The 144,179-nt window shown below is 42.8% G+C and overlaps 6 protein-coding genes across 9 annotated transcripts; 1 reads left to right on the forward strand and 5 right to left on the reverse strand.

Annotated features, from left to right (window-relative positions):
* Positions 1-5,936: 5,936 nt before the first annotated feature.
* Positions 5,937-59,321, reverse strand: LOC310861373 (protein NLRC3-like; the record flags this gene model as incomplete). Its single annotated transcript, XM_083768794.1, has 13 exons — positions 5,937-6,526; positions 8,792-8,841; positions 9,494-9,622; positions 13,304-13,446; positions 14,576-14,647; positions 16,543-16,571; positions 17,621-17,690; positions 19,876-19,979; positions 33,584-33,705; positions 35,677-37,552; positions 39,411-39,423; positions 51,814-51,892; positions 59,197-59,321. Coding segments are annotated over 13 exons (3,369 nt in total), but the record flags the coding sequence as incomplete, so codon positions are not given.
* Positions 59,322-76,927: 17,606 nt separating this feature from the next.
* LOC310862402 (solute carrier family 52, riboflavin transporter, member 3-A-like) lies at positions 76,928-84,785 on the reverse strand (the record flags this gene model as incomplete). The annotated part of the gene is made up of 6 exons (XM_083770297.1): positions 76,928-77,511; positions 78,079-78,202; positions 80,332-80,600; positions 81,699-81,890; positions 82,658-82,967; positions 84,556-84,785. 6 exons carry the CDS (start codon positions 84,783-84,785, stop codon positions 77,299-77,301), a joined length of 1,338 nt encoding a protein of 445 aa, XP_083626423.1. The 3' UTR covers positions 76,928-77,298.
* An 11,083-nt stretch (positions 84,786-95,868) lies between these two features.
* On the reverse strand, positions 95,869-117,825 carry LOC310861032 (uncharacterized protein). Of its 2 annotated transcripts, none has more exons than XM_083768290.1 (2): positions 117,729-117,825; positions 95,869-96,470 (listed from the first exon to the last, which is right to left on the reverse strand). In XM_083768290.1, the coding sequence occupies exon 2, from the start codon at positions 96,451-96,453 to the stop codon at positions 95,962-95,964; it is 492 nt and encodes a 163-aa protein (XP_083624416.1). In that variant the 5' UTR covers positions 96,454-96,470; positions 117,729-117,825; the 3' UTR covers positions 95,869-95,961. The 2 variants fall into 2 exon arrangements, with proteins under 2 accessions (XP_083624416.1, XP_083624417.1); XM_083768291.1 differs by lacking the exon at positions 117,729-117,825 and adding an exon at positions 97,084-97,111.
* LOC310861165 (equilibrative nucleoside transporter 1-like) lies at positions 101,277-102,747 on the reverse strand (the record flags this gene model as incomplete). The annotated part of the gene is made up of 1 exon (XM_083768505.1): positions 101,277-102,747. Exon 1 carries the CDS (start codon positions 102,570-102,572, stop codon positions 101,277-101,279), a length of 1,296 nt encoding a protein of 431 aa, XP_083624631.1. The 5' UTR covers positions 102,573-102,747.
* Positions 108,940-116,285, forward strand: LOC310861031 (disks large-associated protein 5-like). The gene has a single exon (XM_083768289.1). It carries the CDS (start codon positions 114,842-114,844, stop codon positions 116,267-116,269), a length of 1,428 nt encoding a protein of 475 aa, XP_083624415.1. The 5' UTR covers positions 108,940-114,841; the 3' UTR covers positions 116,270-116,285.
* On the reverse strand, positions 117,780-141,327 carry LOC310861028 (CDK5 and ABL1 enzyme substrate 2-like). Of its 3 annotated transcripts, XM_083768284.1 has the most exons (9): positions 140,372-141,326; positions 139,414-139,506; positions 130,386-130,466; positions 129,772-129,874; positions 127,314-127,494; positions 126,031-126,128; positions 124,769-124,875; positions 121,975-122,179; positions 117,780-117,938 (listed from the first exon to the last, which is right to left on the reverse strand). In XM_083768284.1, exons 1-9 carry the CDS (start codon positions 141,049-141,051, stop codon positions 117,798-117,800), a joined length of 1,689 nt encoding a protein of 562 aa, XP_083624410.1. In that variant the 5' UTR covers positions 141,052-141,326; the 3' UTR covers positions 117,780-117,797. The 3 variants fall into 3 exon arrangements, with proteins under 3 accessions (XP_083624410.1, XP_083624412.1, XP_083624411.1); XM_083768286.1 differs by lacking the exon at positions 139,414-139,506 and having other exon boundaries at positions 140,372-141,327; XM_083768285.1 differs by lacking the exon at positions 130,386-130,466 and having other exon boundaries at positions 140,372-141,323.
* Positions 141,328-144,179: the final 2,852 nt, after the last annotated feature.

Genomic DNA, 144,179 nt, shown 5'->3' on the forward strand with positions numbered 1-144,179 from the left:
ACACTATGCTTGTACACTACGCTATATAAATGCACCATTTACCATTTATACAACAAAAATGATGTGTCAAACCATGTGACTTCCATTGGAAATGCATTGGGGCAAGATGTAAACAAACCCTTTCATACATCTAGCATGCATCAATGTTGTATGCTAGATCGAAAGGTGTGAGTGAAGCCTAAACTTGCACAAAAAAATAGCACTTACCCTACCTTTGATGTTTTATTTGATACATAATAAAAATAAAAATAATAATAATAATTCCCTAGAGGGGCTTCTTGTGAAAACAATTAGGTTAAAAACGTAAGGTATAGTGATATAAAACAATGAATGAGTTTCATGTGTTGTTTTACTGGATGCCTGAGTGGGTCAAAATCTAATCATACAGAAGTATACTTGCACCATCTAGTGGTGTAATACATGTACAACAGACAGATGACACTGTGTGTGTGTGTGTGTGTGTGTGTGTGTGTGTGTGTGTGTGTATGTGTGTGTGTGTGTGTGTGTGTGCGTGTGTGCGTGCGTGCGTGTGCGTGCGTGTGTGTGTGTGTGCGTGCGTGCGTGCGTGCGTGTGTGTGTGTCACGTCAAACTTCTCTGGACTCTTCAACCCAGTGCCTTAGATATAGACATATTCATATATTATATATATATATATATATATAGGCCTATATATATATATATATATATATATTATATGTGTGTAGCCTTAGACAATACCGTAACTCTTCTATTAGATGGCTCTGCTTCAACCACACCATCTGCAGTACAGGTACAGGTCTATTAGCTGTCAAAAAGATGTATAGATGTCTCTGCATGTATTATCACAGCCAGATCACAGCTATCACATGAGCGGGTGAGGGCTGCTGTGTGAAACGAAACCATAAGTCACAAAGGGAAAAAGGGATATTTCACAATAAACATTAAACAAGTAAAAACTAAATGAAATAAGTAACCAAAACACACATTGGATTAGCAATTTAGAATGTCCTTCCATTAGAGGGTATGCGAATGCTAGAAATGGACCCATTTGGTTCCATTTATACACTTTCTTATATAGGCCTACCGTAGTTACTTCGTATTGATGGACGGAAAACAGCATGGGCATTTTTTTTAGTAGAGAGCCCCTCTGGTGGAGGCTTAGCCTCTAGTTCTGTTCTTTAGCTACATAGAAATGTCTATTTGTATATGTCTCTAAATGTTTGTATGTCTTTAAATGTTTTGATGAATTGAACAATGTGGACCCTGTTGTAAACAAGTGTAATGCTTAATTGGGTCGTCCACTCACAGTTGACAGTCTTTGTATTGAGTTTGTGCTTAAAATGTACTGTAAATTCTACAAACTGTTAATAAATATTTCAATCAATCAAAAAACCCTACACCCCCCCCCCCCCCCCCCGCCACCTCTAAACAAGCCAAATTGACTGACTTCAATGTAAACCAAGATTCATTAGCCCCCCCTCTAAATAGCCAGCTGGGTAGCGGAGGGTGTGGTGTTGTAGAGGAGGTTTCCCCGGACATGTGCATATGTCACACAGTACTAGTCGATACATAGAAGGGATTTTTGTCCAGCGTCCACTTTAGTCTGGAAATGTGAAGTTCTTTTTACCTCTGACCTCATGCCAAATATTTTTTTACACCTCAGCTTGCATTCTGTGTGCACAGTCTGTGTTTTGCTGGTGAATAATTAGATGGCTTTTATTTTATTTAAGGCAGTGATTACTGTTATCGGTGTGATTGGCAATTAATGAATTGTGTGTATTTAAATGTTCTAAACACAGAGTTAAAAATGTCATCCGCTCTTCAAACAGTTCCACATGGATTCAGATGAAGCTCAGTGAAGCTGTTGAAATAACTTTGAGGACTTTAAGGACCAATAGAATTCTATTAATTATTTGTAATGGTTTAATTCCTGAAGGTCATAGTTCAGTTACAGTTTTGTGTAAGGGTCCATTTGGTTCCATGTGTATTGTGTTACACTCAGAGTTACAGACCTGTAAGGTTATATTATATTAAGGTTTTTTTTTTTTTTTTTAAAGCAAGTAAATAATTAGCCTACATGTATTCCAAGTTCCACATTCCAAAAACATAATTTCATGCATGCAATACATAAATGTAAGAAGTTTAAGAAGCTTAGGCTAAAACGAACGCAAGAGAACGTTTGATAAGAAAGAAGGAGATGAAAATAGCAGATCTACAAGCCACTCAGTAGGCGTTCCCGCATAACTTCTGGGTATGATGATGATGTCATACGCATACCCTCTATTCTGTTCAGGGGAACCTTCAGCCAAAAATAGCAGATCTACAAGCTGTAGGATAACTATGTTTGGCTACATTTGGTGTAGACAGAAAAGAAGCGGTCCAAGTACAGAGACAACTAGTACAGAGACAACTCAGGTCCAGTTTAGTAAGTCTAGAGGGTTTAAGAGTTTAAATAACAAGCTGTATTATAGTGTATATATGAATTAATTTTAACAACCTGTATTCTATCTACTATATATTTATATACATGAATGTATTTTAACAACCTGTATTCTACTATATGTTTATTTGTATATGAATGTATTTTAACAACCTATACGCTACTATATGTTTATATGTATATGAATGTATTTTAACAACCTGTATTCTACTATATGTTTATTTGTATATGAATGTATTTTAACAACCTGTTTCTACTATATGTTTATATATGAATGTAATTTAACAACCTGTATTCTATGTTTATATATGTTTATATGAATGTATTTCAACAACCTGCATTCTATGTTTATATATGAGCTGTTTGAACTGATGTTGAAGGATGTGTCATTGATTGATTCCATCAATTGGTTCATTAATGACATGTCTTTTACTTTACGAATAAGGAACAAAGTGTGTCTCCTATCAGTTCAATAACGGACATGTCTTTACTTTACGAATAAGGAACAAAGTGTGTCTCCTATCAGTTCAATAACGGACATGTCTTTTACTTTACGAATAAGGAACAAAGTGTGTCTCCTATCAGTTCAATAACGGACATGTCTTTTAGTTTACAAATAACAAAGTGTGTCTTATTGTTGTTTCCAAACAAGGGACGGTTCCTTATTCCTTATTCAGTTGGCGACCCAATATATGGCTATTTACGTATACAATAAATTACCAAATTGACCCAAAAGTACAAATGAAACAAAGGATTTCATTGCTTACGGTATTGAAAGAAGTCCATTAGGCCATTGGTTCCCAACCTTTTCATACTGAAGTACCACCTCAGAAAATGTTTGGCTCTCCAAGTACCACCATAATAACTGATGTTAGATGTTAGGACAATTAATGGGAACTGACCCATGAGTAAAAACAAAACAAAGGTGGATTTCATTGCTTACAGGAATGAAAGAATTCCATTAGTTTATGCCAGGTGAGTCCAGTGCAACGCGCCTCAGAAATCAACGGGAAGTGTTGGAGAAATAGAATCAATATCCGGTCAGTGCGTTCAGTGTCTGTTTCTCGCTTCAAATGTATTCAGAAACATTCTCGAGAGAAATGTTTAGCTGTAAATGACATTGTTTGTTTATACATGAAATAATAACGTGTGTTCCGATTGGATCCAACGTAGTTCTTATTGTGGACATGTTGTCACACTATGAATATTAATACACAGGAACAACGACAGACTGTCAACAAATAGCGGTGCACGATTATGAAATCATGCCCGATATCCGATTATTTGCAGGGTCATATCTGCCGAGACCGATTGTGACTGATCATACAACCACAATGGAAACAAGCCTAGGCCCTATAGGTGCTTGGCCCAAAGCCTGTTAATAAAGTATTAAAGCAATCAATAAATAGCCTATACTCTTTTCCAAGTGTCTGTTTTCACAACTGAATGACTGAATGAGATGAGTACACAAATTAAATGTAGAAAAATGTAAAGTTTATTTTTACTTCAGATTTTACATCATATTTCATGTGGCTTTTGTTCTAGACTAGTGGCCGATTCCGATTCATGCTACCGATTAATCGTGCATCCCTATCAACAATCAATGTATTAAACAATTATGACTTCTACACATGATCATACAATAACATGTGAAGAATGAGAATGATATCAAATGAATATTCAATGAAACACAATAATGGAACGAGTGAGGAAATTATGATCTAATAATGAATCAATGAATACACTGATTGATTTGAGTTAATTAACAACACATTTAGTAGATGTGTGAATCCAGAGTGATTGACATGAAGTCTAGTCAACAACATGATCACAGCAGTAGGAGAGCAGACGTTAAGTCTAGTCAACCATTTCTCATGATTCTGAAATCATTGCAAGAATTTGTTTTACACGTTTGTTACGACACATTTACAAACACATTGAAATCATTACAAGCATTTGTTTTAGAAAACTTTCTTGTGAACACCGCACTTTGACTTTGAGCGTTACCGGCTTAAATCGACATCATAAAAAAGTAGAGAGGTCGCCCACACCAAGAAACAAATTCAAGCTGGTTTAATTCTCTATTTCATGGGGACAAACGTTTGGGCTAACAGCCTTCTTCAGTGTGAGGAGTTGTGGGAGTCAAGTCTCTTTTGAAGGAGTGGTGACGTTGTGCAGGTGCACACCATCACTAATTATCACCTCACAGTCACACCCAAGGTGTGATTACAGACGGGATAGATACAAGATATCAGTATCTATTAACAATGTCAATACATTTGCCCAATATATAGAAATATCAAATATACAAATATACAAATATTATACAAAGATTAAACACTAATGAAAGTGGCTGAGGACATCGGGCATTACTGCCGGTTACAGTCATTAGAGGAAAACGATTACTGTTTGTTCGGGACCTCCTTGGACTCCCATTCCTTTGTCCAAGCTGATTGGACGGTGAAGTCAGCTGGTGGAGGGTTGGTCTAGATGGAAGTGGAGCAGTGGGGGGTGTAGATGTCTGCATGGTAGATGACTGAAGACAGGGACTGTGTTCCTCCACCTCACAGCTGCCTTTGATACCGTCTGGCACAAACACCTCACAGTGAAACTCACAAAGACCTCACAGTGAAAGTCACAAATCTGCTGACCAACCGGAGGTTCAGAGTTCACCTCGGACAGAACACAGGCACACAGAGAACACAGACAAATGGAGTGCCGCAGGGTCCAACCCTATTCAACCTCTACGCAAAACGACCTACAATCCACCAAATCCTGCAAATTAATCTGTGCAGACGACATCTGTTTGGCATTCCAAACCACCAGAACTTGACCCACTGGAACAGGTGCTCACTGAAGACCTTTACAAACTGGACCAGTTCTGCAAAAAGCCCAGCTTCCAGTGTATTCCATCTCCACAATGCTAAAGCTGCCAGAGAACTGAACATCCATCTGAGTGGACTCAAGATAAAGCTGTCAGAGAACTGAACATCCATCTGAGTGGACTCAAGATAAAGCTGTCAGAGAACTGAACATCCAACTGAGTGGACTCAAGATAAAGCTGCCTCTAATCCAACCCACCTCGGTGTGACCCTCGACAGAATCCTGTCCTCCAAGGAACACCTAAAAGGGAACGGGACAGTGAAGGTGAAGTCCAGAAACAACCTGCTCTGCTGCAGCCTCCACACTGAGCTCTGCTGCAGCCTCCACACTGAGCTCTGCTGCAGCCTCCACACTGAGCTCTGCTGCAGCCTCCACACTGAGCTCTGCTGCAGCCTCCACACTGAGCTCTGCTGCAGCCTCCACACTGAGCTCTGCTGCAGCCTCCACACTGAGCTCTGCTGCAGCCTCCAAACTGAGCTATGCTGCAGCCTCCACACTGAGCACCAGCAGTTACTCAAAGGATGCTTCAAAAGGTCAAAAACTCTCCCTGTCTACCAGGTCAAAGACTATCCCCATCTACCAGGTCAAAGGTCAAAGACTCCCCATCTACCAGGTCAAAGGTCAAAGACCATGGCGACCTGATGATGTCACCCTCACATAGAGCCTCTATCTCTGCTCACACAGACGCACTGAGGGGGAGGAGGAGGAATAGGACCATAACCAGAACCCAGCATAGAGACGTTGAGTGGGCCTGGTCTGGAAGGTGTACAGGTGTCTCAGTGAGTCAGAGCACACTGTGTAGAAGGACAGAATCCCAGCGGGACGGTCCACATACACTGATACTCTGTTGGAGCCTCTAGAGGCAGAGACAGGGAGGACAGTCTGCTGTCCGTTGTGTCTGACAGAGTACCTGGAACCATCATCACCTTCACAGTCCAGAATCCAGGACTTGTCATTCCGTCCAAGCTTACAGTCAGCACCATATCCTTTCCTGCTGATTGTTCCGTCAGCTACTCCTATATGAACCCCTCCACTGCACTCTACCTCCCAGGAACAGCGTCCAGTCACACTCTGTGTACTCAGAACCTGATACAGGACATCAAACCTGTCGGGGTGATCAGGAGGATCCTGACCCCCTGACCCCCGTGTGACCTTCCTGTTGTCCTCAGACAGAGAGAGGTCTCTGTGTGCTGTGTTTGTGTCCAGTGTGAGACGCTGGAAATCTGATGAGAAAACAACACAGGAGACATTAAATACATCATTCACTGACTGACACACACACACAAATGCACATGCACGGTCGGACCCTTGCGCACGCGCACACACACACACACACACACACACACACACACACACACACACACACACACACACACACACACACACACACACACACACACACACACACACACACACACACACACACACACACACAGTTGCACACACACACACACACACACACACACACACACACACACACACACATGCAGGGTTGCACACACGCACAGTCACACACACACACGTGCGCAGTCACACACACACACACACACACACACATGCGCGGTCACACACATATGCGCGGTCACACACATTCACAGTCACACACACACAGTCGCAGTCACACACACACACACACACTCACAGTCACATCCACACATGCGCGGTCACACACACACACACGCACCGTCACACACACACTCACAGTCACACACACAGTCGCAGTCACACACACACATGTGCGGTCACACACACACTCACAGTCACACACATGTGCGGTCACACACGTGCACACAGTCGCGGTCACACACACATGCGCGGTCACACACCCACACACGCACGGTCACACACACACACATGCGCGGACTGTGTACGTGTCTGTCTCTATTTGTACGTGTCTGTCTCTATGTGTACGTGTCTGTCTCTATGTGTACGTGTCTGTCTCTATGTGTACGTGTCTGTATATGTGTACGTGTCTGTCTCTCTGTGTACATGTCTGTCTCTATGTGTACGTGTCTGTCTCTATGTGTACGTATCTGTCTCTCTGTGTACGTGTCTGTCTCTATGTGTACGTGTCTGTCTCTATGTGTACGTGTCTGTCTCTATGTGTACGTGTCTGTCTCTCTGTGTACGTGTCTGTCTCTATGTGTACGTGTCTGTCTCTATGTGTACGTGTCTGTCTCTATGTGTACGTGTCTGTCTCTCTGTGTACGTGTCTGTCTCTCTGTGTACGTGTCTGTCTCTATGTGTACGTGTCTGTCTCTATGTGTACGTGTCTGTCTCTATGTGTACGTGTCTGTCTCTATGTGTATGTTTCTGTCTCTATGTGTACGTGTCTGTCTCTCTGTGTACGTGTCTGTCTCTCTGTGTACGTGTCTGTCTCTATGTGTACGTGTCTGTCTAGCGTACTTGTCTGTCTCTATGTGTACGTGTCTGTCTCTATGTGTACGTGTCTGTCTCTATGTGTACGTGTCTGTCTCTATGTGTACGTGTCTGTCTGTGTACGTGTCTGTCTCTATGTGTACGTGTCTGTCTCTATGTGTACGTGTCTGTCTCTCTGTGTACGTGTCTGTCTCTATGTGTACATGTCTTTCTCTATGTGTACGTTTCTGTCTCTGTGCACGTGTCTGTCTCTCTGTGTACGTGTCTGTCTCTATGTGTACGTGTCTGTCTCTATGTGTACGTGTCTGTCTCTATGTGTACGTTTCTGTCTCTATGTGTATGTTTCTGTCTCTCTGTGTACGTGTCTGTCTCTCTGTGTTCGTGTCTGTCTCTATGTGTACGTGTCTGTCTCTCGATGTACGTGTCTGTCTCTCTGTGTACGTGTCTGTCTCTATGTGTACGTGTCTGTCTCTCTGTCCGAGCACGGAAAGCTGCAACGCGGTAACTCTGTCATTTCTCAACCATTTCGGACGCGCAAAGGCTTGCCAGAACCGTCCCGGCCCCCTGGGTACGTTCCTGGGGGTCTGGATGTTCCGGGGACCCCCACACGGTAACTCTGTCATTTTCAAAGTACAGCATAGAGCACAGCCCACTACAATACAGTACAGAGCAGTAACTATACCAATAAATGTATAGTTGCACCGCTCAGTTCACACAAGTGTGATATTTATTTCCAGTTGTCTCGTATGGTGTCAAATGGAGCGTGGAACAATGCAAATGATCAACACGGAGAACACTTGTGACTTTCTAACAAAAACGAGACACACCTGTGATCCGCACACATCACGGCTCTGCACCACCTTTCATGCATCGCACGTCAAAATTGAACTCATGCCAAATATAGACGAAATACATGTTATTTACGACCAGGTTAGTGAATGAGGCCCATTGTTTCTGTCAAACCACATGACCTCATCTTGGTGGTGTTAAGGACCAGGCCAAGAGAACAGAGTAGAGAGCACAAGAGTTTTCAGGACAACATCAACCAAGTATACAACAGTGTATAAAATTTTAACGTGTGATGTTGACACAGACAGACAGATACTCACGTTTTGAAATGAGTGTAGAATTAAACCCATCTTCTCCTCCATGTTTCACTCTGTAGGAAGTAGAACAACAATGCATCAATGTCTGACTGTCTAACACAACGTCTCCACTAGCTGACACTACAGTGTTTCACTCTGTAGGAAGTAGAACAACAATGCATCAATGTCTGACTGTCTAACACAACGTCTCCACTAGTTGACACTACAGTGTTTCACTCTGTAGGAAGTAGAACAACAATGCATCAATGTCTGACTGTCTAACACAACGTCTCCACTAGCTGACACTACAGTGTTTCACTCTGTAGGAAGTAGAACATCAATGCATCAATGTCTGACTGTCTAACACAACGTCTCCACTAGTTGACACTACAGTGTTTCTCCTATCATTATCTTGGCCCTGCAGCTCATCCAGACATACTCACTGCTGCCCAGTTTGGATCTCATCACCTCCTCAGACTCCACCTTAACCCCTATAGCACTCCATTCTCCTTTTATACCTTCTTGATGCAACTTTACTATGCACATATATCTTGGATATGTCTTGTTCTTAATTTAGATTATTTTTGTTGTTTAGAGTACACATTTTTAGAGTTTCTTTGAGGCACTGCATTGTTCTCTCTGCATGCATGACGTTGTGTCAGAGTGAATACACTGTAAAGGGAAACATTGCACTGTCCAACATGGACACAGCCCAAGTCTACTCACTTGCAGTTCTCCAGGACTGAATCATTCACCACGTTGAGGCTCAGGTCCAACTCTCTTAGGGAGGGATTAGAGCTTACAGCTGAGGCCAGAGCTTCACAGCATCTCTCTGACAAGAAGCACTGAGCAAGTCTAAAACACCAGATGGAAACATACATGAATGAATGAATGAATGAATGAATGAATGAATGAATGACACATTTATAATATGCATTATTCCTGGATTTAAAACCTGCCTAAATGACTCTCTTGTCCCACTTAGAGTGCCTTCACACCTGGATGTTTTAGTTCCATTAAAACAAACCCTGAACCCCCAACATAATCCTATTTGAACTGGGAACCCCCAAAATACTTATATATTGAACTGGGAGCCCCCAAAAGACTTATATATTGAACTGGGACCCCCCACCCTTAGAAGCACTTGGAATTGTAGGCATTAAATTAAAGGTGTAGTGACATAGCCTTTTGTGCATTTTATTTTGAAGTTTCAGCCTCAGATGGCAGGATCTTAGTTTCTGAACCAATCAGAGCGTTGCATCCCTCCAGGCTATGACAGAGAGACCTGCAGCAAAGCTAGGGGGTTATCTCTAACCTGTACACATGACCATATACATTATGTTAGCGTGATGATTACGTTTAAAACGAGTCTGGATGTCATCGTGAATGAGATTAAAAACGGATGATTTCTGTAATCAGTAGCAGCTGTGTTTGGACGGACGCGCAGGAATGGGACTCAAACGGGTGAGCTTCATTTTTATTGGCTTTCATTGATGTGTATCTCTACATGTCATCAGTCATCACGCAGCACGTTTCAGTTTTAAGTAAGTAATTACATTTTTATGGACTTGATTTGAAAACAAACACAAATGAGAATGAGAAAGTAAAATGAGAAAAGTAGCCTATACATTTGCCTTAAAGGGATATTACCCGTTCAATATCAAGCTTATTAATACAGTCTCACCACAGCATTCATATTATTCACATAATCAGTGTTGGGCATCGTTACTTTCTAAAGTAACGTCGTTAGGTTACTAGATTACTGCCCATGAAAATAATCCCTTACCGTTACAGATTACCTTCTGAGAAAAGTAACAAGTTAGATTATTTTCCGTTATTTTCCGTTACCAGACAATTAAAACCCATTTTTAATGCTTGCGCAGGTTGTTTACATTGTAGGCTATTTATATTAGGCTACTGCCTACCGTCATTGCGCCGCATTATTACGGCCCTAATTAACTCTATGGTTAAAAACGAGAATGATACACACCATGAACTGACCATAGACAATATCCCCTTTACAGCTCTCTCTTTATTAACGAATATAATTCGCTACAATCGCCAGTCTATACACGTAGGACTGGACAGAAAGGCTGTTGCGCTGCGCTCCAACCAGCCAACAGCGCACACAGATGCCCTCTCCACGGCGCGCACCGCGGCACATGAACAACACCACCACCACCACCGTGGACCCACGTATGAACTAGATAGTTTATAAGAAATGGCACGGCGGCCATCCTTGCAGGCAGTGACAGACAGTAACGGAATGAGAATCCTGTAACCTGTTATTTTTTTTTTTGGGGGGGGGGGGCATTGATGATGAATGTTACTATTAAACTTAAACAATTCATAGTAGGCTACTCACCTAATGACGCAGCCACGGAGGATCTACCATGTATAACGTAATTCCAAAGTGTTTAGCCTACATTGTTTAAGTCAAAGACGCATGCGGTTTTTACTTTGGCTTAAAGCATGTTGTTATTATTATTCCGCATAGAGTATATTCCACCACCACCACCGGCACTGTCATAGTAGCTGGCTACAACCGAAACAACTTCCTCTTCCTCTTCAAAATAAAAGCTTTTTAAATCTTGCACACAAAATGAACAGGGACACATTATAGTAAGGGACTGATCGTTATTTATCAAAGGTTGGTATGGTGCAAAAAAGGGGGGGGGTCATTAAACTATTTTTTGAGCCTGAGGGGGGGATATGTTTTCTTTTATTTTGGCTTGGGGGAGGTTGTACAACTTTATTTTGCTGAATTTTGTATTTAAAAAAATGTTTAGATTATTTTGTTTTTCATAGTGTTTTACTCCTATCTATATAAAGTTTACCCTGTGTGGCGAGTGTACTTGGTATCTTCCATGTGTGCGCAACTGCACATGCAAATAGAACAGATCTACAAGCTAACAACGCGTTGCTTGGTGGCGCGTTGTTAGCTTGTAGATCTGTTCTACCAGCAAAGGTCTGACTCAGTAACTGACGTAACCACTTCAGTTCAAAACAAGGTGGCGCGAGATAGATTGATTCTGCGCCGTTCATGTCTCATGACATTTCCAGTAGAATAATGCAAGCGGAAAAAAATTGAAGTTATGAACCACGGTGTTTGCACTGAAAAGAGCGAGTGTTGTCGGTGTCAGAGAGGAGGAAGATGTGGAAAGCAGACTGGCAGCACCAGCGCTGCTGCTGGTGTTTCGGTTTCACCCAGCGCCGCTTCACCGAGTCAGGAGAATGTCAGACTGAGATGATAATAATAATAATGTCGCGGCTGAGGTCGTGGATGACGTAACGATATAACCTTAGAAGGCTTCTTACAAGTTACTGTTGGTGACTCAAGTTGCTTGTGAACGTCAAGTTCATCCAAATAGAAAGTAGAAAAACATCACAGAAACACCTTGCCTTTATGTTGATGGTATATGGAATATTTTGATGGAAGAGACGCAACCGTCTTTGGACAACGCATCGTCGACATGGTGGCGGAGAAAAGCACAGACGAGACAGACGCTCATTGATTTAAAAGGTAGGGCTGGCTGGTCGTGATGTGCATCTTTGCGCACTGTGCCCCTTGCAATGTTGGTGTGAGTCAGAGAATAGTACTTGGCCGGTGCCAATGATGTAGCCTACTCTTGTCTGCGTACTGGTTATATAGACTATAAAGAGTTAAACTATTCGGTGGTGCCTGGCTGGCTAAATGAGCCGAGCAGGCAGTTGATGCCACGCATGGTGTTGCGCAAATTGTGCTTTTCTCTGTGGAGTATGACGCTGTAGTATTATGGTATGCGACTGCGTGACATACATGTATTTATTTAGCATTCATTCATTTTCATCATCCTGGGCTTGGGCACAGAGGCGAGGGGTGCCCACTGCCTTGGCAGCTTAGCTAGAATTACTTTACGCACGAGGCTCACCTCAAAAATAGCCAATCTAAGATCACAAATTTGCGTCGCGTCATCAGCGTGTTGTTGTGAGCTTATAGGTCTGCATATGCTATTTTGGAGCATATTTAAATATTTAGTTGGAAGAATGCAATGGTATATCAGTGTTGAGTGTTGACCATAATGTAATGACAGATATGGAACCAAATGAACCCCAGACGGCCGCCGCCTAATAAACGATCAGCGTTTACTTTATGCTGCTATACTGTTGGTGTGAATATAAAATGAATATAGTCTATGGTGTTTGGGGGGGGGGGGGGTCATATATATTCTTCCAGTCCCTGAGGGGGGGTCCCGAAAAAATATTTGGAGGCTGGGGGGGGGATGAGGAAAAATAAAAAAATTAAATCACATCTGCACCACCCCCCCCTGGTGGATAAATAACGATCAGTCCCTAACGGGACTACTGTTTTGGAAAAGTAACTAAGTAACTAACTACTAAATTGCAAAACTAACTAGTTAGTTTATTCCGTTACCAATAAAAGTAGTCCCTTACATAACGCCGTTATTAATAGCGCCGTTACACCCAACACTGCACATAATACAGTACATAATAAAACAGAAGTGATCAAAATAAATGTGGATTAATGTATCTTACTTTAGAACTTCCAGTCTACAGTGTGGGCTCTTCAGTGAAGCACAGAGTCCTGAGTCCTGCAGGTCGTTTTCACTGAGGTCCAATTCTCTCAAATGGGAAGGATTAGAGCTGAGAGCTGAAGACACAGCTTCAACGTCTGTCTTTCTGAGTTTACAGCCAGCAAGTCTGTGAATGCAGATTAAATAAGAGAAATCAAAACAAATTATACCTAAATACTCATATCTGAACTTGGGAGACCCCTACCTGACAAGTACTTGGAATTATAGGCATTACTTTCAGTTTCACTGATACATATTATGAAAATCGCCAAACTACAAGCTCACAATGCCTCACAGTGAGCTTGTAGATCAGCTATTTTCACAATGTTTGCGACTTTCTTCTGTAATATTTGACAATTTGGTTTTAAAAATGTTTTAAAAGTAATTTAATTGTACCTTAAATCCTAAACCACACCAAAGGGTCGGGTCGGGACAAAACCTTTTCATTCTTTTTGTTTTTACATCAACCACACCAATGCAACTCAATGAGTTTCATTGGTGTGGTTTATCTTAAAAAAAACACTTTGTCCCGACCCAACCCTTTGGTGTGGTTTGGGCTTTAGAAATGTACAGATACTCTGTATACTGTACACTTATACTGTTGGTTTGTCTACTGTTCAGTGAGAAAACAATGCTGCACATTAAGCTAATCCTCTGGGGACCCCCTTGGGGGTCCAGACCCTCAGTTTGGGAACCACATACCTAGACTAATATAATGATCATTGATTAGTACAGTAGGTAGATGCAGACTATTGATTATGTATTAATGCGTACCATGGTAAAGCTCAATAACTGTGGCGTAGCTACAAGGGGTTGAATGTCGAAAATAGCCGATCTGCAAGCTCACAAGTGTTGTGTCCTCGCCGCGCTGTGATTCAATTCAGTTCAATTTTATTAAAGTGTCGACTCACAATAAGTTGTCTCAAGACACTTTACATGTAGAGCAGAGAACCAACATAGATCCCACCCTGAGCATTAAGACATTTGGAGACAGTGAGCTTGTAGATCAGCTATTTTCGGTGCGCAACCATGTTGTATGTCGAAGTAGCCTATACATTTGCCTTGAAGGGATATTACGCGTTCAATATCAAGCTTATTAATACATTCTCACCACAGCATTCATATTATATTCACATAATACAGTATATAATAAAACAGAAGTGATCAAAATAAATGTGGTAAATGTATCTTACTTTAGAACTTCCAGTCTACAGTGTGGGCTCTTCAGTGAAGCACAGAGTCCTGAGTCTTGCAGGTCGTTTTCACTGAGGTCCAATTCTCTCAAATGGGAAGGATTAGAGCTGAGAGCTGAAGACACAGCTTCAACGTCTGTCTTTCTGAGTTTACAGCCAGCAAGTCTGTGAATGCAGATTAAATAAGAGATTATCAAAACTAATTATACCCAATACCCTGACAAGCAAGAATTGTAGGCATTTCATTTAGTTTGACTCGGCTGCACAGATACATGTTGTGTTTGCGTCTTCCGTAATATTCGCCAATTTACCAAATTGGGTTTAAAAATGTTTTAAAAGTCATTAAATTGTACCTTTAGAAATGTGCAGATACTAGTCTGTATACACTTAAACTGTTACTGTTGAGTGAGAAACCACACTAGTTAAGCTAATCATCTGGGGACCCTCTTGGGGGTCCAGACCCTCAGTTTGGGAACCACAGGCCTAAACTAATATAATGATATTTGATTCGTACAGTAGGTAGTAAGCATGTGAATCTCGTCTCATCTTACGATTCGATACGCATCTCGATGCACTGCCAGCGATACATGGAATCTCCTGGCGATACGATGTGATTCACCCCTCTACCGATACGATGCGATGGCGATTCAATTCGGATTTATATTAAAGCTCTATTAATTTCCCAAAACATGTAAAAATGCATTACATTTAAATTCAAAGCAATTTATTGTTTTACTGTAGGTTAGTATTATAGCTCTGCATCTCAAACAACCCAACTTATAGAATTCTGTAAGTAAACAAAGGGTCTGCTCTCTGCTGGTTATTGTGGAATTGTTAGATTACTAATAATCATAGGCTATAGTATAATTATTATATCTCAAACGTCAATTTGAGGTTTTGAGTATAGAGGGTTCAAGAGATTAAAATGTAATATCGTTCATCAATAGAAAATAAACAAATAAACAAAACAATAATTACAGGTCACACTTGTAGTGCTGTCAAACAAGTCTATATGTCTAGTTTAATCTGCAACACAGTTTTATAATATAATTGCCTATGTATAGTGGGGGTCCCTGCTTGATCTCTCACTCTCAGCTAAGTGGTCCTTGGCTTGACCTGAAAAACATTGAAGACCCTGGCCTGCATGTATAATTAACGTTTTAAATACATAGCAGATGTACAAGCTCACAACGCGTCTCATCCACGCCCCGCTGTGAGCTTGTGGATCTGCAATTTTAGGCGTGCGACACCGTCTTGCTGCAGAATATAAATAAGGCTTCTATCCCAGAGAACAGCAGGGGAAAGCTGGACAGTGGAAAGTTGTGAAACGGTTGTAAACGACTTTAAATGCAAGCAGTACACCCTGCTGTGGCGTTGTTGTACACGTGTGTGCAGACTGCAGATGCTTTATTTAATTACAAATTGATGATCGCGACGCAGATTTGCGCCGGATAATCAGCAAGAACAGCTGTGTAGTGTGGATCATTACCAGCACGCAGCGCTACAGTGAAAAGTCAACTGATCGACGGACAAAGCTACTCGGACAGCTATTTTATAAAGCTAAAGGTGGTGCTTCTCTTGTTTAATGCATGGGGCTCACTTCTGTTAGTCGCGGGTGCTATTTATAGTCTGTTTGTTGTCTCACAGTCTCAACGTGTCTACTCTGCACCGTCGTACGGTAGCTTCTGTTCACTGACTGTGTGTGTGCTGCCTGCTGCGAGAGACCTTTTTTTCTCCTTCCTTTTCTGATGGTACGTTCAATGCGCCTCGGAAACACAGGATAGGGTGAAATTTACCATGAAATAAAGGTGCAACCATGGATTTTACCGATGCAAGCACTCCGCAAACGATGCAACGATATTTCACCCGTCAATTGTATCCGATACACAGTGAATGAACCGATGCACTCGCATCACGCACGTCTGTATCGATGTATCAATAGTATCGATTATTTTCCACATGCCTAGGTAGATGCAGGATATTGATTATGTGTTGATCTGTTGCGTACCTCGGTAAAGCTTGATAACTGTGGCGTAGCTACAACGGGTCGCACGTATAAAATAGACAATCTACAACAGGGTTCCCCAATTAGCGGCCCGCGGGCCATCTGCGGAGCGCCCCCTTGTGGCCCACGGAAGAATTTAAAAAGAAAATACATAAATTGGGGTCAGTAGCCTCTGCATGTCAAACTGGGGGTCGTTTTCAAATGGGGTCTTGCCCTGAACATTAATTTTAGGGCAAGACCTCGACCTTGCGCGTGCCGACTCGGCCCCCAGCCTGGTACGGTAGTCAAAATATGGCCCTTGAGGAAAATGTATTGGGGAACCCTGATCTACAAGCTCACAAGCGTTGCGTCCTCGACGCGTTGTGAGTTTGTACATCAGCTGTTTATGGTGTGTAATCCAGTTGTATGACGAAGTAGCTCAGAATTTGCCTTAAAGGATTGTCAAGGAATTTGGGGTTAAACATTTAAGAAGCACCTCAAGGCAGCTGGGAAACACAGCTGTGGTTTACTGTGTTTTCTTCCCTCTTGTTATAGCTTTGATTATCTGTTGTAAATCCTTATTGCCTTAGACCTGTGTTTTCTTCCCTCTTATTATAGCTCTGATTACCTGTTGTAAATCCTTATTGTCTTAGACTTTCTCATGAATGGGCAAGGGGTTGGACCTTCTCTTGATTATATCTACACTGTCTTTTCACATGTGTGGTGTGACACACGGCTGTGGGTTTCCATTACATGTCAATTGTGGATACATTGAATGTAAGTTGTGTGTTCTCCTTGATGGTACCTCAATAATAATTACTCAATCTTTAAAACGCTTCTTTGCCTCAATTGATTGTCTCCTTCTCTTTACTGACTGAGTTCCCGATACAGATTTCATGGACAGGATTATTACACTTTCAAACCTATTTGGGTACTTTTAACATCTACTCAGGCCCATAAACTTGGGTTACCTGCATGATATCAAGCTTATTAATATTCTCACCACAGCAATCATATTATATTCACATAATACAGTGCATAATAAACAGAAGTGATTACTTTAGAACTTCCACTCTACAGTGTGGGCTCTTCAGTGAAGCACAGAGTCCTGAGTCTTGCAGGTCGTTTTCACTGAGGTCCAATTCTCTCAAATGGGAAGGATTAGAGCTGAGAGCTGAAGACACAACTTCAACGTCTGTCTTTCTGAGTTTACAGCCAACAAGTCTGTAAATGCAGATTAAATAAGAGATTATAAAAACAAATGATACCTAGTTCACTGTCATTGAAGTTAACTAAAACATCTCCTATCTAGTTATCCAGAGATATAGACACCACTTGACAACACATTTTTATATCAAAGACTTCAACCAGCAGTTGAAGGAGTGAAATGAAGACTGAACAACAACATTGGATATTTACTGCCTAAACGTTGTAAAAGCTTTACAAACAAGCTGCTGGAAACCAGCATTCAGTCTCTATTTCTGTTCCCTGTCTCCTCAAGCTGGGCCACAGCTGTAGGCTTTACTGTTAGTTTGAATTGACCCCAATATTATAATATTGCATAACCTACAATATTATAACATTTCATAACCTACAATATTATAACATGCATCATGACCTACAATATTATAACATTTAATAACCTACAATATTATAACATTTCATAACCTACAATATTATAACATTCATAACCTACAATATTATAACATGTAATAACCTACAATAGTATAACATTTAATAACCTACAATATTATAACATTTAATAACCTACAATATTATAACATTTCATAACCTACAATATTATAACATTTAATAACCTACAATATTATAACATTTCATAACATACAATATTATAACATTTCATAATCTACAATATTATAACATTTCATAACCTACAGTATTATACCATTTCATAACCTACAATATTATAACATTTCATAACATACAATATTATAACATTTAATAACCTACAATATTATAACATTTAATAACCTACAATATTATAACATTTCATAACCTACAATATTATACCATTTCATAACCTACAATATTATAACATTTCATAACCTACACGATGTTATAAGTCCAGTGTTGTTTTTGGCAGCACATTTTGATTTTAATTTTAGTCATAGTCTCTTGAATAGCTTTCATTTAGTTTTAGTCGCATTTTAGTCACCTGAAATGTTTTAGTGTTTAGTCTTAAGTTTTAGTCGACTAAATCTACAGTTGATTTAGTCGACTAAAATGTATTGTGGCAGGCCTTGATGCCATCATAATGACAGATTTTTGCTGAAAATAGCCAATCGCAGCATTGTGAGCTTGTATAAGAATTATGAAAGAATTATCCTAAGTGGTACATTTTTCTTTTCTTTTTTGCTAACCCAAGAAAAGGAAATGAGCAGCTCCAAACGTTGCACAGATATAAGAAGTGTCTTATATTATTAATATTGATCCTTTTCACAAGCAACAACTGTTAACTTATGCTCCTTTAACGGAGTAATTAAAAGAACCGTGGTAGTTTAAATATCATTATTGAATCTGGAGCTTAGACAAACTATGTTGATTATAACTTAAGTTGTCCATGGATATTCAGCCATTATACAGCATTGATAATTTCATTCGCCAGCTACTACACTTAGGACAACATTATCTTTAAATTATTGCCAGGATGTGTGTTGTGCACCTTCATGCTAGACAGATGATGACACACACATGGTCCCTGGAGGATGGACCCTTCAGATCATATCACACACATGGTCCCTGGAGGATGGACCCTACAGATCATATCACACACATGGTCCCTGGAGGATGGACCCTACAGATCATATCACACACATGGTCCCTGGAGGATGGATCATATCACACACATGGTCCCTGGAGGATGGACCCTACAGATCATATCACACACATGGTCCCTGGAGGATGGACCCTACAGATTAAGTGACTCCATGGCCTTTCCCTCTAGGTCAACTTTGTACCACTTTCAAAAGCTTTGTCTGTTTTTTATATTACATTGCATCGAGGGACTCTCTTTGATAATTAACCAGACCTACAAGCTGTCAATGTGTTGCGATGCAAAGCATTGTATGCTTATAGATCTGTGAGTGACACCTTTCAACTTGTTCTACTGAGTGCTTTCACCACAGTGAAGCAGGTTTAACTTTGGGTATTTTGGCTGTCTTTTATGGTGTTAAAAGGGGTGTGGAACAATGCAGACAATACACACAATACCCACAATACCACACAATACCACTAATCACTATTTGAAATGCAAACCTTCATGCCAACCTTCATTTATAATTATAGTGTTAACTGTAATGGCAGATTGACTCTAGGATGTTTCACTTGACTACTAACCGAGCCTTTCTGCAGTTCCTCACAGCTGGGATCAGTCTTCTTCGCCCCTCCTCTGATGTGTTGTATTTGTCCAGGTCCAACTCTTCCAGAACCGCCTCTGACATCTGCAGCATGAGGGCCAGAGCTGAACACTGGGTCTCAGACAGTTTCTCTGTTCTGTTCTCTGACTTCAGGAACTGTTGGATCTCCTGATGTAATGAGTGGCCGTTCATCACCATCAGACAGTTTGGGAACCACAGACCTAGACTAATAGAATGATAATAGATTAGTACAGTAGTTAGATGCAGACTATTGATTATCTACCGTCTACTCGGAGTCGGGTTGTTTGCGAATGCAGCCCAAAGTTGGTGGTAAACTCCCTCTAAGGCTAAATTCCGGCACGAGACCGATAGCGGACAAGTACTGTGAGGGAAAGTTGAAAAGAACTTTGAAGAGAGAGTTCAACAGGGCGTGAAACCTTTACCATAACCGTACCATGGTAAAGCTCGATAACTGTGGCGTAGCCACAAGGGGTTGAACGTCGAAAATAGCCGATCTGCAAGCTCACAAGTGTTGTGTCCTCGCCGCGCTGTGATTCAATTCAGTAACATTTTATTAAAGTGACTCACAATAAGTTGTCTCAATACACTTTACTGTAGAGCAGAGAACCAACATACATCCCTCTGAGCATTAAGACATTTGGAGACAGTGAGCTTGTAGATCAGCTATTTTCGGTGCGCAACCACGTTGTATGTCGAAGTAGCCTATACATTTGCCTTAAAGGGATATTACACGTTCAATATCAAGCTTATTAATACATTCTCACCACAGCATTCATATTATATTCACATAATACAGTACATAATGAAACAGAAGTGATCAAAATAAATGTGGTAAATCTATCTTACTTTAGAACTTCCAGTCTACAGTGTGGGCTCTTCAGTGAAGCACAGAGTCCTGAGTCCTGCAGGTCGTTTTCACTGAGGTCCAATTCTCTCAAATGGGAAGGATTAGAGCTGAGAGCTGAAGACACATCTTCAACGTCTGTCTTTCTGAGTTTACAGCCAGCAAGTCTGTGAATGCAGATTAAATAAGAGATTATCAAAACAAATTATACCGAATACCCTGACAAGCAAGAATTGCAGGTATTTCATTTAGTTTGACTCGGCTGCACAGATACATGTTGTGTTTGAGTCTTCCGTAATATTCACCAGTTTACCAAATTGGTTTTAAAAATGTTTTAAAAGTCATTAAATTGTACCTTTAGAAATGTGCAGATACTAGTCTGTATACACTTAAACTGTTACTGTTGAGTGAGAAACCACACTAGTTAAGCTAATCATCTGGGGACCCCCTTGGGGGTCCAGACCATCAGTTTGGGAACCACATTCCTAGACTAATATAATATTTGATTGGTACAGTAGGTAGATGCAGGATATTGATTATGTGTTGATCTGTTGCGTACCTCAGTAAAGCTTGATAACTGTGGCGTAGCTACAACGGGTCGCACGTATAAAATAGACAATCTACGAGCTCACCAGAGTTGCGTCCTCGACGCGTTGTGATTCAATTCAGTTACATTTTATTAAAGTGTCGACTCACAACAAGTTGTCTCAAGACATTTTACATGTAGAGCAGAGAACCAACATAGATCCCACCCTGAGCATTAAGACATTTGGAGACAGTGAGCTTGTAGATCAGCTATTTTCGGTGCGCAACCACGTTATATGTCGAAGTAGCCTATACATTTGCCTTAAAGGGATATTACACGATCACTATCAAGCTTATTAATACATTCTCACCACAGCATTCATATTATATTCACATAATACAGTACATAATAAAACAGAAGTGATCAAAATAAATGTGGTAAATGTATCTTACTTTAGAACTTCCAGTCTACAGTGTGGGCTCTTCAGTGAAGCACAGAGTCCTGAGTCCTGCAGGTCGTTTTCACTGAGGTCCAATTCTCTCAATTGGGAAGGATTAGAGCTGAGAGCTGAAGACACAACTTCAACGTCTGTCTTTCTGAGTTTACAGCCAACAAGTCTGTGAATGCAGATTAAATAAGAGATTATAAAAACAAATGATTCCTAGTTCACTGTCATTGAAGTTAACTAAAACATCTCCTATCTAGTTATCCAGAGATATATCACCACTTGACAACACCGAATGACTGTACAGAGGAAGATAGACATTTTGATATCAAAGACTTCAACCAGCAGTTGAAGTTGAAGTTGAAGTCAGTGAAATGAAGACTGAACAACAACATTGCATATTTACTGCCTAAACGGTGTAAAAGCTTTACAAACAAGCTGCTGGAGACCAGCATTTAGTCTCTATTTCTGTTCCCTGTCTCCTCAAGCTGGGCCACAGCTGTAGGCTTTACTGTTTAGTTTTACTTCTCAACTCTGACAAAACGGAAGTTATCGTGATCGGCCCTAAGCCCCTAAGAGACAAGCTAGCCGATGAGAACTTTTCCCTAGATGGCATTACCGTGGCCTCCAAGGCCACTGTAAAGAATCTGGGAGTTACCTTTGATCAAGTTCAGTCAGACAACTCAAGGAGGATGTAATATATATATTTATTGAATATAAGATAATCAATGCAATATATTTATTATGGTTTGGCGATGTATTGGATCTGCTTTTTAGGTACTCAGGTCAAGCGCATCAGTCCCAACCATAGGGACTCTGAATCCCCCGTACCTAAACAGTAGATCCAAAACGACAGGTGGTAGCTGGGGTGGAGGTGGGTGAGCACTTGTATACAGCAGCACGGGTATACAGTATAGCAGCAGCAGAATTGAGCGCAGGTTGTATGACAGCAGCACGCTGATACAGCAGCAGTGTAAGCAAGCAAGAAGGCAGAGGAATGCAAACCTCTGGTTCAAGTAGCCGGTATGAGATGGGGTGAGTGTGTGATTGGCTGAGTGAATCATGTGGATGAGAGCGTGATGCTGCAGTGGCCCAATTAACAGCCGGCGCGCTGACTGAGGTTCCCTGACTGAACTTGCTCTGCGCATGTCTACGACAGGCGCAAATGCTCATATATGTCTTTCAAATCGCACATCAAACAAATCTCAAAGACTGCCTTTTTTCACCTGCGAAATATTGCAAAGGTTAGGCACATCTTATCCAAAAATGACGCAGAAAAACTTGTCCACGCATTTGTTACCTCAAGGCTGGACTACTGCAACTCGCTATTATCAGGCTGCCCAGGTAAGTCTCTGAAAAGCCTACAGCTAGTTCAAAATGCTGCGGCGCGTGTGCTGACAGGTACCAGAAGAAGAGACCATATCACTCCTTCACTGGCCTCCCTACACTGGCTCCCTGTCAAACACAGAATAGAGTTCAAAATTCTTCTTCTTACCTACAAAGCTCTCAATGGTCAGGCACCACAATATCTCAAAGATCTCATTGATCCCTACAAACCAAATAGAACACCAGTGCGTCTACAGTATGCAAAAATGCTTACTGTGCCAAAAATATCAAAAGTTACAATAGGAGGCAGGGCGTTTAGGTCCCAGGCACCTCAGCTGTGGAACCTTCTCCCGGCTTCGGTCCGTGGGGCTGACACACTCTGCACATTCAAGACTAGGTTGAAAACCTTTCTCTACGACAAAGCCTATAGCTAGGGTTGTCTCCAAGTCTAGCTGGATACCATAGTCGTACATTGTTGTGTGGGTCTGTCTCCCAGCAGTACTTGTAATATACACTATATAGGCTCCAGTAAGGCCTGCCACTAATCCAACATCCGGGGAATCTCTCCCCGGAGTCTCTTTTCGTCCTCCCCGTCGCAGTTCTGTGGACCTCTAATATTAACCCCCAACTGACTGCCGAGTGTGACCGTGGATCAGGCCTCTTCATGGAGCCCACCAGAAGTGTGACCTGGACCCGGCCTCACAGAGCTCGACCAGATGTGGACCAGATGTGGACCAGACCCCTCCACGGAGCCCACCTGTCTATTTCTGTCTATTTCTCTCTGTCTATCTCTCTCTCTCTCCCTCTACCCCCCCCCCCCCCCCGACACGGTCGAGGCAGATGGCCGCCCACCCCAGAGTCGGGTTCTGCCTGACGTTTTCTCCTCTCCTAAAGGGGAGTTTTTCGTTGCCATTGTCGCAAATTCGCAATATTGCTTGCTCTGGGTGGATCTTTGTTGGTTGTAAAGTGTCTTGAGACAACTCGTTGTGATTTGACACTATAATAAAAATTGAATTGAATTGAATTGAGTTTGAATTTACCCCATAATATTGCATAACCTACAATATTATAACATTTCATAACCTACAATATTATAACATTTCATAACCTACAATATTATAACATTTCGTTAGCCTCATAGGATAAATGCATAAGTCATTTTTTATGATTTTCGGATAATAAGGAAAAACACATTTTCTCGCAAGTATGTAAGAGTTTTTAATGCAGATTTTTACAATGGTTTCCTGAGGGGTTAACAAAATGTTTTTTACAAAAAGATAAACATGAGAGTCATTCCATAACAAAAAAAAGTGACTTAGGCCATTTTCAAGAAAATAATCTGTGACTTAGGCATTTTTTAATACATGTCTACTAAACACCTGGGGGTCTATTAGAGTAATGTTAACTCCATACTAAACACCTGGGGGTCTATTAGAGTGATGTTAACTCCATACTAAACACCTGGGGGTCTATTAGAGTGATGTTAACTCCATACTAAACACCTGGGGGTCTATTAGAGTGATGTTACCATACTAAACACCTGGGGGTCTATTAGAGTAATGTTAACTCCATACTAAACACCTGGGGGTCTATTAGAGTAATGTTAACTCCATACTAAACACCTGGGGGTCTATTAGAGTGATGTTAACTCCATACTAAACACCTGGGGGTCTATTAGAGTGATGTTAACTCCATACTAAACACCTGGGGGTCTATTAGAGTGATGTTAACTCCATACTAAACACCTGGGGGTCTATTAGAGTGATGTTAACTCCATACTAAACACCTGGGGGTCTATTAGAGTAATGTTAACTCCATACTAAACACCTGGGGGTCTGTTAGAGTAATGTTAACTCCATACAGAACACCTGGGGGTCTATTAGAGTGATGTTAACTCCATACTAAACACCTGGGGGTCTATTAGAGTAATGTTAACTCCATACTAAACACCTGGGGGTCTGTTAGAGTAATGTTAACTCCATACAGAACACCTGGGGGTCTATTAGAGTGATGTTAACTCCATACTAAACACCTGGGGGTCTATTAGAGTAATGTTAACTCCATACTAAACACCTGGGGGTCTATTAGAGTAATGTTAACTCCATACTAAACACCTGGGGGTCTGTTAGAGTAATGTTAACTCCATACAGAACACCTGGGGGTCTATTAGAGTGATGTTAACTCCATACTAAACACCTGGGGGTCTGTTAGAGTAATGTTAACTCCATACAGAACACCTGGGGGTATATTAGAGTGATGTTAACTCCATACTAAACACCTGGGGGTCTGTTAGAGTAATGTTAACTCCATACAGAACACCTGGGGGTCTATTAGAGTAATGTTAACTCCATACAGAACACCTGGGGGTCTATTAGAGTGATGTTAACTCCATACTAAACACCTGGGGGTCTATTAGAGTAATGTTAACTCCATACTAAACACCTGGGGGTCTGTTAGAGTAATGTTAACTCCATACAGAACACCTGGGGGTCTGTTAGAGTGATGTTAACTCCATACTAAACACCTGGGGGTCTATTAGAGTAATGTTAACTCCATACTAAACACCTTGGGGTCTGTTAGAGTAATGTTAACTCCATACAGAACACCTGGGGGTCTATTAGAGTGATGTTAACTCCATACTAAACACCTGGGGGTCTGTTAGAGTAATGTTAACTCCATACTAAACACCTGGGGGTCTGTTAGAGTAATGTTAACTCCATACAGAACACCTGGGGGTCTATTAGAGTGATGTTAACTCCATACTAAACACCTGGGGGTCTATTAGAGTGATGTTAACTCCATACTAAACACCTGGGGGTCTGTTAGAGTAATGTTAACTCCATACAGAACACCTGGGGGTCTATTAGAGTAATGTTAACTCCATACTAAACACCTGGGGGTCTGTTAGAGTAATGTTAACTCCATACTAAACACCTGGGGGTCTGTTAGAGTAATGTTAACTCCATACAGAACACCTGGGGGTCTATTAGAGTGATGTTAACTCCATACTAAACACCTGGGGGTCTATTAGAGTGATGTTAACTCCATACTAAACACCTGGGGGTCTATTAGAGTGATGTTAACTCCATACTAAACACCTGGGGGTCTATTAGAGTAATGTTAACTCCATACTAAACACCTGGGGGTCTATTAGAGTAATGTTAACTCCATACTAAACACCTGGGGGTCTGTTAGAGTAATGTTAACTCCATACTAAACACCTGGGGGTCTGTTAGAGTAATGTTAACTCCATACTAAACACCTGGGGGTCTATTAGAGTGATGTTAACTCCATACTAAACACCTGGGGGTCTGTTAGAGTAATGTTAACTCCATACTAAACACCTGGGGGTCTGTTAGAGTAATGTTAACTACATACTAAACACCTGGGGGTCTATTAGAGTGATGTTAACTCCATACTAAACACCTGGGGTCTATTAGAGTAATGTTAACTCCATACAGAACACCTGGGGGTCTATTAGAGTAATGTTAACTCCATACTAAACACCTGGGGGTCTATTAGAGTAATGTTAACTCCATACTAAACACCTGGGGGTCTGTTAGAGTAATGTTAACTCCATACTAAACACCTGGGGGTCTATTAGAGTAACTGTTGTTTGCTGTGTATGCAATGTAAAAATGCCCAAGTCACACAAAGTGAGTTAGGCGGCAACGTAAAAATGCTCAAATCACACAAGTGACTTAGGCAGATCATCATTTTTGAAGATTGTGAGCTTTGTGATTGGCTGAGGACATAGGCGATGATCCAGAACGATGCAGCAGCCCCAGGAGATCACCTGTATGCAGAAATCTCAATTTCGCCAAAAAATGACTTAGGCATTTATCCTATGAGGCTAACGATTTCATAATATCGTTAGCCTCATAGGATAAATGCCTAAGTCATTTTTTGGCGAAATTGAGATTTCTGCATACAGGTGATCTCCTGGGGCTGCTGCATCGTTCTGGATCATCGCCTATGTCCTCAGCCAATCACAAAGCTCACAATCTTCAAAAATGATGATCTGCCTAAGTCACTTGTGTGATTTGAGCATTTTTACGTTGCCGCCTAACTCACTTTGTGTGACTTGGGCATTTTTACATTGCATACACAGCAAACAACAGTTACTCTAATAGACCCCCAGGTGTTTAGTATGGAGTTAACATTACTCTAACAGACCCCCAGGTGTTTAGTATGGAGTTAACATTACTCTAATAGACCCCCAGGTGTTTAGTATGGAGTTAACATTACTCTAATAGACCCCCAGGTGTTCTGTATGGAGTTAACATTACTCTAATAGACCCCAGGTGTTTAGTATGGAGTTAACATCACTCTAATAGACCCCCAGGTGTTTAGTATGTAGTTAACATTACTCTAACAGACCCCCAGGTGTTTAGTATGGAGTTAACATTACTCTAACAGACCCCCAGGTGTTTAGTATGGAGTTAACATCACTCTAATAGACCCCCAGGTGTTTAGTATGGAGTTAACATTACTCTAACAGACCCCCAGGTGTTTAGTATGGAGTTAACATTACTCTAACAGACCCCCAGGTGTTTAGTATGGAGTTAACATTACTCTAATAGACCCCCAGGTGTTTAGTATGGAGTTAACATTACTCTAATAGACCCCCAGGTGTTTAGTATGGAGTTAACATCACTCTAATAGACCCCCAGGTGTTTAGTATGGAGTTAACATCACTCTAATAGACCCCCAGGTGTTTAGTATGGAGTTAACATCACTCTAATAGACCCCCAGGTGTTCTGTATGGAGTTAACATTACTCTAACAGACCCCCAGGTGTTTAGTATGGAGTTAACATTACTCTAACAGACCCCCAGGTGTTTAGTATGGAGTTAACATTACTCTAATAGACCCCCAGGTGTTCTGTATGGAGTTAACATTACTCTAACAGACCCCCAGGTGTTTAGTATGGAGTTAACATCACTCTAATAGACCCCCAGGTGTTTAGTATGGAGTTAACATCACTCTAATAGACCCCCAGGTGTTCTGTATGGAGTTAACATTACTCTAACAGACCCCCAGGTGTTTAGTATGGAGTTAACATTACTCTAACAGACCCCCAGGTGTTTAGTATGGAGTTAACATCACTCTAATAGACCCCCAGGTGTTCTGTATGGAGTTAACATTACTCTAACAGACCCCAAGGTGTTTAGTATGGAGTTAACATTACTCTAATAGACCCCCAGGTGTTTAGTATGGAGTTAACATCACTCTAACAGACCCCCAGGTGTTCTGTATGGAGTTAACATTACTCTAACAGACCCCCAGGTGTTTAGTATGGAGTTAACATTACTCTAATAGACCCCCAGGTGTTTAGTATGGAGTTAACATCACTCTAATAGACCCCCAGGTGTTCTGTATGGAGTTAACATTACTCTAATAGACCCCCAGGTGTTCTGTATGGAGTTAACATTACTCTAACAGACCCCCAGGTGTTTAGTATGGAGTTAACATCACTCTAATATACCCCCAGGTGTTCTGTATGGAGTTAACATTACTCTAACAGACCCCCAGGTGTTTAGTATGGAGTTAACATCACTCTAATAGACCCCCAGGTGTTCTGTATGGAGTTAACATTACTCTAACAGACCCCCAGGTGTTTAGTATGGAGTTAACATTACTCTAATAGACCCCCAGGTGTTTAGTATGGAGTTAACATTACTCTAATAGACCCCCAGGTGTTTAGTATGGAGTTAACATCACTCTAATAGACCCCCAGGTGTTCTGTATGGAGTTAACATTACTCTAACAGACCCCCAGGTGTTTAGTATGGAGTTAACATTACTCTAATAGACCCCCAGGTGTTTAGTATGGAGTTAACATCACTCTAATAGACCCTCAGGTGTTCTGTATGGAGTTAACATTACTCTAACAGACCCCCAGGTGTTTAGTATGGAGTTAACATTACTCTAATAGACCCCCAGGTGTTTAGTATGGAGTTAACATCACTCTAATAGACCCCCAGGTGTTTAGTATGGAGTTAACATCACTCTAATAGACCCCCAGGTGTTTAGTATGGAGTTAACATCACTCTAATAGACCCCCAGGTGTTTAGTATGGAGTTAACATCACTCTAATAGACCCCCAGGTGTTTAGTATGGAGTTAACATTACTCTAATAGACCCCCAGGTGTTTAGTATGGAGTTAACATTACTCTAATAGACCCCCAGGTGTTTAGTATGGTAACATCACTCTAATAGACCCCCAGGTGTTTAGTATGGAGTTAACATCACTCTAATAGACCCCCAGGTGTTTAGTATGGAGTTAACATCACTCTAATAGACCCCCAGGTGTTTAGTATGGAGTTAACATTACTCTAATAGACCCCCAGGTGTTTAGTATGGAGTTAACATCACTCTAATAGACCCCCAGGTGTTTAGTAGACATGTATTAAAAAATGCCTAAGTCACAGATTATTTTCTTGAAAATGGCCTAAGTCACTTTTTTTTGTTATGGAATGACTCTCATGTTTATCTTTTTGTAAAAAACATTTTGTTAACCCCTCAGGAAACCATTGTAAAAATCTGCATTAAAAACTCTTACATACTTGCGAGAAAATGTGTTTTTCCTTATTATCCGAAAATCATAAAAAATGACTTATGCATTTATCCTATGAGGCTAACGATATACAATATTATAAAATTTCATAACATACAATATTATAACATTTCATAACCTACAATATTATAACATTTCATAACATACACAATGTTATAAGTCCTGTCCAGTTTTGTTTTTGGCAGCACATTTTGATTTTAGTTTTTGTCATTTTAGTCACCTGGAATGTTTTAGTGTTTAGTCTAGTTTTAGACACCAGCTCAGTGGCCTTGTGGTTAGAGTGTCCGCCATGAGACTGGGAGGTCGGGGTTCGACCCCCGGCCGCGTCATACCAAAGACTCTAAAAATGGGACCCAGTGCCTCCCTGCTTGACACTCAGCATCAAGGGTTGGATTGGGGGTAAGTCCCTGCGACATACTAGCGTCATGTCCAGGGGGTGTTCTTGTACATCAAGCTGCCTCACGCTACTGAAACAGGAGATAGGCTCCTGCCCTATGGGCCTCATGGCTCGGCAAGGCTACTTACTTAATAGTTTTAGTCGACTAAATGTCATAAGATTTTAGTCGACTAAATCTACTGTTGATTTAGTCGACTAAAATGTATTGTGGCGGGCCTTGATGTCGTCATGACTGATTTTGGCTGAAAATAGTCGATCTACAAGCTCACAACAGGTCGCAGCATTGTGAGCTTGTTTAAGAATTATGAAAGAATTATCCAATGTGGTACATTTTTCTTTTCTTTTTTGTTAACCCAAGAAAAGGAAATGAGCAGCTCCAAACATTGCATCAAACATATGCAGATATAAGAAGTGTCTTATATTATTAATATTGATCCTTTTCACAAGCAACAACTGTTAACTTATGCTCCTTTACCGGAGTAATTAAAAGAACCGTGGCAGTTAAAATATCATTATTGAATCTGGAGCTTAGACAAACTATGTTGCTTATAAGTAGAGCTGGGACTCGATTAAAAAAAAAATCTAATTAATCAGAGGCTTTGCGATTAATTAATCTAGATTAATCACATTTTAATCGCATGTCATTATTTGACCGGAGAACAGTGAGAAAGCAATTTTTTCAAATGGATTTTGGTATACTAGTGAATCAATGAATAGTGAATACATAAGTTTAAGCAATAAAACATTGTTTTTGTAGTAATAGGGGTAATAATTCTTTATTGAATAATTGCACACAACTGTGCTGTAATCCACGCTACCATCGGATAGCCTTTTAAATCCTATTTCCAATCCACGGGGACAAGCAAAGTGATCTCAGCGGCTTCCCCCAGTCTGGTGAACTGTCTGCGGTTTCTGGTGGTGTTATTGTCTGAAGAGGACACGGACACTTGGTGCGCAGGTCCGTCTGAAAACTGTCCAGTGACAACGTTCCGTATTGAAAAAAATAGTGATTAAAATGTGTAATTTTTTTTAATGCATACATTTTTCTGTAGTTAATTAATCGTAATTAATTGCAATTAGTCCCGGCCCTACTTATAACTTAAGTTGTCCATGGATATTCAGCCATTATACAGCATTGATAATTTCATTCGCCAGCTACTACACTTAAGACAACATTATCTTTAAATTATTGCCAGGATGTGTGTTGTGCACCTTCATGCTAGACAGATGATGACACACACATGGTCCCTGGAGGATGGACCCTTCAGATCATATCACACACATGGTCCCTGGAGGATGGACCCTACAGATCATATCACACACATGGTCCCTGGAGGATGGACCTTACAGATCATATCACACACATGGTCCCTGGAGGATGGACCCTACAGATCATATCACACACATGGTCCCTGGAGGATGGACCCTACAGATTAAGTGACTCCATGGCCTTTCCCTCTAGGTCAACTTTGTACCACTGTTTTTTATATTACATCGCATCGAGGGACTCTCTTTGATAATTAACCAGACCTACAAGCTGTCAATGTGTTGCGATGCAAAGCACTGTATGCTTATAGATCTGTGAGTGACACCTTTCAACTTGTTCTACTGAGTGCTTTCACCACAGTGAAGCGGGTTTAACGTTGGGTATTTTGGCTGTCTTTTATGGTGTTAAAAGGGGTGTGGAACAATGCAGAACATTGCAGGCAATACACACAATACCCATAATACCACACAATACCACTAATCACTATTTGAAATGCAGACAACTTTTATGCCAACCTTCATTTATAATTATAGTGTTAACTGTAATGGCAGATTGACTCTAGGATGTTTCTATTCACTTGAACACTAACCGAGCCTTTCTGCAGTTCCTCACAGCTGGGACCAGTCTCCTTCGCCCCTCCTCTGATGTGTTGTATTTGTCCAGGTCCAACTCTTCCAGAACCTCCTCTGACATCTGCAGCATGACGGCCAGAGCTGAACACTGGGTCTCAGACAGTTTCTCTGTTCTGTTCTCTGACTTCAGGAACTGTTGGATCTTCTGATGTAGTGAGTGGTCGTTCATCTCCATCAGACAGTTTGGGAACCACAAACCTAGACTAATAGAGTGATAATAGATTAGTACAGTAGGTAGATGCAGACTATTGATTACGTATTAATGCGTACCACGGTAAAGCTCGATAACTGTGGCGTAGCTACAAGGGGTTGAACGTTGAAAATAGCCGATCTGCAAGCTCACAAGTGTTGTGTCCTCACCGCGCTGTGATTCAATTTAGTTCAATTTTATTAAAGTGTCGATTCACAACAAGTTGTCTCAAGACATTTTACATGTAGAGCAGAGAACCAACATAGATCCCACCCTGAGCATTAAGACATTTGGAGACAGTGAGCTTGTAGATCAGCTATTTTCGGTGCGCAACCACGTTGCCATGTCGAAGTAGCCTATACATTTGCCTTAAAGGGATATTACACGATCAATATCAAGCTTATTAATACATTCTCACAAAAGCATTCATATTATATTCACATAATACAGTACATAATAAAACAGAAGTGATCAAAATAAATGTGGTAAATGTATCTTACTTTAGAACTTCCAGTCTACAGTGTGGGCTCTTCAGTGAAGCACAGAGTCCTGAGTCCTGCAGGTCGTTTTCACTGAGGTCCAATTCTCTCAAATGGGAAGGATTAGAGCTGAGAGCTGAAGACACATCTTCAACGTCTGTCTTTCTGAGTTTACAGCCAGCAAGTCTGTGAATGCAGATTAAATAAGAGATTATCAAAACAAATTATACCGAATACCCTGACAAGCAAGAATTGTAGGTATTTCATTTAGTTTGACTCGGCTGCACAGATACATGTTGTGTTTGAGTCTTCCGTAATATTCGCCAATTTACCAAATTGGTTTAAAAAATGTTTTAAAAGTAATTAAATTGTACCTTTAGAAATGTGCAGATACTAGTCTGTATACACTTAAACTGTTACTGTTGAGTGAGAAACCACACTAGTTAAGCTAATCATCTGGGGACCCCCTTGGGGGTCCAGACCCTCAGTTTAGGAACCACAGACCTAGACTAATATAATGATATTTGATTCGTACAGTAGGTAGATGCATTATATTGATTATGTGTTGATCTGTTGCGTACCTCAGTAAAGCTTGATAACTGTGGCGTAGCTACAACGGGTCGCACGTATAAATTAGACAATCTACAAGCTCACCAGCATTGCGTCCTCGACGCGTTGTGAGTTTGTACATCAGCTGTTTAAGGTGTGTAATCCAGTTGTATGACGAAGTAGCTCAGAAGCTTATACATTTGCCTTAAAGGATTATTACACTTTCAAACCTATTTGGGTAATTTTAACATCTACTCAGGCCCATAAGCTTGGGTTACCTGCATGATATCAAGCTTATTAATATTCTCACCACAGCAATCAAATTATATTCACATAATACAGTGCATAATAAACAGAAGTGATTAAAATAAATGTGGTAAATATATCTTACTTTAGAACTTCCAGTCTACAGTGTGGGCTCTTCAGTGAAGCACAGAGTCCTGAGTCTTGCAGGTCGTTTTCACTGAGGTCCAATTCTCTCAAATGGGAAGGATTAGAGCTGAGAGCTGAAGACACAACTTCAACGTCTGTCTTTCTGAGTTTACAGCCAACAAGTCTGTAAATGCAGATTAAATAAGAGATTATAAAAACAAATGATACCTAGTTCACTGTCATTGAAGTTAACTAAAACATCTCCTATCTAGTTATCCAGAGATATAGACACCACTTGACAACACATTTTGATATCAAAGACTTCAACCAGCAGTTGAAGTGAGTGAAATGAAGACTGAACAACAACATTGGATATTTACTGCCTAAACGTTGTAAAAGCTTTACAAACAAGCTGCTGGAGACCAGCATTCAGTCTCTATTTCTGTTCCCTGTCTCCTCAAGCTGGGCCACAGCTGTAGGCTTTACTGTTAGTTTGAATTGACCCCAATATTGTAATATTGCATAACCTACAATAGTATAACATTTCATAACCTACAATATTATAACATGCATCATAACCTACAATATTATAACATTTTATAACCTACAATATTACAACATTTCATAACCTACAATATTATACCATTTCATAACCTACAATATTATAACATTTCATAAACTACACAATGTTATAAGTCCAGTGTTGTTTTTGGGACGCCGTGTCATTAGTCAGAAGGTTCATTGTTCCGAAATGACTATCCCTATCTCTATCTCTAACCCTAACCTAAACCTAACCGCAAGCACGGGATCAAACCTAAACCTAACCGCAAGCACGGGAGCAGTGCATGTTCGGACTAACGGGACTTCGGATCTATGGGCAGTTCCCGTTTTTGGCAGCATTGATTTTAGTTTTAGTCATAGTCTCTTGAATAGCTTTCATTTAGTTTTAGTCACATTTTAGTCACCTGGAATGTTTTAGTGTTTATTCTAGTTTTACTCGACTAAATGTCATAAGTTTTAGTCGACTAAATCTACAGTTGATTTAGTTGACTAAAATGTATTGTGGCGGGCCTTGATGCCGTCATAATGACAGATTTTTGCTGAAAATAGCCAATCGCAGCATTGTGAGCTTGTATAAGAATTATGAAAGAATTATCCAATGTGGTACATTTTTCTTTTCTTTTTTGCTAACCCAAGAAAAGGAAATGAGCAGCTCCAAACGTTGCATCAAACATATGCACAGATATAAGAAGTGTCTTATATTATTAATGATCCTTTTCACAAGCAACAACTGTTAACTTATGCTCCTTTAACGGAGTAATTAAAAGAACCATGGCAGTTCAAATATCATTATTGAATCTGGAGCTTAGACAAACTATGTTGCTTATAACTTAAGTTGTCTATGGATATTCAGCCATTATACAGCATTGATAATTCCATTCGCCAGCTACTACACTTAGGACAACATTATCTTTAAATTATTGCCAGGATGTGTGTTGTGCACCTTCATGTTAGACAGATGATGACACACACATGGTCCCTGGAGGATGGACCCTACAGATCATATCACACACATGGTCCCTGGAGGATGGACCCTACAGATCATATCACACACATGGTCGCTGGAGGATGGACCCTACAGATCATATCACACACATGGTCCCTGGAGGATGGACCCTACAGATCATATCACACACATGGTCCCTGGAGGATGGACCCTACAGATCATATCACACACATGGTCCCTGGAGGATGGACCCTACAGATCATATCACACACATGGTCCCTGGAGGATGGACCCTACAGATTAAGTGACTCCATGGCCTTTCCCTCTAGGTCAACTTTGTACCACTTTCAAAAGCTTTGGCTGTTTTTTATATTACTTCGCATCGAGGGACTCGCTTTGATAATTAACCAGACCTACAAGCTGTCAATGTGTTGCGATGCAAAGCATTGTATGCTCATAGATCTGTGAGTGACACCTTTGTGTTGTTAAAAGGGGTGTGGAACAATGCAGAACAATGCAGACAATACAGACAATACCAATAATCATTTGAAATGCAGACACCTTTTATGCCAACCTTCATTTATAATTATAGTGTTAACTGTAATGGCATATTGACTCTAGGATGTTTCTATTCACTTGACTACTAACCGAGCCTTTCTGCAGTTCCTCACAGCTGGGACCAGTCTCCTTCGCCCATCCTCTGATGTGTTGTATTTGTCCAGGTCCAACTCTTCCAGAACCTCCTCTGACATCTGCAGCATGACGGCCAGAGCTGAACACTGGATCTCAGAAAGTTTCTCTGTTCTGTTCGCTGACTTCAGGAACTGTTGGATCTCCTGATGTAGTGATTGGTCGTTCATCTCCACCAGACAGTGGAAGATGTTGATACGTCTGTCAGGAGAGACATCATCACGAGTTAACATCTCCTTCAGGTTCTGGGTGGCTTTCTGGATCTCCTCTGGACTTTCTTCCTTTACGTTCTTATTCTGACCCAGCAGACCTCCTAACAGACCCAGCAGACCGCCATACAGACTTTTCTTTGGCTCACCCAGCAGGCCTCCTAACAGACTTTGGTTGGACTCCAGTGAGAGGCCATGAAGGAACCGAACAAGTAGGTCCAGGTGGCCATTTTTACTCTTCAGGGATTTTTCCATAGCAGCTTTCAGGAAGTCGGAGAGGGAGCTCTTACCCCTGTATTTTTCATCTTCCAGGAATGTCTTCAGTACCTTCATGTTCTTCTCTGTGAAACAGTGGTACAGGTAGACTGCAGCCATCAACTCCTGGATGCTCAGATGAATAAAGCTGTAGACAGTTTTCTGAAACAGCACACACTCTCTCTTGAAGATATGCGTGCACACTCCTGAGTACAGCGAGGCGTCTTTCACATCAAGACCACACTCTTCCAGGTCTTCTTGGTAGAACATGATGCTACTTTTATCCAGGTGTTGAAACGCCATCATGCTCAGGTTCAGAAGAACTTTCCTGTCAGTCTCTGTGAGCTGCTGTTGAGTCCCCTTTTCTTTTGCTTTCTTTTTGACATCATGAGTCTCATCATACTTCTGCTTCTTCCTGTTTGTCTGAACCATCAGGAAGTGGCAGCACATCTCAGACAGGGTCTTGGGCAGCTGTCCAATGGTGGTGTGTGTCCTCAACATGTCCAGCAGAACGGTAGCAATGATCCAACAGAAGAGTGGGATGTAACACATGATGTAGAGGCTCCTCGATGTCTTCAAGTGTGAGAGAACTCTGTCGGCCAGCTTCTCTTCACTGAATCTCTTCTTGAAGTACTTCTCCTTCTGGGGGTCTGTGAACCCTCGCACTTCTGTCACCATGTCAACACATGCAGCAGGGATCCGATTGGCTGCTGCAGGTCTGGTGGTTATCCAGAGGAGGGCCGAGGGGAGCAGATTCCTCTTGATGAGGTTTGTCAACAGAGCATCCACCGATGATGTCACTGTGACATCAGAGATGATTTCCTTTTTGTCGAAGTGCAATGGAGACCTGCTTTCATCGAGGCCATCGAAGATGAAGCAAACTTTCCAGGCAGCGAGCTGCTCTGCTGTGACCTTCTTTAATGTTGGGTGAAAATCATGGATCAGGTTGAGAAGGCTGTACTGCTTATCTCTGACCAAGTTCAGCTCCCGGAATGAAAAGGGAACCACGAGATCTATATCTTGATTCTCCAAACCTCTTGCCCAGTCCAGAAGAAACTTGCACACAGAGAATGTTTTTCCAATGCCAGCGATGCCTTCGGTCAGAACACTTGTGCTGGGTGTCTTTCTGCCAGGGAGGAGGATCTTAAAGATTTTACTGCAGTTGATTGGTTCATGGAAGGTCTTCATGTTGGAAGCTGTTTTAAGCTGTATCACCTCATGTTGGCGATTAACCCCTTCACTCTCTCCCACTGAGATGTAGAGCTCTGAGTAGGTGCCGGTGACGGAGGTTCCAGACTCTTCCGTCATGTCGTCTTTCGCTTCATCAAAACTGTTGAGACTGTCCTTATAATCGTTCAAAATACTGACATCTGAAATGAGAAGAACATTTATGTTTTAAACATTGAGGTTAATTTATAACTTTACATGTATACAGCACACATTCATTATAATATAATGAATGTGTGCTGTATACATGTAAAGTTATAAATTGCATAGTTTCTGGAGGTATTTAATATAATATATTAAATACCTCCAGAAACGATGCAATTTATTCAGAAAAACAGGCAAAAGTAACAACACAAGATCAGTTGTTTTTGTCCAGCTGTTGAGTTGATAGTTGTTTAGCTTCATTATATGCACTTGGATATAATTGTTACAGACAATAATTATTTGAACATTTAGTCTATGATTTCAATTTATCAGCATGCATTTTCAATGAGTGCACATTCTTACTTTGTCCACCTGTGTTTTGACTGGGTGTCTTCAGTCCAGGTGTTGTTTGACTGGGTGTGGTGAGTCCAGATGTTCATTCCATATAAAAAAAAGACGAGCAAAGTGGGCAAGGATTATGAATTCGGTGGCATTTCACATTGCAAAACGATATGGAAAAATGCACTATAGGTTCATTCATTATAATAATTTCCTATAGAATGTGTGTGAGTGAGAAATATTCCATGTTATGTGCTTAATTTAAGGCATTTATGCTTCAGAAAAGAAAACCTTTGCTAGCCTTGGTGATAAGGTCATACAAAGAAAAAGTTGGTGCTACCTAATTTGTGGTGGCGCTACCAACTGAAAAGGTAGGTGGCACCAGTGCTACCTTTGAAAAAGTTAGTCTGGAGCCCTGATTGTAACAGTTATCTCCTTAAAGGCCCAATGTCACGCCCCTCGGGAGATAAGAACGGCTATCAAACAATGCTATCATGATGATGACGTGATAGTGCCGATTAACTTTCCCCATCGACTTCTATGCGGGCTCGCCGGGCTTGGTGACAGTAGTAGCATAGCAACATATGCTACTATTTTGGTGTCACATTTAGCTTCATACTGGGTGAAAGTCTCATTCAAAAAAAAAAATTGCTCGAAAATCTTAGTTACAATGACATTGAGTTGACGTGTTTTTTGTTTTAGGGTAACTGTTGCATAATCGCAATTCCACACTCGAGTCCCATGCCCCGGCCATCTAGCTCTCTCTCTCGCCCGCTGACATGCCCTCAACCACGGCTAAGTTCAGCCTGCTGCGGAGCCCTGCTCACAGGTTGAGTAGCGGCACTGCACCGGGCTAAAATGCATATCAGTCTTCAAATATCCTATGTACCACAACATTGTTCAAGTACGTGTGTTTATGCTTATTCATTATAATAATCAATATCGCTATGATGATTTATCGCCGCGCATGTAGTCTAGCCCGTCTCAGATGCCCCCTCTCACCACCGGGGCACTGAGCCTAGTCTTCTGGTCATGCAGGCTGCAGTGCTCATAGCACACACACAGCACACAGTGAACTGGGCATGTGTGTACACACACACACACACACACGCACACACACACACACACACGCACACACACACACACACACACACACACACACACACACACACACACAATCTTTTCGAGTTTTCACCTCCTCCATCATGCCCGAAGAGAGAGAGGCATTCTGAGGCCGCGGACAACCCGGGCTGTGTGTGTGTGTACACGTGTGTGTGTGTGTGTGTGTGTGTGAGTGAGAGAGAGAGAGAGAGAGAGAGAGAGAGAGAGAGAGAGAGAGAGAGAGAAAGAGAGAGAGAGAGAAAGAGAAAGAGAGCCCCCCTCCCCACTCGGCTCGGACAACCAGGCCGATAATTCATCATAGCGACATATTGATTATTACAATGAATACAAACAAACACACTATAGTTCACTTGAACAATGTTGTGGTAACTAACTACGGTATTACAGTGGGTGTACAGTCAGCCTGCGGCTGAGAGGGGAAGAAAGAAAGGGAAGAGAACAGTAGTCGCGCTGCAGGGCTCAGGGCTCTACTCAGAGCGGGCAGACAGGGTTGTTGGTGGCCGGGGGAACGTGGGACTCGAGTCCGAAATTTGCACTTGTGCTGCAGTTACCCTAAAAAACCCACGCCAACCTCAATTGCATTCTAACTAAGAGTTTTTTCAATTACATTTATAGCCAATATGACGCTAAATGTACAGTCAAAAAACGCTAGCCTGACGTAGTAGCCACTTGTTGCTAGCGCCGTAGCCCATCGCGAACGCTTTCAAACTGTTTTCAGTCAGACCACGTGATGTACTGTACCACCCATATTAATTTCGGGGAGTGGCATTGGACCTTTAACACATTCCGACCAGGATTAATGCATGTTTTTATGAGGGTACCTACCCTAGGGGACACGGGGAGACAATTTACAATTTAGGCATTTAGCAGACGCTCTTAATCCAGAGCGAGTTACATTAAGCAAGAACAAAAGCATGGGAATACATCACATAAAAGCATTTATCATGAAACATGCGTAAGCTAAGAAAGTAACAGTGGAATATCTATAAAGTAACAGTGGAATATCTATATAATGAAACTATACATACACTATACATATAAACTATACATATTTACTACTATGCTATACATAATGTACTATGGCGTGCTATGACTATATACAATGCAATTATAGTGCTGTCTACATAACATGCTATAAGTCTGTGTCAAATGCTATCTAAGTCAACAGAAATGCTATCTAAGGGGGTAGGGTAAGTGCTATGGGCCATGATGGAGTCTGAAAAGGTGGGTTTTCAGGCTACGGCGGAAGATTGGGAGTGATGCTGCAGTTCTGATGCATGCAGACCATGTGAGGGTACCTACCCTAGGGGACACAGGGAGAACATGTGAGGGTACCTACCCTAGGGGACACAGGGAGAACATGTGAAGGTACCTACCCTAGGGGACACAGGGAGAACATGTGAGGGTACCTACCCTAGGGGACACGGGGAGAACATGTGAGTGTACCTACCCTAGGGGACACGGGGAGAACATGTGAGGGTACCTACCCTAGGGGACACGGGGAGAACATGTGAGTGTACCTACCCTAGGGGACACGGGGAGAACATGTGAGTGTACCTACCCTAGGGGACACGGGGAGAACATGTGAGGGTACCTACCCTAGAGGACACGGGGAGAACATGTGAGGGTACCTACCCTAGGGGACACGGGGAGAACATGTGAGGGTACCTACCCTAGGGGACACGGGGAGAACATGTGAGGGTACCTACCCTAGGGGACACGGGGAGAACATGTGAGGGTACCTACCCTAGAGGACACGGGGAGAACATGTGAGGGTACCATACCCTAGTGGACACAGGGAGAACATGTGAGGGTACTGTGGGGTCTCGCTAGCGACACCCCGCGATGGTAAGTGCGTTGCCAGGGCAACCAGACACGCTGTCAGACAGAAGACGCCTCGGGCAGCTAGGCCCGCCCTCGTAGTAGGGAATGTCTACGTGACAAACCTCCTCCTCCGCCAGATTGAGACGATGGAACGACCACACCCAAATCAGCAATCGGCCACACCCGCAGTATAAAAGGAAGATTCAGTTCTGAGTCTGACAGCGGCTGGTTCACACACACGCTCATGGAGGCACGCACAGCAAATACCGTCGGGGGGTAAGAAGAAACACACACTTCCACCACCACCCATTCATGTATGTGTATATTCCTGCATGTGTTGACTGTCACTCTCCTCTCACCACAGGCTCTTAGGAACGGTCCAGGAAACGTCAGAGCGACGGAGAGTATCGGACTGTACGATTAAAACAATAAAGGAACAGGAGTTCCATTTTCACACATCTCGCTGTGGGAGGAAGGCAGCCCCGCCACAGCGACGGTGACGCTGAAACCTCTATAATAAGGTCGGAACGAAACCTGTTATTATTAATATTATATTGAGCACTGTCTGGCATACAGTCGCTCATTTGATTCGCCGAGAATGGCCTGAAGATTTATGCTCTATCGGAGCTGAACCCCCCGCTATCGGGAGAGAAGACCCGCTACAGTTAAAGATAAAGACCGATGACGTCACCCGAAGCAAGGGAACCCCGCCCCGTCTTATCGTGTTAAACAGAGCCCTCCAGTGAGGAGCGTGCTATCAGAGACTGTATATACTGAATTGAAATCTAATGCTCTGTTCTCATCCTCCTCCTCCAGGCTGAAGAAAACGCCTGTGGAACAGACATTTGTGTGGAATATAATTTGCCCAGAAACCTACGTGGGGTTTCTCCTTCTGCCTGTAAAATAATTTCCTTGTTGATGAAATAAAAAAGCCGTTGAAACTGCTGCAATTCCCTGTCCCGCCTGGTCCTTGGTCGCAGACATTACACAGTACCTACCCTAGGGGACACGGGGAGAACATATGAGGGTACCTACCCTAGGGGACACGGGGAGAACATGTGAGGGTACCTACCCTAGGGACACTGGGAGAAGATGTGAGGGTACCTACCCTAGGGGACACCGGGAGAACATGTAAGGGTACTATACCTTAGGGGACACTGGGAGAACATTTGAGGGTACCAACCCTATAGGGACACGGGGAGAACATGTGAGGGTACTATACCCTAGGGGACACGGGGAGAACATGTGAGGGTACTATACCCTAGGGGACACGGGGAGAACATGTAAGGGTACTATAGGGGAAACGGGGAGAACATGTGAGGGTACCTACCCTAGGGGACACGGGGAGAACATGTGAGAGTACCAACCCTAGGCGACACGGGGAGAACATGTGAGGGTACTATATCCTAGGGGAAACGGGGAGAACATACAAACTCCACACAGAAAGGCCCCTTCGCCAACCCCGACTCGGGCATGGGCATTGATGACGCAGGGGAGAGAACACGCCCCCAGCGCCCACAACGGGAATCGAACCCAGGATCTTCTAGATGTGAGGCGACAACACTACCGACTGTGCCACTGTCCCCCCTCTTGGTTTTATTTTTGATAAAGATTTTAAACTTAATAAACAAATCAGCTCCGTGGTTAAAACTCTCTTCTTCCAAATTCCAATCATCGCCACGGTCAAATCCTACCTCCCCCTAAAAACAGCTGGAGATGGTTATCCATGCTTTGATTTCATCAAGAATAGATTATTGCAACTCTTTGTATATTGGCATCGACCAGGCATCACTCAGGCGTTTACAGCTAGTGCAGAACACAGCTGCCCGCCATCTCACCATCAGTATAAAATATGTTATAGTGTATTGCATAAGGAGAAGACCCTGGAGCAGCACGGACATTTAGAGCCTTTTATTTAGGTGCTGAGTATACAAACGACTAACGTTGCGGTCTTCATCAGAGTCATGACTCTGATGAAGACCACAAGGTCGAAACATTAGTCGTTTGTATACTCAGCACCTAAATAAAAGGCTCTAAATGTCCGTGCTGCTCCAGTCTCTTCTCCTTATGCAACTCATGATGTCCTTGCACCTGTGAAGCACCAGATCAGCCGTTTCAGGCTTGAGGCGCGTTGGTAGACTCCCTTTATGTTATAGTGTATATTGTATAGTGTTATAGGGCCTGATTCTTCAACGCGTTTCCGCTAGCGTCACGTCAATATATCAGCGTAAAGGCATTTACGTGGATTTCCCACATTAATTTGGAATTCATAGAAATGACCGTGAACTTGACGCTCACTTAGGTTTGTCGGAAACTCCGCCAAATCCTCCGGGACCTCTTTAGGTGGCGGAGAAATCTACGCAAGCATACACTTGCGTATAGATTTATTCAGAAGGCTTTAGTCTTCATGCTGAATCAATAAATTGTTCCCAAATCTCAGATAAAATATGTAGGCATGTGTCCCCAACATATTGGTCGATCAGCACATAAAAAAATGATAGCCTATATATATATAAATATATATATAAAAGCCGAGTGCACTTGTATGCCTAAATGCATGCATTAGGATATTTCTATCATGCGCGATTGGGGCTGCTCACTCGGCAGCCTTCTACTCGAAGTGCAACGGTTGTGAGCTTGTAGATCGGCTCTCGTGGACTCGCGCTGCATGTTAAAAAACAAACTCACAATTATAATAAGAACATAGGCTTATCTGCATTCTGCACTGTACGAATCCAACATTGTTTAGTGTAGTAATGCCTGCAGTTGCAGTATACGGCAGGCCTATTGAAATTGTTTTGTTACGGAGCTCCTTGAGTCAGTTGACGGTCGGTGTGTGTGTGTGTGTGTGTGTGTGCAGGGTGTGTGTGTGTGTGGGGGGCAGACAGCAGCGTGCTGCCGATCCGATTCACATTGGAAAATGAATAGGGCTATATAGCCCTATATAAAAAATAGAAGACCACATTTATAGCCTAATGAATGGCATCAGCGTGTTTGAAAGCCAGCTCACCTCCACCCCTCCGCGCTTGTTCACAAACATGACGGACAGACTTTATAATAATGTATATTGATATTGATCACATGCATGGATGCTACACACAGAATAGTTTAACTCACTGGATAAACTCACTGGATTATAATTTCTTCAGACAAGAGGATCCCAGGCCTATAGGCCATTCACTTATGAATGTATAGGCTACTGTTCTTTATCGCGCAAACAGTGTCGAGGGCCCATGCCCCCCTCCCTCCCTCTCTCTCTCTCTCTCTCTCTCTCTCTCTCTCTCTCTAGCTCTCTCTCAAAAGACGACTTTTGCATTGACATATATCCGATATTTTAAATATCGGATATGTTTTACCTCTGCAAAGGTGTGAGTGAGCACCCGCCTTGGTCCCGAACTTAATTAAATAAATTATAATGATATTGCTTCAGCGGAGCACGCACCCGTTGTAAGCTTGGAAATCTTTCCTATTTCCTTTGGATTGAGGTCAGTACAGTAAGTTTGTACATATATAGTAGCCTACAGTGGTAATATACAATGGTGCAGTCTGCGGCTGCAAAGCCTTTTTTCTTTTTTTGACAGACGGATCTCAAACTGCTGTCTGCTGAGTCATGCTTGAAGCCTTTTATGGTGCGATATGGGGCGTGGATCTATGCAGATGAGGTTGTCGGGTGCTTTTCCGATCACTTTGCACCCGCTGCTTTCAGTATGACATACACCTGCGATACGCCTGCGTACCTGTGGTACACACCACTCTCTGAATAACACGTCATCTCAACGTAGCTTGATCGGACGGATAAATACGATATCTGTTTCCACCGTTACACTCTGGCGCATTTCGCTTTTGAAGAATCAGGACCATAGTGTATATCGTATAGTGTTACAGTGTTATAGTGTTGTATATATTTATAGGAGGGTTGACATACTGTGAATCAGGAGGTCCAGGTTCGTTACTGAAGTCAGGAGGATTTCCTCTAGACCTGTTACTCTTCACAGACAGAAGGCTGGGAGTTGGAGACTCTGCTCTGTGGTGGACACTTCTGGAATCATACAAACAGAAATAACAATACATAAACAACAGAGACAGTAAATAATACTACTTGAAAACATACTAAGTAAATAACAGACAGTAATTAGCATAACAGTAGCTTGTATTCCATGTAGTACAAACGGTGCAATGTAATGATTTGCCCAAGGAGATAAAGACAAGCCTCTCTAAACACTTAAAATTTAGGTCAGGATTGAGAAGGCGTTTTTAGAATCCTGAATGGGTCTGTTGAATTAAACAATTGTAACAGTTATCTCCTTAACACATTCGGACCAGGATTACTGCATGTTTTTGTGAGGGTACCTGCCCTAGGGGACACGGGGAGAACACGTGAGGGTACCTACCCTAGGGGACACGGGTAGAACACGTGAGGGTACCTACCCTAGGGGACACGGGGAGAACATGTGAGGGTACGTACCCTAGGGGACATGGGGAGAACATGTGAGGGTACCTACCCTAGGGGACATGGGGAGAACATGTGAGGGTACCTACCCTAGGGGACACGGGGAGAACATGTGAGGGTACCTACCCTAGGGGACACGGGGAGAACATGTGAGGGTACCTACCCTAGAGGACACGGGGAGAACATGTGAGGGTACCTACCCTAGGGGAAACGGGGAGAACATACAAACTCCACACAGAAAGGCCCCTTCGCCAACCCCGACTCGGGTATGGGCATTGATGACGCAGAGGAGAGAACACGCCCCCAGCGCCCACAGCGGGAATCAAACCCAGGATCTTCTAGCTGTGAGGCGACAACACTACCGACTGTGCCACTGTCCCCCCTGTTGGTTTTATTTTTGATAAAGATTTTAAACTTAATAAACAAATCAGCTCCGTCGTTAAAACTCTCTTCTTCCAAATTCCAATCATCGCCACGGTCAAATCCTACCTCCCCCTAAAAACAGCTGGAGATGGTTATCCATGCTTTAATTTCATCAAGAATAGATTATTGCAACTCTTTGTATATTGGCATCGACCAGGCATCACTCAGGCGTTTACAGCTAGTGCAGAACACAGCTGCCCGCCATCTCACCGTCAGTATAAAATATGTTATAGTGTATTGCATAAGGAGAAGACCCTGGAGCAGCACGGACATTTAGAGCCTTTTATTTAGGTGCTGAGTATACAAACGACTAACGTTGCGGTCTTCATCAGAGTCATGACTCTGATGAAGACCGCAAGGTCGAAACGTTAGTCGTTTGTATACTCAGCACCTAAATAAAAGGCTCTAAATGTCCGTGCTGCTCCAGTCTCTTCTCCTTATGCAACTCATGATGTCCTTGCACCTGTGAAGCACCGGATCAGCCGTTTCAGGCTTGAGGCGCGTTGGTAGACTCCCTTTATGTTATAGTGTATATTGTATAGTGTTATAGTGTATATCGTATAGTGTTACAGTGTTATAGTGTTGTATATATTTATAGGAGGGTTGACATACTGTGAATCAGGAGGTCCAGGTTCGTTACTGAAGTCAGGAGGATTTCCTCTAGACCTGTCACTCTTCACAGACAGAAGGCTGGGAGTTGGAGACTCTGCTCTGTGGTGGACACTTCTGGAATCATACAAACAGAAATAACAATACATAAACAACAGAGACAGTGAATAATACTACTTGAAAACATACTAAGTAAATAACAGACAGTAATTAGCATAACAGTAGCTTGTATTCCATGTAGTACAAACGGTGCAATGTAATGATTTGCCCAAGGAGATAAAGACAAGTGCCTCTCTAAACACTTAAAATTTAGGTCAGGATTGAGAAGGCGTTTTTAGAATCCTGAATGGGTCTGTTGAATTAAACCATTGTAACAGTTATCTCCTTAACACATTCCGACCAGGATTACTGCATGTTTTTGTGAGGGTACCTGCCCTAGGGGACACGGGGAGAACACGTGAGGGTACCTACCCTATAGGGGACACGGGTAGAACACGTGAGGGTACCTACCCTAGGGGACACGGGGAGAACATGTGAGGGTACCTACCCTAGGGGACACGGGTAGAACACGTGAGGGTACCTACCCTAGGGGACACGGGGAGAACATGTGAGGGTACGTACCCTAGGGGACACGGGGAGAACATGTGAGGGTACGTACCCTAGGGGACACGGGGAGAACATGTGAGGGTACCTACCCTAGGGGACACGGGGAGAACATGTGAGGGTACCTACCCTAGGGGACACGGGGAGAACATGTGAGGGTACCTATACCCTAGGGGACACGGGGAGAACATGTGAGGGTACCTACCCTAGGGGACACGGGGAGAACATGTGAGGGTACCTACCCTAGAGGACACGGGGAGAACATGTGAGGGTACCTACCCTAGGGGACACGGGGAGAACATGTGAGGGTACCTGCCCTAGGGGACACGGGGAGAACATGTGAGGGTACCTACCCTAGGGGACACGGGTAGAACACGTGAGGGTACCTACCCTAGGGGACACGGGGAGAACATGTGAGGGTACCTACCCTAGGGGACACGTGTCACGATCCGTGACGTTTTCTGTTGTGCTTTTGTTTTGTAGTATTTTTGGTCCCTTGGTTTCCTCTGTTGCTTTTGTTACCTGTGTTGTCTCACCCCCTGTGATTATTAGTTTTCTCCACCTGTGTCTTGTTTGTCTCTCAGCCAATCCCTGTGTTGATTTTGTTAGTTGTTCACCTGTGTCTAGTCAGTCTTTGTTTATATATATGCCCCAGTGTGTTTCAGTCCTTTGTCAGATCCTCATTGTATGTCATGAGTGTAGGTCCTAGTTTTTCTCCTCGTGTTCCAAGTACCTAGTACCTTTGTTCCTAGTTCCTAGTTATCAATAAACTCTGTTGCATTTGACATCCTCTGCCTCCGCCTGTCTGTCTGCACTTGGGTCCTACACCTTCTCTGCCCTGCACTGTGACAGAAGGATCTGACCCTATTGGACCCAGCGGACAGAGGTTTGTTTTTTTGATTTTTGCCAAGCTGCTTTGGCTGTCCACCATGGCTGAGCTGCCTTTTTCTGCCAAGGACTTTGGTATTGCTAAGGACACCTTTAATGAAGATCCTCAGTTCCTTCACCAACTGGCTATTTATTGGAGGCGGGATCCAGTGTTTGCCCAGTATATGGGGTTTTTCAAATGGGAGAGGCAGGGAGCCATTTTTCCCCAGCTGCCTCAAGAGGTAGTCCCACCGGCCTCCCCTGCTCTTCAGCCCACTACCCCTCCAGTTCTCCAGCCCAGCTCTCCGCCGCCCAGCCTGCCCGGCTCTCCGCCGCCCAGCCTGCCCGGCTCTCCGCCGCCCAGCCTGCCCAGCTTTCCGCTGCCCAGCCTGCCCAGCTTTCCGCTGCCCAGCCTGCCCAGCTCTCCGCTGCCCAGCCTGCCCAGCTCTCCGCTGCCCAGCCTGCCCAGCTTTCCGCTGCCCAGCCTGCCCAGCTCTCCGCTGCCCACTCCTCTGCCCGGCCCTCCGCTGCCCGGCACTCCTCTGCCCGGCACTCCTCTGCCCGGCACTCCTCTGCCCGGCCCTCCGCTGCCCGGCCCTCCGCTGCCCGGCCCTCCGCTGCCCGGCCCTCCTCTGCCCGGCACTCCTCTGCCCGGCACTCCTCTGCCCGGCACTCCTCTGCCCGGCCCTCCTCTGCCCGGCCCTCCGCTGCCCGGCCCTCCGCTGCCCGGCCCTCCGCTGCCCGGCCCTCCGCTGCCCGGCACTCCGCTGCCCGGCCCTCCGCTGCCCGGCACTCCGCTGCCCGGCCCTCCGCTGCCCGGCACTCCGCTGCCCGGCCCTCCGCTGCCCGGCACTCCGCTGCCCGGCACTCCGCTGCCCAGCACTCCGCTGCCCGGCCCTCCGCTGCCCGGCACTCCGCTGCCCGGCACTCCGCTGCCCAGCACTCCGCTGCCCGGCCCTCCGCTGCCCGGCACTCCGCTGCCCGGCACTCCGCTGCCCGGCCCTCCGCTGCCCGGCCTCGTCGCGGCCCCCTGGTCGCCCGCCAGACGACAACACCACTGCTTCGTCTCCGCCTCCCGGCCGTCCCCCTGAGGTCATCCCTGCCTCTGCCCCCGAGGTCGCCTGTTCTTCCCCCTCCCATCCTCCAGGTCGCCCACCAGACATTACCTGCTCAGCCCTAGTCCATTCCCCTGGTGCCTCTGCCTGCAGGTGTCACCCCACTACGACAACCATGCCCATGTGGGGTCCAGGTTCCCAGACCTTTTTTTCCTTTTCTTGGCCCCATGACTGTCTCCCTCCTCCGGACCCCCACCACCCACCCTGCTCAGTGTTTTGGACAATGTTATGGACAATATATGAGGGATGTCTGGAAGCCATCCCTTGAGGGGGAGGTACTGTCACGATCCGTGACGTTTTCTGTTGTGCTTTTGTTTTGTAGTATTTTTGGTCCCTTGGTTTCCTCTGTTGCTTTTGTTACCTGTGTTGTCTCACCCCCTGTGATTATTAGTTTTCTCCACCTGTGTCTTGTTTGTCTCTCAGCCAATCCCTGTGTTGATTTTGTTAGTTGTTCACCTGTGTCTAGTCAGTCTTTGTTTATATATATGCCCCAGTGTGTTTCAGTCCTTTGTCAGATCCTCATTGTATGTCATGAGTGTACGTCCTAGTTTTTCTCCTCGTGTTCCAAGTACCTAGTACCTTTGTTCCTAGTTCCTAGTTATCAATAAACTCTGTTGCATTTGACATCCTCTGCCTCCGCCTGTCTGTCTGCACTTGGGTCCTACACCTTCTCTGCCCTGCACTGTGACAACACGGGTAGAACACGTGAGGGTACCTACCCTAGGGGACACGGGGAGAACATGTGAGGGTACGTACCCTAGGGGACATGGGGAGAACATGTGAGGTTACCTACCCTAGTGGACACGGGGAGAACATGTGAGGGTACCTCACATGTTCTCCTAGGGGAATAGATTATTGCAACTCTTTGTATATTGGCATCGACCAGGCATCACTCAGGCGTTTACAGCTAGTGCAGAACACAGCTGCCCGCCATCTCACCGTCAGTATAAAATATGTTATAGTGTATTGCATAAGGAGAAGAGACTGGAGCAGCACGGACATTTAGAGCCTTTTATTTAGGTGCTGAGTATACAAACGACTAACGTTGCGGTCTTCATCAGAGTCATGACTCTGATGAAGACTGCAAGGTCGAAACGTTAGTCGTTTGTATACTCAGCACCTAAATAAAAGGCTCTAAATGTCCGTGCTGATCCAGTCTCTTCTCCTTATGCAACTCATGATGTCCTTGCACCTGTGAAGCACCGGATCAGCCGTTTCAGGCTTGAGGCGCGTTGGTAGACTCCCTTTATGTTATAGTGTATATGTGACCCAGGCCAGCAGAATGTGCCTCATGTCGCCAGAATGAACATGCCTTAAATCAATAAATAAACTCGGTTTTTTTTTTATGTGATTTTCTTTTTTTTTCATATTAATACAGTTTGAATGTTGAAGAAGGTTTTCATTCAAACAGATTGTTCATTTGGGCAAATGAAATGTATACATTTATACGTCAAAGTGGGCTTGTTTTTTAACAAGTTTCTGGAGGCAGAAGAGCGCAGTTCCGAGATTTGCATGTTGGTTACGATTGGTCTGGAATCTCTTTGTCCTCAGGTTTCACGCTCTGATCACCGCCCATTAGCGTGCTTGTGTTTGTAAACACAGAAGTATTCTGGGCATTTGGGTTAGACTTTACAGAAAATAAACAAAACCACGTATAGCTACTCGCTGAAATACACTTCCCAGCTTGGAGTCTTTCACCAACAAACAACAGGCTAGAAGCTAGCTAGCCTAGTTAGCTAGCCGTCTGTGTGTTAAAGAGCAAAGAGATCACACGTCTTTTCTTTTAATCACAACTCGCTCATTTCTTGCTCATTTAAAAAAAGGTTATATACTATGTAAACTATGAAATGCAGGCTTTCATTTGGTATATAGAACGTTTGTGTAGGCCGTCTCTAAGAAACGGTATCAATTGAAAAGGAAATGTCGGAAAACCGCTTAATTTTTTTCCTCGCGCACCCAGCAAAGAGCTACGTCTTTTCAAATACGGCCGTTAGTACTGTTAATTCAACATCCGGTGAGGGGAGGATACGGATCGTGTATGTATTGTGTATATAAATCAGGGCATACAGTGGGTGGGCTTTAGACCGGATGTAAGCCTTGCACACTAAATAGACACCCGATGTAGTATGAATCCACCCATCGAATGCACAGGAATTACTATAAATGAAACCAGGCATTGTGACTGCATGTGGACAGATCTGTTTATTAAAATAGCAAATCTACAAGCGCACAACATCATAGCCTGATGCGTCGATTTTATTTATTTAAAATACTGGGTCAATTGTCTGACTTTGATTGCTTAAAGTAGACCTGCATAAAATGGTGTACTGCAGCTATTTACAACCAGGTAGTGTATAAGTTAAATTGAACACTTAACTTAATATTTAATACTTGAATACTTATACTTAGTATTTAATACTTAGTACTTTCAAAAGGGTTTATTGGGGCACCTTACAAATTGCATTGTTTGTTCTACTGGCTTAAACATGTCAGTGTTTCTAGTGTTGCACTGTTGACAGCTAAAACGTCCTATTGTCTCTTGTCCCTCCCATTGTCACACCCACTTCTGTCCAGCTCTAAGGTGATAAAATGTTGTGAATATTGAAAAGGGCTTTTCTCAGCTTTGGGTGAAAGGCCCCAGTCATTTTAAAATGGTTATATCTCCTTCAATTATTGTCCAATTTCATTGAATGATACATCATATGAAAGCTTACATTCTGTACTTTAATAATCTGTAAAAATCTGAAAAATGGAAAAGGCGACATGAGGCATGTTTTGTTGGCACTGGTCACATATTGTATAGTGTTATAGTGTATATCATATAGTGTTACAGTGTTATAGTGTTGTATATATTTATAGGAGGGTTGACATACTGTGAATCAGGAGGTCCAGGTTTGTTACTGAAGTCAGGAGGATTTCCTCTAGACCTGTCACTCTTCACAGACAGAAGGCTGGGAGTTGGAGACTCTGCTCTGTGGTGGACACTTCTGGAATCATACAAACAGAAATAACAATACATAAACAGAGACAGTGAATAATACTACTTACTAAGTAAATAACAGACAGTAATTAGCATAACAGTAGCTTGTGTTCCATGTAGTACAAACGGTGCAATGGAATGATTTGCCCAAGGAGATAAAGACAAGTGCCTCTCTAAACACTTAAAATTTAGGTCAGGATTGAGAAGGCGTTTTTAGAATCCTGAATGGGTCTGTTGAATTAAACAATTGTTACAGTTATCTCCTTAACACATTCCGACCAGGATTACTGCATGTTTTTGTGAGGGTACCTGCCCTAGGGGACACGGGGAGAACATGTGAGGGTACGTACCCTAGGGGACACGGGGAGAACATGTGAGGGTACCTACCCTAGGGGACACGGGGAGAACATGTGAGGGTACCTACCCTAGAGGACACGGGGAGAACATGTGAGGGTACCTACCCTAGGGGAAACGGGGAGAACATACAAACTCCACACAGAAAGGCCCCTTCGCCAACCCCGACTCGGGTATGGGCATTGATGACGCAGAGGAGAGAACACGTCCCCAGCGCCCACAGCGGGAATCGAACCCAGGATCTTCTAGCTGTGAGGCGACAACACTACCGACTGTGCCACTGTCCCCCCTCTTGGTTTTATTTTTGATAAAGATTTTAAACTTAATAAACAAATCAGCTCCGTCGTTAAAACTCTCTTCTTCCAAATTCCAATCATCGCCACGGTCAAATCCTACCTCCCCCTAAAAACAGCTGGAGATGGTTATCCATGCTTTGATTTCATCAAGAATAGATTATTGCAACTCTTTGTATATTGGCATCGACCAGGCATCACTCAGTTGTTTACAGCTAGTGCAGAACACAGCTGCCCGCCTTCTCACAGTCAGTATAAAATATGTTATGGTGTATATTGTATAGTGTTATAGTGTATAGCGTATAGTGTTACAGTGTTATAGTGTTGTATATATTTATAGGAGGGTTGACATACTGTGAATCAGGAGGTCCAGGTTCGCTACTGAAGTCAGGAGGATTTCCTCTAGACTTGTCACTCTTCACAGACAGAAGGCTGGGAGTTGGAGACTCTGCTCTGTGATGGACACTTCTGGAATCATACAGACAGAAATAACAATACTTCAATACATAAACAACAGAGACAGTGAATAATACTACTAGAAATAATACTAAGTAAATAACAGACAGTAATTAGCATAACAGTAGCTTGTATTCCATGTAGTACAAACGGTGCAATGGAATGATTTGCCGAAGGAGATAAAGACAAGTGCCTCTCTAAACAATTACAATTTAGGTCAGGATTGAGAAGGCGTTTTTAGAATCCTGAATGGGTCTGTTGAATTGAGCAATTGTAGACGGTCCTCCTCAGGAGAGCTTTGATGCTTCGGTGTCCGTGAAGAGATGGATGGGAGAGGGACTGAGAGTAAGGAGACCAAATTTTTAATCCTGGCCACGGGACAATGCATGAGTTAAAAATCACACCCATGTGAACTGAGGTTCTCTTATCATTATATATCATCATATGTCATATTTGGTGGACATTTGATCTAATTTCTTTCATTCTCAATAGCAAATATTGAGACCTGGGGGGACAAGCTGTTTAGCAAAAAAGGGAAGGGAAAATGTTTATGGTGGACTGAATAAATTGGCGTACAAAGTTCATTTTAAGTGCAATGTGTTAAAAAAGAAAAACTAGGCTTTCTCCATGGTCTGAATAAATAAGTTTCATATTTTATTGTTAAGCCTTAACCCGGCATGTGATGAACTCTGCAGTGCTCAATGCAATGTCTTAATGCCACGGTTAGGTATGCACGTGACTAATGCACTGAAATGGAGATGTTTACAACTGTAAATTGGTATACTGAGTTATACTGTTTTATTAATACAATGTATTGCGTGATATATATTGTCTGTGCTCCTTACTTTTTGTGTAGGTGCTCCTAATTTTTTGCTAGTGCTACTAACTTTTTAATTTGGGAGCACTGGTGCTACAAAGAAAAGTTAATTTCGAACCCTGGGTTCACAGACATGCCGGTCTGACAGACAGACAGCAATCACTAGGGCTAATTAGCCCTATAAAAAATAGAAGTCCACATTATGGCATCAGTGCAATTCGGCCAGTCATAGTTTTAAGCCAGATCACCTTAATTCATTTTAATATGGACAAGGGCAACTGTGTAGGCTGTAGGCTACTACGTTGACCTCATCATGAGATCAATCAAGTTTGGTGCCAAATGTCCCACGAATCATTTTAATATGACGACGTCATATGAAATGAACCTGCAATTACATCTGATATATATATATATATATATATATATATATATATATATATATGTGTATAGGCCTATAGGTGTCCATGATCAGAACACATGCATTCTGCATTCAGACAGATGACAGTGAGATCAATCTAAAAGACGGACTTCCCCGCATTAATCAATGCAGCTCTGATAAAAAAGTATCGGATATCTATTTTACCTCTGCAGGCGAGTGTGCAATTGTTCAATAGAAATGGCTTTCTCTAGGTCGTCCTCAGACCTTATAGGTATTTGCCAAGTAGGCCTATAGGCTATAGCCTTGAGCTTGAACTTAAATCAATAAATTAACGAGTTGGTTTTGAGAGTAGCCTATACTTTATAACGTCCCTTGACATTGCTGTCAAAATGAACTGTTCTACAAGCTCATGCATCGCGGAGCACCGCGTTCACTTGACGTATTTCGATATTTCCTATTGCCTTATATGGTGTGGAATGGGCGTGGATGTTCAATTTACAATTTACAATTTAGGCATTTAGCAGACGCTCTTAATCCAGAGCGATTTACATTAGGCAAGAACAAAAAAGCATGGGAATACATCACATAAAAAGCATTTATCATGAAACATGCGTAAGCTAAGAAAGTAACAGTGGAATATCTATATAATGAAAATATACATATAAACTATACATCTATACTACTATGCTATACATGTGTACTATGACGTGCTATGACTACATACAATGCAATTATAGTGCTGTCTACATGCTATAAGTCTGTATCAAATGCTATCTAAGTCTACAGAAATGCTATCTAAGGGGGTAGGGTAAGTGCTATGGGCCATGATGGAGTCTGAAAAGGTGGGTTTTCAGACTACGGGGGAAGATTGGGAGTGATGCTGCAGTTCTGACTGCAATGGGAAGTGCATTCCACAGTTTTGGAGCCAGAAGGGAGAAGAGTATATAAAAAATACGGAAAGGGTACACCCGGCGATCCGCACAAATGAAGTGATGATGTGACAGGTGTCAAGATAGGTTCCTTTTTTTATTTACTGTTCCTTTATTTGTTTTGCATTAATATAATATTGTATATCCGTTCAGAGACTTATGATGATCCGTCCTTATTATATATATAACTAAACTTACCACTGTCGATTGGATATATGATCCTATGTGATCCTTGGGATATTTTCTATCCTACGTGAACATCCACGCCCATTCCACACCATATAAGGCAACAGGAAATATCAAAATACGTCATCATAGTCTGCACAGATCAAGTTATACAACAGTGAACCGCGATGAGCTTGTAGAGCAGTTAATTTTGACAGGCGGGTCTCTGCACTGACAGATATTCAAGCAAACAGCGCAAGTTATATGTAGGCCTATATAATTATAAACAAAACTTGCCAACTTGGCACGCATTGCTTCAATCCTTGTTAAATAAGTTAATAAATTACGTTAATAAGTTATAACTGATGTTACAGTTACTGTTACTTTCACTGTTTCACATAATGAGAAAGAAGTTAATTTGTACAGTTCACCACACGAGTCGACCAAATGCTATAAAACTCGCCAATGATAAAAGCCCTGAATTGCCATGCACTGCAGGGTTATAAAATCTGATCATTTTCATTTGGCCTATTTGATTTATTGATTACTGGGGTGATTGATTCCCTGCCCTGCACTGTCTGATTTGGAAACACAGGACATATTTAATCCACCGGACCATGCGGTTTTCTTTTCTTGTGGGATTAATCCGTTTTTGGACTATATTTCATCCGATCCAACATCAAGCCTGATCAAGGTAAGAGTTGGATATATTCTGTGTGCCACTGGGCGTCCGCACCAATATACATTATTATAAATAGGCCTACTGCAGTCATTACTATACACTAAACAACGTGAGATTTGTACAATGCAGATATAAGTGCATGTTCTTATTATAGCCTAATTGTGAGTTTGTTTCTTAACATGCAGCCGATCCACAAGCTCACAACGCGTTGCACTGCGAGTAGGCTAAAATTGGCTGCTGAGATCGTGAGCCGCATATATATCCTAATAAATAAATAAAAAGGCTCGGGCTTGCGGGGGCAGTTTCTGTATGGGACTCTAGGCTAACTTCATTGACCAATGCCTCTAGAATGCATGCATATACAGTAGGCATACTGCATATGCATGACAGATATATAAGTGATACTTGGCTTTTATATAGGCTATCGTTTTTTATGTGCTGACCAATGTTGGGGACACATGCCTACATATTTTATCTGAGATTTGGGAACTTTTTATTGATTCAGCATGAAGACTAAAGCCTTCTGAATAAATATACGCAGGCCGTATGCCCTTTACACCACACTGGAGCTGACGCGGATATCAGCAGAGTTTCCGTCCAACCAACGTCACCGTCAAGTTCACAGAGATGGCCATGAGTTCCCACGAAATGTGGGAATCCACGTAAATGCATGTCCGCTCACGCTCCGCTCACGATATTAGCATGAACGCCGTTGTGAATGAGGACCAGTCTTTTATAACCCTGCAGTGCATTCATCAGTAAGGGCTTTTATCATTGCCGAGTTGTAATATAGCATTTGGTCGTATGGTGAACAGTACAAATTAACTTCTTTCTCATTATGTGAAAGTAACTAACATCAGTTAACTTATTAACGTTCTGACATTTAACAAGGAGTGAAGCAATGCGTGCCAAGTTGGCAAGTTTCGTTTATAATTATATACAACTCGCGCTGTTTGCTTGAAGATCTGTCCGTGCAGAGACCCTCCTGTCAAAATGAACTGCTCTACAAGCTCATCGCGGCTGTTGTATATAATTTAAAGTTTGGGAATCCTCTGTGCAGGCTATGATGACTGATTTTGAGATTTCCTGTTGCCTTATATGGTGTAGAATGGGCGTGGATGTTCCAACTAACCAGGCGACACCAGGCAAATCGCTTGGGAAAAATGCGGAAAGGATACACTCAGCGATCCGCACAAATGAAGTGATACACCATGCAGGTTCCTGCATGGTTCCATGCAGCGCGAGTCCGCGAGATCCGATCTACAAGCTCACAACCGTTGCACTTCGAGTAGAAGGCTGCCGAGTGAGCAGCCCCAATCGCGCATGATATAAATATCCTAATAAATAAATAAAAAGGTGTCGTGCTTGCGGGGCAGTTTCTGTATGGGACTCTATAGGCTAACTTGCCTAGAATGCATGCATTTAGGCATACAAGTGCACTCGGCTTATATCGTTTTTTTATGTGCTGATCGACCAATATGTTGGGGACACATGCCTACATATTTTATCTGAGATTTGGGGACTATTTATTGATTCAGCATGAAGACTAAAGCCTTCTGAATAAATCTATATGCAAGTGTATGCTTCCGCAAATTTCTCCGCCACCTAAAGAGGTCCCGTAGGATTTAGCGGAGTTTCCGAACAACCAACGTCAGCGTCAAGTTCACGGTCAATTCCATGAATTCCAAATGAATGTGGGAAATCCACGTAAATGCCTTTCCGCTGATATATTGACGTGACGCTAGCGGAAACGCGTTGAAGAATCAGGCCCATAGTGTGTAATGTGTATATTGTATAGTGTTATAGGCCCTCATTTATCAATCGAGTGTAAAATCTGCCACAGATTCGAGTGCAGGTTTCGTAGTACACCCACGTCGCCACGGCATTTATAAAGTGATCGCAAACAGCTGATCCTTCCTTAATTTTGTTTTCACATTAATAAATGTCACGGCTGAATTTGATCTGGCACGCCCTAAGAAATCAAGCCTCGCCCTCGTTTTTGCGACCTGAACCACTGCTATACGATCTGGAAACCATGGTTACCGTGCCTTTCTGCCCGCCTCGCCCCCCTCTCTCATACACACACACACACACACACACACACACACACACAGACGCACACACGCTGCACGCACACGCAACTTGCAAGCCCAACTAACTGGTGTGTTGTTAAATAAATAAACAACGAACACCTGCATGAATTAAATAAAGTTGTAGGCCTACCCTGTCTGTTTCCCTCTCACCTCGCTTGCCTTGCTGTCATGTCCACGCACGCACGCACCTACATGACACATCGACATCGCATCGCCATGAATGGAATACGTTTGGGCTGGCCTATATTAATTTTACCCATTCGTGCGCAGTGCACGGCAAACGGGCGAAGGCGTGATACTGCGCACTGCTGTGATATTAAAGTCCTGTGGGTGAGTGTCAGTGATGCCTGCATGAGAGATAGGCTATCATGTCGTCAAGGCAGTCATAATCAACGTTTATGTAGTGATTTGATCATTGATGAACGAATCATAAACATATGGATGAAGGCTTGCTTGCATGTGTGCTGGTATGTGTTGGCGACGCACGCCGTGGTCCCGTCCTCAGGCTCCCGACCCCCGAAAATGATCACGCTTTTATCTGAACTGTCAAAACCTGTCTAAGCACTTATTTAAATGGTGGATGATTAAGCCCCTTACGCCTATAGCCTGCTAGTACTTACTACAAATAGGCAAGCTGTATGCTTGTCATTGTCACTTGGAAATAAAGGCGTGCAGTCCATTTATGCCTTTTTTAAATAATATCATAATCACATATGCCGCATCACCGCATGCGCTCCAAAATCTGTTTGATTAAGCACAAACTAATAGATTGTAAACATGTAATATTGTTTTGAATTGTGCGATTTGGAGTTGGAAATCTCTCTTTTGTTTTTTACATACACATACCGTTTTATATTAACATTTTAGGAGTGAAAACATATGTTTAAATGCCTGACAGCCTCTCTCAGCTGGCCAAACAATGCTGCTCCGCTGTTCTAAGACAGAAAAACAGGTGAGGACAAAGCGTACGACAGCTGCCGAGCAGACGTGACTTTTGAACGTTGTCACGTTCAATTTCAAGCTTTGCCGGAAATGTTAAATGCCGAAAATGTCGGTAATTTCGGCGTGCGCCCATATTTTGGCGTACGCACGGTTGATAAATGAGGGCCATAGTGTGTATATTGTACAGGAGGATTCACATACTGTGTGTGTGGAGGTCCAGGTTCATTACTGAAGTCATGAGGAAGTTCTTTAGACGTGTCACTCTTCATAGACATATAGCTGGGTGTTGGAGACTCTGCTCTGTCGTACAGACTTCTGGAATCATAACATTGTTTGTGTGAATGACATTGTCAATTCTTTTTTTTTTTTTTTGTATTATTGTTACATTTCATTTTATTTATACAGGGGTAACATATTTTAGTTTCCTCTCACAACATTGCAGCGAAAAGAAAACTAAAATTGCAAAAAAACATTATATAAATTGTTATGTTGTGGTTTTACTAGGCATGTAAAATACTGTAGTTACAGGGCCTGGCCAAGAGGGGGCACAAGTACACCAGATTATGACTAGGCAGTCAGTAGGAGGCAGAGCCATATAGATTGATCTTAAATCCCTTTATTTTAGTTTTATAGTAATAGTACAACATAAACATTACAGAGACTTTAGTTGTCACTGTACAATACTTACTAAATATACAATACAATAACGGGTGATAGTTTAAACATGGCTTGTTGCATACTGTACACATACTGTACATATTACTGTTCACATACTATACATGCACACAAGCAGCCAGCCTGTCTACTGAACACCACACTGATTTGTACCACTTCATTCACAAACTGCACACACAGTAATTTACAATCTGTAGATTAACTTTGAACAGGATTGATACAACATTATTAGATGTTATGTCTTGTTTTTGTCATTCATGTAACTTAGCATGAGATCACATATAGTTGTATTATAGTGTTGTGTATATAATGCTGCTGCATTGTCTGAAGGAAGCCAAGTTTTACTCTTATGTACCTGTAGTGTACACAAGATGGAAGAATAAAGTACAGCATTGAACCTTGAATTGTATAGGAGGATTCACATACGTTGTATCTGGAGGTCCAGGTTCATTACTGAAGTCAGAAGGTTCATGACTCTTCATAGACACAGATGGAGGCTCTGCTCTGTGGATGTGATGTTTGTCAGCTCCCTCCTCCTCTCTCTCCTCACACCGACTCATCTTTGGTCTTCAGGAAACCTGTCAAGATTACAGTCACAATACACCAGGAAACAGTCAATGCTGGCCTAGTCCAGGCGCATGCCACATAATGCCACATAATAGGCTCTTATTGTCACGTCAGCTCGTCGCTTGTTCGAGTCCCGTTCATGACGACCTTTGCTGCATCTCTCCCCTTCTCTCTCTCCCTCTTTCCTGTCTGTCTTCACTGTAACTATCAACAAAGGCACAAAAACTAATCTTAAAAAAAAGAGAGGAAATGTTTGCTGTCATCCCTGACACATGGTGGTGTTACGGTGGAATTGGTGACCTGTGGAAATATGTGACAATCGTGTAGACTCTACACGATTGTCACATATGTCCACAGGAAATACACTGTAGACAATCACATAATGTCAGTGTCTGCAGCGGCGTCAACTCCGCGGGTGCTCAGGAGCAGAAGCACCCACAGGCAAAATAATAAGCCAATATCAATATGCAGTATATGCACCCACTGTCCACTGAAATGTCCCTTCCCCAGTGGGCTGCACCCACCGCCGTTATAGGAACCTGACGCCTCTGAGTGTCTGAATGTAAATCGTTGCGGTTTGTTTATTAGCAGAGTTCAATCTGTGGAGTGATGGAGTGGCTGAGATTTAGGGTATTGGAATTTGGTTCTAGGGTAAGATTTCAGCGTAAGCCAATCAGAGACAGACACAAACGTATGTGTGTGTGTGTGTGTGTGTGTTTTTTTTTTTTTCAAACAAGGTTCATGTTTTAGGTTGTTTTTAGAGAAAGTAAAAGGTGATTGTATCTTTTTTTCATTTGCTGCTTTCTTTCGTTTTAGGGATTTTAGCTGTTTTTGACATGGCATTCGAGCACGGGGCTAAATATGAATTTCTTTACGAAATGTTATAGCGATTTATTTTTTTATTCTTTACTATAGTCCTACTAGACCCCAATACATTACATTTGGCCACAAAAGATCACAGGATCTACTGAATGTGTCAAACTGACATATTGAGCCTATACAAGCCTTCCCCCAGTAGGCTACCTTCACATTCAGTAGATCTCGTGATCTTCTGTGGCCAGATGTAATTTCCTGGGTCTAGTAGGACTATAGTAAATAATAAATAAATAAATCGCTATAATAATTTGTAAAGAAATACATATTTAGCCGCATGCTCGAATGCCCCCGCCCCCCTGTCAAAAACAGCTAAAATCCCTAAAATGAAAGAAAGCAGCAAATGAAGAAAAAAAAGAACACTCATCTTTTACTTTCTCTCATAACAACCTAAAACATGAACCTTGGTTGAAAAAAACTAAAGTTGTCCTTTAAAATGAAGATCAACTATAATGCTGCCATGTACGGGGTGTTCGAGGAAAGAATGTCTGCCCTAGAACGGGATTTTTACTGGACTGTTATTTGCACCGTTGTAAACAAACTGTGGAAAACCAGGTGTGCCATGGTAATTCACCAGGAGGCCATCTCGGGAGAGGTGGTCTTCAAACAAATCCAAACTGAACTAAAAAGACAAAGAACTCTAGACGCACGAAAAAAGAAACTGACACCATGGCACCTACAGTATTAACAATAACATTGTAAAAAGAAAAAGAAAAAAACACTTTTGTATTGAAATGCATTGATTTATATATATTTATATTATTGTAACTTATATGTGTATATATGTAATTTTGCATAAATTGTAAACCCTGAATAATTTTCAATAAAGTATATATAAAAAGCAAAGAGTTAAGCACCCACTGACACAATAGTAAGCCAAATAGCACACACTGACTGAAGGCTGAATCTCCCCTCCCCCTGGTCATTTTGCACACACCTTTACGGTGTTCACAGAACAGGTATTCAAATGCTAATACGGTGGCTTTGTTCCAGTGACGGCACGGTTCATTCACACTCCTGCAGCAACACTAATTATTTACTGTTGATCATGCTGAGATGTTGGAACAAGATGCTGAAACAATTGAATGTGTTCGTTGTGAACTGAAAACGCTTTTAGTTCACAACGAACACATTCAATTGTTCAGTTCTCTGTGTTGGTGTTGTGTCAAAATGGTCGACTGTGTTTTAACACACATAAAGTAGGCTAGGGAGTGTCTAGAGACAAAACAGGTTTTGCGTGTTGTGTGTGTGTGTGTGTGTGTGTGTGTGTGTGTGTGTGTGTGTGCGTCAGTGGCCTTAGTTTACTCATATGTGAATCTAGATCATGAAATGTAGCACATTTGTTAAAGAAAACGCTTCAACTTAAGTGATTGGCACACAGCACATGAAGCATACACATAGTACATTTAGCCAAAAGCTAAATACATAAAAATTGTCACAACCTACTGTGTAATGAAAGGTAGAAAATAAAAGCAGTGCACCTCGGCCCACAAAGGCTACAAATCTATCAAATTGTTACCACACCCCCCTAAATTGAATAATTCAAAGACAAGACTAAAGACAAATGCAATAAAGTTCAGAATTATTACAACATATGGTATGAAACATTTATTCAAGTATCACAAAGTGTCACAGCATCTGACTTTAATGTACAGCTGGCGACCTTTGGGGTCGCCATCACGACCTCAATAGCTGCTAACTAAAACAGTTTTGGCTGTAAAACCAGATGAGCTACACATGCAAACATGACTGTGTCTGTCATGTTTTTGGACCATTACAAATGCGTTGGAATGTTTATCATTGATAGGAATATTTCTACGATTATACTGTATAAGACCAAGGACTGTATAAATTAATAAATATATAATAGCATCGATAGCTAGAGAGCTAGAGCTCCGGAACACCGGAACTGTATAAATACTTTTGGAAGTAATCTAATTACAACAAGATACTCTTCACCCAAACACTGAGGCACAGGGCCTGTAACAATATACTGAAGTGGTTCTAAAACCTTTTTAGACTATAATGAGTAAAAGTCAGAGTATAACAGAGTTAACCAAAATACCTTAGAATGAATTTGACAGACACAAGGAAGACAACTTCAGACAAGCAGAGCTACCAGTCTGCTAGAGAGAATCCTAACTTCAAGGGCAAAAAACATGAGGCTGGGTGTTATGGCAATCGGAAACAAAACAATTATTATCTACCCATGCTGGCTAGGGGAGACGTGTTACTATTTTAAAGTCAGTGGGACAGCATGACATCAAATGTCAGTCACAGGGCAATTCATAATCCATAATTCTGCAAGACCATAGGGGACCATGAGAACCGTCATCCACCAAAATAACAGATCTACAAAAGAAAAATACCTATCAATCATTATGATTGGGTGTGTCTGGAACCCTATGGCTACGTGAAAATTAGTGAAGTTTTGAATTTTTTGACAAAAGTCTATTTTAAACACATTAAAATGCTCTGATTTACATATATCTAGAACACTCTAATATACACATTCCTATTGATACAGATAGGAGTATTAAATAATGAATGCACAAAATCTCTGTATGTGCATAGACGTATCTCGAAAATCGTCCAACCGACCAACTTTAAACTCGGCATGTGCGTTGCTGCTGACTCCAGGTACATTTTTATGTCCGATGTCGAGTTGATTGGATAGGTAGTTGTCCAGAACCACCTACAGTATGTACGCCCAATCGCCCATACATAGGTGTTGGCGTAACAGTATAGTATAGTATAGTATAGTATAGTATAGTATAGTATAGTATAGTATAGTATAGTATAGTATAGTATAGTATAGTATAGTATATAGTATAGTGTAGTATAGTGTAGTATAGTGTAGTATAGTGTGGTATATGGAAATCACAATTCACAATAATATAGCTTAAATAACTGTATATAGTGTGACATTACTTTGTCTCTCAGCTGGGCAAACATGTAATGACATGAGGGTCCTTAGCAGGCTAGGAATCTCAGTGTAGCCCGTGGCCACTAACTTTATGACCCACAAACAAATAGTTGGGGGTTGTTTGCCATGTTAGGACATGCACCTACTGTGTTCACAGTAGGTGCATGTCCTAACAGTAGGTGCATGTCCTAACATGGCAAACAACTCACCATGGCAAACAATTCACCATACCATTCAATCACCATGCTAGGTTCACCGTACCATTTTAACAAGTTTTCAAACATTATATTCCAGACAAATTATTTATTTTACACAAATCCAGTATTTTCTTTCTCTTTTCATTTTCTTTTCCTCTTTTCAATTCAGTAGCAAATTATTGAAATGACTTTTTGGTCATTACATATTTTAGAAAGACCCTGTATTGTATCATTTATTACACTCCCTGTGCTGTTTGCATCAAGATTCAAGTTGTGATTTAATTACATTTAGTCCTACTAGAAATTACCAGGAAATTACATCTGGCCACAAACGATCACGGGATCTACTGAATGTGAAGGGGACAAGGTTTGGTGACAAACTTACATATTGAGCTTATGACACACATATGGCATCCCCCTAGTATCCCCTCTTCACATTCAGTAGATCCTTTGTGGGGTTTGTGGAAAAAATACATATTTAGCTACCTGTTGGAATGCCCCCTAAAACAGACTAGACATTAGTTCCAGTAAAGTGATTAAAAACACCTACCCGATATTAATCTTTAGGCTTGAATCCAATGTGGCAAAATGGAGTGCATGGTGTTCAGTTCTCTGTGTTGTGGCCGGGTTGTGAGGTTGTGTCAAAATGGTCGACTGTTTTAACACACAAAGAAGGGAGTGTCTAGAAACCAAAGTCACCAAACTGGTTTTGTGTGTGTGCACAAAGTAAAGAACGATAACTGGGCTCCACAGTGCCATATTTCAGAAAATGTCAAGAGTGAGACTCTATTGTCTTAATGTGTTCGACCTATCTATCTATCTATGCATGCTCAGACCCAGCCAGCAAGCCACACACATAGTGCTCAGACCCAGCCAGCCAGCCAGCCACACACATAGTGCTCAGACCCAGCCAGCCAGCAAGGCACACACATAGTGCTCAGACCCAGCAAGCCACACACATAGTGCTCAGACCCAGCCAGCCAGCCAGCCAGCCACACACATAGCTCCGTAAGGGAGCGGTCAGTGGTTGCACCACTCAAAAAATCTTCAAAAAACTGAAGAGGCTACTGGAGATTGGAGAACCTGATTTGGACATGATCTGATGCAGGACAATACGTCACTATGACAGAAAGAGAAGATGGTTCTGGCCACATTCATTCACCCCATAATCTCAGTGTAAATTGGGGAATATGTTGTGAAATAAAAAGTCAGAAGACTGGAATGTGGGAAAATGCATTATTTTTACATTTTCTTAGTTCAAACATCTGTGGGCTCTCTCTGAACAGAAACAAGTCGCGATGCGGCCCCTCCCCCTTCACTTCACACACACGCACGCACGCACGCACGCACGCACGCACACACACACACACACACACACACACACACACACACAGACGACTTTGTCCCTATAACGTGCACGGGCTACTGGCACCGTTCCACTTCCTCATATCACGCAAGAGACGCCACACACCAGTATAGAAGAGAGATAGTCACAGGTCACTTTGACACTTACTCACTTGTTGTAACTTGTAGTTGTGGGGGCTATATTGTCTTCCATGAAAAATATTTCGAAGCGATGTTAAACTCCGCATGGCTCATTTCCATGCGTCACACAGTCAGGGACCCTGCTGACGATTTGGTCCACTGTTTACCCTCCTACTGCATATATCAGCGCTGCATGCAGATCGGCTATTTTACCGTTTGTGAGGACGCACACATGAGCGCGCGTTATTACGCGGCGGAGCCGCGGAGAAAATTGTTATTTATAATGCGTGTGAAATGGCATGTGTGGCGTGGTGCGTGGTAAAGGGTTAAATTGCGTGACTGTCACACTCAAAGGGTGAGACATGGCAGCCCTTGAGTGATGATGATGTGGTTTAGGGCAGTGTTTCCCAACCTGTGCAGCTCAGTGTTGCCAATTTAGCGGATTTGTCGCCATATTTAGCTTCTTTCCAGACCCCCCTATAGTGACTGAATTAGTGAAAAGCTTCTGGCGAGAAATCTAGCTCCTTTTTCTGGTGAATTGGGAACAAATCGTGTTGACAGGCGCCAGAGATAAGACCCTAATTTTTCTTAATTTTCCTTCTCAGCCTCAAATCCGCTAAATTGGCGAAACTAAAAGTGGTCGGCGCGTCTGACTCAGTGGCTTCCTCGGCTCGGTTATGTGCACAGACTGCCAGTGCTTCCTCCTTTCTTGCAGCAAGAAAGGAGGAAGCACTGGCACCTCACTTTAGTCTGCTAGTAAAAATAAAATACACACTCAGATGCATAAAGTATTAACCTTCAACCTGTATGGATCGGAACAAAATAGCGTTCTAAACGTTAGTTGAATTGAGGTATATGTTTTTTTTATATTATTGATTGATTTATTGATATTGATCTTAAATTGATATTTATTAACAGTTTGCAGAATTACAGTACATTTCAAGCACAAACTCAATACAAAGACTGTTAACTGTGAGTGGACGACCCAATTAAGCATTACACTTGTTTACAACAGGGTCCACCATGTTCAATTAATCAAAACATTTAGAGACATACAAATAGACACTTCTATATAGTTAAAGAACAGAACAGGAATTCATCATAAAGGAAGCAAAAAGGGAAAAGAATGCAGTGAGGGGGAAAAAGGGGGTGGGGGGGGATTCAGATTTTACGGGAGCCAGTTTCGAATTGCAGCCGTCCGTAGGTGCCCTTTGAGAGCGGTTTTGAAGGAGTCAAGGGATTCACATGTCTTAATGACTGTTGGTAGGGCGTTTCACATTCTGGTGGCATAGGAGCGAAAATAATTTAGTCCCTTGTTTGTGCCGAATCTGGGTTGTACATGGTTTGTTGCACTCCCTCATGTGTGGACTTCGTTTACATTAAGGAAGTATTTAGACAGGTACATGGGTATCTTGGTGGTGTATCAAATCTTGTGGCCCAGACCCATTGCAAGATGCTGTACTCATGTCGTCGACCCTAAGCCATCCCAGCCTGTCAAAGTGGGCAGGGGTGAGGTGGGTTCGGGGGGTGAGGCCAAGTAGGAGCCTGACCAGTTTGTTTTGGGAGGTCTGGAGCCTTGTTTTAAGGGCCTTTGAGGTGCTGTGGTACCAAGAGGTGCATGCATAGTCAAAGAAACCTTGTACGAGGGCTCCTGTTAAGGTCTTCAAGGTGATTTTGTTGACCAGTGAGGAGATCCTGTAAACTGTAAAGGAATCTTGTTCTTTGATTGACTTTTTTGATTACGTTGGTGGCCATTTTATCACCGTAAAGATTGGCCTCCAGGATGGAACCTATAGGTATAGGTAATTTAATCTTTTCGTGTGATAATATTGTCACCCACTTAACCAAGAAGCCATCAGCCTTGCTGAGATTACTATTTGATCCGAAGAGAATGGATTCAGTTTTTCCCAGGTGTAAGGATAGTTTGTTACAATGTTACAATGCGTTTAAACGAGCAGCGAATTGTCCGAGTTCAGACCACAGCACAGAGTGCCTCTGCTGCCTCAGTGTCGAAAAACCCATATATATAACCACGCCCCACTGCCCCAGCAACGGATCCACGAATCAGTTAATAATAATATATATATTTTTACAAAGAAAAGTTTCAGTGTTTTTTTCTAAAAACTTTAGTTTACCCACGCGACGTCGTCGTATACACTCACTCTACTCTATAACATTAGCACGGCAGTCGCACAGTCTTCAACAGAAGCAAACCTAAGAAGCATGTCTAAACATTACACTCAAAAGCACAGGAGGGAGTGGGAAACTATTCTTGAATTCAAGGGATGGTTAAAGCCATACGTGGGCAATGACAGACGTGCATATTGCATGTATTGTAAAACTGACTTTTATGCTAAACTTAGCGATATTAAAAAGCATGTGGCTTCCCAGAAGCGCATACAAAAGGCAAAGCCTTACAATAGAGCTACACAAAGCACTTTGCCACCAACAAGAAAATAGATGAGGCAAAAAAGGCAGAGGCAATTATTAATTTATTGCCATGGCTATGGCAGAGCACTGCTCCATGCTGGCATGTGACCACATTGGGGAAGCATGCAAAGTGGCATTAAGGATTCCACTGCTGCCACCAATTTCCGAATGCATAGGACCAAGTGCACAGAAATGATAAATGGCGTTCTGGCTCCATATTGTCTCAGGCGCTTGGTTGCGGATGTGGGTGACCAACGCTTCAGCCTCCTACTTGATGAGTCCACTGACATCAGCGTGTCAAAGTAACTTGGTGTGGTCATACGTTACTTCCGTGAGAGTAAAAACAACATAGTGTCAGCATTTGCATACTGTGTCATGGCACCAGAGCAAAGGGATCCGGGAACCTGAACCTCAGGTAGACGGCCTGGAGGATGGACCCGGGCTGAGCAGCTGGAGGCCGGCCGGGAGGCAGAGACGAGACGAAGGACGCGTCTGGAGGTCGGCCGGGATGCCGAGACGAGGCGTCGTCTGGAGGTCGGCAGGGAGGCCGAGACGAGGCGAAGGAGGCGTCGTCTGGAGGTCGGCCGGGAGGCCGATACGAGGCGAAGAAGGTGCCGTCTGGAGGTCGGCCGGGAGGCCGAGACGAGGCGAAGAAGGTGCCGTCTGGAGGTCGGCCGGGAGGCCGAGACGAGGCGAAGAAGGTACCGTCTGGAGGTCGGCCGGGAGGCCGAGACGAGGCGCCGTCTGGAGGTCGGCCGGGAGGCCGAGACGAGGCGAAGGAGGCGTCGTCTGGAGGTCGGCCGGGAGGCCGAGACGAGGCGAAGGAGGCGTCGTCTGGAGGTCGGCCGGGAGGCCGAGACGAGGCAGTCAGAACGTCGTCCGGAGGACGACCCGGCGGCCGAGACAAGGCAGAGGACACATGGGCCGACGGCAGGCATGGAAGTGACACCGGAGGTGCCGCAGGCTGTAGAAGTGACACCGGAGGTGCCGCAGGCTGTAGAAGTGACACCGGAGGTGCCGCAGGCTCTGGAAGTGACACCGGAGGTGCCGCAGGCTGTAGAAGTGACACCGGAGACGACGAGGTGGGTGCTGCACACCCTGGAGGCATAGTGGGTGCTGCACACCCTGGAGGCATAGTGGGTGCTGCACACCCTGGAGACAAGGTGGGTGCTGCACACCCTGGAGGCATAGTGGGTGCTGCACACCCTGGAGCGGAGTAGGATGCTGCACACCCAGGAGAGGAGTAGGATGCTGCACACCCAGGAGAGGAGTAGGATGCTGCACACCCAGGAGAGGAGTAGGATGCTGCACACCCAGGAGAGGAGTAGGATGCTGCACACCCAGGAGAGGAGTAGGATGCTGCACACCCAGGAGAGGAGTAGGATGCTGCACACCCAGGAGAGGAGTAGGATGCTGCACACCCAGGAGAGGAGTAGGATGCTGCACACCCAGGAAGGAGTAGGATGCTGCACACCCAGGAGACGAAGAGGATGCTGGATACGAGGAGGATGCTGGAGACGAGGAGGATGATGCTGCACACCCAGGAGATGAGGAGGATGCTCCAGATTGTGGAGACTGGACTGCAGGTTGAACTGCAGGCGGGGCTGCAGGCAGGGCTACAGGCACCGGAGGTGGGGCTGCAGGAGGAGCTGCAGACACCGGTGGTCTCCGAGGCTGAGCAGGGGCTGACTGCAGACTCGAGATGGCTGACCGGGTGGGCTTGGTTGCTTGGCGATCCCGGGATATTTTGCCCCCTTTGTTGGCACTGCGGGGACCTCCCAGAGCCAGGCGTGTGCCCAGATAAGGATTGGGGGCATGAGGTGGCGCTGAATAAACAGGTATCCTTGCATGTTTGCAAAAATAAGACAATAAGTCTAATGGCTTGGCTTTCTGCTGGTCATTATTAGGGCTGGCAGGATTCAGGCTCAAGACTCCAAGCCTAATGGAGTGAGGAGCTTGCTGGGAAGTATTAATCAAGCTGGTCTCAAAGTCATTAAGCTTAGTACGGACAGCGTCCAAACGGGGCACAAAATGGCTGACCCAAGGCCTCTCTTTAAGCCACTGCTGCTGGTTTGAAATCTCCCCTTTAACCTCAGCATGCAGTTTAGGAGGAGAGGCCATAAAACGTTCAACCAAACATTCAAAGTCTGCCACCTTTCGGTGAAAAAGTTTTAACTCTGCTGGGTTCATAATGGTCGGATCATTCTGTCACGGTGGCAAAAATGTACTGAACCCAAGTGCAGAGGTACGACCAGCAAAGCAGAGTGTAATCCAAGCATTTATTGAATAATGCAGAAAACAGGCAAACTTATACAAATAGCAAAATACTGGCAGAAACTAAGTAGTCCAAAAAAGCAAAAACAAAGAGTTACAAGCAAATTACCAGAAGCTTGAAAGCTTAGTCCAGCAACGAGGAACAAGGCAAAAGCTCCCACATACAACAACGTGACATGAATGTATGATCCGACAAGGTGTGTGTGCAATGAGTCCAGTCTTATAGGTGGTGGTGGGTTGATTGCAGTAGTGTTCACAGGTTTGTAATGGGCTGGGCTGATGAGAGTGGAACCAGGTGTGTAACTGGGACTGAAGTGTGGAATGGGATGAGGGAGTGGCCGAAGTGGAAATACAGACAGGGGGAGATTCAAACCATGACACCCTCCCCCTTTCAGAACAACGAGTGGCCCAGGAAATTAATCTCAATGCATTTTCCTCGACTTTTCAGAAAGTATTTATTTAAAGACCTTTTAAGCGTCGTACGAAGCCAACTCTTGTCGTGACAAATCATGACAACACACACAATATTTTGGACCAAACAAATAATTACAAAGAAGAAAAACAACAAAAAAAGTGTTAAAACCTGCCGTTTTTTCCCTACTTTCTAATTCTTTGTTTGGTCCAAAATATTGTGTGTGTTGTCATGATTTGTCACGACAAGAGTTGGCTTCGTACGACGCTTAAAAGGTCTTTAAATAAATACTTTCTGACAATTCTATGAGGAAAATGCATTGATTCATTTCCTGGGCCACTCGTTGTTCTGAAAGGGGGAGGGACTGCGACGCTCTATAGCCAGAGCTGTTTTGGCCTTCATGCAGAAATGTGGACTGAAGAAAGAGAAACTCCTAGGCTTAGGAACAGACAATAGGTGAATCCCAATTGGGAGTGTTCACCCTACAAGGTGCGGTACTAGGTAGGATAGGGTAGGGCACTGCACTGGCACTACCCTGTGGAGGTGGCATAGTGCACACGCAGAGGGCATGTCTGTGGATTGGGACAGCGTTCACTGGGCTGAGCTGGGCGGAGCCGAGTGGAGCTGGGCGGAGCCAAGCCGTGCCCAGCTTTCTCGACTGGCGGCCATTGCTGTTTACACGGACTGACTGCAGTGTTGTTAAAAGTAGTTAAAACTACCTTTTTAACCCACGGAATTTACTTTCAAGTAATTTTTGGGGAGTATTTAGTTGTTTAAACTTCATGTATGTGGTCAATTAATCATAAAAGGGCCTATTTAAAAATATCCCACAACGGCGTCGGAGAATTCAGAGAACCGTAGGTCTCGCTTTGGGGGCTGTCACCAGGGAGCTGTACCCGTTTTTACCTCTCCTTTGTCGGCGTGGGCCGGGGCGATTTCCCCCCGTTTCTCCTCCGGGGCAACGTGGTGCCCGTGTGTGATGCGGTTCGTTTCCAGTTGTTTTGTTTCCCCGGGTGTCGGGTGCAGTGTAAATAAAAGCTATTCTATAAAATATCTATTGTTATTACTACGTCGAATCTGATTTGGCTTGAGTCCTGACTCGTTGCAAAGAGTTTCTGAAAGGAAGGATATACCAAACTGCCATACACTTCATAATGATAAATGTTTTTACATTTGGACAGAATACAGACTATCGTCGCATCTGCTGTTTGATTTGTATTAGCAGGCACCGATCAATCACTGATCATATAGGCTAAGTTTATTGCTATAATGTCATTTAATATAGGTATACTTTTACATTTAAACAACCACATATAGGCCTATAGCCTATACCTACTGTAAAGTGAGTATAAACTGTTAATTCAACTGAGGGAAATTAATTAATCAGAATGATACTCTTAATCAGTTAATTACATTTGCATTTACATGAATGAAAAGGTTAAACCAGGCCAACTCTCAGCTCCAAATGGATAGGCTACATTTATCACAATATTATTTTACTGTGTAATCTAACACAAATCTTACAAATGCTGTCACTCAGTTATTTAATTTAGGCAGAAAATATATCACTGAATAGTGTATGCAATTAATGCATTCAAAAGAGCTGAATAAATGTTTTATGGACCCATAATAGTGATTATTATTTAATAATAATAATAATAAAACTTTATTTGTATAGCACCTTTCATGACATGAAATGCAGCTCAAAGTGCTTTACAGAGCAATGGAGCATTAAAAGACAAGCAGTAATGCAATGCAATACAGTGAGGACATGAATAACAAAAAATAAAAGATAAATTAAAAGCAATGTTGTAGAAGTCGGTCTTGAGCTGTGCTTTAAAAATGTCTACAGAGGCTGCCTGACGAAGGTACAGTGGGAGCATGCCGTCGGCCCGTAGAAGCAAAAAGCTGCTTCCCCGTATTTTTTTGTTGCCATTTCTTTAGGCAAAGCGAGCAGGCCAGCAGTGGAAGACCTTAGGGGGGGGGGCGGTTTGGGACATATTTAGGCAGGCAGTCATGTAGGTAGGAAGGTGCGAGACCATTGAGAGCTTTATACACAAGTAAAATAATTTTAAAATCAATCCTAAAAACAACCGGAAGCCAGTGCAGTGAAGCCAAAACTGGAGTAATATGTTCTCTCATCTTAGTTCTAGTTAAAACTCTGGCTGCTGCATTTTGGACAAGTTGTAATCTGTCAGTTGTTTTCTTAGCCAGTCCTGAAAAAAGTGCATTGCAGTATAAATCAAGCCGAGAAAAAACAAAGGCGTGGATTAGCGTTTTTGCATCGTCCAAAGACAAATAGGCTCTGATTCGTGCAATATTTCTAAGGTGAAAAAAGGCAATCTTGGTAACATGATTAATGTGTTTGTGTGTGATTAATTTAAGTTGTTTTGCCATACCCATTTATTTTGCCATAAATCAGATAGCTTTAAGGTACGGCCATGACAGCAATGGTAGGAAAAAAGATATATAATATATTAATCATATTCGGATATTCGGTTTTCGGGGGGCCAACTGTTTCCTATATTCGGTATTCACTGCAGTTTCGGCCAATAATTTCCCTTTCGGTGCATCCCTAGTTGTATGACTGTATGTATGAGTATGTAAATAGTTCAATTCAACTTTGTAAATACAACATTTATTTATTGTTATTTTGTCTTCGGTATAAAAATGAATGAACATTGAACAAGGATACCGTATCTCAGACTCAATCATGTAATAAATAACGTCAAAATCAAGTAATTCCAGTAGAAAATTAACACAAATAAATACATAAAAAGTACATTCATTGCACATTGGGCCCTGGTGTTCCTGACCCTGCTCCAGACCCCAGTGCAGCTGTACCACTATGGTCTGGTATGGCCTCGGCTAGGCCTGGTGGTGCTGTAGGCCAGCAGTCCGGCTCCGCTCCAGAGACTTCCAGACATGGCAGTCTCACGTGATGGTGCTGCTGTAGGCCCGCCGCTGCAGGCCACCTCCTCGCCCGTCTTTGGATACATGCACTCCTAAGGCAGTGGAGAATGAAGGTTTCAGAACCACTGGCTTAACAGGTTATTTGTATGGCAGTAGTGTTACAACTCAGAATTCCCTTATTGTTAAAAAAAAAAAAAGGCTTTTGTGCTTGGGTAATAATTATGTTCTGTTGTGGTCCAATGATGACTTTACAACAGGTTGCCATGTCAAACATTAGAACTTGAAGTCAATACACCACATTAACACAATACATAATTTAACACAGATGAAACCATAAGAAGGTTAAAGTATTAAGTGCATTATACTATACATGGAATAAAGCTAAATATAATCTCAATGTAATGATGTTTTAGGCAGACCAGCTGAAGAAATCATGGCATTTCTGAGACTGTTCATGTTTCTGGAATATGCTTCTAAACTTGTATTCTATTGCTAGTTTGATCACTTTCACCTTAAAATAACATGAATTAATAAATGACTGAAAATAGCCAATCTACAAGCTCACAAGTCACAACATGTCGCACTGCAACGTGTTGTGAGCTTGTATATCTTCTATTTTTGGTGTGGACTTTTCTAGTCCTCTATAGCAGTAGTTCTCAAACATTTGACTGAGTGTACCCCAAAATAACTTTCATTCACGGCACGTCTGAATTACAATTTGTGTCTTACACACACAGCCAGACAGACAGACACACATACACACAACGCATGTTTAGTTTAAGCACAACGTCGGTGGATATTTTTTTCTTTGCAAGGAATCGGGACTCAGGTTGAATCAGATTCGACCATAGACTCGACGTGGTAATAATAATAATAACAATAATATAGTGGCTGTTATTTGTGGTGCACTTAGTTGACATTTGGGGGGGTGGAACGGTTGGGGGCGAGTTGCATGTGGGCTGTGGGTGTCCACAGTGGATTCATGTCATGCATGTGGATCGTTTCGTTCCGTGGGAGGGACGGGGGGAATCGCTTCGGCCTGTGCCGACCGGGGAGAGCTGGTGGCGGGTTGCATCCCCTTTGCTTGCAGCCCCCGGGGCGAGACCTGTGGCTCTCTGGATTCTCCGACATCGTTGTGGGATATTTTTGAATGGGCTGTTTTGTGATTGATTGACCGCATGTATGAAGTTTAAACAACTGAATACTCCGCTAAAATAACTTTAAAGTAAGTAATTAAGTTATTTCGTTCCGTGGGAGGGACGGGGGGAATCGCTTCGGCCTGTGCCGACCGGGGAGAGCTGGTGGCGGGTTGCATCCCCTTTGCTTGCAGCCCCCGGGGCGAGACCTGTGGCTCTCTGGATTCTCCGACATTGTTGTGGGATATTTTTGAATGGGCTGTTTTGTGATTGATTGACCGCATGTATGAAGTTTAAACAACTGAATACTCCGCTAAAATAACTTTAAAGTAAGTAATTAAGTTATTTAACTTACTTCCGACATCTTTCTTTTCCTCTTGTTGCTGTCCTCTGCTCTGCTGCTGCGGGCTGGTGGGGAAGGGGTAGAAATGGCGAGAGCCTGCGCAGTACGGCTGCGCCGTGGCGATGTACACTGCACCGAGAGGGTACATCCCCACTGGCCTTTGGAAGCGAGCGCGGGCGGGGAAAAATAGTGCGTGGCCCAGTGCAGTATCAACAGGACACTTTTTGCGCTCTGTGGAATGGGATGCACTGCGGGCGCGGCGCTGTGACGTCATATACCACGAAATACGCACTTCTCAGTGTCTACACTCCCAATTGGGATTCACCTAATGCCTCTGTAATGACAGGGGTCAACAATGGGGTCCACAAGGTGCTGAAGGAGGAGTGTGGGTTGAAGGAGCTTGTCCTCATCCGTTGTGTGTGTCACTCCCTGCAGCTGGCTGTAAGTCATGCCAGCAAGGACACAGTTCCACGCAGCATTGAATACCTTGTGCGGGAGACGTACAACTGGTTTTGAGTGTCTCCCAAACGAAGAGAGGCTTACAAGGCCATATATGAAACCATCAACCCTGGTAATAAACCACTCATGATCACCAAGGTGTGTGCCACACGCTGGCTTTTCAGCTGTCACGCGTATTTTGGACCAGTGGGAGGAGCTTAAGTTGCATTTTAGCATCACCAAAGCAACTGAGCATTGCTACATGGCTGAGGTGTTGTACAATATGTACAATGACCCTCAGAACGTCCTATACCTGACCTTTCTGAAGTCAGTGTTGGGTGAGGTACAGCAGGCCATTAAGGCTTTTGAGGGGGATAAGGCAGACCCAGTCAAGCTGCCTGATTGCTTGATTAGCTTGATCAAGTCAGTCAGCAGCAGGGTGCTAAATCTCCTGGCAAAGGTTGATGTCCTCAATGAGCCCATAGATGGGTTCATCAGCCCCGAACCCTATCTACCTTTTTGAAACAAAGGCAGATGAGGCCCGCTTGCCAGAAGTAGATGTGTAGCATTCATCATCGCCCTGACCAAAGAGCTGAGGCCTGAGATTGCCTGACAACATAAAAGCACTTCAGGGCATGTCTGTCTTACTCTTCAGTGTTGCTGGGGCTCTACAGCCCATGAAGAGCTTTGGAGAAATCCTAAACATTGCCAAGCTCCTTGGGTACTCTCCCAGTGATATTGATGAGATCATGCAGCAATGGGTAATCCACCTTTGTAAGTGGAATGAACTGCAGGACACCGTGGGCTTTTGGGTTGAAGTGTGGCAGTTCAGGGATACATATACATATGTTGCATCCTGTAACATGGCATATGGTGGTATACTGTCTGTATGTTGTATCGTGCATTTCTATGAGACGTGATCAGCCTGTGCAGCATCAAAGTGCAGTGATGGAAGGTGGAAGCTGTGGTGGATGTATATAGGACTGCAACTATATCCATGACTTTCTAAGCCATTACTCTACATTACTTTGGAAGGATATTCTATGTTTTTTTATTTCTCAACAAATTGATTAACATCATAGCCCCATGTTATATCCGATAATTTGGAAATTATGTAATCGGCCCCCGATTTCTGATCACATATCACATAAAAATAAAAGCATAAAATAACATTAAAATAATAGTAAAAACATAAAACAACATTAAAATAATAGCCAAAAAAAAGGCCTAAAACATTGAGGGCATGAATAAACACAGAGAAAAAGAGAAAATAAAAAAGGTTAAAGCTATCTACAGAGGCTGCCTGTCTAAGCCGTTGGCCCATAGAAGCAGAAGGCTGCTTCACTGTGTTTTATAGAATCCATTGTAGGCGCTATAGGCACTTGGAGCAGGTCAGCAGTAGAAGACCTGAGGCGGTTTGGGCCGGTTTGGGACATATCTAGGCAGGCAGTCATAGAGGTAGGAAGGTGCCAGACCATTGAGAGCTATATAAACAAGTAAAATATACGTTTAAAGTCAATCCTAAAAACTACTGGAAGCCAATGTAGTGAAGCCAAACCGGAGTAATATGTTCTCTGATCGTAATTTGAGTTAAAGCCACATTTTGAACAAGTTGAACCAATATAACTATACTGTCATAGAGGACATGCAGTGTTGCAGAGGTCTCCGGACTTGAACAGGTGAAACACATTGACCAGTGGGAACATAGTGACCGAGCCGACCAGCGAGCCGATCTGTGCCGCGGCGCCGCACCACACGAGGGCGCTGTGGCTCCTGTCTCTCAAGATGACTCCCACCATCACCTTCACGAAGGACAGACTTCCGGTGAAGGAAACCCACGACACCACCTGGAGGTGAACACACCAGAGTTACCGTGTCAGTCAGTCTACTCGCAAAGGGAGCCGCTCAAACATTTTGCGTGCGTTAATGTCCCCGACGTCGATGAGGGAGGCGGAGGAACGAGGCCAACGTGTCGTGCGGCGCTCCCCTCCCGCTTTCTCTACATCTGACCTCACAGGCCTTTAACCCCTTGTGGTGTTATGTTATGATTTAGCTATTGAAAAATAGCAGATCTACAAGCTCATAGCGCACCACCGAGTGGCGCGCTGCGAGCTTGTAGGTCTGCTATTTTTGAAAAATCGAAGAACGACTGACATAGAAACATAGCTTTTTCAGAAAAGTGTCATGATTTAGAAGACGTGTTTTGATCAAAAAAGGTCAAAATGGGTTAAATCCTCTGAACAGACCTTGATTGAACTGTAGCCTATACTTCCCAGTGCTTTTTTTCCCCCTGCAAACTGTCGTACTATGAAGTATTCAATGAATCAAATCAGTCACATGGTCCTCCAGACAGACAGGAAGATGCTAGGGGGTGGTAGGTACATGGTTCTATGTTCTATATCATCCCCACTTACAATGAGAGCCTCTCCTATGGTAGAGTTGTGAAGCAGGGGACAAGGACTCATGGCCGCCATGGCCATGTTGTAGCCTCCGAACCCAGAGCCCAACACACAGAGTACACCTAAGAAGACCAGAGACCTGCAAACAATGCAAAGGACACGACACGTTTACTCCTTAGCAGTGTGTTTTGATTGATTGAAATATTTATTTTCACAGTTTGCAGAATTACAGTAGGCTACAATTCAAGCACAACTCAATACAAAGACTGTTAACTGTGAGTGGACGACCCAATAAACTAAGCATTACACTTGTTTACAAGAGGGTCGACCTTGTGCAATTCATCAAAACATTTAGAGACGTACAAATATACACTTCTATAAAGCCAAAGAGCAGAACGGGAATTCATCAAAAAGGAGGTAAAAAGGTAAAAGAAACAGGGGGGGGGGGGGGGGGGGAGTCAAGGGATTTGCATGTCTTAATGACTGTTGGTAGGGCGTTCCACATTTTGGTGGCATAGGAGCGAAATTAATTTAGTCCCTTGTTTGTGCCGAATCTGGGTTGCACTTGCACATGGTTTGTTGAACTCCCTCTGGTGTTGTGGGTGTGGACTTTGTTGACATTAAGGAAGTATTTAGACAGGTACATGGGTATCTTGGTGGTGTATCGAATCTTGTGGACTAGACCCATTGCAAGATGCTGTACTCTGTCTTCGACCCTAAGCCATTCCAGCCTGTCAAAGTGGGCAGGGGTGAGGTGGGTTCGGGGGGTGAGGCCAAGTAGGAGCCTGACAAGTTTGTTTTGGGAAGTCTGGAGCCTTGTTTTAAGGGCCTGTGGTACCAAGAGGTGCATGCATAGTCGAAGAAACCTTGTACGAGGGCTCCTGTTAGGGTCTTCAAGGTGTTTTTGTTGACCAGTGAGGAGATCCTGTAAAGGAATCTTGTTCTTTGGTTGACTTTTTTGATTACGTTGGTGGCCATTTTATCACCGGAAAGATTAGCCTCCAGGATGGAAATATTTTTGAGCTACCAACTATCAATATTTCAACAAGCAACTTAAATGAAAAACAAACCCAAAGATGCTTATAATGAGCAGAGCAGACATAGCAACACTGGTGACCAGTACAGTATTAGCCTGTTTGGACATTGGAAACAACACAGCCAAGTTGAAGTACATCAATGTTGATTTTGTCGACTAAAACTGTGACGAAAAATGATCGTCGACTACTTAATTGTTTCATTGAAAAAAACTAAGCTATGATGACTAAAACTAAGACTAAATATATTGACAATTTCATCAGCAAATATAAACTATACTAAAATGTTAGGGAGGGACTAGTGGAGAAGAGATCCAGCAGAATGTTTGGTTGCGCATGGGTGTTGTAGCCTACTCTGAAAATAGCTTGTACATTGACATGCAACCAAGTGTAAAATCAGGAATTACGATGCCAGCAAGGTCCGCCAAATTATTGTTTTACTAAATCAACTGTACATTTAGTTGACCAAAATCTTATGATATTTATTTTACTAAAACTAGACTATAACACTAAAACATTGCAGATGACTGAAATATGACAAAAACTTAATTTTATTCAAAACACTATGGGCTCCATTTTCGTCACCGCTAAACCCCTTATCCCTAAACTTCTTTGCCTTTTTTACTACTATGAAAAACATTTTTGAATAGTTGACATGGCCAGTCTACAAGCTCACAACGTGTCAATGTAGATTGCTATAGTTGAACTATTCAAAAATGTTTTTCAAAATAGTAAAAAAAAAAAGGCAAAGAAGTTTAGGGATAAGGGGTTTAGCAGCGGTGACGAAAATGGAGCCCTATAGGACTGAAACTAAATGAAACATTCAAAACCATGTGCAACACTGCAGGACAGTAGGCCTATTATTATAATTAATCATTAATAATATAATAATTATTGTGGGCGGCTGTGGCTCAGGAGGTAGAGCAGGTCGTCCAATGATCCGTGGGTCGGCGGTTCGAATCCTGGCTCCTCCTGTCCACATGTCGAAGTGTCCTTGGGCAAGACACTGACTGAACCCTACATTGCCTCCAATGAGTCGGTCGGTGTGAGCTGTGCCACCGTTGGTGTGTGAATGTGGGAAGTGAGGATGCTGGCGTCGACTGTTCGCCGCTTCACCTCCCGATGTATGACTGAATGAACCGTTGTAAAGTGCTTTGAGCACTTGGAAAAGCGCTATGAAAATGCAATTCATTATTATTATTATTATTATTATTATTATTATTATTATTATTACCTGTTTGTAAAGAACATGGCAACGACGCAGGCCAGCGGGTTGGCCACAGATGCCAGGGCAGCAGAGAGGTGGTAGGCCAGGTTGCCGTAGGGCATGCAGGAGTAGGTCTGCACCGACGGCAGCAGCCCGTTGCTGGCCGCGTTGACCCACACCACCAGGCAGTAGATGAAAGCCAGCTGGTAGACCGAGTGTTTGGGCTTGGCCAGCAGAGGCCTGGACTGACCGCTGTCCTCACTCTGCTGCTGCTGCTGCTGCTGGGCCTTCACATCCTGGGCTGGACATCCTGCTGGACATGTGGAGGAATAGAAGTATAGCTTTTTACTTAACCCATTTTGGTGTTCATAGCATTCTGTTCTACTTTAGCTATTGAAAAATAGCAGACCTACAAGCTCGTAGCGCGCCACCGAGTGGCGCGCTACGAGCTTGTAGGTCTGCTATTTTTGAAAAGTCGAGAAAATGTGGCGCAAGTCTTTGAATATATATTTCAGAGCGAACATTTTTAACTAAAATATTGGCTTCTGGGGGGGTGCCTGGAACTACATATTTTGAGATGGTGGGTCCGTGGCCCAATAGAGATAATTCTGGGGGTCCTTGACATGAAAAAGGTTGAGCACCGCTGACATAGAAACATGGGTTTTTCAGAAGAAAAAAAAGTTAGAAGCCTTTTTTTTATCGACCTCAGTCCAAAATGGGTTAAAGGAGTAGTTCACACAAATTATGACTTGTTTCCTATCAATTATACACCCCATGAAGCCTTGAATTCATGGGAGATTTGTTTTTATGGCATTCCTGAGCCAATAGTTTGATGACCGGCGGAGTCTCAGGTGTCCTAATGAGTCTCCTACTGACCTGATGACCGGCGGAGTCTCAGGTGTCCTAACGAGTCTCCTACTGACCTGATGACCGGCGGAGTCTCAGGTGTCCTAATGAGTCTCCTACTGACCTGATGACCGGCGGAGTCTCAGGTGTCCTAATGAGTCTCCTACTGACCTGATGACCGGCGGAGTCTCAGGTGTCCTAATGAGTCTCCTACTGACCTGATGACCGGCGGAGTCTCAGGTGTCCTAATGAGTCTCCTACTGACCTGATGACCCGCTCATCAAAGTATTGGCTCAGGAATGCGACGAAAACAAAAACAAATCTCTGTGAATTCAAGGCTTCATGCAGGGTGTATAATTGATGTTTTTTTTTCTTAAAGCAGTGGCTTTTTAATTTTGAGGAAAAGCTATAATTCTGAGAGTGTACAAATGGAACGAAATGAGAAATGGGACACTAAAGTGTCTGTTTCTCTAAGACTACAGGGTGTAAGTGGTTAAATACAGTACTGGGCTAAGTAGTAAATATACTCAGTTACTTTCCCCCACTACACACGCTGGGTTGTCCAGGCCCGAGGGGACGGACGCCACGGCGCCTGCAGACACCAGGTTGGCGGTGGACAGGTCGTAGACGGTGCCAGGGAGTCTGTCCAGCGCGCAGAAAGCCGCCAGGCTCACGCACATCATGGCCGCCAAGAAGAAGAAGAAGATCTCCGTGGAGAAGTGCGGAGGGAGATACTGCGTCTGCAGAATCGGATTCAGTTGTGTTGTCATTTTGTCACCATGCAGGTTTTTACAGGTGTATTTTTGAGTAGACGTTTTAGACAATTTTCAAAAGATCTTTTTATACATTTGAAAACTTGTATAAAGATGGAGCATTCTGCATAATGAGTACTTTTACTTTTGGTACTTTATGTACATTTTGAATTTCCGGACTTTCACAGTTTGTGTAACAGACTATTTCTACATTGCAGTATTTATACTTTTACTTAACCCATTCTGGGCGGGAACCCCTTTTGGTGTTTTAACTAACTAACTAACTAACTATATGTTATACTTTAGCTATTGAAAAATAGCAGATCTACAAGCTCATATAAGTGCGCCACCGAGTGGCGCGCTTACGAGCTTGTAAGTCTGCTATTTTTGAAAAATCTTGAAAATGTGTCACAAATCTTTGAATATTTAGTTAGTCATAAGGCTGCAGCAGGAATGTATTGAGGTGTTGGAGTTAGACATAAAGAAAAAATCACACCCGTGTGAACTGAGTGGTACAATCCCCCCCACCTCTCTCTCTCTCTCTCTCTCTCTCTCTCTCTCTCTCTCTCTCTCTCTCTCTCTCTCTCTCATTAGCATCACTATGCCTCTCTCTGTTTCTGGCGCCCCCTACTGGTACTAATAAGTCACACACTCGTGCTCATTAACGTCACATAAGCGGATACATAGTCACATAGTCACGGACATTGCTGGTTGTAGGAGTGGTTGCACCACTCAAAAAGTAGCACACGATATACCTGCAACGAGCTGGAGTCCGCGGTGGCATTGGTGACGTTGGCGCACGTGGCGATGCCGACGCCCTGCGCCAGCGCCACCAGGCCGGGCAGCAGGCCGCTGAGCCCCTCGCCGATGAAGAAGGTGGTGACGTAGTGCGCGGGGAGCCGCGCCATGAACGGCAGGAAGGTGACGGACGAGGTGCAGTCCACCAGCGCCAGGAAGAAGGTGATGACAAAGAAGGCAGTGCTGCGTTTAGCTCCGCCCACCACCGTGGTCCGGTCCCAGAAGAAGGCCAGCAGGAAGCAGGACACCACGCCGATGGACAGGATGCTGGGAAAAAGTACCAAAAAGTATCAATACAATTTACAATTTAGGCATTTAGCAGACGCTCTTAATCCAGAGCGATTTACAGTAAACAAGAACAAAACATGCAGGTAATACTGTTACATCAACTGTGCGACCTCTTTCGGTCATCATGACCATAGGTGAGAGTAGTAACGAAGTTTGCTCGGTAGACAGAGAGCTTTCCCTTCTGCCTCAGCTCTCTTTTCGTCACAACAGTGTGCGGTACAGCGACTGCAATACCGCCCCTGCTGCTCCGATTCTCCGGCTGACCTCCTTCTCCGTCCTTCTCCGTCTTCCCCTCACTCGTGAACAAGACCCCGAGATACTTCGACTCCTTCACCTGGGGCAATGTCTCATTCCCTACTTGGACTGCACCATTCCATCGGTTTCCTGCTGAGAACCATGGCCTCAGATGCTGATTCTCACCCCAGCTGCCGTACACTCTGTGTCTGTGAACCGGTCCAGTGAGAGCTGAAGGTCTTGGACAATTTACAATTTACAATGTAGGCATTTAGCAGACGCTCTTAATCCAGAGCGACTTACATTAGGCAAGAACAAAAAAGCATGGGAATACATCACATAAAAAGCATTTATCATGAAACATGCGTAAGCTAAGAAAGTAACAGTGGAATATCTATATAATGAAACTATACATATAAACTATACATATACTATACTATGCTATACATACAGTATGTACTATGACGTGCTATGACTACATACAATGCAATTATAGTGCTGTCTACATAACATGCTATAAGTCTGTATCAAGTGCTATCTAAGTCTACAGAAATGCTATCTAAGGGGGTAGGGTAAGTGCTATGGGCCATGATGGAGTCTGAAAAGGTGGGTTTTCAGACTACGGCGGAAGATTGGGAGTGAGGCTGCAGTTCTGACTGCAATGGGAAGTGCATTCCACAGATTTGGAGCCAGAAGGGAGAAGAGTTTGGGACGTGTGGAGCGTTGTCCCGGCGTTCTTAGTGAGGGTACTTCCAGCTTCCCTGGACAGATGGTGCCATCAGGACCACATCCTCTGCAAAAAGCCGTGAAGCAATCGAGATCCTGTCCATGAAAATCACAAACAGGATAGGGTGACAATGCGCAGCCCTGGCGGAGGCCAACCCCCGCCGGAAACGAATCCGATTTAGTCCCGAGCACACGGACAACAGCTCTCGTTTGGGGTGTACAGAGATTGGATGGCCCTCAACAAGGTCCCCCTCGACCCATACTCCTGCAGCATCTCCCACAGAACCTCCTCCCGGGGGACCCAGTCATATGCCTTCTCCAAATCCACAAAACACATGTAGGTCTACCAGAAACCTGGCCATATCTGGTCAGTTGTTCCACGGCCAAATGACCAAATGACTGTAACTACTTAATATTCACCAAAACCAGACCAGAACTCCCACCACGGGACTCAGGCAATCGATGAATCCCTTTGCAACCACTATATAAATTGCAAGTATTTCCTACAGCTTTATAAGTCCAAAAATCAGAATTATCCCTTTTTTGTGTGTTCAACCGTGACCTGAAATGTCATGCCAATCCCGCTATACTCATACACACAGTATACCTGTAGATGACGGCGTTCTCTCTCAGCAGGCCCGGTCGCACTTTGTGCATGACGGTGACCAGCAGGGGGCCCAGGTTGGCCAGTTGGATGATGACCGTCAGGTAGGACGGCAGCTCCCAGCCCTCCGGGAGGACGTTGACGATGAGTGGCAGCTCCACCCACAGGCCGTTGACCGCCACCCAGGAGCCCAGGCCGAACGCACAGGCCAGGAGATGGACCAGCAGAGCCATGCCGAGGTCTGGGGGAAGACGCCAGTGTTGTTTATTTAAGTGAAAGTATTTCAACACTGCAATAAAGAAACGCTCTTTAGTCTTTACATGTAAAAAATCCGGAATTCAAAATGTACTTGAGTAAAAGTAAATGTTAATTGGCATCAAAACTTTTTTTTCAAAAGTAAAACAATCTTTTGAAAATAGCAGATCTACAAGCTTTTTTTTCACACTCACCACCTGAACCCTATAGCAACCCACGAGGTGTTGTGTGCTTGTAGATCTGGTGTTTTCAGCCAAGAGATTTGGTGAAGAGGGAATAAAGAGCAGGGACGAACAGACAGAGCCCAAGGTCAAGTTTACTATTGAGGGTTTATGTCTGAAAAATAATTAACATGAATCCACCCGGTGTAAAAAAACCCATTAATTAACACGACACTGATATGACTGTGCTGTCATACAATTCTATGAAGCTCTGTATAATCTATGAAAAAGTTTAATCTGCAGCACAATTTTATAGAATGTGTAGTGTGGGGTCCCTACTTCATCTCTCTCTCTCTCTCTCTCTCATCTAATAGGGGTCCATGGCCTGAAAAACATTGAAGACACCTGCTCTAGCACCCGCTTAGAATGTCATCAACCGATAATCACCAGTAGGTTACTTATCAAGACGATCTTATCGACCTATACTGGGAGCCTACTGTGGGAGCCTAATATCGTTTGATGATCCGCTAGCTCTAGTCTCTCGAGCAAGACTGTTGACTCACACAAATTCCTCCTTGCAAAAGGAAGCGCTGAAAACGATCAGACAGTTGTCGCCCCCTCCCCACCTAATTTCGTCCGTGCAGTCGTGTAAATTCTTCCCACAAATCAAATTAGTTTAAGCATAGCAGTCGGAGATTGTAGAATAGTTGTCTGGCTACACGCAAGACTATATCGATACTCCAACTGTGGCTGGATGACCGGTAACAAGAAGACTCGCCACATTTACCCTTTTTGGCGAGTTATCTTGAGAACTCGCTAAAACGTGAAGAAACGCCAGATGTGAAGAAGCGTCTCCGCGGGGGCGACGCTTCTTCACATTCTGGCGAGATTCTTCACTTTTCCGGGCACTTTCAGCAGCTGCAGCTGCAAGTTTCTGAATGTTCTCAGAGCCTGCATCTCCGCAGGCTGATCTACAAGCTCACAACGTGAGCTCACGACGCGTTGTATATCAGGCAGAATAAATCGTGTTATGTCAGGCAGAATAAATCGTGTTGTGTTTTAAGTTTCTGAATGTTCTCAGAGCCTGCATCTCCGCATGCTGGGGGTGGCTGATCTACAAGCTCACAACGTGTCCGGACGTGACACGTTGTGAGCTTGTATATCAGCTATTTTCAGCCTGCATCTCCGCATGCTGGGGGTGGCTGATCTACAAGCTCACAACGTGTCCGGACGCGACGCGTTGTGAGCTTGTGCGCACCAACTTGAGTGGACTCTAATGTATGTATGTATTTTTTTGGTTTTTCAAATGGACCAAACTACTACTACTACTACTTGCATGTCCAGATGCTCAAAATAATGGTGTGCAGCCCTAGGTATAACCAATGTTTTTACACAGTGAAGAATGTGGAGGACTTAGGGTCAACATTTCAGAGCAATGGAGAGTGAGGAAAAGAGGTGAAGAAATGAGTGCAAGCAGGGTGGAATGGGTGGAAAAAAGTGTCAGGTGTGATGTGTGATAGGAAAGTATCAGCACGAATTACACACCTAAACCTAACCGTAACCCATGTCTAACCAATGCTATGTCTAACCAAAGTATGCCTCCCCCTGTAAACAGCTGTTCTGTTGTATTCAGCAGAGGTAGAACAACCCCGCCTCCTCCTCTTCTCTTTTTTTGAACAGACAAAATGAACATGGAAACACGACAAAGGCAAAACAAGACAAAAGACATACAGTATACAGTACACTTAGTTATTTTTCTTTGCACTGAGCCAGTTGCTCAAACAGACAAGCCTGTTGACATTTTCGGATGACAGGGAGGCTCGTTTCTTATTAACAACATGCCCAGACAGTGAGAACAATCTCTTGCATGGCACGGATGTGGCAGGTGTGGCCAAGTACTTGCGTGCAAGGCAGGCCGATCTGATCTACAAGCTCACAACGTGTCCGGACGCGACGCGTTGTGAGCTTGTTTATCAGCTATTTTCAGCACGGAACACATTGTACGGCGAAGAATAAATCAGGCATGGACACATTGTACGGCGAAGAATAAATCAGGCATGGACATGCACGTACCTCCTCGCTATTTTATGTGGCACATTATGTTCAAACAACAACAAGTTCCCTCCCAACTAAGCTGTTGGAAGCTATTTTTCGTGGCACATTATGTTTAATCAAACAGTTCAAACACCCATCGGCCAAAAGCAACACATCCTCCTTTTTGTTGATTTATTCTTAAAATGGGCTCTGACTACAGGGGTTTTATACTAAATGTACAAATGTAGGCATTTAGCAGACACTCGTGAGTCGTAATACATAACGAATTACAGTAAGCAAGGAAAACACGGTGTTACATCAAATGCATAGAGATAGTGATCTAGGATCATATGTAAATCAAGAACCTAACTTCAGTATAAACAGGCCTACCAAGAGAAAAAAAACAATACTCTGTACACTGAGACTACTACAGTACACATTATATTATAGGATGGACGGACGGAGTGCAAAACATACTCTCTCCACATGCCTTCGGCCTGGTGGAGACAATAATCACACTGATCTTATAGCAGGACTGTAATTATGGTTCAAATCAAAACAATATGCGATTGGATGCTGACATGGCCTCTGCTATATTACTTACTTGTGATACTTTTGTGTGATGCTGTAGTCAGTGTAGTGTGATCAAGTGGGGCATTCATTTACGAAACATGGACATAGGGTTTTCAATCCTTGTATTTTGGTGTTTAAAATATAAATGAACATTTGCCAATCATGCAATCGACCAGGGTTTAACTAGCTTTAACTTCACAGAGATCTGTGTGCCACAAGCATGCAGTTTATCTCAGTGTTCATGGTGTCCAACATTGGAATGTTAGGGCCGATTCATACTCCTATTTTATAGCCGAATAAAAGTCGGTTCGGCTCTGTAGAGCCTACAATGTGACGTCATTTGAGGTTCGGGGGGGGGGGGGCAGGTCCTAAAGTCGGCTCTTCGGTGCTACTGAAAATTTCTGACGAGCCAAATTCATTTCGGCACTATAGCGCCGAAACAGCGGTAAAATAGGAGTATGAATTGGCCCTTACAGTTTGTATTTCTGTTTGCCTTTCAGGCTCCATAACCACAAATTGCACAAGGCAGATATGTCCGGTGATAAAATGGCCACAAACCTAATCAAAAAAGTCAACCAAAGAACAAGATTCCTTTACAGGATCTCCTCACTGGTCAACAAAAACACCTTGAAGACCCTTACAGGTACAATGTTTCTTCGACTATGCATGCACCTCCTGGTACCACAGCACCTCTAAAGCCCTTAAAACTATAGGCTACAGACCACGACACAGCATCTTCAATGGGTCTGGTCCACAATTTCTATACTCCACAAAGATACCCATGTACCTGTTTAAATACTTCCTTAATGTCAACGAAGTCCATGCACAACACCAGAGGGAGTTCAACAAACCATGTACAACCCAGATTTGGCACAAACAAGGGATTAAATTAATTTCGCTCCTATGCCACCAAAATGTAGAACGCCCTATCAACAGTCATTAAGACATGTGAATCCCTTGACTCCTTCAAAACCGCCCTCAAAGGGCACCTACGGACGGCTGCAATTAGAAACTGGCCCCCGTAAAATCTGAATCCCCCACGCCAAATGTGGCGGGAACCCCTTTTGGTGTTTTAACTAAGCATTATGTTATACTTTAGCTATTGAAAAATAGCAGATCTCCTGGTACCACAGCACCTACAAGCTCATACTACGAGCTTGTAGGTCTGCTATTTTTTAGAAAAATCGTGATAATGCGGCACAAATCTTAGAATATATATTCTTTCAGAAGACTTTTTTTTATTTTGACGTCAGGTCTAAATGGGTTAATTGAAAATATTGTGTAAACAAACAAACAAACTAATTAATTTACACAACACTGATGGTATAGTTGCTATAAAGTCTCTAGCTTTGAAATAAATTAAAAAGGTTTAATCTGCAGCAATATTTGCAACATGCAATATTACTCTCAAATATGAAATGAAGACATTTAATAATAGATTTAAAATCCCTTTGCTTCCAGGCTGTGTTACAGGGAACAAAGTGAAGGCTTTGGATGTGATGGAATGTGTGACATCAGAACGTTGTGTCCAGTCAGGTTAACTGTTAATAAATAAATCAATCAATCAAACATTAACCACTTAAGCCAATTCAGAAAATAGAAAAAAAGGCACCAAGCTTGTATATCGGCTGTTTTCCACAAGAAAGAGTGCAGAGCCAAGTATTGAGGGCTGAGTGATTAAATGTCTGAAAATACACATTAAAATGAATCCAGCATATTCATTGAAAATATTGTGTAAACAAACAAACAAAAAAAATGCATTAATTAACACTGATGGTAGTTGTTATAAAGTATATATCTTTGAAAGAAATGAAAAAGGTTTAATCTGCAACATAATTTTATACAATATGTAGTGGGGCTCCCTACTTCATCTCTCTCTCTCTCAGCTATGGGGTCCTTGGGGTGAAAAACTAGTATAAGTTAAAGTCCTTAAAGATGGAGTGCCATGATTTTTTTCCACCCTAAAACATGATCATCAGTTATTAGTATTATTATTATTAATATTATTATTATTTAAGGAGGAAGAATCTCTTAAGAAATTGTACAGTATTGTTAAAATGTATTTATGTGGACATGCCCACCAGTACATTAAGTACCGGTATGCCTGGTGGGTGCACTGAAGCCACACCCACAGCTGTTGTTGTATGATAAAGGGGGAGGGGTTAGGGGATGATATTGTGTGTATGTCACTATGACACTGTTTTTTCAAGACATCATTGCACATAACAACCACACCAAGGGGTCTAATGAAGTAAACATAAACACATGACTAACTGGGGAAAATACAAAAATCACAGCACTCCATCTTTAAAGAAGAAACGTCCTGAATGGAAAACACTATGACGTGACTGGAAAGTGTTTGTGAGGTTATCCCAGAATGACCTCATCACAGCACAGTTGCTGTGCTGCTTAATGTGGATTAATTACAGATTAACATTCCCATTCCTATAGCTTTTATACCTTTTACATATTTGATATTTTGCTAGTGATGTCTTTTGTTTTAGCATAAGAGAGTGAGTTACCATGTCACACACTTTATGTACATTTGATATTTCATATTTTAAACTTGTGAATTAAGTTTGTGAATATTTAAATCCACTATTTTTATACCAGCATGCTGTGAACTTGTGTCGTGACAATGACACTGAATGACAATTGCCCATTTTATGCCATAAACACAATAGTCTGGTTAATTATTTACAATTTAGCTAATAGCTATAGACAAATCCATGGAGTGTAGGAAATCAATGCTGACGTGTCAAGCTGCACTTAACATGCAACACCTCAGCAATGGCTGCGCCCAGGGCACCCTATCTGTGGATTTGTATATATTTAGCTATAAAATCATATAGGCACCACATTGTTGTATGATGGTGTTACGAAAACAGCAGAACTACAAGCTGACAACGAGTTGCACTGCGATGCAATGCAGCATTTGATTGTTGTCTGTTTTGTTTTTACTGAACAAATTCTGAAAAACCTTTCCTCTTAATGACTTGCCCACTATAGGGAAACTAAAGTATGAGGGAACAGAAAGCTGACAGAAATAGAAAAATAATGAGTCACATCATTGTCATTATATTGTCAAGCACCCGTTAAAGCTGTGCAGCAACAGGCATGCGTTCAAGTTGGACAAGGCCGAGTCTCGTGAGGAGGAAGACAAAATGTAAACATATCCCATGTGATGAGCAGTTAGTTAGTTGTTATAAGCCCTTGTGAAACTGCAGTTTTATGGACAAAACAAATTTGCCCTCATTCTTATACTTAATATTATCCTTAGTATCCTGAATGAGTTCACCTATAATTTCCCAGAAGCATATACATACACATAATGTACAAGGAATAAAAGTTGCATAATGTACACAGCGTGAAAAGTCGGCAGTATTGAGCAGTACACAGTGCAACTTCATTTGTAGTACTATATAGGATGAATACTCACACAGGTGGTGCTGTTGTTATGACGTGTATACGGTTATCTGTCATCTTACATGGTTGTAGCAGAGTCATTCACAAACACACACTGGCGAAGCAACAATGCCTTGTGGGTAGTGCAGGTCAGAGTCCAGCCTACTAGTCAACACTACATAATGTGGCTGCACGAGACCTCTGTGTGTGTGTGTGTGTGTGTGTGTGTGTGTGTGTGTGTGTGTGTGTGTGTGTGTGTGTGTGTGTGTGTGTGTGTCTGTCTGTCTGTCTGTGTCTGCCTGCCTGCCTGCCTATTATTTATTAATGACGGCATCTTGTGTATTAGGAACCATTGTGGAGGGTAAGATAAATGCATGTGCTGTACATGTAAATGTTGCACACACAGGCACACTGAATGCCCAACAATGCACCGTGCTGTTCATGAGTGGTTGGATTAGTTTTCAAACGGCCGGGTGGTGGACTCAGACAGTCAGTTCACAGGCCCCTTTCTCTCCCTGACTGTGAAACCGTCATGAATCTCAGTCAGTATTCACAGCAAAGTTTATGAAGTCCATCGTGGAGTGTCTCACCAACTCCATGATTAATCTGCACGGCAACGGCAAGAAGCTGATGGCCGTGCGCATCGTCAAGCACGTCTTCGAGGTCATCCCCCTGCTGACAGGAGAGAACCCCCTCCAGGTACTGGTGATAAGACCTCCTGCTGACAGGAGAGAACCCCCTCCAGGTACTGGTGATAAGTGTTGGTCATAATGCATTACAAAAGTCCCTGCAAAACTAAAGTGGACCCATGATGACACTTGACAATGATAATTGCTGTAATTTTTATTCTGGCCAAAAACTGGACACTGGGAGAAGGTTATAATCAAAATATGCCGTAGGCGCTATCTGGAACACGTCAGGCTATGCTTACCTAATCTTTTCAGAATGAATGTTCAGTTTAATATTTTATTTTTGCATTTTGGAAGCCTATTAAAATAACAAATTGTGCTATATTACTCTCAAATATCAAATGAAGACATTTACTAATAGATAGAACCCTTACTTTAAAATCCTTTTGCTTCCAGGCTGGGAACAAACTGAAGGCTTTGGATGTGATGGAAGGTGTGAGATCAGAACGTTGTGTCCAGTGATTAGTGGTCAGGAAGATGAGGATGAAAGGCAACACATGCAACCATCCATCCTTCTTCTATACCACTTATCTGGAATCGGGTTGCAGGGGAAACAGAGATTTCCAGTGGTCCCTCTGATTGAGTAACATTATCCACTTCCCCCCTTGGTGATCCCCATGCGTTCCCGCAGGCCAGTGTGGAGATGTGATCCTTCCATCTGGTCTTTCGTCTGCCAGGGGGTCTGCTAAACCCAGTGAGATGTGCGTAGAGGACCTCCCTGAGGAGACGCTCAGGAGGCATCGTACTAACCAAGCTGGCTCCTTTCCACAGGGTGACTGAACTTCTCAGTTCTTACTTCTTATCCTATCTCTATAGATACACATGCAACCAATTACACTAATTAAACACAAATAGGAGACACTAGTGCACCACATTTGCCACTTAAAAAAATGCACACACGCACACATACACACACACACACACACACACTTCAATGGGGCTACAGTCAGCACACTCATCATCACATAGAGTAGTACCACCTGAATACCAGCTGAAGGAGCCAAAATATACATTTTTTGTTTGTTTTTTCCCACGCTTGGTTTTGATGTCCCAAATTGATTGATTAGCTCCTGCTCTGTGTCTCCTATTACCTTTAATTCATGTCAGGTGTGTGTGTGTGTGTCCCGGACAGCGCCGGCATTCAGTGAGAGAATGGGGGTCTACTCTATAGGACATGGGTTCCCAAACCTTTCAGCACGCGACCCCAAAATAATGCTGCCATTGACTCGCAACCTCAACCTAACACGTGCACGTTTGCTGTGCATTTGTCCGCACATGTATTGTATCAATCCTCTAGGCCAGGGCTATGGTTTTGTAACAATCATGTTTCAAATATTTGTAATATTTTTGACATTGTATTTCACTCATTGTGTAGAATTCCATTCAGGTGTGTAACATATCTGTACACACCGTCAACCTATCGTCAGTGTCCTGCGTGTGGGGTCCTGACCCCAACTTTGGGAACCCCTGATGATCTAGGGCAGGGCTTTTCAACTGATTGTGAACCAGGGACCACCACCCTGACTAAGAATCAAACTAGGGACCACTGTTGTTGTGTTGGGAGGGTATATGGGCTAAGCTTAGTGCTTTCATAACACTTGCTAATGCTATGCAATATATACCACTGTTTCTTAACAGATGGTCCACGGACTACTAGTGGTCCATGGCATAATAGGCCTGCAGGTGCTCCATGGGAAAATGTTTTAAAATATAAATAAAATGTCTTTGTTAGATGTATTAAAATATGTTTAAATAATACAGTATTTCAAAAGTCCATCAAATGTACGCAATTATTTGAATCAATAGCTAATACAAAGATTGAAATTAAACATCAAATGTAAGGAAATATTTGAATTGATAGCTATTAAAAAGCACGACACTACGTGCAACAAATTGTATCAAGCCAAGGCATTATGAAATATACGAGTGGTCCAGAGCCAAAAGATTGCCGATGTGCTAGTTGGTGCCTTGCATGGTTTCCGCTGCCATCGGTGTATGAATGGGTGAATGTAATGCACAATCTATGTAAAGCGCCTTGGATAAAGGCGCTATAAATGCACCATTTACCATTTACCATATATCTTTTGAGAACCACTGAACCACTGAATTTCTTAACCTCAGACTTTCACTTCCCAGTAACTGATAACATTTATTAGGCCATATTGTGAGGTCCCTTTTCGTTCAGTTTCGTTCCCGCGTCATGGGCACTACACATTCAATGCATTTTTTCATAGATAATACCCTTCTGGACTTTGGGTTAAAAGTTCTACTCATAATATCCTGCAGTATTTTGTCACAAGCCAGAAATGTATATAACCAAAAAACGAAAATCTTGTGCTGCTTTTTTTGCTTGTAAAATGTGTTATATTGATTTTGGCAACACAAAATCTTTCTCAAATGTCATAAATACATATACCTAAAATCTGAAACAAGTAGCCTACTGGTGCCTTAGTTTACTCATTGTTGACCGTTTAAACAGTAAGTTTGACGTCTGAGTTTTTGTCTTCAGATTCATTCATCAAATTTTCAGTGCAAAATATTTTGACCTTTATTATTTAGCATCAATAAATCACCTGAAAAGCAAGACGTTTTTTTTGGTTTTGTTTGGAAGCACGTCACACATGTATTCCCTGCCGAAGCTCAGCTTCAGTAGCATAGTCTTAAATGGTTTGATCATTGGGAAATAAGTAGTCACTACAAATACAATACCAACCCCCACACATCAAATAGAACTAGAAAAAGTGCCCTTCTGGGCACAGGTCTCCACCAGGAGGATAGGAATGTTTAGGAGTAATATAAACATGTTTTTTGTTTGTTTGTTCCAATCTTTGCCAATCAGGATGGAATATGGGAAATGGTGCAGATCCGTGTTGATCAAAAACATACAAACATACAAAACATACTCTCCCCCCATGCCTTCGGCCTGGTGGAGACAATAATATGTCTGATTACCAGCACCAACCATCAAATTGAGTCTGAATACCAATGCAGTGCACACACATCAATTATGTGCCACCTATCAACAGCAGGGAGGAGTTGGGCGGAAGGAGTCAGAGCCATAGTTGTTTGGTCTGGACAGAGTTATACGACAAGTCCGTTCACTTCATGGGGCCAGGCTCTTCTACATATACTTCTATTGGTTTGTCCCTTTAAAAGGGACAACCGGAAGTTTACGGAATGCATTGGAGTCTATGGGCTTGCGCAAGTACATGAACCACCATGTGACCAGGCTGTTTTCTGCCCCCTCAATGTCGTAAATCATGTCTTACTCCATGGCTCTGGGAGGAGTAAGACGAAGGGCCTTCGTCGAAGGCTCTACGACATCATCTCGGTGGGGGCTCCTCATTGGCAGGTGAGCCAGTAGGATACAGTATTGACACACGTGTGTGGGAAGGAATTAATTGGCATAATGACAAAAAAAGGGGTTATATATATTTTTACCGTCCAGTTTCACTCCAGCTCTCTCTGTCAGTCACATACCTTATGATGCAATGATCACTATCTACCTTATCCATATGCTGGAATCATGACATCACATGCCGAATGTGATATTAACTGTACCTTTAATATTGATAGGCCTATAGGCCTATTGCTCTCCTTTATGGGAACATGAAGACATTCTTAAAGACTCGTGCGTGTGTGTGTGTGTGTGTGTGTGTGTGCATGCGAGCGAGAGCGAGAGAAAGGTGTGTGTGTGTGGGGGGGGGGGGGGGATTAATGATATAAGAGCATAGAAGATAAGAGTCACTGTCACACAACTTGAGTGTCTGTCCTGTTGTCTTTGTTTTGTTTGTCTGTGTTTGTCACTGTTTAACAGTTATTTGTCTATCACATTTATATACCTTTTTTATTATGTATTGTATTTGGAACATTTACACTACCTGTCACTATAATTTACTTAATTACTCATTATCTGTCAATGACATTCTGAAGTTATGTCATATACAAAATGCCTAATAAAAACAGTATTAAAAAAGTCACTGAGCCATGAAGATTTATTGGACTGAAAGTTTGTGAATAAGTATAACATATATGTATAGGCTATATAGAACGAGTTTAAAGTACTGTACAATAGGTTATTCCTGGTGTCTGCATGGACATCTCTAGTTCTAGATAATAACTCAAAGCTCACACTCTGTTATTTTAGATCAGTTTATTAGCCAGAATACAGTGATGGAGTACACAACTCTGTACAAAATTTCCTTTCTTAATCCAAATACGCAAAATGTGAAAACATGTGAAAACATGAAACAAATTCTGGTGGTGTCACATGGTAATAAGTGTGATGTCTCTTAATATTGGTAGCCCTGCTGTTCTTTTGAGACCTGCTGGGGTGAGATGGTACTCAGAATGGTGATGCGTTTGGGGTCCCAGACACAATTCTCTTCCAAACCGCTTGGCACCATGCCACAATCGGGGGGCACCCAGGCCGTGTCATAGCCATATACGGTATGCCAGTTGTACTGCTTCGGATGGGGCTGTCTATCGATAGCGATCACCTTGCCCACGTTTACTTTCACCTTGAAGACAACACGCTGGGACTCATCGAGTTTAAGGGGGTATCGGCTGGCTTTGAGCAGGTCCCGGCTGAGGTACACCCCAGGGCCCAGCATCCCCTCCTTAGATGGACTGAAGCCCTGGCTCTTGATGGACACGGCACTTTGCTTGGAGGTTCCATGGTACATGACGTAGGTTCTACCGGATGTTGGAGCTGACAAGTCATGGCGGCGTTCTACTCCAGGTGGGAGAGGGAAGTCATCTTCGGCCCATGTGAACGTACTCATGTTGGTAGAGATTTATTCTGTAGGAGTATGAAATGAGCTGAAGTGAAATGCATACAAAATAAGAATCTCTTTGTGTAGAATGTGTGTGTGTGTGTGTGTGTGTGTGTGTGTGTGTGTATATATATATATATATATATTATGCACAATCAAGTTACATGTTAAAGTAATAACAATCATCCTTCCATAAATGTATAGACTCAGGGGGTCCCAGACAAAAGCTTGGGGATACCCCAAACTACATAGTGTTTTTTTTGCGGCTTACGCCTTTATTGATTTTTTAAGTGATAGAAAGTAGGCTGACAGGAAACGGGAGAGAGATGGGGGGATGACATGCGGTAAAGGCCGTGTCGGGTCCGGGAGTCGAACCCGCGGCACACCGCGACTGGATCACCAGTCCGGTGCCCAGACCGTTACGCTACGGCCTGGGCCAACTACATAGTGTTGCTTTAAAGTCAAGTGATACTGATAAATACAACAAAATACAATATGTTGACTGATGCAAACAAATGTCACAAAATGTTTTAAAGAAAAGAAAAATGAAAATACTACTTATTCTTATTGTTTTTAAAAATACAGATTACTTAAGTACAAAAAAAATCAGTTCCAACCAACGTACAATTATGAACTTACCTGGTGAAGTTGGACTGTGTCGGTATACAGGCTGACAATAGAGGTTTTCCTGACTTGCCTATGGCTTTATAGTCAGCAGTGTCTCTGAGCTGGGTAAGGTTTATGCCTTTAAGTTTCGTTTCACCACTTTTCTTGATTGATTGATTTCAATCATAAGAAGTCAGTGCGAGCAGAGTTGTGTTTTTCTCAGAAGCTGTATAATGTGTAGACTTTAGTCCCCAACAGACACCTGGAGTCATGTCGACGTGGCATTCACGTTAGTCATGTGAATCACTGACTGAAAAAACACAGAGGTTCACTAGAATCTGAATAATTCAACTAAAGTGTTGTGATTTTGAATCCCATGTTGCAATCCTAAAACACCTCTATTAAATGTGGTGACTGGTCATTCAGTTGAATATTATTCATTCATCTGTAAGCAAACAGTGAGCGCAGAGAACAAGATTTGAACACGAGTCACGCAACAAAAATGTATCACGTTTATTTTTAAGTTGATGAAACGAATACATTTAATATTCGCACATTATGTGGACAAACCCATGGGTCACGCTATGCTCTTAATTGTTTTTTACTTGGTGCTATAGGGAATATTTATTTCTCTCTCAATCACATAATATGGTTATGTTGTTTTCATAAATTCACAGATTGTTTTTAGTAATACTGTGCATGATCATGATACTAGAGGTTCCATTAATGGACAGCTTGTGTTACCTCGCCCAAAATATAACTTTCTAAAGAGATCATGTATTTATAGATCATTGACACTTTGGAATGACCTGCCTCGGAACCTGTGTTGCATTTACAGTAAATTAACGTTTAAAAAGCATCTAAAATTCCATTTTATACAGTGTGGTGTTTTTTTTTTTTGTTTTTTTTAGTTTTCATGTTGTAATCTTAGTGATTTTTATTTTTATTTGATCAGAACTAATGTAAGTTGAATATTGACTTTTTAACAAATGTGTATTTGTAATTGTATGTCTACTGTAAAGTGTATTCTTATGTGGACCCCAGGAAGACTAGCTGGTTGCTACGTACGGCACCAGCTAATGGGGATCCTTAATACAAATCAAAATCAAAGGGCAACCCTGTTCCCAGTATTCCACACATTTTATCCCTTCTTGACACATTTGGAAGCTTCTCTGGTTACAAACTAAATTTACAAAAAAGTGAGTGTTTCCCGATTAATGAACTGGCCCGTGATGTTTCCCAGTCTCTCCAATCTTTCCATGTGGCAAACAATGGCTTCAAATATTTGGGTATAAATATAACCCAGTCTTTTGGCTCTCTTCTTTTTTTTTTTTTAAGATATTTTTTTGCGGCTTACGCCTTTTATTGATTTTTGAAGGGACAGACAGTAGGCTGACAGGAAACGGGAGAGAGATGGGGGGATGACATGCAGTAAAGGCCGTGTCGGGTCCGGGAGTCGAACCCGCGGCACACTGCGACTGGATTACCAGTCCGGTGCCCAGACCGTTACGCTACGGCCTGGGCTTTGGCTCTCTTCTTGAACAAAATTTCACTGCATTGACAACCAGGGTCAAGACTGACCTCCAGAGGTGGAATGCTCTGCCTCTTTCCCTGGCTGGCAGAGTACAGACTGTTAAAATGAACATATTACCTAGGTACTTGTATCTTTTCCAATGTCTCCCAATATTCCTCCCAAAATCGTTTTTTACTAAATTAGACTCTATGATTTCATCCTTTATTTGGGAAGGTAAAACCCCAAGAATCAGATTGCCTTTACTGCAGAGAATTAGAGCTGAGGGTGGACTGAGCCTTCCAAACTTCAGGCATTACTATTGGGCTGCTAACATTCACAAAATAATTCTCTGGTTGAGTGAGCCTGAAGACTGCTGGTGTAGGCTTGAGGCTGGTTCTTGCATTTCGTCCTCGCTTGAAGCATTGGTGTGTAGTCCTGTACCTTTTGTGCCGTCAAAATACAGTACAAACCCGATTGTTGTCTCAACACTTAAGGTTTGGGGACAGATTAGGAAGGAGTTTGGTTGGTCATTGCTCACCATGTCAGCACCCATTTGCAATAATCATCTTTTTTTACCTGCTAAAATGGACTCTGGGTTTGCTGCATGGGGAAGAGGTCTGATTTACTTCCGAGACTTGTATATAGATGGCCAATTTGCAGAATTCGGAGATTTGTGTGCAACTTATGACCTGCGACAATCTGACCGGTTTAGATATTTTCAGGTTCGACACTTTGTTAAAACCCACTCTCCAACATTCCCGCAGTTACCTATGCGGTCGGGTGTGGAGGTCTTTATGCCTGCAGCAAGCCTAGCTAGAGGTGTTGTTTCTTGTCTCTATGAGACTATCCCCCGCAGAGACCCGGGTTTGGATCAGGGCAGGCTGGGAGGCCGAATTGGAGGTCGCATTTTCAGATGAGTGGTGGGAGCAGGCAACGGAGAGGGTTAATTCTTCTTCTTCCTGTGCTAGGCTTAGCCTCATTCAGTTTAAAGTTCTCCACAGAACTCATTACAGTAAAGCAAGGTTATCTAAAATATATCCGGGCATGACGGATAGTTGCGATAGATGCTCACAATCCCCAGGGAATCTGTCCCACATGTTCTGGTCTTGCCCCAAATTGATCCCATTCTGGAAATCTTTCTTTGACATAATTTCTGAAGTGCTGGAGACAACCATTTTGCCTTGCCCCCAAATTGCAATTTTTGGAATCCCGGAGGAGGATGTAGTTTTACCCAGAAAGCAACTTAATGTTATTGCCTTCGCCTCATTAATCGCCCGCAGGAGGATACTTTTACAGTGGAAGGCTAAGTCCCCTCCCTCGGCTAAATCATGGTTGATCGATGTTATGTCCTTTCTGCAACTTGAAAAGATCAAATTCACAATTCGAGGGTCCTCTGACAAATTTTACAGCCATTGGCAACCTTTAATATCGTATGTAAGCAATTTAGAATCACTTTCACCTGACTGAAGACACATGGTGTTGGTGTGCGGATCTCTACCTGGTGCAATATGTATAACATAATATGTCGGAAATCATTACGCATGAGAGTCGAGAAAATGAGTCAATTAAGCGCTTTTATTTTATTTTATTTTATTTTAATTTATTTATTTATTTTGTATATATATATATATATATATAATTAATTTTTATTTAAATTAATTTGTTTCATTTTTATTCACCCGTTTATATTATCGTTAATTTTACCCCCCATTGTAGTTGTTATTAACCAAAACCATGTGATCCCTTTCTTTGTCTCTTGGTATCTTTTCTATCACCCATTGGTTTTATACCTGTATATACTGTATGTTGTGTGTATTGCTTTATACTCAAATTATTGTTTTATTTTATTTTATTATACCTGTGTTTGTATGTTGTTTGTATGTCTGGCCTCGTGGGGTAAGATGGTGGGTGGGTGGGGAGGACTGGGAGGGGAGTTGTGGGAGAAAATGTAAAAAAACGAAGAGTCGTATTCTTTTTATGTGTAAACTGAACATGATCCAACTCTTTGAATAAAAATTTAGGGCAAAATTTAGGGCACCACAGTCACATTAGTATGGGAGCTAAGGGATGGAGCTTCCTGTGCTGGTGCTTTAATTGACACATCTATTGGAGTTCAACATATACTTTGACCGGGTGTCAATCCATAAGGTTGCCTCAATAAAGGTATAGATAATAATAAGGTTGTCAGTAACGTCCAAAGAATGAAACTGGGCCTGGTACCCCTGACAATAACTAGGCGAAATGGCATTTCCCCATGCTTTGAGACAATTATAAAACACAAATTACCAATTGTGTCTTGCTCTATCACTCCCCATGAACTTCTCGCCAAATTTAAACTAGTCAAGACTCATTTGTTAGCAATAGCTTGTCAAAAGCCTAATCTCTCAAGACAGTTTCAATTTAGCAGCTGAAATCCAACAAATTCAAGCAGGGAACAAAATCCTCAATCTTTTGGCCGGTGGGTTCCCAGATTGTTGCTCACCTACAGTATTTTAAATGCATTTGGAGTAAAACTGAGATTTATTACAATGCCTCATTTGTACACAGACTAATTGCCTGTAGTAGGCCCTAGGGTTATTATTATCCTGACTCTGCTTTTCAGTTCAAAGTTCAATTTGATTTAATAACCAGTTTAACCACAATAAAGAAGCAAGGGGCACGGCTCCGTGGCCACACCCACACATTTCCTCCAAAGGCACAAATCTAAAATGTTCTAGATCATGGCTCTGCAGGCGAACGAGAACGCTGCACCCAGCGTCAGTCCCAGTGACACGAAGAAGACCATGACGGCTCCTGCCGTCTCTGCTTCATGCCGTGCTACCATCTTTGGTGCAAAGCAGATGCACAGACTGGCCAAGTATCCATTGGAGAATGCGAAGAGAATGATGAAGAGGATGTACCAGGAGTCGTGGCCAAACCACACGGGTAGGTAGTGACGAGGCTGCACGTTACACAGCATGAACAGAGGTACGAAGACCACCCGCAGACCCACCAGGATGGGCAGCCAGATACTGTCTGCACCCGGCCACTGACAGACACCCGTCAGGCTCTTCCCAACTGTGTCCATCACGTTAAAGAGCAGGAAACATGCGACGGGGATGAAGTAGGTGTCCCAGGCACCTCCATCTGCTATTGTGGACTGGACATCCACTGTGACTGCTGGGAACGTTCCGATGGTGACGGTGAAGATGAAACACATAGACATGGCAACCACCCAGATCTGTTTGAAGATGGCCAAAACAGAAACAACTGGCTTGTCCTCCTCTTCACTACGACTACGGCTTGTTGTGCTTGTTCTTCTGGTCAGTGGACGTCCTGGGTCCACTGACCAGGTACTACTCTCCATGTAGTACTGGAAAAACTCTATGCTGGGCAGTGCGAGGTAGTAGAGGATGGCCAGTAGGATGACGACGCATGCCGTGATGAAGTAGCCAAAGGCACTGTCCTGCAGTGCTGCGCCAGTGGCCAGGGCACAGATCATGCAGACGGCAGCAACAGTGCCGGCAATCCCTTCCCCACTCACGATGGGTGTGGTGTAAGACACCGGCAGCAACCCCGCCAGCCCATACAGGCTGCCCTGGAAAATGGCACCAAAGGAGTTGATGCAGATGATTTTGATGATGGTGAGACAGAAGAAGGTGAATGGTGCCATCTCCACCTTCACCAGCACGGCCGTCAACAGGAAGACCACCAGGATAGCCGCCAGGCTGCCCGAGATACGCAGCTTCTGAGGAATCCTCTGGTGGATGAAGGAGTTGAGGCAGCTGAAGACGAGCATAGGCACCATGGAAGACAGCGTCATCACGTTGTTGAAGATTGATTCCAGTGTGCCAATCGTAGTCCCATTGACCGCAGTCCCATTGCCATCGATGAGTGGGTCCTTCAACCTGCTGGTGAAGTACATTGTTGCTGTCATGAAGAAATTCCATGGCAACAGACTTCCTAGGCCAAAGATGAAGAAAGCTATCCACACTGCATAATATGCATCCCTCGGTGCGTTGGTGGCCATCACAATGTCTGACCAAAGGTCTGTGAAACTTCTCAGACGTCATATCAGCTGTGATCATAAACAGATCATATAACCTGGACGAACCGATATAGTCCAATGATCACAGATGAGCTCAGAGTTTATCCACTAATGAAGAGAAATGTCACATAGCTAAAACTAAGCTAAATCCACATACTTTATCAGACAACATACTATAGTATGTCATTTTTCATGGTTTGACGATAAAACAAATGTAATTTGTATGTAGTTTTATCAGGTTTCTTGGAAAGGTTTGCTAATTGCCATCATCCCCCCGTACCCTCCAAACTGGGGTCCCACAGGGATCTGTATTGGTCACCTCCTTTTCTCACTATACACTAAATCCCTTGACACTATAATCTCTGCTCACAATATATCATATCACTGCTATGCCGATGACACACAACTGTTTCTATCCTCCCCCCCCCCCCCCCCCCCCCCCCTCTGCCACCCAGGTGGAAGAGCGCATCACTGCATGCCTGGCTGACATCTCACAGTTGATGTCTTCCAACCACCTCAAGCTGAACCCAGGCAAGACTGAGCTTCTCTTCTTCCCAGCTAAGTCCTGCCCTATGCGGGAGCTAACTATCTCCGTAGACAACGCCCTGGTTTCGTCTGTCCCGACAGCCAGGAACCTTGGTGTTGTCCTGGACAGTCAGCTCTCGTTCAAAACACACATCACAACTGTCACTCGATCTTGTAGGTTTACACTCTATAACATACGAGGAATTAGATCATTCCTCACCCAGGAGTCAGCCCAGCTCCTAATCCAGACAACAGTCTCGTCAAAACTTGACTATTGTAACTCCCTCCTTACTGGCCTACCGGCATGTGCTATTAACTCATTTTGAAAAAAATATATATATATATCTCCTCTGGTGAAAAGCTGGAATGTGCGCGATGGCAGTCTCTCAGGCAAATCTGGTCACATATGTATAGTATAGTATGCATAGTTTATATAGTTTCATTATATAGATACTCCACTGTTTACGCTCTTAGCTTACACATGTTTCAAGATAACTACTTTTTATGTATGTGATTTTGTGTATGCCAATATGCTTTTTTGTTATTGCATAATGTAAGTCGCTCTGGATTAAGAGCGTCTGCTAAATGCCTGAATTGTAAAATGTAATTGTAAATTGTACATACTATGTCTATAGTATGTCGTTTCTTTTTCTTTTTTGTATCGTTGAAACCCATGAAAAACGTTGAAAACCAGGAAAACCGACATAGAAAATAGTATGTGGTTTTTCATGGTTTGACCAAAAAAAGAAAATCATGAAAAACGAGTATGTCGTTTGTCATAATGTATTTTTTTATCATCGAAAACCATGAAAACGGTTTCTCAGCATGATGCACTAAATGTAGCAAAAAGTAGCCTACATCTAGAAAATGAGATAATTACTATGAAAACCTGCAAAACCTGTCAGTCATGCTTAACAGTCAGTCCGTCCGTCCATCAGGCCTCGTGACACGCTCCATATATGGCTGTCTCCATATATGAAGATCACAACACTGACCTCATCAAACCCTGGAACCCTGGAAAATGCATGTAAAAAGAAAAACACATTATATAGATTATATATGAAACATAGAACAAAGGAGGCAGAAAGTAGATATAAAACATATAAAAACTAGATAAAGTGCCAATCGGCACAGGTCTCCACCAGGATTCTTCCTCAGCCTAGTGGGAATATGCGTGCACAGTTTCATCGCAATCGGACACTGCGTTGAGGAGTTGTGGCGATTTGTACAAAGCGGGCTACTCCTGAAAACTGTAGGAGGCAATCGTGGCCAATCAGGATGGAATATGAGAAATCAAACAAACCTGTCTTGATCACATGACTATGGAGATCATGTGTACCGATTTGCGTGAAATTTGGATAAAATGTGAAGGAGTAATAATAGAAAATGTGTTTTACATATGTCGGCCTCCTGGTGGCGCTATAAAGAGCAGATGTGAAAAATTCCAGGCAAAAGTTTTTCCTTGGCCTCTAGGGAGTTGGCATACAAAGTTATCCACAGATCCATGCAGTTAGAGGTAAAAACACTTTTGGGCCAGTTATAGCGCCACCTTGCGGCTGAGTTGAAATTGTTCATGTGGCATTTCGTCCTCGGCCTAGTGGGAATGTGGGTGCACAATTTCACGGAAATCACGCGATGTGTTCATGATTTGCAGCATTTTGTTTGAAACTGAGCACTCCTGTGAATTTTGGAAGCCAATCTTAACCAATCAGGATGGAGTCTGAGAAATCTGAAAGACCGGTTTGGTTGAATGGCTCTAGAGAGACTGTGTACCAATTTGCGTGATATTTGGACACAATCTGTAGGTGTACTGTGCAAAAACTTGTTTTGCACAAAGCGGCTTCCTGGTGGCGCTATAACAGGCCGTTCTGGAAAGTTTGGGGCAGAGGTTCATGGTTGGCATCTAGGGAGTGTGTGTGCAAAATTTGGCATCGACCGGGTTAACGGTGGCCGAGATTAGCTGCTCACGGACGGACGGACGGACACACGGACGGACGGACGGACACACGGACGGACGGAGTGCAAAACATACTCTAGTATAATTAAAAAGGGCCAGCTAAGTAACAACTACCCAAATAATTTTACACTAGTAGGCCATAAATGGCCAACTAGTGCGCAAGCAGAGCGTGCAAGTACTTTCGACCGCTGTAAACTGTGGAATCTCAGTATCTCTGTGAAGGAACGTTTGAAATGTCTAATTATTAGGTGGAACTATTTGCTACCTACCTACTTTATGCATGTAAACACCTAGTATTATTAAGTATGGTTCAAGTTTCTATCTATATAAGAAATACAGTTTTATCAATTTAGAAATATTCTGGATCCCTTTTTAGTTTTTCAAAGAAAAATAAATCATTGATATGTGATGAAAAAAAAGGTATATAAACTGAATTAAAATATGTTATACAGTATAATTATTTTATTATTTATTGTAAATTGTCAATTGTTTTAAATGTATTTCATCTTGGACTATAGTGATATTACTACAAAATCATGATCAGAGTAATATGTGTCTCTAACTTCAATTTCTGTAATAATACTTTCACATTTGTTAAAATATACATGATCTAAAATACTTCCGTAATCTGTAGTTGGATTTGTATTTAATTGTTTAAAGCCTAATCTTGACATGAAGGTCTTTATACTTCTATCTTTTTCAGTATATTGGTCTTCATTGAAATATCCTATTATCATAATTGTAGAAGTCGGAGATGATAGATACTTTACCATGTTTTCGAGAAATGTGTTTAATCTTGAAAGGTCTGTTCCTGTCAGTCGCTGCCCGTCTGACTCAGGATGTCTATATATCGTCTCTTTCTTAAAACTTTATGACTTTGTTTTTACACACTACTTTTTGATAATGTTGAATGAAACTAACGTAAAGCTTTATGATTTACTGTTTGGACACTACCGTTGTTTTTATACACTCCAGAAACATAATGTCGTAATGAATACGTATAAGTGACGAATTTGGATTGTGACGTATATATATGTCAATCAGTGCCTCCCAACACTAAAACATATCGTCATTACGTCACCATCGAAAACCAATTACACCCTGGCATTGGGTCCTTTAATCCACATATTTCTTCCGTCATCATTGAGAACTAGTTATAAATATAGGCTACTATATATATATATGTAATTTGTAAGTTGATAAGCGGTATACTGTGGTTACTTTGCGCCAAAAACCGTCCCAGCCAACCTGCCACTTTTGATGCGTATGCAAATAAAACAGCAAATTGTGCCTGATTTGCTGGGACCAGATTACATACATGACCATATTTCTTCCGTCATCATTGAGAGCTATTCATACATATACTATATATATATAATTTGTAAGTTGATTAGCGGTATACTGTGGTTACTTTGCGCCAAAAACCGTCCCAGCCAACCCGCCACTTTTGATGCGTATGCAAATAAAACAGCAAATTTGTGCCTGATTTGCTGGGACCAGATTACATACATGACCATATTTCTTACGTCATCATTGAGAGCTAGTCATACATATACACACCATGTACTCTGGTCCCAGCAAATCAGGCACAATTTGCTATTTTATTTTACAGATTATATATATAGTATATGTATGACTAGCTCTCAATGATGACGTAAGAAATATGGTCATGTATGTAATCTGGTCCCAGCAAATCAGGCACAAATTTGCTGTTTTATTTGCATACGCATCAAAAGTGGCGGGTTGGCTGGGAAGGTGCATACGAACCGGGTGAAAATATTACTTGCGCGCTCTGCTTGCGCATAATACCATAGAAATAGCAAATTAATTTAATAACTTCTTTGTAAATGTCGGGCCTGCTCTTGCAAAAAACATCCCAGAGCAGAGAGATAGTGAAGGTCTAAATGAAAGTATAATAAACAGAATCCAAACTCAATCTTCATCAGGATTGTAAACTAAAGTGAAATCCTGGAAATTGTCCGGAAGCTCAAAAACAAGAAGTCAACTGACTGTGCAGACATAGATATGGCACTAATTAAAGACATCATAAATTGTATAGTTGCACCATTCACATACATCTGCAATCAATCAATTTTAAACTTTTTAACTTCCCAAACAGTTTGAAGACTTCTAAAGTAGTTCCTATATTCAATAATGGAGACAAATATAACTTCACAAACTACCGACCTATCTCTCTGCTGTCACAATTCTCAACAATTCTAGAAAAACTGTTTGTGCTAAGGCTTGATATAGAAAAACACAACTTATTAAGCAATCACCAGTATGGTTTTAGATCAAACAGGTCCACCTCTATGGCAGTCACGGAATTGGCAGAACATAATCAACAGCAATTGACAATAATGAATATACTGTAGGGGTCTTTATTGATCTGAGCAAGGCATTTGACACCATACATCATGGCCTGCTCCTAATTTTTTTTGAAAGATATGGTATACGAGGAACTGCAAATGCATGGCTGGAGAGCTACCTCGGCAACAGACAACAGTATGTATGTATGTATGTATGTATGTATGAATAATGTTGAGTCTGAAAAACAAAACATCTCATATGGAGTTCCACAAGGCTCTGTACTTGGGGCGAAACTGTTCATAATGTACATAAATGATATATGTGAAATATTGGAAAACTTAAACTGCGTATTGTTCGCGGATGACACAAGTCTGTACTGCTCAGGGGGGAGCCTCGAGCAGCTCCTGGACACAGTAGAAAAAGAGCTTATAACTCTGAAATGGTTTGATATTAAAACTGTCACTAAATCTAAGCAAAACCAAATTCATCATCTTTGGAAAACAGGAAAATAGACAAACAGATCAAAATCAAGTTTGCCGATCGAACAAGTACAAGACAGTACATTTTTAGGAATTATAATTGACAACAAACTTAACTGGCACACACACAAACAATTTAAGAACCAAAGTCTCTAAAACTATCGCAATACTGTATAAGATGAAACCCATTTTGGACCAGAAATCACTGTACTTACTGTATTGCTCCCTCGTACTTCCGCACATCAGTTATTGTGTGGAAGTACGGGGGAGCAACTATAAAACAAACATCAACTCCGTATTTCTTCTCCAAAAGAAGGAATCCGAATTATAAATCACGCTGATTATTACACACCAACAAATCCACTTTATATTCAGTCACACACCCTAAAATTGCATAATCTGGTAGACCTCTCAACTGCAGTTATAATGTATAAAGCACATGAGAGACTGCTTCCGCCCTGTGTCCAGGAGTTGTTCGAGGCTCGAGAGAGCAGGTACAATCTCAGGGGATTCGGCATATTCAGGGGGACTAAGGCAAGAACCAGCAAAAAGGCCAGATGTATAAGCGTAAGAGGTGTGAAACTATGGAACGGCTTAGACAATGAACTGAAAAAGTGTGGCTCAATTAATACATTTAAAAGAATGTATAAATCTAAAATAATAGATAAGTATAGAACATTATAAACCTAGTATATTTACTAATCATATCTTAATCATATTAGTATGATAAAGTAATATAATAACATTCTTCTCATGTGCGACTCTGGATTCTGTGTGATCAAATCTGTCTTCTCCTGTGTATCTTTCTGTTCTATTTTTTCCTTGTGTTTTCTTTTGTGTTTGGTTGTTTGTTTTTTTGTTTTGTTTTGTTTTCATGTTTTGTTTTTTAGTTTGTTTTTTCTTGGTTTTTTTCTCTCTTCTGTTTGTTTCTCTGTCTGTTTTATGTCCCCCCCCCCCCCCCCCCCCCCGGGATAGGCACAATAAGCCATTGGCTTCAGCCTAAACCCTTTTGGTCTGCAAAAAGAAAAAGAAAAAAAAGAATACATGTAATGTAATGTTTTTGCATTTTGACCAAAATAAAACTGAACTGAACTGGATAGCCATACATGAAGAGCCATACATGAAGAAGACTGGATCGTGACCTAGATCTGCATATATGGAGCCAGCTAGCAACTCTACATCTGACCTAAAACCCAGGGCCGTAGCTGACCATTTGGTTGCCCTACTCGTAGGATATTTGTGCTGCCCCCCTCCCGACGAGAGCGCTGTTATTCCTCATGCAGATCGGCTATTTTCACTGTTTGCCAGGACGCACACACGGCCGCTCGTTATTACGCGGCGGAGCCGCAGAGTAAATTGTTATTTTGAGGGTCGGCTTGGCACTTTTTGGCTCATTTTGTTGCCCCCCTCGGCGTGTTGCCCTACTCACAGCACGTATAGGTAGCGACGGCACTGCTCAAACCCTTATATCTCCATATATGGAGCTGACCTGTTCCGACATTACATAATTTGATCCTCCCCACCCGTCCTTCCTCTTCGATGTCTCCCTTTTGACCGATACCTGCATGTCCATTCAAACTCCAGACCGGCCCGCGGCCCCAAAGTTATTAGTGGAGCCGCGCCCGGCAGCCGGCGAAAGCTAGTTCTCAGGGCGTCTTACTGGTGGTAATATTCAATAGGTCTGTGATTACACCATTTGGCATTTGCAGGTGCAAATGTATTGCCATGAAATCAACATGTAATGTACATTTTACCAAACCTGATTTGGCCCTGACGTCGAGAAAAAGAAAAAAAATGGCTTTTAATTTTTTTAAACCTCATGTTTCTATATCTGTGGTGCTCAATATTTCATGTCAAGGACCCCAAACATGATATGCATTTGGCCACCGACACCCATCTGAATATGTTGTTCCAGGAACCTCTCAGAAGCAAAGATTTGAGTTAAAAACGTTCACTCTGAAAGAATATACATTCAAACATTTGAGCCACATTTTCAAGATTTTTCAAAAATAGCAGACCTACAAGCTCGAGCTTGTAGATCTGCTATTTTTCAATAGCAAAATTATAACAATGTTTAAAACACCAAAAGGGGTTTCCGCCCAAAATGGGTTAAAATAAGAATTGGTTTTAATTTGCCATCTTGCTGATTCCATTCAGTCACTGATCCTTATGTACATTATGAGTGCTAAATAGTCTCACATAAAACTCACACTGGTTGGCTTCCGAGAGTCATAAAATATATTTCAAAAAACATTCTCATTTTTCCAATATGAAACCAGGAAGTATTTACAAAATCAGACACCATCACAATGTTCTCAACAGTTACACGATACAAAACTTTCAGACTGAATTGAATCTACAGTATAGGCTATATATCGTTTTACAATTAACAGTTAACAGCAACATCACAACTTGAATCTTTGAGAGCCTTCAACAAGTTAAAACGGACCAAATCTGTGCATGACAATCCTCAGCCAAAGACCATATCGATTTCAATTTCCGAATATAGTATTCCAAATTTCCAACATTTAACAAAACGCAGACAAAGAAATGCTGTCAGGCAGAAACCTTGTATACTCCAATATATTTTCATGAATGCCCTCCTTTGTCGCACAGGTGCTGCACAAAAGTAGAGAAAATAAGCGATCTACAACTTAGCTCTCCATATTGTGAGGTGAGCTTGTAGCTTGGCTATTTTTGAATATTTCCAATGTGAAAGTGGTCATGTGTGACCTCTGGGTTTATAAATATTGAACAAATGAAGAGTATCAACAAGAGCTTGTGTCTAAATAATAACTACATTGGCTCCATTCAGTGGTTCTCATTTTAACCACGTAAATGATGTAGCCTACAAGCTTTTTTTGAGAATTGAAAAGGTTTTGAACATCTAAGGTTTCCATCCAACAGCCACGCTAAGAGTTGTACTGTAGGCACTTTATCATAATTATGACAGCTTCACAACATTACAATTATTAAAAGATACACAACACATACTGCAGCCATGACACATACTGATATGTACTGGAGTATAGCTCCGCCTACTGGTACCTAGTGGAGTTACACCTCCACCTACATAACACATTCAATCACTTTTTTTAAAACAGTGAAAGTCAACAAAGGCTTCAGCTTAGGAGAACAGAAACATTAAACGAATAGTTTACCTCACATTGTCGCATTCCTGAGCCAATAATAATCCAATATGTGATGACCAGTAGAAGACCAAGGCATCTATAACACTACATAAACGAATAATATAAACAATGTATCACAGTGTAATCACTGATGATCCGGGTTCAGAGAGAATGTTTCAACTTGTCAAATAACGGATTATTGGCTCAGGAATGTGACAAAAACAAACAGAAATCAAACCGCCATGAATTCAAGGCTTCATGGGGTGAGTAATAGATAAAAGCTTGGGACAATTATTACCTGAGAAGTGAACAAAGTTATGGCTACCTCTAGAACTATTTATATGAATGTTAGTTGTACTGTATACTGTTGACTAGTAATCCTCAGTCCACCTTAATAACATTGCAAATGACCAAACATAACATTTAACATTGAAAAGACGTAACAATTCCACGTCCGTGGTTTGGTTGTGCAACCAGGGGCAGGGTTATTTTACTTTCCACAGTGTTTTATATTAACAAACATCTATGACAACACAAGTCTCACACAAAGAGTTTGCTAACTTGCTGTCTATTCAAGAATAGAATAAATATCTATAAATGTTGCTGGATTCATGAATGACAGCCTGTATGCAAGGCCTGGACTACAAGGCCACTGTCAAAAGGTGTTTGCACACTGGTGCATTTCTTTTTTCTCTGGACGAATATATCAGAGCGACTTTTGGAGGACGTATCGACCTTGCTTTAGGTCAATCAAATTGCACACTTAGTCCGTAAGACGTTTTTTCGGACCGGGGGTTGATTTGATCAGTTTTCCGCAGCGGTCTGGGGTCTTGTGGGGTGTTGGCGACAGGCTGACAGCTAGTGATAGCCTACTTTCAAATCCGCAAAACACAGCAAAAACATTTACCAGTGTGCAACCACCTTTAACCTTAAAGGAGAATTTCAGACTACAAGGCTTTCTTACCTTTATTTGTAGTTGTTACGTCCCCACCAAAGAGGTCCAGGTGTTATTTTGTGCAAAGTGCATTATTGGCTATTTATAAGCCCTCAATGGGGGGTGGGTTTTTGTGCTAATTCGCCACTTATTTCCATCAACATAAAGTAGTAAAGTGTGCCGCTTGGGATACTATTTATATTATGAAGAGAGGATATATAAAATAAATACATTTTTGAGCGATGGAAATAAGCAAATTAGCACAAAAACCCAATGCCCCATTAGTTTCAATTAAATTCATTGAGATGAGGGCTTATATCAGGGGAAATAGCCAATAATAATGCGCTTTTGCACAAAATAACACCTGGACCTCTTTGGTGGGGACGTAACAACTACAAATAAGGTAAGAAAGCCTTCAAGAATGAAATTCTCCTTGAAACAGTATCGTCCCAATTCTAAGATTAACACTCGCCAAAATATAGCCGATCTACAAGCTCACAGCCCATAGCCTATACCCTATATGCTTTATGACAGGGGTGGGCAACTGGCGGCCCAGGGGCCACACGCAGCCCCCACCTGAGGGCCACCTTAATGTGGCCCTCAGAATACTGATATATTATTGATTTCAGCTGTTACAATTCCAAACATGACCCGCTTTAATTACTACAGTAGCTGAATGACTATAGTATAAAAATAATATTTTATTTAGTTCATAAAGTTAACTATAATTAAAGGCATTTGAAATTACTTTTCAGGATTCCAATTTTTTTTTAAATAGCAAAAATTATTCAGCATTTCAATTCAAATAATGTCAAAAGAATTGCAGATCTACAAGCTGAAAACGTGTCACACTGCGACACGTTTTCAGCTTGTAGATCAGCTATTTTTGCTACGACAGTATTATGCAAATGTAGCCCTCTGGACGACAGAGAGGGACACTTCTTTCCCCACATTTATTCCAGTTGCCCAGCCCTGCTTATGAGCTTGTACTGGCTATTTTACGAGTGGTAAAATAAGTATGTATATATATAGGGTTTAAGAGGGTAACTCTTAAAGACGGATTTCAAAACACAATCTGCTGTCCAAGGCTTCTAAATATTATGTCAGCGGTTCGCAACCTTTTCTGGATCAGGGCCTACGTGAAAAAGGAGCCAAAATGGCTGCCGCATTAAGCGGTCACATAGGTAGGCCATGTGCATTTTTCAGACCGTGGTTATTTCAATGATCAATTGATCAGTGGATTGTGTTCCGGCTTTGATCAATGGAACCCTAGTAGTTTACTTTGAAGTTCCTATTTATCGATGTTGCAATGAAAACTATTTTCCTACCAAGGTTTTAATTCATTAAAAAGGGCCACTTCACCCCTTTTGCAACCAGATCTTATTTTAATGATGTTTGGGAGACCATTTGTTTGTTGTTGGTAATTTGTGTTTTCAGATATTTTTGTATTTCAAAGTGTCATGGACACTGGTCTCACTGCTGGATTACTAAAATGAGAATGACCATAAATAAATGCTTAGCTGCACTCACCCCACCTTGTGGAGAGGGCTGTCTTACTGAGAAATGTAGTCCAGGAAGGAAGTGAGACCAGTGTCCATGACATCATCAAATACCTAAAAACACACAAAAACCCCAGGAAAGTAAAAAATATGATCTGGTTGCAAAAGGGGTGAAGTGGCCCTTTAAGACATGAGGCAGATTCCTTCTAAATCAGCGGTTCTCAAAGTTTTTCATAATCCAAAATCAATCCAAATGTGTCAAACACACACAAGAAAATACACGCTGAAATCTAAAATGATCACAGATGATTTCCAGGATTGAATGGGTGAATGAATACCGTGAAGCATTAGGATGCACACGCAGATCCGACACACAAAAGGTCCGACATGCGGAAATCACCCGTCGCTCCCGACAATGCGTTGGTCCGACATGCGTTGCGCCGTGCTTGTGGTTAGGGTTAGTTTAGGGTTCTGGGTAAGGCGTCAGTCCAATGACAGACGGGACCATTAGTATGTTTTTTTCAAATCATTAAATCAATCATCAAATGAGAGAAAATGCGATTTAAAACAAAAGGTCTTATTTCTGTGTCTCTACAATACTTCTCGGTGTAAATTACACCTTTCTGGCGAAATTACATTCACCGGTTGTTAAACGGGGTTTTGCCAGTTAAGCCCTCCACACACCGCCTGCGAACGCCGCGCGTCAAAACAGCCGCCTCAGTTATTTTCAATGAACCTATCCCACACCGGCGGCGTCCGACGCCTCGCCCGACGCTCCGATACGCCACTGTTCTATTTTCCAGGCGTTGGGCTTTATTTGGGGGGGCTCCCACTTTCAATAGCCACCAGTGGCCCCCGGTCCGCAAGTTGAGAACCACTGCTGTGATGTCACAGTGAAGAAGACACAAAGTGTTTTACAAACAACAGCTGTATATATATATATATATATAGTGATCGTGAAGCCCAACCCATGCTCCGTCGTACGAACGTTCCACAAATAGCCGATCTACAAACTGTGAGTCAGCCATTTCCGACAAACCTTCGTGCGACGACGCAGAAATCGGTCTTTTAAAAAGTGCCGCAGAGGAAACCTTTCCACCGCCGTGAATGTACAGTTTTTACATCAAGTACAATGAAGCCATATCGCACAATAAGCACACAAACACACAGAAATATACAACCAGTCTCGTACCTCATCATGGAACGTGAGATAAAAGTTGATAAAAATCAACTAAGTTTAGGACACAAAAACGTGCTCGGTACAAAAACAAAAAGGACGTCTCTAACATAGAGCGCATGGATCAACACAACCCCGTAAAAAATAAACATTAAAAATACGTGTTGTTGATTACACCGCACCTTTGTTGATTCAACATTAGATCAAGAATTTCCACTCTTTAAAGGAATCCAGACAATATGGAGGCCCCTGGCAAATTTTCTCACCTGCGGGAGCGAGATGTCAGTGTTCAGATGCTCAGGGTGAAGATGTCCCGGAGGAGATCACAATCTCAGAAGGAGAACTGGGAGCGTGCCGTCAACAGCCGCAGGCAGCTTGGCCAGCTCCCTGAGCTGGAGACGGCGCCACCGGTTGGACAGTCTGATAAAGACTCGGTTGTCACACAACGACAGGAGATGCTTAAAAAATGGAAGGAGGCTAAGAGCTTAATAAAGGAGAAGGAGAAAAGGGAGAGGGAGAATGAACGTAAGGGGGCCTTTAATGCGGGCTTATTTCGCCCCACAGACTCATTCTCCCTAAAGCTTCTGGTTGCCAAAGAATCCTGTGAGGCAGCAGTGAAAGTGCCACAGACCCATTTAACAAAGCTGGACCAGCAGCCAAACAAGCCTGTAGTAGGAAGAATGACCAGGAGCCGCACAGCTCTTGTCCAGCCACAGCGAGCCCAAGATACAACCAGTGCCAAAGTTGTCCAACCAGCTGTACAGTCTGCCAGAGCCAAAGTCCAACCAGCTGCGACCAGGGGCAATGCTGTCCCCAGAGGTAGGACAACAAGGGGCAATGCTAAGCCTGTAGCAACCTCTACTGGCAGAGGCAAGAACAAAGCTGTGGATGTCAAGACTGTGTCAGCGGTGGTTGACGAGACTGCAGCTGTGGGTGCAGAATCAACTCTCCGTGAGGAGGAAGCGGAGTTGGTGGCGGAATCTGACACCCTTGCTCCCAGGCCTGCCACTGAGGTTACCTCCTCCTTCGCCCCTAAAGGGTTTGTGTTTGTGACCCCCGCTGGCCTCTACACAGTCAAATTTGAGCCGCTTACTCCACGCTCTGCAGACGCCTTCCTCAGACTCAGCTCAATTTTCCCACCTGTTCCCCCATTGGAGCCTGAGCCTAGTGGACCGTCTCCTCCTAAATCCCCTCTCCGCTCACCCCAGGAGCCCCAACATGACGTGCCATACTTCAAGTCACAGGTCATCACTGAAACGGCCAGGCTGACCAGCCTCAGTCAGCTCTGGGAGGTGAAAGTGGACGATGACTCCATCCCTGAAGAGATGAGGGATCGTATGCGCACAGCAGTGGGCCAGGCCAGGTTGCTCATGAAGGAGCGTTTTGGCCAGTTTCTGGGGCTTATTGATGACTGTGAGCTTGGACGAGGGGAAAAGCCCACTATCTGCAATGACCTGGAGGGTTTCTGGGATATGGTGTATCCCCAGGTTGAAGATGTAGTTCGGAAGTTTGATGCACTCAAGGAGGCTGAAGCAAGATGCTGGGTGGAGGAAAATAAACCTGCACCGCGTCGGAGGAAGATTGTCAAGAAACCACCTCCCGCTGCTGCTCCGAAGGGCGTAGGCACGAATGCAGAGGCCAAGTCACGCCAGCATCGAGGTGTCTGAAGCCCCAACAGCTACCCAGGCCACAGACACAGCAATCTTTAATGGTGGTTTCTTTAAGGTGGAAAGCCCAGCCAAGACGGGATCGCTGAGTACTGCCAAGCTGCCTCAGGCTTCTTCTCCCTGTGGTAGAGTGACCCGCCAATCCATTGCCATGTCCAACCTCTCCCCTCTCAACCACTCCTCCCCTGATCACCGTAGGCGCACTCCTGCCCGCCACGCTCTCACCCTGCCTCATACCCCCTGCACTCAGTCTGAACAATCTCCAGTTACTGAAGCTGCCAGCAGTCTGGAATGCATACCCACTTCTCCCTGCCCAAGTGTCTGCCCAAGTGACCTGATGGCCTTTACACCTTAACTTATAATGGAGATTCTTTTTTTTAAAACCTGTGTGTATATAATAAAATATTTTGTATAATAAAAAAAAAAAAAAAAAAAAAAAATACGTGTTGTTGTCTAGAAATGTGTAGAATCCTTCATATCAGGTGGCCCGATTCACAAATACAAAATAAATGAAATATCGTTGCTGTCGGGTGTACACCTCATACATCAAAAACAAATATAGCAGTTTTACTTGCATAAAGCGCATCAGGTTTTGAGCATGTAGAACGGATATTCTTGCTACTTGTGTGACACTGTATACCGACTGTAATATTATGATGAAGTAGGGCATTAATTTCAGAAGAAAAATATGGATACAAGGTTTCTGCCTGACAGCAACAATATGTATATTTGAAACAAACTGCAGTCTGTGAGAGAAATGGTTTCTTCCACCACAGACCAGAGCGAAAAGGCCACCCACATCTCAGTTGAGTTCAGACTCCGCCATATACCCTTTACCGCAGGGCTGGGCAATACATCCATACTGTATCCATATGTAATGCTGTACATATGACAGAACTGTTGCCTTTACTACATTTTTAACCCATTCTGACCTGAGATCAGATTCATACGAGGTTTTCCACTGGACACACACTGGTCTGATTAACCCATTCTGACCCGAGATCAGATTCTAAAAATGTCAGTCGTTCTTCGATTTTTACAAAAATAGCAGACCTACAAGCTCGTATCGCGCCACTCGGTGGCGCGATATGAGCTTGTAGATCTGCTATTTTTCAATAGCTAAAGCATAACATGATGCCAACACCAAAATGGGTGCCCGGTCAGAATGGGTTAATAGCCGCACACTCGTAGCTGCCAATGCCAAATAATATAATTGTGGACACAGAGACAAGACCAACTGTGTCCACAAGAAATATCTGGCATTGGCAGCTACATGTGCGGCCATAATAAATATTATATTATTAGTGTTTATCCTGTTGGCTGGTAACTAAATGTTGTCACAGTACTGTGGTCAAAAACTGATGATGATATCACCCAGCCCATACCTTACTGGCTACATTTTTTTTTAACGGCTGCTCTCTGAAGATACTTTTACTGACCCAGAGTCAGCCCTACACACCATGTCCAATTCAGCGCTGCTATAGACCCAGAGTCAGCCCCCAGTAGGAATGAGCCCCATGTGTCTCTCTCAGCCCTGCTGCACCAGCCTGCGGTAGTGAGGCATCACCATGCTCTCGGGCAGATACAGGCCCATCTCCAAGGCCACCAGCACGGAGAACTCCAGAGGAATCAGCTCCCGCCTGTTGATGCGGAAGCGCTCCTCCAGCCTCTGTCGTGGGTGGGACACACACACACACACACACACACACACACACACACACACACACACACACACACACACACACACACACACACACACACACACACACACACACACACACACACACACACACACACACACACACACACACACACACACAATTAGTTGTTCAGTCTATGCCAGATCCCGATACCACGTCATTCATCACGTGGTGATATTTCAGTTACAGTCGTACTTTGCTTCAGGGGCAGCGGGTGGCCGGACGGTTTGCGGAGCGGTCTTGATACCGGAAAGGTCGCCAGTTCGAATCCCCAGACCGGCACGTTAAAATCACCACCGCTGAAGTGCCCTTGAGCAAGGCATTGGACCCCCTACCATGAAATGTTCTATGAGCAGGGCGTGGCTGTAAACAAGTCCTTGGCTTAGTCCACTTCCCTGGGTAAACAAAGAACTTTGCTTTGCTTTGCTTTGCTATGAATGCTTCAGCTGATGTCGCACAACCGCTGTATACTCTCACTGTATTTACACTTATTTATTTTAATAACTTTTTTTTAAGGAACTTTATTTTATTCCTAGATCAGTGGTTCTGAACTTGTTTGTGATGATTCTCGCTGCGTTTAGCTTCTGCCACGTCTTTTCAGCCGTTATATTTTGAAGACCTCAAATTCATGACCCCTGAAACCGGAAGTAAAAATCGGTTAATCGGTAATTTTAGCCTTGATCTTTTTTATAAATCAAGGCTAGAATTATATATATAATAATAAATATATAATAGGGAGGGGCATGCAGTCCCTATTTGCATCTTTCCCGAGTAGGCACTGTTCTAGTATTGATTCATTTTCTATTTTATTGTTTAACCCATTTTGGGAGGGAACCCCTTTTGGTGTTAGCATTATGTTATGCTTTAGCTATTGAAAAATAGCAGATCTACAAGCTTCTTCAATTTTTGAAAAATAGCAGACCTGCAAGCAGACTGCTTGCAGGTCTGCTATTTTTCAAAAATTGAAGAACGTCTGTTAAATGGCTCTATATCCTGATAAGACATCATTGCTGACAGTGTTTGTTCAGTAGCAGGGGTCTCGCCATCGCTCCAGCTCTTTTTAGGGCGGGATAGCACTTTTATCCAATCAGGAGAGACAACAGGGATAAGTGATGACACAAAGAAATGAGCCGACGATGTTGAAACCGGAGAAGCTGATGAATGGCTATATGCTCTCTCCTGATTGGACGAAATTAGAGCTGGAGAGACCCCCGTTACTAAACAAACACTCTGTAGCAATGATGCAATGCAGAGCTAGGACCTCGCCCAAAACACTCTGGGTTTCAAACAGAAAGGATCACTACCAAATGAGAGAAAACTCCTGTACAGCAGGATATCACTCTGTAGGATTTGTTATACTATTGTTATACCATATTATATCATTCTGGTCGAGTGGAAACCTCATATGTCCATAAATTACTTTTCAGGATTAAAAAAAAAGAAAAAGAAACCACAACTTGTGATTTGGCACCGTAATCAAATGTATTACATTAAGCCTGGGAAAGCATCTTTGTCCCTTATATTTTTTTTCTCATAAATAGCAGATATATAAGCTCACAGCGTGAGCACTTTTTGTTATGTTTTGAAAAATCTTGAAAATGTGATTTTTTTTCTTCAGGGGTGAAACATTGAGATGGGGGGTGGGGTGGGTCCGCAGCCAAATAAATATATATATGTCAGTTTGGGGGTCCTTGGCACGGAAAGGTTTAAGAACCACAGATTTAGAAGGCATTTGTAGAATCGGCCTCATCAGGTCTTAACCGGGAAAGAATCCATGTCATGTTAGGTTGTTACAGTTTTTTGTTTTGTAATGTTTTGAACAACACAATAGAAGCTTTTCTCAAAACTTGGGTTAGGATTTCGGGTCAGGTCTAAGTGGGCTAATCTAATTGAATTGGCCCATTAAGAACTGGAATGCATCCGTGTCACCTTAACCATTTAACTGTTATTTTAAACTTTAGCTGTTGAAAAATAGCAGATATACAAGCTCATAGCGCGGGACCAAGTGCAGCGATATGAGCTTGTAGATCTGCTATTTTAGAAAAAACGTGAAAATGTGTGCAAATCTTTGAATATACCTGTATATACTTTCGCAGCAAACAATTTTACTCTGTATCTTTGCTTCTAGGGGGGGGGTCCCTGGAACAAAATATTTTTAGACAGGCGTCGGCGGTGGAGACATAATTTTTGGGGTCCTTGACATGACATAGTTTGAGAACCACTGATATAGAAGATATAAGACATTTTGTAGAATATAGTCTCAGGTCTTAAAGAAAAATTCCATACTAAAAGGCTTTCTTACCTTTCTTTGTAGTTGTTACGTCCCCACCAAAGAGGTCCAGGTGTTATTTTGTGCAAAAGCTCCTTATTGATATTTTCCCTACTATAAGCCCTAAATGAATTGCATTGAATTAAATGGGAATTGAATGGGGCTATGGGGTGTTGTGCTAATTCGCTTATTTCCATCGCTCAAAATCATAATTTCTTTGTTTATATCCTCTCTTCATAATGTAAATAATATCCCAAGCGGCACACTTTACTACTTCTTTCGATGGAAATAAGCGAACTAGCATAACACCCCATAGCATAGCCCCATTCAATTCCCATTCAATGCAATGCAATTCATTGAGGGCTTATGGTAGGGAAAATAGCCAATAAGGAGTTTATGCACAAAAAAACACCTGGACCTCTTTGGTGGGCACATAACAACTACAAATAAAGGTAAGAAAGATAAGAAAGCATTCTAGCATGGAATTCTCCTTTAACCCATTCTGGGCGGGAACCCCTTTTGGCGTTTTAAAGCATTAGGTTATACTTTAGCTATTGAAAAATAGCAGATCTACAAGCTCATAGCGCGGCACCGAATACCACGCTACGAACTTGTAGGTCTGCTATTTTTGAAAAATCGTGAAAATGTGCCTTTAAATCTTTGAATATATATTATTACAGATTTTAACTCAAATCTTTACTTCTGGGACAACATATTTTCAGATGGGAGGCGGAGGAATATTACATATAATTTTTGGGGTCCTTGACGTGAAATACAGACAGAAACATAAGGTTTTCCAGAAAACCGTCAGGATTTAGAAGACTCTTTTTATTCCCTTTTTTTTTTACGTCAGGCCTAAATGGGTCTTAACCAGGGGGGCAGTCACACAGATATTTTGTGAAGCCACTAAGGAAATCGTAGTTCATATAATGGCCTGTTGTGGCGCTGTCATTGGACCCAGAAAAACCTATAGACCCATAGAAGTCCATGTATTTGGGCCCAACTTCACCTAGACTGTATTACCTTAATAAACATGGTCATGAATACTTTCTGCTTCCAGTCACTAGTTTAAAGTCTCATTTCTAATGTCATAATATTCTTTTTGGAAAATTATGGTCCCATTAATTAAAAAAATTACCATAAAGTCGCGTATGTTCTGAGGGGCGTGACTACCATTACAGTCTATGATCGGGATTCCCCTCCCACTCGAGTCAAAATAAAAACCAACGGAGAAGAAGGGGGGGGAAGTCCCGCCTCGTTGTCTGGGCCAGCCAATGGCCAGCTGGGCCAAAACGGAGCCAGCCAATGGCCAGCTGGGCCCAAACGGATCTAGAAAGATGGCGACTTACAGTGCAGGAATAACAGGCTTCATTTTATGTCCATGTTAGACCCGGGGAACGCTTTGTCCATATTTATATATTCATATATATATATATATATATCTATGGTCTTAACCCATTTTGGGCGGGAACCCCTTTTGGTGTTCTAAACATTATGTTAAAATTTAGCTATTGAAAAATAGCAGATCTACAAGCTCATAGCGCGGCACTCGGCGGCGCGCTATGAACTTGTAGGTCTGCTATTTTTGAAAAATCGTTAAAATGTGCCTCAAATCTTTCAGAAAATTGTCGTGCTTTAGAAAACTTTTTTTTTTTTTAATGTTGACGTCAGGCCTAAAAGGGTCTTAACGGGGCAGGAGGAGTTGTGGCGTGCAGCAGCAGGACGGACGGACTCACGTCGATGAGCTGCTTGACCTCGTTCTTGCGCAGGTCGCTGCTGATCTTGGCGGCGAGCAGGACGCACGCCGCGCACACCAGCTTCCTGTTGTTCTTGTTGAGGCGGCCCTGCAGCACCAGCTTCTCAAAGTACACGAAGGCCATGGCGATGGTGACGGGCTGGAGGCCGCCCTCCTCGCTCAGCGCACGCATCTCCCTCTTCAGGCTGACGCACAGAGGGGTGGTGGGGGGGGGGGGGAGGATTCGTCATTGTTTTGCTAAAGTAACAGTAATACGATACTCATACTGCAATGTAAGACATGCTCTCTGTTACTACATTTACTAGAGTAAAAGTGCAAAGGTATTGGTATCAAAATGTACTTGACCCATCCTGGGCAGGAACCCCTTTTGGTGTTTTAACTAACAATTTACAATGTAGGCATTTAGCAGACGCTCTTGATCCAGAGCGACTTACATTCAAGCAAAAACTAAAAGCATGGCATACATCACATATATAAAAAGCAGTCATCATAAATGGTAAATGGTGCATTTATATAGCGCCTTTATCCAAAGCGCTTTACATAGATTGTGCATTACATTCACCCATTCACACACACATTCATACACCGATTGCGGGCGGAAGCCATGCAAGGTACCAACCAGCACATCGGGAGCAATTTGGGGTTCAGTGTCTTGCCCAAGGACACTTCGACATGTAGACAGGAGGAGCCGGGATTCGAACCGCCGACCCATGGATCATTGGACGACCTGCTCTACCTCTTGAGCCACAGTCGTCCCATCATGAATCATGTATAAACTAAATCATGTATAAACTAAGAACTAAGCATTATGTTATACTTTAGCTATTGGAAAACAGCAGATCTACAAGCTCATAGCGCGCTACGAGCTTGTAGGTCTGCTATTTTTTGAAAAATCGTAAAAATGCGGCACAAATCTTTGAATATATATTCTTTCAGAGCGAACGTTTTATTTATTTATATTAAGTACCAAAGGTAGAAAGTACTCATTATGCAGAAGGTCGCATTTCACGAGTCTTCAAATGTATAAAATGCACATAAAATCTTTGGAATATAGCAGGTCTACAAGCTCAGTGCATAATGTGACGCACACATACAGTATGCACGCACAACCAACCCACATTCACACGTACATTTCATTAGGGACTAATCCATTTAATAATCCATTATTAAAAAAAAAAACAATGATTTTAACTAAATGTACAATTGTGGGATTAAAAAGGTTTTGCTTTTTTTTTGTGTATGTGTGTGTGATATGAAAAGTTAAGTTTTTTTCAAATAAAACATTCTTCGCTGCCGGCAGTATTTAATTTTTGTTGTGTTTTTTTAGCACATTAATGCCATAAGTAAATGGATGCCAGTCTCACACAAAAATTAGCAAAGATATACAGATGTGCCATTCCAACTCTTTGCGCTTACCTGGGGTTTCCCTGCAGCAGGTTTTGTTCACCGAGTTTTTTTATCTCTGATCAGAGCCCTTATACGCGCTCTTTGATATTGTTCTGACTAACACTGCTTTGGAGCAGTTTGCCCAAACTGTAAACTACTTTTGGTACCAAAAGCTATTTTTTTTTAATCTTAAAGGACAACTTTAGTTTTCTTCAACCAAGGCTCATGTTTTAGGTTGTTATTAGAGAAAGAAAAAGATGAGTGTTCATTTTTCTTCATTTGCTGATTTCTTTCGTTTTAGGGATTTTAGCTGTTTTTGAGGGGGCGGGGGCATTCGAATATGGGGCTAAATATGACTTTTTTTACAACATTTTATAGCTATTTTTTTTTTTTTTTTTTTACTTTAGTCCTACAAGACCCCAATAAATTACATCTTGCCACAAAAGATCACGCAATCTACTGAAAGTGTCAAACTGACATATTGAGCCTATGACACACAGTGTGGCTTCCCCCCAGTAGACTACCTTCACATTCAGTAGATCCTGTGATCTTCTGTGGCCAGATGTAATTTCCTGGGGTTTATTAGGGCTATAGTAAGTAATAGAAAAATAAATCGCCATAATATTTTGTAAGCAAATACATATTTAGCCCCATGCTCGAATGCCTCCGCCCCCCTGTCAAAAACAGCTAAAATCCCTAAAATGAAAGAAAGCAGCAAATGAAAAAAAATGAACACTCATCTTTTACTTTCTCTAATGACAACCTAAAACATGAGCCTTGGTTGAAAAAAACTAAAGTTGTCCTTTAAAAACTAAAAAAATGCAAAATCTCAAATGTATTTAAAATACTTATAAAATATAAGAAATATTGAATCAGTCTGTAACGAACTCAAAACCAGTAAGTTTTCTTAACTGTTTTTTTTTTGTTTTTGTTTTGAAACTGTTGTAGGCTACTGTTAACTTTCTTGTTGTGGTGGTTACTCATACTTAGTCATATTTATGTCACTCATTGGTGTTTGTAAATGGCCTACCCAGTCAACGTCAGTCACGTGACGTGACGACCCAGATAAAAGGGAGGTCGTCACATACTAACTACTATCACCTGATGAAGGCCGCCTGCGGCCGAAACGTCCTGTCTTATATTATGGTGTTTTAAATAAAAGAAAACACCATTGGAGCAAACCTGTGTGCGGACTCTCTTCTCTTCACTCTTCTTTGTTCACAGAGTAGCCTTGCTAAATTCTACCGCTTTGCTGCCAGCAGAGGAACTCTAAAATTAACATATACGTAGAATAGAACACCTTAGGAAATATGAATATATATTCTTTCGGCGGCAGGCCTAAATGGGTTCATTACGCGTAGGTTTGTGTTGGAATGACCTCTCTGTACCTGCGGATCTTGCTGAGCGTCAGCTTGATGTGAGGGAACTTCTCCCTGAAGGTCTCGTTCATGTGCTTCTTCAGGTCGGACGGTTTCACATATTCAATGACCGTCGTCTGCAGGGGACGCAAAACACACGGCGTACGTACAAGATATTAAAGCAGCGGTTCTCGACCTTTACAGTCCCGGCATTGCATTTTCCACAGATAATACTGTGAAAATAGCAGATCCACTAGCTCACACAAAACCCCCGTTGTGAGCTGCTGTGAGCTTGTAGATACGGTAGTCTATTTTCATTTTCTTATGTTATTTGACAATTGGCCAATGTTTGACCAGGCTTATACACTACTGGACAGTAATATTGCGGTAGCCTACTATGAGGGTCTAAATGGCAAGATGTTTTTTGTTGAGAGCAGGAGCGACAGTCCTGTCCAGCGACCGACCCCTCGCCACCTGGCTGTAATCTGCTCTAATTGGGGAGAGCCCATTCATGTCAGCGACAAAGAGCCAAACATCAAACTAGCTAGATATCTATAGAAATGCTCGGGAACACATCGGCGAGCGCTGGAATCGTCTTGCAGAGCTTTTCACACCGACACGCAGACCCAAGCCAGTTCATGCGTCAGCTCTGGGATTTGTCGGCAATCAACAAAAACATTTTTTAACAATTACAAATTTTCACTATTTCTCAACTTCTGCTATACTTGCCATAGTGTCAGAGGTCAGTGTCGTTACATTACCTCTAGCCAAGCCCACAGCTGTTGTGCTATGATAATGAGGGGGAGGGTACGATTTTGGAACGTCACATTGTGAAGTTTAACGCTGGCACTTTTCACTCTCTAAGGTTTCAGCCTCCAGGAAGAAACCCTAAATGCTTAGGGAAGACATCATTGCACATAAGCACACCAGGTGGTCTTATGAAGTACCGTCACCTCATAGACACATGAAAATCAGACTCGTCTGAACTGAGTGGTGCTGTTGGGGCGTCGGGCCATATTGGTTGTCTGACTATTGGCTGTCGGACTACATGACAAATAACCTAAATAATACAAATAAATCACTGACACATTCAATCAATCGTTCTTTCCAAAAACAAAAATGATAATATAGCGGAAATAGTTGATCTACAAGGTCGCATAGAGAGCCCCGAGGGGTGCCATTTTCGAAAGACGTTTGGAAATGTCTGGACATTTTTCAACATGGAAACGATTGACGATTATGCATTACAGTAGTAATGATTGTGACGGGCCCAGATGAACCACTTAACTCACCACGTAGGAGGCGAATATGAGGACTCTCCGGTGTCTCCCACATGGCCACTGGGGGTCGCTAAGGAGGTTCGGGTCGTAATCTGCAGCGTCCTCTAGACCTGTGAATCAAGCAAGACAAGCAAGCTACCATCAACTGGAATGTTGACTCTGTGCGGTGGGAAGCTTGTACCCATGCAAGAACACAATCTCACCACGGAAACATTTTGCTATGCCAAGCAATTCCTAATCTGTTTCATGAAACAACATTTGTAATAATTAACAGCCCGCAAGTTGAAGATATTTTAGATTGAGGCTTTTAACCTTTGCTTTTATGAAGAAAACATGAAGACATGCATTCTATGCCTAGTTTGACCACTTCAAATACTAATTTAATCTTAAAATAACTAATAATAACCGAAAACACAAGCTACAATCTTGCAACGCTCGCACGGGATGGTTCCGATTCATCGATTATCGTTGATAGGACCCGAAATCGATTATGAAAATTAATAATCGATAATCGTTTTTTTCTTCTTTTTTTTTGTTGTTTAGTTTTTTTTTTAATGAAAATCTGTTGGAAAGGCAATATTGTCATCCAAACAGGACAGGGCTATAGGCCTACCAAAGTGTGCCTGGGATGTGTCTGTGTAGCTGCATGACTGAGAGGAGTGTGAGTGGAGATTGATTCCAATCAAGATACAGGTTTGGACGATTTAGCAGGTGTTGGGAATTTACCTAATCAGGCCTAGGCTGGGGTTGCTATGGTGATCAATTGGATCAACAGTGGTCCAGGGAACACCAGTGGTCCTCATTTAAAAAATGGAGTTAGTAACCAAATGGACCCTTATTAACTCTCAAGAGTTACAATTATTGTTAATCAACTACATCAGGGGTTCCCAATTTTTTTTGACTTAGGCACCCCTTGGGGGGAAGATTTTTTTTATTTGTAGGGTTCATAAAAAAAAAGAAAAGAAAAAAAAAAGATTAATCGTTAATATTGAATTATACAAATCGATTTTCATTTTGGACACATTTACACATCCCTTGTCAGCGAGTGACACGCTTCCAACAGTCAGAATCCAAACGAGTGAAATCAGTCGTGGCGACGGAGAACTTTCATCCCCGTGTACAGTACGTCCAAAACAGTTTATTTTACAAACAGACCGCACACGCTCAGACCTGATGTGCGTTATGACCACCACTCGTTCCTAGTTTATAATAACTAGTTGGTTTCACATTTAACTTCCATTAGAGGCCGTGTTTCAGGCGTTCATTCATTCATGCGTGTGTTAGTTTGTTCATACTCTGCTCCTGCATCACGGCGCTGCTGTTGATCCGCGCTGCAGGGGTGAAGCTGCCCCCGCCTCTCTGGCCGTTACGGTAGCGGGTCTGCGGGGTGTGCACGGGGCCGGCGTCCAGCAAGGAGCTGCTCCTCCCCCGAACCAGAGCGTTGGTGGGATACAGGAACGGGGCGTAAGACACCGTCTAGAGAGGACGACAGTGCCACATTAGAGCTTCATATATATACAGGAACGGGGCGTAAGACACCGTCTAGAGAGGACGACAGCGCCACATTAGAGCTTCATATATATACAGGAACGGGGCGCAAGACACCGTCTAGAGAGGACGACAGCACCACATTAGAGCTTCATATATATATACAGGAACGGGGCGTAAGACACCGTCTAGAGAGGACGACAGCGCCACATTAGAGCTTCATATATACACAGGAACGGGGCGTAAGACACCGTCTAGAGAGGACGACAGCGCCACATTAGAGCTTCATATATACACCGGAACGGGGCGTAAGACACCGTCTAGAGAGGACGACAGCGCCACATTAGAGCTTCATATATACACAGGAACGGGGCGTAAGACACCGTCTAGAGAGGACGACAGCACCACATTAGAGCTTCATATATATATACAGGAACGGGGCGTAAGACACCGTCTAGAGAGGACGACAGCACCACATTAGAGCTTCATATATATATACAGGAACGGGGCGTAAGACACCGTCTAGAGAGGACGACAGCGCCACATTAGAGCTTCATATATACACAGGAACGGGGCGTAAGACACCGTCTAGAGAGGACGACAGCGCCACATTAGAGCTTCATATATACACAGGAACGGGGCGTAAGACACCGTCTAGAGAGGACGACAGCGCCACATTAGAGCTTCATATATACACACAGGAACGGGGCGTAAGACACCGTCTAGAGAGGACGACAGCCCCACATTAGAGCTTCATATACACAGGAACGGGGCGTAAGACACCGTCTAGAGAGGACGACAGCACCACATTAGAGCTTCATATATACACAGGAACGGGGCGTAAGACACCGTCTAGAGAGGACGACAGCACCACATTAGAGCTTCATATATACACAGGAACGGGGCGTAAGACACCGTCTAGAGAGGACGACAGCCCCACATTAGAGCTTCATATACACAGGAACGGGGCGTAAGAGAGGACGACAGCACAACATTCAATCTTAATCATATATACTAATATACAGGCCACCGTTGCACCAGCAAACCAGGAACCAGGAGTTTGAGTAAATGACCACGCCCCGCTCACGACATTCCCTACTTGACTCGACTACTGGACAAGGAATTACTATTCTGACCATATCGGGTTGCAACTCGAACAGGGCCGAGTCGGCGAAGCAAACTTTGCAGCGCTCAACGCGCGCTTTAGCGTGCTCAGTGGTGTCTCTCGTTGCTCAAGTTCGCTTGAGACGGCGCGGTCTAAAACTGTATTTTATCCTCTACTTCTACTACAAGTAAGACGCGCGAACGCGGGAAGCAAACGCAGCTCGTGAATTGCAATAACAACAATTCGAATAAATTACGTACTTTAAGGGTTTTTTTAAGTTCTCCTTTAAGTGTTTTTTTTAAGATATTTTTTTTAAGTCAAGGTTTTTTAAGTTACATTTTTTTAGTGTGTACTGTATGTGTGCGTGCGTGATTTTCTTTGGTTTTTTAAAGTTTTCTTTAAGTTTTTTTTAAGTTTTTTCTTTTTAAGTTTTTTTTTAAGTTAAGTTTTTTGTGTGTGTGTGTGTGTGTGTGTGCGTGTGTTTTTTTGTGTGTGATACAGCTGCGCCCTCTGGTGGCGGGCGGGTGGTGTTACAGACAGACAGACATGTTCTGCTAGGACTGCTAGGACTCATAGTTGGCGCTCATTGCATTCGCAACTAGGAGGGGGGCGTGCCCATTTACTCAAACGCGAAGGAGATTCCATGCTCGTGTTGCGCCATGCTGACAAACGCATTAGGCTAAACCAGTGGTTCCCAAACTTTTTTACCCCTGTGACCCAAGAGAAATTAGACGTTTGCCCCGGCACACAAACTAGTAAATGTAGCAGATCTACAATCTCACAACTCATTGCATCGCGCCGCGTTGTGAGCTTGTCAAACACAGTGTATGACAACACATCACATCACCAAAACATAGTAAATCACATTTTGAATGTAAATAAAAACAAAAACACTTAGGTTTTAGCTAATTTGGTTTTTGGCAGCAGATTGCATTTCTAACACTCTAGGGTCTTGTTCTCACATCAGTCCATCTGAGAATGTGTACATTTTTGGCAAAAAGTCACGACTTTAGTCAAAAGCTTTAAATAGCATGGAAGTACAGTAAAACGTTTGGGCTAAGAGGATAAAACACAGGAAAGATATGTCCTTGGTACTTTCCACTGTGGTCCTATGCATTCAATTCATCGACAGAGCATAACATATTGAAATGATTATTCACCTTTCCATTATAGGCACCCAGCTCCACCCCCTCTAGAGCAGGCAGGAGGTCAGGGGTCACCACTGATGACAGCCGCTGTCTCTGAGTGTCCATCCTGACATCACTGAGGAAACACACACACACACACACACACACACACACACACACACACACACACACACACACACACACACGTTACGAACATCTAAAAAGCACACACAGACACACCAACACACCACATACACGCTACCATTCATGACAGTGATGGAGCAGTGGTTCTCAAACTCAAGGACCCCCAAATTAATATGCATTTGGCCGCGGACCCCCACCATCTGAAAATGTTGTGCCAGGGACCCCAGTGCAAGATTTGAAAAAGTACATATTAAAAATTCTTTGGAATGCCTCGCCGATCTACAATGCCTTGTAAGATCGGGCTATTTACAAATAGCCCATTTACACAGGGTTCAAGTGATTTAACAAGTAAGGTTACTGGAGACCCCCGGCTGGAACCCCCTCAAGGACCCCTGGGGACCCCACTTTTGAGAACCACTGTGGGGACACTCTGGGGCGGCGGGGGGGGGTTGGGGGCTCTCTGGTCGAGGCGGACGGACGGACGGACGGACGGTGCTTTGTACCTGAGGCTGACAGAACTCTGTCCGTACGGCATCACTGAGAAAGCAGCACATAGAGACCGCTTGGCACATATCAGCATGATCCTACGGGGACGGACACACACACACACACACATACAGGCCCGTCACAATCATGACATTTCTGTTGACTATTATTAATTGGCATTGCGATTGTGTTGCAAAAAAATACTTTTAGGCTTCGGAAACAAAATCAGGACGGGGCAGATATGTCCACTAAAATAACTGAAATGACCAAAATAGTCTATATTATTTAACCCATTCTGACCTGAGATCAGATTCATACGAGGTTTCCACTGGGACACACGCTGGTCTGACGAACCCATTCTGACCTGAGATCAGATTCTAAAAATGTCAGTCGTTCTTCGATTTTTCAAAAATAGCAGACCTACAAGCTCGTATCGCGCCACTCGGTGGCGCGATATGAGCTTGTAGATCTGCTATTTTTCAATAGCTAAAGCACGACATGATGCCAACACCAAAATGGGTGCCCGGTCAGAATGGGTTAATAATTGCGTACATTCGAAAAAATACTTTAAGGGAGACAATAATTGATGATAACTGATCATCCCAAATAATTACGATTAGGCGACTATGTAATCATTGTGACAGGCCTATCAGGCAAGACCAAACACACTCACAATCAGGCATTTCAACACCATCACATCACACTGATCACAGCCCGCCAAAATACTCTCTCTGTCTCTCTGAGGAGGAGGAGGAGGAGGAGGAGGCTCAGATGGTTTGCCGTGTGTAACAGAATGTTACATATGTTCTACCAGTCTGTTATGGCGAGTGCTCTTCTTCTTTGGAGTAATGTCCTTGGGGGGAAACAACAGAGCGGGCAACACTCACAACCTAAACAGGCTTGTGCGGAAAGCAGTCTCTGTTGTGGGGTCCCCCGACTCCCCCCCCCTGGTGGGAGTGGAGTAGGTGGCCAGGGTGAGAACAGCAAAGAGGCTGGTCTGTCCATCTATCTATCTATCCATCCATCCATCATCTCCCTTTGCCTCTCCCTCTCATTGACCAACGACCTGGTCTTGAGGCCAGGTTGAAACTGGGGGTTGAGTTCATGACATTAATGATCATCATTGATCCGGGTTCAAGAGGTTAACTGTGAGAGTGTAAAAATGGAGGCTTGAATGAATGCAGGATTTTGCTGTGCACACACAAAGTGCTATCTAGAGCATTGCCATTGAGCATCAATATTGGCACAGTAAAACACAGAGAGACACGTGATGGAACCATTCCCATCAGTGAGCAAATAACTAGCTGCTAAAAGGTCAGGTGTCGACTATCTACAGTATGCCCATCTGAAAATAACTGCTGGTTGTGAGAAATGATGTAGAATAATTGTCCTCTGCTCTGCCAACATAAGCACCAACAGAGCCTGGACAAACCCATTTTGACCTGAGATCAGATTCTAAAAATGTCTTCTACATCCTGACAGGTTTCTGAAAAAGCTATGTTTCTATGCCACTCGGTCACGGTGGCACGCTATGAGCTTGTAGATCTGCTATTTTTCAATAGCTAAAGCATAACATAATGCTAACACCAAAAGGGGTTCACCGCCCAAAATGGTTACTGGGGGCAACTCATCAAAATGAAATTAAAACCACAAAACTAGCTTCATTTGTATCGTTGATCTTTTTCTACCATATAGAGCACCTTTCGTTCAACTTTGACCTCTCTGTCACATGGAACTATTTGTTTGTGCTGCTGGAACAATTGTTCCATATGACAGAGGGGTCAAAGTTGAATGCACTATGGTAGAAATAGGTCAACAATACAAATTGTTTACAAAATAGTTTTGTGGATTGATTCATTTTTAATTAATTTAATACCTTTGCAACCGCTATATTAATTAACTCTTTAAGTTGTGCATTGTGCTGCGACACGCTGTAAGCTTATAGATCACCTATTGTGATCTACAAGACACCAACAACAACAACCTAAGAACAGGATTAGAAACAACACAACACCTTCAGATCTGGTTTAATAAAATCCTGTTCTCTCCATTTGTGATGCAAACTAGCAGCGACATTGTCATAACATCCTGACTCTGAACAACACCAAAGCCTCGTCTCAAAACAGCAGTCAACAGCACACAGCCAGCAGGCTTCTCTCAGTGTAATAAACAGACTAGACACACCAGCACCGCAGACGCAGTACACAGACAGACACATCAAATCACATATCGTCGTCGCTGTCGGGCAGAGAAACCTCTTATGTCCGTGTGTTTTGAGCCGTTTACATTTGCCGTTTTCACCATTGTTGAAAGTGAATCTCTGTTTTGGATATATGAGGTTTCCATCCCCAACAGCAACGGTACGTACCAATCAATATATACCAAATCCAAAAATGCTGCCCAAATAATAATCTAAGTTTAAAAAATAAGAGAAAATACATTTTACGCCCAGTATCATTTAGGCTACAGGATGAAGTGAAAATGGAATGAGGAGAAAACAGACACAAATAATATATAGTTGTTCTAACGCTATACATTTTAAACTGATAAATGATTGGATGAAATTTGTGTCCCACCTGAAAAACTGTTTTCTGTTACACAAATGACTGTGTCAGCTCACAGCCCAATCAGTGTGTAGTCAAGTTTTCCTCCAGACTGTTATCCTTAGACTACTCACAAGTGAAGGTAACACCAGTAGCCATACAACTGGAGTGGACCGGTTTGTAACCTGGTGTGAAGAACATCACTTACAAGTTAATGAAAGGAAAACTGAGGAGATTGTAGTGGATCCATCAGGTCTATAGGTGACCACACCACCATCACCATACATGGTTATGACATCAAACAGGTCACCTCCTATAAATATGCAGGAGTGCACATGGATTGTGATATGAGCTGGCACTCCCATGTGACAAGCATGTGTGCAAAAGTACACCAACGCCTTCATTTTCTCCTTAGGCTCAGACTTTGTGGTGTAAGTAGAAACATAATGCTGATCTTCTATAGAGCTAGCATAGAGTCAATTCTAAGGTATCGTATCCACCAGTTGGTTTGGAAACCTAACTGTAAAATACAAATCTGAGATCCTCAGATTAGCCAAAATGGCAGGGAAGATCATGGGTATGTCTACACCTCCGATCACCCCCCTGGTCATCTTTGAGCAGGCCACCATTGGACAGGTTAAGAAAATTGTGTCCGACCCCTCCCATGTACTATACCCTGAGTATGGGCTAATGCCATCAGGTAGGAGGTACGAGGTCCATGCGTGCAAATACAATAGGTACAAGCATTCCTTTGTCCCTCTGTCAATCACACTCCTTAACAGAGTCCTTGCAGAGGGCAGACAGGGTAGAGGTCGAAGGTTTTGAGGTGATGTTCTTCCTCTTTTGCACTAGGTATGTTGGTATGTGGTATTTAAAGGACCACTTCACCACTTTTCAACTTCTCTTCCTATAATTGGTCCTCACTAATGATCATGATAAAATACCGCAATTTTTTTCTACTCAATCTGTCTCTCATAGGAGGGCTGTGGGCAGTTCAGAAACCCGTCCACCAGTGACATCATCGATGGGGATTTCAAGCCAATAGGAACTACAGGCTTTCTTTTCCTGAAAAGTTGCAATGCAAAAAATGGAAGCCATCGTTCTCACGATAATAAAAATATATTTAAAAACAAATCTTGTTTAAAAGAAAATCTGCCAAACGATGATGTCACTGGTAGACGGATGTCTGAACTGCCCACAGCCCTCCTATGAGACACAGACCTAGCAGAAAGAAATAGTGGTGTTTTATCATGAACATTAGTGAGGACCAATTATATGAAGAGATGTTGAAAAGTGGTGAAGTGGTCCTTTAACCCTTTCCGGGCACAGGGCGAGATCGGACGAGATTATTTTTTGATTTTATGCCGCCTAGGACGAGGTTGGACGAGACTAGTTTTTATATTTGCAGCCGCTATAAGACACTCTCCCCCACCCTGTGACAAAGTTTGGTAGCGCTGCGATAAAAGACAGGCCCTAAAGTATTCAATCACACCATGACAACACAGGCTGAGCCAAAAAATGTTCCCATGAGCCACAAAAAGGCAACAATACTCCACTCCAGTCCAGTCTGACCCAGAGTCGTCGGGACACACTGACCCACAGCACATAGCAAGACAAAAGCAGATCAAAGACACCAGCGATCGATCAGGGCTAAAATGCCCCCCCCCCCAAAAAACCTGGCCGGACCCCCAAACGAGCCAGCGAGACGCTCATGCCAGGCTACGAGCGAGCCAGCGGGCAGCCTGTTGGTCGCCGCCGTGGAGCCGTGGAAGTCCCCGCTGAAGTGCGCGCTGGACCCAGCCGAGGACGAGGCAGAAACGGGCAGCGTGTCTACAGGGGCGAGCACAACAATATCTGCAGTACTCTGTGACTGTCCGATGATACACTGTCTGCATCGGAGGATGCAACAGTGTCCGCGCCGCGGTCACCGGATCAGCTGGGAGCGGGACATCCAGCGGGGGCGGGACATCCGGCGGGGGACGAAGGTGATTGGCTTCCCATGAGACCGAAACGAAAATGTGTTCAAAGGATAATGAGTAGGCTAGTAAGTGCAATTTTATTTAGTTTTATTTAGTTTCGGACGGGGGTGATCTCGTTGCGACCGGGCCGCCGGATGGAGTAAATGGAGTTACTGTTTGAGTCTCATTCATGGGGTGAAAATAAGATTTATTCAACAAAAACACTTTTTTATACTTTTTTTAACTTTAACTGCTTGAAGACAAATACTGTACATATATCAGATAAGTCACTATAGAAAAAGAAAAAAGTTTCAAGTGAGTATTCTGCTTGAGAGAGTGTCTTTCACAAAAGTGCTGTTTTCTCAGACAAATTATTTCAGAGGGCTGATTTTGATGAAACCATGACCTATTCAACTGCCTATAACTAAAGAACGGAACATGCTACAAACATAATTCTTTTTTGGGGGGAAAGATGAGACTTATCACTTTCATATGAGTTATTTCATGACATTGGGACATATTCACATATTATATATGGGCTTGGACAGATTGGTCAAATGTCCACATTGCCTGGAGGAGAAGGGGAATATAATGAAAACAAACATGGCCTGGAAAGAGTTAAATGTATTGTATTGTATCTGTATCTATATGCTGCAGGGCGGGTCCAAGACAAATTTCCCCCTCGGGAGACAAAATAAAGAAACCTTGAACCTTACTAAAGAGCTGGAGAGACCTAGCCTGGTTAACCACTCCCTCTTAGTCCGGCAGTCGAGGTGGACAGGTGGGAAAATTGGTATTTTTTATTGCCCTAAAATATTGTCCATATACTATATATTCATGAATCCACTTGCTGACCGGCTGTCGATATTGGGCATTTTTTTATAGGGGTTTCTTGTGACCATACCATTGGCAGACATCCTATGGCAGGCAAAAATGTCAAACTTTCCTTTTGCATGTAACATGTGGGGTTTTCGTGATTCTGAATACATTCCAAGCATTAGTTTTGCACAAAATACACTCCTTGGGCTAAAAACAGCCATAGACATGACAAATGTGCTGACCTCATCACATTTGTCATGATGTCTATGGCCGTTTTTAGCCCAAGGAGAAATTGCCCAATAGGGACAGCCGGTCAGCAAGTGGATTCATGAATGTATGTATATAGACAATATTTTAGGCCAATAAAAAAAAGACTATAATACAAAATTTCCCACTTTAAACAAAAGAAGCCTGTCGGCTGCCGGACTATCTTGAAAACATTTAATTCTTGAAATATTTTCAAGAGGGAGTGGTTAACCAGGCTAGGGGAGACCCCTGTTACTGAACAAACTATAGCAATTATTAAAACTATTCAGAATAAAGGGCTTTAACAATACACATTTTGTTTTAACCAAACAAATATCACTTACAGCACCCATCGTGAGTGGTTCCCAAACCTTTTAGCTCAATACCCAAAAACAAATATGAGATGTTGGCCCAAATTAGTGAAAACAGCAGATCTACAAGCTCACAACGCATCACTTTGTGCTGTGTAGTGCTTGTAGATTGGCTATGTTCACTACTTCATAAACATTTGTTTTCTGATTGATGGAATTTTTCAATTTGCATTTATTTCTTGAAATGAAATTACTGAAAAAAGTCATTGAAGTTTTGAAATAATGATAAAAAAAAACTAAATGTAGCAAACTAAAAAAAAAGAAAATTGGACACAAAAATGTCTGTGACCCACAAATGGGTCCCGACCCAGTGTTTGGGACCCATGGTCTAATCTAGCAACAAAACTATATCAATATCAATCAAACAGCCGAAGCCATTTAAGCCAATTAAAAGACACAAAAGTTCATAAAAACTAAAAATCTCTCATACAGTAACATAATCTATAAGAGGCACACGACACACGTATACCAGTGTTTCCACATTATGAGATCGGTATCCAACTGTGCTAAACCTGGGATTGGTCAACACCGTAATCACCTCATATAAAGACCCATCAAGTCTACATTTAACCCATTCTGACCTGAGATCAGATTCATACGAGGTTTCCGCCGGACACACACTGGTCTGACGAACCCATTCTGACCTGAGATCAGTTTTTAGAATCTGATCATCAGATTCTAAAAATGTCAGTCGTTCTTCGATTTTTTTCAAAAATAGCAGACCTACAAGCTCGTATCGCGCCACTCGGTGGCGCGATATGAGCTTGTAGATCTGCTATTTTTAAATAGCTAAAGCATAACATGATGCTGACACCAAAATGGGTGCCCGTTCAGAATGGGTTAAAACTAAACATGGGATTTCTCAATAGAGCCTGGAAGGTGGTTAGACCAGAGTCGCAGAAAAGCGGACTAGCACTGCCACCCCTGGGCTTCTTCAGGAGAACCCTGAGAGCGCTTGTGCAAGCTCTCTTGCGCAAGCTCTCGTTTTTTTATAGTTCACCCATAAGGGGGTTGTATACAGCGGGGTGCAGCAGGCTCTAAATAGAATCACCAGAACCTCACCTGAGCAATAGTGGAATTTCCTGACTAACATATTGGCTTGTGCATTGTACAACATTCTGTCTGTACACGTCTGAACCATCTTTTCATTAATGATGTGCCCCAAATATTTACAACTGCTACACACAGTGAGGGTATGACCAGACAAGGCTGGGAAGCATCAATAAAACATGCTAAAACATCGTAAAGAGTGTGTGTGTGTGTGTGTGTGTGTGTGTGTGTGTGTGTGTGTGTGTGTGTGTGTGTGTGTGTGTGTGTGTGTGTGTGTGTGTGTGTGTCTTTTGTAAGCCCTGGGTTTCACTCCAAAGCCATGACAACTTAGTGGCTGTATACAGTACAAGAGGAACTTGGGAACTTCGTTGTGAACTTTGTACCCCCGCAGATAATAATGCAGCTGGGTAATTAATTAATTGGGCCGCCTTAGCCTCTTCGTGGTGGCCAGCAACATACAAGTTCCAGCCCGCCTTGATGTTATTGGGACCTTCTAGGCTAGGGTGAGAGAGTAGGGGTCTTAGGGCTGATTCATACTCTCTATTTTACAGCTGTTTCGGCGCTGTAGTGCCGAAATTATTTCGGCTCGTAAGTCTACCGCCATTTGCATCAAGTCTACCGAAGTATTAGGTGGAAATGTGACCTAAAGGTAAAGCTGCCAGCATTGTAGCGCTTGACTGGATAGGACAAGATTATTATCCTTACAAAACCTAAACCATATGCTTAGCAAAATAGGAATCATTATAGATATCAGCAGCCATGTCTCTCATAACATGCTGCAGACTGCTGATCAGAAATAAAAGATGAAGAATAGGCCTAAGTATGTTTGTGTCTTTTTGGAATTCAGCTCTGGTGTCAGAACTCGGGAAATGCACGTTGGCAGCTTTAAATAGAAACTGAAACACAAGGCTGTGGTTTAACTTTGGATTGCTAAATGATCGTCTTGCAAAAACACGACGCATAGTCAGTCGCATACTTCATACCCGTCAACACATGATCCTTCTCCAACCCACTGAACCCAGCAGGCCAGCACGCACATGACCATGGTCATGGATACCATCTGATCTTAGATCAGCCAAATGAGTCGGGGCTCGGGAAGTAGCAACTCACAGTAAGGCACTGACTTATGTAAGGCAGTGGTTGTCAAACTTTGTCATGTCAAGGACCCCCAAATTAATATTTATTTGGCCACAGACCCCCCATCAGAAAATGTTTTGTGCTAGGGACCATCATGCAAGATTTGTTTTCTGAAAAAGTTTCAAAACATTTCCACAATCCTGGCATTTTTCTTTTTTAATAGTCAATTTACAAGCTTGTATATCGGCTGGGATATATCGGCTGGGGACCCCTATTCCCCAGACCTCACTTTGAGAACCACTGATTAAAAGGGAATAAATATATGAATCTATCTTTGTAACCCAAAGTCTAACACGTGCAAATCAAAAAACAAAATTGATCTTACTGTAAGCTTCTAACAAAGACAAAGCCATAACAAACACAAAAAAACACGTTATATGTGCAAGTAATATTTTAGTTCCGTTTCATTTAACGATTACCAAAGTGTCTGGAGCGGGTGGGGAGGGTTTCCACACGTTTCTTTGGCTTTTGTTTCCCTCGGGTAATTGATTTGTTTCCAGGGGCGATTAAATTAAACAGCTGTAGCCACGGCAGGGAGGGTGCCAGGCACAGGCAGCCACGGGCGACTGTTATTGCCTCCCAAGCTAAAGAGAGTTATCGCATAAAGTGTGTCTGAATTAAGCAGCTTACTCCGTCCAAGAAGGATGGAAGGCTACTTGGAAATCCAAGCCAGGCCTGTTTCAAAGTAAAGTTGATTATACTGTATATTGGTTATATATTGTCCGTCGGGTGGAAACCTCACATGTGCAAAACATATCTGCATTCTACAAAGCTTCTGTGTGACGCTGTAGTACGATGAGACAGGACGTTCATTTCCAAAAACAATCAATACAAAAAGAGATAAGAGGTTTCTTCCCAACAGCAATGATATATTGGGTGTATATATATGTCCCGTTGTGTATTAAGAATCCATTTACTGACCTGCATCCTCTGGTGTCGCACTGTTTCATTGTCTTGATAAAATGCACCTTCTTGGCTACTTTGGGTCCAGGGGAGCCGGACACATTTCTTGATCTGAGCAGAACAACCAGACAGACAGACGAGACGTGAACAACACACACATTCAAATATCAGTGGGTTATTTCACAGGCTCTGGTGTTGCAGGTCCATTCAGTAGCAAAACACGTTTAAAATCCACTTACATCCCCCGTGTGGAATTACACGTCAGATCAAAACAATATTAGGAAAGAGGAACAATGTTTAAAGGGGTAAGAGATTTGTTGTTCCGTCTCCCATCTGTCTATTCGGCTCTTTGGTAAACTGAAGATGGATGTTCAGGACTGAAATTGGAAGACAAGTGATGAAATAAAGAAGACATTACAAAATGAGCTAACAAAATTGAAGCTGGAAAAACAGCTATCAGATGGAAGCTGATAAATGGATTCTCTCTCTGGACTGAATGAAAAATAGCAACACATCTGAAAATGTGTTTACTGTTTATTTATTTGTGTTTACTTACTGTTTATTTATTTATTTATAGCTGGAGAGACATGGAGACAATTGAGCTTTAACCTTTCACACAAAAATTACTTTTTTTTTTAAAGATTACAAAAAAGATGACTTGCTGCACCAACCACACGTATAGCCTTGGAATGCTTGGATCAAGACTATCGTAGATGTAGTTAATCAATTGTTACATTTGCAATATCTAATCTATGATACGAAAAATAAAAGTCTGACTCGATTAAATATATCTATGATAGTCTTGATCCAAGGCTACAACAGATTGGAGCTTTGAATGACAAATACGAGCTTCCTTCAACTACCTGATGATTTAATCTATTCCGGAAGTAAACAAAAGCTATTTAGTAGAATTGATGAAGGCCCAGACATTTAAACGCGAATAACATGATAAATAAACATTCATGTCTCAGCTCACCTTTGAGGCATGGAGACTGCGGAGGAGGAGCCGACAGCACCGGGCACGGGGCTGAACACGGACGGGGACCTGGCCAGGGAGAACGACTGGTGCGGTCCGGGTGACAGGGGGCTCTCTGGGGGGAGCATGGCGTCCACACTGCCGCCAGCAGCACCCTCCAGAAACACCTCGTTAGTATTATTACCCCCGAGTGCCACAACACTCCACCTGTGGCCCGGCGCCGAGGGGGACATGATGACGACCGAGGTGGGACGGATAACGACGGGGCTCACCACCGCCGAGGACTCGGAGGAGGACGTGGAGGTGGAGGTCGGAGGAGCCGGGGCGGGAGGAGCACTGTTCCCGGCGGTCACGACGCCGGCGACGGCGGGTGTCACCTGGGGGAGGGGGACCAGCGAGCCCCGCTGGTGTAGCAGCTCCGGTGCCGCCACCGCGGCGGTGATGGCGGCGCTGGAGGGCTCCGTCTGGTCATTGGTGGTGCTGCCGCGGTACAGAGGCCGCCCGTCCAGGGAGATGTTGTTGAGGAACAGTAGAGCGGCCTGTCGCCGCCTGGAGGTGGAGTCCTTGGCGGATTTCTTCTTGTCTTTGTGCGGAGCTTTGTGAGCCCCGCCGCCGCTGCCGCTGCTGCTGCTGCCGCTGTGCTGCTGCACGGCGCCCAAACCGCACGTAGCGGTGGCCATGCTAGGAAAATGAAACCCGAGCACGCACCGTCACCGATAGCCGCTGCCAGGACGATAGACACACCCACAACGGTCCTGATTGGACAGGAGGGTGGCCAGTCCCCACTCACCGCCATGCTGATTTGACGGGAGGGTGCCAGCCACGCCCACAAACGAAGTCGATTGGACGAGGGTCTCATTATGGGAGAGAGTTGCGCCATTGAGGGGTCAGAAAACACTGAGAAAACACCGCCGTTCATGGTTCATGCAGCCCTGGAGTTTTAAATACCACCGGTATATTGTTTTCAACGAGGGCGGCGCAAATATCAGCAATTCATTTTATGCATGTGTCTGTGTGCAACATGACAACTGTTTTAACGTATTGCACAGTGACAAGTTATGACAACTAAAGTCTCTGTAATGTTTATGTTGTACTATTACTAAAAAACGATCTTTTAAAAGAATGGAACAAAGAAAACAGTTTATTATCCAGTCTACAGCGGATACGGAAATGGTCCGTATTCCTGATCCACAATAGTCATATCATATGTGTTCATATACCGGTAATAATGATACTACTACTACGTTGTAACTTGTAACTACTACTAATACTACTACTACTACTACTACAAATACTACTAGCCTACCACTACAAATAATCATCATCATCATAATAATATTAATAATGATGTTTTTTTGTTTAAAAAAAGGTCTCTCAGGTCTAGAAGATAGCCTGCATTTCATTTTAGGTGGGTTCAACTTCATCCAATCACCAGATAGGCTACCCATTTATCAGCTTCAATGTTATAGTGTAACTGTCCAGTATCCTATTTGGGTTCTCTCTCCTGATCGGATGACATTGGTATCCTGACCTGAAAATGCATTTTCTGTTTAACAAAGACAAAGAGCTGGAGAGACTGGGAGAGACACTGAATAAATAACACACTATAGCAATTACTATCAGATTGTAGCCTATTTAACACTAAATGGAAGAAATCATACAAAACTAGAAAAAGTGCCCTTCTGGGCACAGGACACAACACAGGTCTGTGTGACTGTGTGATGTTTGGCAAAATGTTTAGGAGTATTTATTATTATTATTTTTTTTTTAATGCATTTCTTCCTCAGCCGTGGGAATATGCATCATGCATGCACATGTTTCACCGCACATCGGACACTGTGTTGAGGAGTTGTGGTGATTTATACAGAACGTGTAGGCCTACAAAGCGGGCTACTCCTGAAAAGTTTAGAAGCCAATCGTAGATTATGAGAAATCAAACAAACCCATCTTGATCACATGACTATGAAGAGCATGTGTACCGATTTCCGTGAAATTTGGATACAATCTGAAGGAGTATAATATTAGAAAATGTGTTTCACATATGTCGGCCTCCTGGTGGCGCTATAAAAAGCAGATGTGAAAAATTCCAGGCCAAGGTTTTTCTTTAGCCTCTAGGGCAGGGGTCTGCAACAGTTGGCTCTAGAGCCGCATGCGGCTCTAGAGCACAACCCTAGTGGCTCCCTGTAGCATTAAAGGTAGCAATAAATAATTTTTCATTTATGGTTTCTGTAGGAGGCCAAACGTGACAAGCATTCTTAATATTTATTCTACACATTTTTACAAAATTGGAAAACTTAACTAAACTAAAATTTGCGTCATAGCATGCGACACACTCAGTGCCGTGCCAGCCAGGTGTCTATTATAAACAAACCGGTGGGTGTGTGAGGCTGCTGCCTGCTACGCTATGGCTTCTACAGGGAGAGAAATAAAGATAGCCGACGAAAAACAGAGGACAGTTCGTGGACAGAGGCTTTTGCCTTCACAGCCAATGCAGATTGACTGCCTGTATGTTTAATCTGCAGTGAGAAGCTATCAAACAACAACAAAAGTAACGTTGAAAGACATTTCCAGGGAAAGCATGCTAAATTCTGCTAGTTTCGTTGCAACCCGGGAGATAATAAAGCTTGGCAAGCTGCATTATAATGCGTAATTTTCTTTGCGGCTCCAGATAGATTTTGAATTTATTTTTGGTCGAAAATGGCTCTTTCAACATCTTGGGTTGCAGACCCCTGCTCTAGGGACTGTGCATACAAAGTTTTACACAGATCCGTGCAGTTAGAGGTAAAAGCTACAATAATCGGCCAGTTATAGCGCCACCATGAGGCTGAGTTGAAAATGTTCAAGTGGCATCAGAAATCACATGATGGGCTCCATCTTGCGCCTTACCCCTTACCCCTTATCCCTAAACCTATTTGCCATTTTTTACTATTTTAAAAGATTTCAAAAGATTTCAACTATACACAATCTACATAAACACGTTGTTAGCTTGTAGATCAGCTTTTTATACTATTTTAAAATGTTTTAAAATAGTAAAAAATGGCAAATAAGATTAGGGATAAGGGGTAAAGGGGTGGTGCAAGATATAGGGCGATGTGTTCATGATTTGCGGAATGTTGTTTGAAACTGAGCACTCCTGCGAAGTTTGGAAGCCAATCTTAGCCAATCAGGATGGAGTGTGAAAAATCTGAAAGACCCGTTTCGTTGAATGGCTCTAGACTCTGGGGCTCCAATTTCGTCGCCGCCATTACCCGAGACGCGGCCCGCAATTAAGCCGCTGCCCGAAAATTACGAGTATAGGAGCTTTCTCTGTCCCTTAATGATATTTTGGTCCAGCGTCACCCGCTATCTGTTTTGCCGACACCGGTAATTGCGCCTAGATGTGTGGTCATGGGCGTGCTGGCACGCTTTCCCCTAAATTGCTATTTTGGTCACACACATTTGGGAAGGCACATAGTGAATTTTAAAAGCACCCGTAAACCGTATGCCAAATTAGTTTGGTAAAGAGCGCGCCTGCATGGAGATGTCCGCGTAGTGCAGGGCAGGCTGCGTCATCTCTCCTTATATTCTCCTATGCATCTCGTTGTAATTGTCCTATAATCAGCAGAAGTGAGTGCCTGCCACTTCATTGTGTCCATTGTGTTTATATAATTGCATAGTCAAAGAAGTTATTTGTGCCAGGCATTGTATTCCATTTGCTCGTTCAGTTCATCAGCAGCAAATGAAAGCCCTAATTTCGTAGTTTACACAGAACTTTGCAATTTAAAAAATGAGGAGATTTGAGCGAGTTGTGACTCAATGAAAAGACGAG

This window comes from Protomyctophum parallelum (genome assembly GCF_964188405.1).
Source record: "Protomyctophum parallelum genome assembly, chromosome: 7".
Taxonomy (NCBI): domain Eukaryota; kingdom Metazoa; phylum Chordata; class Actinopteri; order Myctophiformes; family Myctophidae; genus Protomyctophum; species Protomyctophum parallelum.

What these genes read in the sequence shown, in the direction of transcription:
- LOC310861032 (XM_083768290.1), bottom strand. Translation starts at nt 96,453, where the DNA reads ATGAGTACGTTCACATGGGCCGAAGATGACTTCCCTCTCCCACCTGGA.
- LOC310861031 (XM_083768289.1), top strand. Translation starts at nt 114,842, where the DNA reads ATGGAGGCCCCTGGCAAATTTTCTCACCTGCGGGAGCGAGATGTCAGT.
- LOC310861028 (XM_083768284.1), bottom strand. Translation starts at nt 141,051, where the DNA reads ATGGCCACCGCTACGTGCGGTTTGGGCGCCGTGCAGCAGCACAGCGGC. An exon ending in TCATATTCGCCTCCTACGTG is followed by an intron (nt 124,876 to 126,030) that starts GTGAGTTAAGTG and finishes CGTCCCCTGCAG; the next exon opens with ACGACGGTCATTGAATATGT. An exon ending in AGGTCAAGCAGCTCATCGAC is followed by an intron (nt 117,939 to 121,974) that starts GTGAGTCCGTCC and finishes CACCCACGACAG; the next exon opens with AGGCTGGAGGAGCGCTTCCG.